Below are 144,179 nucleotides of genomic sequence, written 5' to 3'. Positions count from 1 at the left end.
CTGGTTTTGGAGAAAAACCAGGAGACATTAGCACAGAGCCACAGCCTGCACCCTTGTGTGGCCCAGCGTGAGTCACTTGTCCGGGTGATGGCTCTCGCAATCAGGGCTCCCCTGACAATATTTACACCCTTGTTTGCCAGACCCGCTCCAGGAGCGGGGACAGATGGCGCGCCCGGCCTCCAGTGCAAGACGTGACCCCACAGACGGCTGCAGTTCCTTCCATGGACGCCAGCTAAGCCGTTTAACATCCAGATCTGTTACACGAGCAGGAGGGGGACTGTTAGATGGAAAGGATGCTCTTTTCAGAATGAGGGCTTTTAATTCTCAGCTCTGCTTCTCCCCTGGCTGGGTAATTGGATTCACGCCCTCGGAGCCCCCTTCTGGACTGAAACCATTGTCCTTGTTTGGAGGGGGAGTTTCCAAGGGCCCGTGAAAAGGAGCGCAGGGGAAGACAAATTACCCATTTGTTTGAGAGGGAAAGGGCTACAAATCAATATTGGGGAGCGAGGGGGAAGCGGGGAGCAAAGGTCGGGGATAGGAATGAGGGAAAGATAGGGGACGCCACAGTCATAGGAGTAGGACAGGAAGCACTTAAAACGAAATCCCACTTTTTACACCTAAAAGTATAAAGCTGTCAGTTTTCATTAAGGATGAAGCAAATGAAATCTAGATGGTGCCAAACAATTAACGACTTTTAATAACCCTAATAAATTTGGATTTCATCAAAACTGTGTTGCCTATCACCAGCGATCACCAGCGAGGCTGGGGAGTGTTAAGGGGGGCCTACCACCTGTGTGGAAACGGGCACTGCTGACAACTTTCCCAGGTACATCAATTACAGTTAAAGCGCCATACGAATGCCGAAACGGACGTCCTCAGCGCTCTGATACAGAGGCCCTCGCATTTGAAATTAAAGCCATTAACTGTAACTGTGCTCTGTGATCCTGCAGCTAGCGCACAAACTGATCCACTGCCTTGGCCGTCACGCCCGTCCCCGTTAATTAAGGATCTTGATTTATTCCACGTGGGGTGCCCCAAATCACACTGATAAAGGGTCGTCAGATCACTGCGTTCCAGACAGTTTAGGAGCTGATCGTGAAACACGGCTCCGTGGCCTGGACCGGTGTTGACTGGAAGCAGATGCACAGGTGGTGGGCTCTCAACACCGTCCAGCCGTCTGGAGGCCTGCGAGGGCAGAGGCTGGTCTCCTCGTGCCAGCCTGGCGAAAAGCTGTTGTAGAACAGAAAGAAGTTGCTTCATGGTGCTTGGCGTCTTTTCTGACTGTTCCAGGTGGCAGGCTTTTTGACCCATCAGTTTTGACCTGGGCCCAGGGGAGGCTGTCGGGAGAGGAGGGGAGATGGGCTTCCCACTGGTCAAGGCTCGTCTGTCAGAGGGGGAGCGCGGGGCAGAGGGACGGACCCCGAGGGCTGCCGCTATAGCCCACTGGGCACCGGGGGCCGGTGAGCCTTCGTCCTCTGGTGGGAGCAGAATCAGAGCGGCTGGGAATAGCGTCCATGGCCCCTGGCACTGGCCCTCTCTTGGGGGAACCCACACGGAGGGGAGGGGTGGGTCCAGGAGACGAGGAGTGCGGGGTGCCCCGCCCAGGCGGCCACGGGCTTTGGACCGCGATGGGGAACCGGAGGTACCGCCCGCAAGCTCTGGTGACCCGTGCTCTGCCACATCTGGTTTTAGAAAGCACTGTGATGTGGGCACGCATTGGCGGCTTGCCTGCGAAGGTGAGAAGAGCCTGTGAGAGGCCGCGGGGCTGGGGCAGGGTGCGGCCGAGGGCGGTGAGTGGAGGGGGGCGGCGACGCCGACGGGACGGGTGCGCCACGGCAGCAAGGAGAGCGGAGGGCTGCGCTGCGACGACGATTCACGAGGGAGTCCCGGACAGGGAGCCGGAAGCACATGTGTTGAGTTCCGACGCCTGTGGGGCGGGCGAGTGGGCAGCCGGGCCTGGAGCTCAGAGCAACCGTGGACAGACGGCAGAGGGGTGGGTGGGGCTCCAGGGCCGTGATGAGCAGGGCGCGGGGGGAGAGCCAGTCTCCCCTTGTCCTTGCCCCCCGTCCCCAGTGCCGTCCTTCCCCACCCCACCTCTCAGGCTGGCCATGCTTGATGCTTTGTGCGTCCTTGAGGGAGACATAGCACACAGTAGGTGCTCAAAAAACGCTCTGCTCAGTGAACCGAGTGGCCCTTCCAGTTCTATGGGCACACACGGCTGGGATGCACCCACAGGGAGTTGTGGCCGGGGTCCCTTAGTGGCTCCCCGCTGGGGTGAGAGGCTGCCCTCACCTGTGCTCAGGCGTCACCAGGTAGCTCCTCTGCTCTGATGATACTGAATTCTGCCCCCTGGATCCTCTCAAAAAACTTCTCCTTCTACAATATGACCGTCTTCCAAATATTTTAAATAAGTAATAACACCTGTGGCTGGTGGAGTCATGACCCCCAAAGATGTCCATGTTTTAATCCCCGGAACCTGTGAGCACATCACCTTGCCGGGCAAAGGGAACTTTTGCAGATGTTATCACATTGAGGATATTGACGTGGGGGATTGTCCTGGATTATCTGGGCGGGTCCTTGTAAGAGGGAGGCAGGAGGGTCAGCCAGAGAAGAAGACGTGATGGGTAAGCAAAGGTGGGAGTGATGGGATGGCCAGAAAGAGCAACTGCCTCTAGCAGCCAGAAGAGAGGAGAAGACAGAGGCTTCGCTAAGTCTCGGAAGGAATCAGAACACACTGCTGTTCTAAGCCACTGAATTTGTGGTCTTCTGCTGCCGCTGCCACAGGCAGCTAACACACACCCAGATGGTCACCTCCTACAACTGGAGACGCAAGCCTTCCTTGCTCCATAGGAGTGAAGTTTAATAGAGTCAAGAAGACGTGCCACAGCAAAGGAAGCCATAAACAAGACGAAACGACAACCCTCAGAATGGGAGAGAGTATTTGCCAATGAAGCAACCGACAAAGGGTTCATCTCCAAACATACAAGCAGCTCATGCAGCTCAATATCACAAAAACAAACAACCCAATCCAAAAATCGGCAGAAGACCTGAATAGACATTTCTCCAAAGAGATACACAGATTGCCAACAAACACATGAAAGGATGCTCAACATCACTAATCATTAGAGAAATGCAAATCAAAACTACAATGAGATATCATGTCACACCAGTCAGAATGGCCATCATCAAAAAATCTACAAACAATAAATTCTGGAGAGGGTGTGGAGAAAAGGGAACTCTCTTGCACTATCGGTGGGAATGTAAATTGATACAGCCACTGTGGAGAACAGTATGGAGGGTCCTTAAAAAACTAAAAATAGAACTACCATGCGACCCAGCAATCCCACTACTGGGCATATACCCTGAGAAAACCATAATGCAGAAAGAGTCATGGGGCTTCCCTGGTGGCGCAGTGGTTGAGAGTCCGCCTCCCGAAGCAGGGGACACGGGTTCGTGCCCTGGTCTGGGAAGATCCCGCATGCTGTGGAGCGGCTGGGCCCGTGAGCCATGGCCACTGGGCCTGCGCGTCCGGAGCCTGTGCTCCGCAACGGGAGAGGCCACAACAGTGAGAGGCCCGCGTACCGCCAAAAAAAAAAAGAGCCATGTACCACAATGTTCATTGCAGCACTATTTACAATAGCCAGGACATGGAACCAACCTAAATGTCCATCAACAGATGAATGGATAAAGAAGATGTGGCACATATATACAATGGAATATTACTCAGACAGAAAAAGAAATGAAACTGAGTTATTTGTAGTGAGGTGGACGGACCTAGAGACTGTCATACAGAGTGAAGTAAGTCAGAAAGAGAAAAATAAATACCGTATGCTAACACATATATATGGAATCTAAAAACAAAAAAGGTTCTGAAGAACCTAGGGGCAGGACAGTAATAAAGATGCAGACGTAGAGAATGGACTTGAGGACATGGGGAGGGGAAAGGGTAAGCTGGGACGAAGTGAGAGAGTGGCATGGACATATATACACTACCAAATGTAAAATAGATAGCTAGTGGGAAGCAGCCGCATAGCACAGGGAGATCAGCTCGGTGCTTTGTGACCACCTGGAGGGGTGGGACAGGGAGGGTGGGAGGGAGGGAGACACAAGAGGGAGGGGATATGGGGACATATGTATACGTATAACTGATTCACTTTGTTATAAAGCAGAAACTAACACACCATTGTAAAGCAATTATACTGCAATAAAGATGTTAAAAAAAAAAAAGAACTACCATATGACCCAGCAATACCACTACTGGGCATATACCCTGAGAAAACCATAATTCAAAGAAACACATGCACCACAATGTTCATTGCAGCTCTATTTACAATAGCCAGACATGGAAGCAACCTAAGTGTCCATCAACAGAGGAATGGATAAAGATATCGTACATATATACGATGGAATATTACTCAGCCATAAAAAGGAACAAAATTGTGTCATTTGCAGAGACGTGGATGGACGTGGATGTACTGGCATACAGGGTGAAGTAAGTCAGAAACAGAAAAACAAGTATCACATATTAACGCATATATGTGGAATCTAGAAGAATGGTATAGATGATTTTATTTGCAAAGCAGAAATAGAGACACAGCCATAGAGAACAAATGTATGCATTCGGAGGGGGAAACGGGGGCTGGGAGGAATTGGGAGATTAGGATTGGCACATATACAGTATTGATAGTATGTATAAAATAGATATCTAATGAGAACATACTGTATAGAATAGGGACCTCTACTTAATACCCTGTGGTGACGTAAATGGGAAGGAAATCCAAAAAAGAGGGGATATATGTATATGTACAGATGATTCATTTTGCTCCAATAAATTAATTTTAAAATCTACTAATAGGCAGTCTAAACTTCAGGTCCAAATTTGAACTCATGTTTCCCCAAACCTGATCCTTTCAAAGTGTTTCCCATCACAGTAATTTGTACTTCCTTCCTGTTGCTCAAGCCAAAAACTTGGAATTGTCCTTGAAAGCCTTTCTTTCACATCCATACCATCTAGATACCCTGGACCATAGCACTTCTTACCATCCCTCCTGCTTCCACCCTGCTGCCATTTTCATCCCTTTAGTGAATGACCATAGAAGCCTCCTAAGTGGTCTCCTCCCATCTCTACTTTGTCTCTTTTCAGGCTAGTCTCCACCCAATAGCTAGAGTGGTTCTGTTAAACCATAAGTCAGATCGTGCCACTCCTCTGCTCAGACATGCCCAGTTTCACTCAAGGTCAAAGCCCACGCTTTTATGTGGGCCTACGGGGCTCCATATGGTCTGGACATCCCACCTCCATGACATCAGACTGCACCTCCTCTCACTCTCCCCGCTTGCTCCTTCTGTTACAGCTGCCTGGCCTCTGTGCTTTTCCTAGAAATCGACAGACATACAGATTTTCAACTGTTCCTCTTATACCCATCTATCTGCCTGGCTCCTCACGTCTTTCAGACTCTTACTCAAAAGGCCCCATCCTCTAAGGCTTTCTCTGATAGTCTCTGACCCTCCACCTCCTCTTAATTTTTAGCACTTTTCAGTGTTTAACATGCTGTGCATTTTCATTATATGTCTTGTTTATCCTTTGTATTCTCTTCACCACAGTATAAGCTCATGATCGCAGTGATTTTTTTTTTTTTTTTTTTTTTTTTGCGGTACGCGGGCCTCTCACTGCTGTGGCCTCTCCCGTTGCGGAGCACAGGCTCCGGACACGCAGGCTCAGCGGCCATGGCTCATGGGCCCAGCCGCTCCACGGCGTGTGGGATCTTCCCGGACCGGGGCACAAACCCGTGTGCCCTGCATTGGCAGGTGGACTCTCAACCACTGTGCCACCAGGGAAGCCTTGCAGTGATTTTTAACTGGTTTTCTCTTTGCTGTATTTCCAGTTTTGGAACACTCTCAGCTATATACTGGACACACAAAAACATACATTGAATAAATGAATGATTGTTTTTCTTTTAACAACAAAGAAAGAAGATCTGCCCAGAATCCCTGGGATGTGATGACCTTGATGCTCAGGGAACAGAGACCCCAGCTGGGCCCTGCGGCACGTGGCCCTCTTGCTTGGGTTTGTTCAGCCTCTCGACACAGCACCGACGTTCTCAGCAGGCCCCAACTGGCTCCTGTGGTTTATTCATTTATTAATTACCCTAAGACTGTGTGAAGCAACAGACAAGCCGGTCTGAGACTGCCTAATGCATTAATAACCGATCAAGTATTCAAAATAATTGAGCCATTTTGGCCACATAGCTGGGACATTCTCTGCTTTTGGATTTTGACATTCTATACTTTTTCTTTTCATTTCAAAACACCCTTACAATGTATTCATCCTCACTCGACCACATAATCTGATGTTCATACTTGCTTTTAAGTCAAAGAGAGTTAAAAATGTATTTTCATCTTGAGAATGTTTTCCACCTTGTGTTTTAAGACTCTGATTTCCTTGGGAAGGTTCCAGGGTTTCACAAACTCAGGCTTAGAGCCCTGTCAGGTACAACAGATGTATGGCTATTGTACAGGGCGATGTCACCATGCACCTGATTTATTGGCCGTAACGTGTGGCTCGTTCTGGACGAGAGAGAGGCGCCCATACGAGGCTGTGCTGCTCCTGGTCAAGATAATATGAAAAAATCTCCAATATGTGCTGCTTCAGTGACAAAATACTCTTCAAATTGCTCTAAGGTAGGTCTGAACAAATTCCTAGCAGCGTGTGAAAAAGAAACGAGGCGAAACTTGCTTAGAGCAGGGATGTGTCACAACGTGTCAGGGATGGCAATTTCTAGAGCAAAAAGCTGCAAAAGGTTGTTATTTTGGTTTATGAATTGCTTGTCCAGAAGCAGAGAACCCCGGCGGTAGCCTTGTGTCTCGGCCCGGGCGCAGAACTAGTAACTGTAAACATTAGGTTTGTCTTGGTTTCATTTCATCGCACAGGCTGAGTATATTTTATGGGCTTTTGTGAAAGACGTGATTTATGCTTTGAGACTCCTGGAAAAGCTCACGGCTTTTAAAAATAATTTCTGAAAATGAATTTCTTTTTAGGGTCAGTGACTTTAGCTCAGGAAGACGCAGGCCTTGTCAGCAACAGGGATTTGGATGTTTTCCTCTTCCTTAGAAATCATTGATTCTTTTGAAATCTTTAGAGAGGTATTAGCTATGTAAAACTGCACATCTTCTTATCGTTTACGTACTCGTGCTCCTGTCGTCCAGTGGTTATCTTAGCGCCTTAGCTGTGGCCGGCTAGCAATAGACACGGGCTGATTGAATTTCAGGGAGCCTGCAAGCATTTCCCCAGATGGAAGCAGCAGGCTGAGCTGGAGATCCAGAACGAGGGCCTCACAGATGTTCTGACATATGTATACGACGTGAAAAGATCGACATACCCATCGCCGCACATAGTCACCATTTTGTGTAACTATAGTGTGACAGCATTTAAGATCTATCCTCTTAGAGAATTTCAAGTATACAGTAGCGTATTGTTAACCAGAGGCACATCGCTGTGCATTGGGTCTCCAGAACTTATCCTTCCTGCGTAACTGAAACTGTGGACCCGACAAACATCTCTCTATCTCCCCCTTGCCCCCAGTCCCTGGCGACCACTGTGCTGCTCTCTGCTTCTCTGAGTTGGACTGTTTTAGATTCCACATCTAAGTGAGATCATGCAGTATTTGTCCTTCTGACTAGATTTGTTTTTGAGCATAATGTCCTCCAGCTCTGTCCACGTTGTTGCTAACAACAGGATTTCCTTCCTTTTTGAGGCTAGATGATGTTCTATTGTGTATATGCACCACGTCTTCTCGATCGGTTCATCCACAGAAGGACATTTAGGCTGTTCCCGTGTCTTGGCTATTGTGAATGATGCTGCAGTGAACATGAAGGTACAGATATCTCTTTGAAATTCTGATTTTAAATCCTTTGGATAAATACCCAGAAGTGGGATTGCTGGATCATAAGGCGGTTCCATTTCTAATTTTTCGAGGCACCTCCGTACTGTTTTCCATAGCGGCTGCACCAACTTACATCTCTACCAACAGTGTACAAGGGTTCCCTTTTCTTCACATCCTTGCAAACATTCATAAGCTTTTGCTTTTTTGGTAATAGCCATTCTGAGAGGTGTGAGGTGATAATCTCGTTGTGGTTTTTATTTATTTATTTTTGGCTGCATTGGATCTTCGTTGCTGCGCACAGGCTTTCTCTAGTTGCAGCGAGCGGGGGCTACTCTTCGTTGCGGTGCGCGGGCTTCTCTCTGCGGTGGCTTCTCTTGTTGCAGAGCACGGGCTCTAGGCGCGCGGGCTTCAGTAGTTGTGGCTCGCGGGCTCTAGAGCGCAGGCTCAGTAGTTGTGGCGCACGGGCTTAGCTTCCCCACGGCACGTGAGATCTTCCTGGACCAGGGCTCGAACCCGCATCCCCTGTGTTGGCAGGCGGATTCTTAACCACTGCGCCACCCGAGAAGCCCCTCACTGTGGTTTTGATTTGCATTTCCCTGATGATTAGTGATGTTGACCATCTTTTCATGTACCTGTTGGCTATTTCTATGCCTTCTTTAGAAAAATGTCTACTCAGGTCCTGTGTCTCTTTTTTAATCTGGTTATTTACTTGTTGCTGTTGAGTTGTATGGGCTCCTTGTATATTTTGGAGAGTAACCCCTCATCAGCTGTGCGGTCTGCACATACTTTCTCCCATGCCGTAGGTTGCCACCTTTTCACTGTGTTGACGGTTTCCTTGGCTCTGAAGAGGTTTCCCGGTTGATGCCACCCACTTGGCTACGTTTGCTGGCCAGCTCTTCATCCCTCCACCACACACCCACTAATCAGGATTTCTGAGGATCTCTCTCTCTCTTTTTTTTTAACATCTTTATTGGAGTATAATTGCTTTACAATGGTGTGTTAGTTTCTGCTGTATAATAAGGTGAATCAGCTATACATATACTTATATCCCCATATCCCCTCCCTCTTGCGTCTCCCTCCCACCCTCCCTATCCCACCCCTCTAGGTGGTCACAAAGCACCGAACTGATCTCCCCGTGCTATGCGGCTGCTTCCCACTAGCTATCTATTTTACACTTGGTAGTGTATATATGTCCATGCCACTCTCTCACTTCGTTCTGAGGATCTCTTGAAAGCAGTGGGCTCTGGTTTCACTTCTTTCTTTGAAAGGATCCCTTCCTCCCTAGCAGTAGAGTCTAAAAGGATTCAGGGCCAATAAGCTCTTCAGCTCAGAATGCCATCGACCTTGCCGTTGGCCAACCCCAGGGTAAAAGGGGAGGGAGGGCAAGGAGTTGCCCCAGAGACTCTGGGTCTGTATAAGGACTGGTCAGCCGCCACTTCCCAGCCCCCAGAGTTAGGCAACTACTCCCATTCATCCAGGGGCTCAGAGTTTTATTATTTGGAGAAATTGAACCAGGGAGACTCCAGACTGGCAACCAGGTGCATGGGAGGAAGAAGTAAGGCGCAGTTAGGACCAGCCAGTTAGGACCCGGGCAGTTAGGACCAACCTACCAGCCTTCCCCGCTCCCTGCTGCTCCAGAAAGGAGCATCCGGCGTTGTACCCTTGGGGCGGGAGCCCAGAGCATCCTACTCTGGAGACACTGAACTATACAGAAAAAGAGGTACAGATCTTCACCTCTGGGGGTTTCTGATGAAAGAACACAAATGCCACCAAATATGGAAGCAGTTTTCTAGGGACGAGCCCGCCTTTGATAAACCATCTTCCCTTCACTCACTGAACTGCCAAAAGGTTTTTTAGTGGCTTATTCAGTTGAATGGACAACCAAGAACATTATGGGATGCTTCTAATATGATAGAAAGAGGTAAAAACAAGTGAAATGCTAAAAGGACCTCAAGAAGAAACAGAGACAATGGAAGGAGTGGAAGAAAATTACCAAAGAAATGACAAGCTCTTCATAGTAACGAGATAAAGTACTACAGCTTTAAGGTACAGGAAAGGGATTTCCCTTATGGTCCAGTGGGTAAGAAAGACTCCATGCTCCCAATGCAGGGGGCCCAGGTTCGATCCCTGGCCAGGGAACTAGATCCTGCACGCATGCCGCAACTAAGAAGCCCACCTGCTGCAACTAAACATGCTGCAGTGAAGATGCCACGCGCCGCAACTAAGACCTGGTGCAGACAAGATAAATAAATAAATAAATATATTTTTAAAAATCCATTAAAAGAAAGAAAGAAAAAAAAAAGCATAGGAAAACTATAAATAAAAGTCAGAGAACAGGAAAGAGAATAATGAACACGCAGATAAGAGAAAAGTTGAAAGAATTCGCCCAGAGAGTCTGCAGACACAGAGAGGTGCTCAGAGAGAGACTAGCAAGACCAGAGGGGCACCTGGGAGCCCAGTCGCAGACTCTGTCTCAGAAATACGAAGGCAAGGAGTGAATAATCAAAGAAATAATTAAGGAAGTTTCGCAGAACTGAAAGATTCAGACGAGTTTTGAGACTGAAAGGGGCCCTTTCAATGCCCCCACCTGGTGTGCATTTCAGAATATTAGGGGTGAAGGTCCTAAACGATTCCAGAGAGAAAAAACCCACAAAGTTGGGACTTCCCTGGCAGTCCAGTGGTTAAGACTTCACCTTCCAATGCAGGGGGTGTGGGTTTGATCCTTGGTCGGGGAGCTAAGATCCCACATGCCTTGGGGCCAAAAAAACCAGAACATAAAACAGAAGCAATATTGTAACAAATTCAATAAAGACTTTAAAAATGCTCCACATTAAAAAAAAAAAAATCTTAAAAAAACCCACAAACCACAGAGTTGTGCGCAAGGGATTGAGGTCAGAGGCTCCTCAAATCGTCAAAACCGTCATGGAATCAGTGTCCCACATCCAACCAAACTATTATATTAGTCACGCGAGAGTGTCGAAAAAGACATTCACAGACATTGACGACCTCACAAAAGCTATTTCTCTTGTATTCTTCCTTAGCAAGCCATTGGCAGATGCTTCCCACCCAATGAGGGGTGAGCCAGGCCAGAGGAGATCACAGTCTTTCCGGAGAAATGGCTGTGAAGCCCCTGGAGACTTGTGGCTTATGGGCGTGGCTATATCAATAGCTCCTTGGGAACAATGGGACATATTTTATAGGGCCATTGGAGGTGAGGACACATTTCAAAGAAAAAGGAATGTATAAAACCGTAGACAGTTATTAACTCTAGGAAAAAAAGTGACCTAAGAAAGGAAATATATATAATCGTAGTATAGATTTATTGCGCTGTCCAAATGATAGCTGCGAGACGAGAGTGGCTATTTAAATTTTAATTAATTAGAATGAAACAAAATTCAGTTCCTCATCTGCATCAGTCACAAAAGCTGACCGCCACCTATGTCTAGTATTAGCTCGGATATAGAACATTTCCATCAACGCAGGAAGTTCTCTGGGACAGCGCTAGCATGGAACTTTGGGTCAGCAGAGACAAATATTTATCATAATGATGAAAACACTAAGCATGGCTGTTATATAAAGTTGTGCTGTATCTGTCTGGGGAAGATGGAGGAGGGCAAAGGGTATTGGAGAGCTGAAATCCTCATCTGTAATGTCATGTCGTCACGATGTCAGCGTGTTGAAGACTGAATCGGGAGCTCTCTGCATATGCTCCTTACACAGAACCAGAATTGAAAACTAAATGAACTGAAGTGGCGACCCCTCGGATTGGAGGTTGAGGCGGGGGAGGGTAGAGACCTAATTTAAAAGAAATGCAAAAAACTTTACATATTTAATGCATAATGTCCCCCAGGTTTGTTAGGGGAGACACTGACTGAAACCACCCACCCTGGCTAGGCACCACAGTAACCACTTATGCATGAGTTATCTTTCAACAGGAGGTCCTAGTAAGGAACGCGGAACTAACAAGCCACGACCGACCGGAAGAATTCGGGAAACGTCAAAAGGAGAGAGGAGACTCCAGTCCATATGTCCTACCAACCTCCCAGAATCCTCCTCGCCGGAATCCATCTTGGCTGAGAGATGTGCACGCCACCAGGAAGGACCCTGAGTCAGAGTGATTGGCCAGAGACACCCTAGAAAGTAATCCCATCACCATAAAACCCGAGACTGTGAGCCACGTGGCAGAGCAGTCCTCCTGGGTTCCTTTACCCGCTGCTTTCCCAACAAAGTCTCCTGCTTTGTCAGCACATGTGTCTCCTAGGACAATTCATTTCCAAGTGTTAGACAAGAGCCCACTCTCGGGCCCTGGAAGGGGTTCCCCTTCCTGTAACAGGTTCGTCCATGATGTCACAAATGACAGTATTGCCTTATTTTTAAAGGCTGAAAACATCCCATCACATATACATATGTGTATAAATACATACATATGACATATACAACTATATATATATATCTATTCATTCATTGAAAAATGAATGTGAATAATGCCCTCAATGAACTTGGGAGTGCAGATAGCTCTTGGAGATCCTGAATTCATTTCCCTTGGGTAAATTCCTAGAAGTGGAATTGCTGGATCATTTGGTGTTCTATTTTTAAGTTTTTGAGGCACCTCCATACTGCTTTCCATAGCAGCTGCACCAATTTACATTCCTACCAACAGTGCACAAGGGTTCCCTTTTCTCTACATCCTCAGCAGCACTTATCTTTTTTTTGGTTTGTTTTGATAATAGCGGGACTAACAGGTATGAGATAATATCTCATGGTGGTTTTGATTTGAATTTCCCTGGTGATTAAGTGATGTTGAACACCTTTTCATACATCTGTAGGCCATTTTTTAAAAAAAATTTACTTTGGCTACGTTGGATCTTAGTTGCGGCATGTGGGATCTTACTTGCGGCGCGCGGGCTTCTCTTTAGTTGTGGCGCGCGGGATCCAGAGCACGTTTGAGGCACACAGGCTCTACAGTTGAGGCGCATGGGCTCAGTAGTTGCGGTGCTCGGGCTTAGTTGCCCTGCAGCACGTGGGATCTTAGTTCCCTGACCAGGGATTGAACCCGCATCCCCTGCATTTGGAAGGCAGATTCTTTACCACTGGACCACCAGAGAACTTGCTGTAGGCCATTTGTATGTCTTCTTTGGAGAAATGAGTATTCAGTTCCTTTGCCTTTTTTTTTTTTAATACAGCAGTGTTAATTATATTTATCGTGTTGTGCATTACATCCCTGGTACTTGTTTATTTTGTAACTGGAAGTGTGTACCTTTGGAAGGCCTTCATCCAATGTCCCCTCCCCCACCCCCATCTCTGTAACCACAATCAGATGTCATTTTCTATGACTTTGTTTGTTTCTTTTTGAAGTATCATTGATCTACGACACTATGTTGCTTCCTGGTGTACAACATAGTGATTCGTATTTCCATACATTTCAAAATGATCCCCGTGATAAGTCTAGTTATGACGTGTCGCCGTGCGAAAACGTTAGGTCGTTGTTGACTGTACCCCCTACTCTGTACATTCATCCCTGAGAATTAAGTAATTATTCTTCATTTCTTTGGGTGTGATAACAGGACTGCGGCTATTACGAAAAAAATGAGTCCTTGCCTTTTAGTGATGCATCCTGAAATGTTTACGGAGGAAACGATACAGTGTTTGGGGTTAGCTTCAAAATAAAGGCCTGGGAGGAGGATGTGGGGGAGGGGAAGCAGATGGCCTGCAGTGGAAGCAAGGTCAGCGATGAGGTGATAACTGTTGAAACTGAGTAACTGGCACATAAGGATTTCTGATATTTGTCTTTCTACTTTTGCATATGTTTATTAAAACTTCCTCCAATAAGAAGCATTAAAAATTTCCATGACGTCACCTGGGCAGATAAAACAGTAATTCATTGCCACTTATTTTTCCAGATCAGCGGCTAAGACTAGGGATCTAGGAAATCGGGGTACAGGACAGATGCCCTTGACAGAGAGGACTTCCTGGCATTGTCTGAAGAGAAGCAGACCTCTGGCCAGGGCAGTACGCTCCCGGGGCCCTGGGCAGGCAGCCTGCTCAGCCAGTTCTTGGTGTGCTTTGCTGAATGTCCTCCCAGTCCTGAAATGCAAGGAAAAAGGTTCGCTTTGAAACATGATGGAGATAATTTTAGGATAATAAACAAAGGCATCGTGATATTAATGTAAAGAATGAGAACTGGAATTTGCACCCATTTGGGTAATTTTCTTGACTTCTCTGAGTTCAGATTTTCCAATCTGTGAAATGAGAGGGTTGGACAAGATCCATGGCTATCAATCTTTATTCTATTTAATATTGATCTATTTAATATCTGTATGTCAGTCTTTGCTCCTCAAAAAAAAAACATAAAATATTTTAAAGTAATCACATTTCCTCAGGAAAAATACAATCATAAACCTACTTACCAAATTTAATTTGAAAGATGAGCCACAGGTGGGTTAAGGGAGCTTGCTTTCTAGTGGGATAGTCATGGCTCTGCATTCATTTATTATTATACTTTGGTTTTTGTGTAGAAGTGGCTGTAAAACCCAGATTCCAGGATATGATTAGCTTGTCATTTGAAAATTTCAAGTTTAAATCTCTATTGCACATCAATTCCATATATTTTTCTTATTACAAAGTCCCAGGACTCAGGCTCTTAAATAAACTGTGAATCAGTCACAGCTCCAGTTTGAAGACGAAAACATCTGTGCATCTGAGGCCTTGCGTTGCTTTTCTCCACTGAGCCAGTCATTTTCTCTTTTTCCTTTTCTTTTTCTTTTTTTTTGGCTGCATTGGGTCTTCATTGTTGCACGCAGGCTTTAGTTGCGGCAAGCGGGGGCTCCTCTTCTTTGCAGTGCACGGGCTTCTCGTTGCGGTGGCTTCTCTTGTTGCGGAGCACAAGCTCTAGATGCACGGGCTTCAGTAGTTATGGCACGTGGGCTCAGTAGTTGTGGCTCGCGGGCTCTAGAGCGCGGGCTCAGTAGTTGTGATGCACAGGCTTAGTTGCTCCGCGGCATGTGGGAATCTTCCCGGACCAGGGTTTGAACCTGCGTCCCCTGCATTGTCAGGCGGATTCTTAACCACTGCACCACCAGGGAAGTCCCTGAGCCACAGTCTTGCAATTATCCTCTGAGAAACTGCCTTGGGTGGAAAAGCAGTCACGTCAGCCTTTGTTTTCTCACGCGTACAAGATTTCATGTTTTCTTTGTGTTGCTATGATTTTGCCATAACAGAGAAGTTTGTCTTCACAGTTTAGTTTTAGTCAGCTCCTAGCTGTGTGCCCAAAGGAGCTGAAAATAGGGACTCAAACATGCTTGTACACCAATGATCAGAGCGTTGTTCACAGTATCCAGGAACAAGGAAACAACCCAAGTGTCCCCCAATGGATGAATGGACAAACTAAGTGAGGTCCATCCTTACAAGGGAATATGATTCAGCCCTAAAAAGGGAGGAAATTCTGACACCTGCTATAGCTGGGATGAACCTTGAGGACATTATGCTCAGGGAAATAAGCCAGATACAGAAGGACAAATACTATATGATTCCACTTACACGAGGACCTAGAGTGATCAACTTCATACAGACAGGAAGTAGGTTCCCAGGGCTGGGGGAGGGGAGGGGGAGTTAGTGTTGAATGGGGACAGAGTTTCAGTTTGTTAAGATGAAAAAGTTCTAGAGATGGATGGTAGGGAAGGTTGCCCAACAACGTAAATGTACTTAAAGCTGCTGAGCTGTACACTTTAAAATGGCTAAAATGGTAAATCTTATGGGTCTTTTACCACAATAAAAAATCATGAATAAATAAAAATTAAGCTTAGCTCATTCATTGGACTCTAGCACTTCTTGATTGGAGGGTGTGTGGAAGATTCTGGAAGAGGGACTGGAGATTTTTCTGTGGCCATTTTTAGACAACAGCCTGCCACCTTTGCATTAACTTGTTTGTAACATTGATAGACAGTAGCTCCCTCACAGTAGAAATACACTGAGTATAACATTCAATGGTTTGTTGCTCAGAACAGTCTTGCTTTTAATTTAGAGTCTAACAGCGGGCCGGGGGAACAGCTGACAGAATCCCGTCCTCTGAAGGATACTCATCTACTAGTTGAGAACGTGTTGGCTCCATTGGGTAGGATCCTGGCTGAATTAGCTAACCAGACAGTGGAGAGCATGGCCTGCATTTTTTGGGACGTGCAGAGGTGAGGAAGGGTCCGTGAGCCTGAAAGAGATGGAGGCCTGTCGACTCCGAGGCAGAGGTCAGCATGTGCCCAGGACAGGCCTGGAGGGGGCTGGGGGGGGGGACAGGGACAGCCTGGAAGTGGGCCCCACGGAGAGGCCCGACCTCAGCAGGGAGGGAGTGGGTGGGAGGACGTCCTCGATGGAACCACCAGCAGGTACAAAACCACCTGCAGTCCCGACACCTGCTGTGCGGCGTCCCAAGAACACGGAGTTGCCAGGTTTGAAAGAGGTTCCAGGACATCTTCTCCCTGAAATGCAAAGCCCCAGTGGAGGTCTGTGAGGAAGGTGTTTTCCTTCATGCTTCTCCGCATGTGTTCCTGTGAACCCTCCATGTGATGGGAAGGGAGCAGGGTGCCCTTCTCCAGCAGCCCGAGAGGGAGGGTTATTCACTTGAGCAGAGCTTCTCCTACTCATGCTGCAAACCAGAGGACACCAGCTCTCGAGCCATGGCGGTATAGTTTTGTTATTCTGGGCCTGGACAATATGTTAAGGGAAAAAACTGGGCTCAAAATATGGCACATGTGGCCATGTTTCAATTATGTGAGCAAAGGCAGACAGGGAAGGGATGGAAGGTAAGACAGGCAGCAAAACCAGACAGGACACACGGACACAGACTCCCCTGCGTGCCAGCGTCCTTATTAGTCTTTTAAAAGTAACTTTTTCTGATAAAATGAGATTGAAGATTCACAACAGCTAAGTGTAATGCCTGTTCTTCAACTGGATTCCGAACCAGGGAGAGAAGAACTCTGCAACTTATTCTCAAATGGCTCGGAAGATAATCACAGAGAAGGATAGACAATGAGTGCCTTGGGGTGAATGGCAAAGAGGACTTCTTTGTGCTCCGCTTGCAACTTTCCTGTAAGTTTGAACATTTTCAAATAACTTTAAAAAGTTAAAATTAATCCAACCCACTCTGAGACACATTGTGTCCACGTGCCCACTCCAGCTGGTGTGGAAATCTTGGGTGGCTTTGCACGTGTGACAGATGAGCTTTAACTGACCCATTACTGTTCGTTGATCAGAGTCACTTATGACCAGTGGGATTGGAGGTGAGTTGAGAAGAGCAGGCATTTTAGAAGCTGTTGAATTATGAAATTTTCACTCCTAAAAGAACAGGCTTTGGCCCCTGAGTGTCAACATGGCCCTGCGGTGACGCATGTCACAGTACAGGCTTGGAGGCATGTTTGTGTCTTGTTCAGACCCTCCAGTTAAGGAGGGCTCTGTGGGCACTCAGCCCCCTTCTCAGTCACCGCCTGTTTCAAGCCAGGTGGACATCTTTAGAACAGAGCAGAGCATGGATGTGCAGTGTTCCAACCCCAGCGCATCCATCTGGAAGTCTCTGGAAATGACTAGAAATTGGTGCTGGCACTACCTCTGGAGACTTGTACTTGTATATCAGGCTCTAAGGACTATAAGTGGCACTGCCAACATCCAGCTTGAGTGCTTCTCCTCATGTCAGACCCAGAATCCCGGCCTTCTTCACACCTCACAGACACAAATTTGTGTTAGTAAAGTATTGCCAGCTAACAAGCTGCCCAACACTTAGTGGGTTAAAACAATAAGCATTTAGTGTCTCAGCATCTGTGGGTTAGAAGCTCGGGAGGGGCTTAGCTGGGTGAGTCTCCCTCAGGTTCTCCCGGGAGCTTGCAGTCAAGATATGGGTTGGGGGAGGGAAGGATTGGGAGTTTGGGATTAGCAGATGTAAGCTTTTATATATAGGATGGATAAACAACAAGGTCCTACTATAGCACAGGGAGCTATATTCACTATCCTATGATAAACCGTAATGGAAAAGAATATTAAAAAAAGAATGTGTATATATGTATAACTGAATCACTTTGCTGTACAGCAGTAAATAACATATCATTGTAAATCAACTATACTTCAATTAAAACAATAAGTTGTGGAAACAGAAAGAGATGGGGGCAGCCTCACTGAAGGCTCTACTTCCAAGACAGCACCTGGTCCAGCTTGCCAGTGCGAGGATTCAGTCCTCTGTAACCTGATGCTCTGACATCTGGGGCCCCCATGACCCTGGACGGACTGCCTGCCCCAGGTAGCCAGTTCCTAGAGAGAGTAAACCTTTGTCCACTTGTGAGTGCACTTCACAAGTGCAAACCGGCCAATGTAGGGCCCACAGCCCTGTCATCACCTCCTCTATCAGGTTCTCACACCCCAGGCCACTCTCCACCTGCCCTAATCACTCAGGACCAGGTCCCAACAATGAGGGGCGGCCCCTCTGCCCCAGAAGCAGCTGAAACTATTCACACCAGCCAGTCCTGCACCTGTCGCCGCTGCCCCACCCATTTCTTCCTGCAGAAACCACAGGCCTGGCGCCCCCCTCTCCGCCCCAGACCTCCTGACTTGCCCTGGTGCTTCCCCTGTGGCCCTCCTGTGGTGGGGCACGCCCCCTCCTCTTGGGATCTAGCCTGACTGTCCATCTCCTGAAGACACTCACTGCGTGTTGTCGCAGACCTCGGTGAGGGCATAGCTGGAGGCCTCACCCGCTTAGATCTTGTTCACATTGCGGCCGATCGTGTGGCCGGGCGGCACATGGCGAGCTCTGAACAAGGTGTCAGTGTTTCTGGATTTTCTTTCAGGCTCATCATGCCTTAGAACCTTGGCTCTCAGATGAGTTCTTTGTATCAGAAGAGATTTACTACCCTAAGTATACCTGTATCTCAATTTAATGAAAATGTTAAGGACGCTTTGATGGTCCTGCGCCAGTGTAATTTTAAATAAAATGTCTTCGTTCTTTGGCAGCACACACGGCCCTGCAATTTTACTGTCGGGAGGCACTTAGGCGGAATGCTCTTTACAATATTGTCTTTACAACACTGGCTTGTTTTACTGAGCTTTTTTTTTTCCCCCGAGTAAACAAAAAAAAAAAGTTTTATGGAGATCTTTGAGGCGAAGTCTCATTTATGTTGCTAGAAATTAAACCCGGGCTGACTGTAGATTATGAAGTGATGTGCTTTAGGGGAAACGCCAGGCTTTGGAGTGACACAGGAGCTCTGAATTTGAATGCTAGCTGTGCGCTGACCAGCTGTCAAATTGCTAACCCTCTTCCTGTGTCCACTCTCCGCATCGGTCCAGCGTGGGGACTGACATTTGCATCACGGGGCTGCCGTGAGAAGTAAGGGAGTAAAAGCCTGGGTGGCACAGAGTGTAATACCTGATAGAAAGTGAATGCTCAGTAAAGAGTAGCTCTCATTTTCCACCACGGCGTTGCTATACTCCAGCACTTCATTATTTTAGGTGACTTTGAACAGAAGTGTAATTACATCTTTCCAAAGCATAGTTCGCTTGGAGATTTAACGCTTGAGCCGAGCTTCGGGAAGAGGAGCTCTCCTTGGCCATCCCGGCGGCTCACGTCTCTGCAAGGCCTTCTGGAGCTCTTGCAATTTGGCCTCCTGCTTCCCGCAATGGACTGGCTGCCAAGCACACTCTTAATTGTCTAACCTTTTAAAATGATTAAAATGATGATGAGGATAATGCATAAAAATAGTATCAGTAGAATGTTAACAGCATATTAATACTCGGGGTTGCGATATTGTTTGCTGTTAAAAAAAGTTTTTTTGGCCTATGAACTTAGCAAAATGCTACAGACATTTCGTGGGAATAATCATCATCTGAAACGTCTCAGCTTATTCAACGTGTTTGTGTCACCAAAGCAAAGGCCTCGAGGGCCACGTGGACCAGGCCTGTGCCTTCAGGCTGGGGAGCATTTGGCCCACCTGGCGGATGAATTTGGTGAAGGTCACTGATTGACCCAAAGTCACACAGTTAGATAGGGCGGGGCTGGGACCCAAACCTGTCTCTGAGCAGTGCTTGACCACGAGAACACACTTTTGTTTTTTTAAATTTTATTGAAGTATAGTTGATGTACAATGTTGTGTTCATTTCTGCTGTACAGCAAAGGGATTGTTATACATACATACACATGTACATGTACGTCCTTTTTCATATCCTTTTCCATATGGTTTATCACAGGATATTGAATAGAGTTCCCTGTGCTCTACAGTAGGACCTTGTTGTTTATCCATTCTGTGTATGAGTTTGCATCTGCTCATCCCAAACTCCCAATCCTTCCCTCCACCCTGCCCTTGGCAACCACATGTCTGCTCTCTATGCCTGTGAGCCTGTTTCTGTTTTGTAGGTATGTTCATTTGTGTCGTATTTTATTTTTTATTTTATTTTTTTTGCGGTACGCGGGCCTCTCACTGTTGTGGCCTTTCCTGTTGCGGAGCACAGGCTCCGGGCGCGCAGGCTCAGCGGCCGTGGCTCATGGGCCCAGCCGCTCCGCAGCATGTGGGATCTTCCCGGACCGGGGCATGAACCCGTGTCCCCAGCATCGGCAGGTGGACTCTCAACCACTGCGCCACCAGGGAAGCCCATGTGTCGTATTTTAGATTCCACATATAAGTGATATCATATGGCATTTGCCTTCTATGAGAACACATCTTAAACTTCACTTTCCTTTGAGTGTTGAGAGCAAGCGTGGATACCTGTGACTGTTGCTTAACCTGCCATGGACAGTATGAATATGGTTTTACTGAAGAATAACAGAGCATCTCTATAGTGTACCTGGAAATGATGAGGACGCAGGCCATTTTGTATTGGACATAGTCCAGTTTTTAGTAGAAAAGAAAAAATCAGTCCTTCATTGTAAAGAGCTTTATGACAAAAAGAAGAAAAGGTAACCACTGATGAATGCAAGCCTGCACGTGTGGAATCAGCTTTCTGGAGCTTCCCTCTCCACAGCACCTGCCTCCAACCCCCGTGTGTCCCGTCCGCCTCAGCTGGTCCTGCACCCCTGCGCCTCCAGGTCCACGCTCGGCAAGGACTCCTCTCTCCATGAGGTCCTGGTTTCTACATTAGGTTATAAATGCACCTCCGAGGCCTGGGAGCACAACACAGGCCTTGGGCACAGGGTCCTCCCCAGGGTGGGGCGCTGGCGGGGCCTCGGCACGTGCCCCTGGGCTCCGGAGCAGCACGCTGAGCCTGGGCCCAGTGGGGCTGCGTCGCTCACAGCCTGCAGGGCAGCTGCGTCTCGCAGCTGCGCAGCCGGCTCTTGCTGCTGCAGGGGAAGACAGCGCTTGTCGGGGGCCAGGCGAAGCGTTGGCCTGACCTGGTGACTGCCGCCGACGGTGGGTTTGCCCCCATGTGAAGGCCGCGTGTCCCAGACCGTGCTGGGGCCTGCAGCAGGTGAGACCCTCTGAGGAGGCCTGGCCCGGCAGGGCATCTTAGCCCCCCAGCCAGGGTTCTGGGGAGGAGGGCCGTCCAGCAGCTGCTGCCGTGTGGCCTCGACTCCAGCGCAAGGCGTGGACTATGTTGCGTGGAGGAGGACAGACAGAGGGAAGGGCTCCTGGCAGCTCCCGCAGAAGCTTCAGCTCGGGAGTCTCAGCTGCACCCAATGTAGGGGAGCAAGCGCCTTCCCTAAGCGAGCGGCCCGGCGTGGACTCTGGACGTCCATCTTTGTGAACCCCAAGGCTCCTCTACCCGCCTCTTAAATGCCATCGAACTCCTGCTGTGGGCTCTGGTCTGTTACCTTGATTTGCGCTCACCTCACAGGACTTTCTGGTTTCCCTTTTGATTTCTGCTTTGACCCAGGGGCTATTAAGAAGTTAATTTCCACATTGGTTAAGTTTCCCAATTTTTCGCTTTCATGGGTTTCTGACTTCATTCCATTGTGGTTGGCGAACCACTTGGTATGATTTCTGTCTTTCTGTTGCAGGACCCGGCATGGACTCCATGTGCCCCTGGGAGGAGTGGGTGCTCCGATGCGGGGGATGGGCATGCCCCAGAGTCTGTGAGGTCAGTTGCTGAGAGTGGTCTTTAAATCTTCTTTCCTTGTTGACCTTCTGTCTAGCTGTTCTAGCCAGTATTCAAAATGGGTATTTGAAGTCTACAACTATTATTGTCAAATTGTTAATTTCTCCCTTCATTTCTGTCAGTTTTTGCACATCCTGATTCTTTTGGACGTTAATCTTGCAAAGCGATTTAATGTTTGTCCTCTAACGTCCCCTGGAATATGATAATGGAAGAGGAGTGTATGTTCAGATTAAGGGCGTTTTACTGTTGCCATTTTATTAATGAATGTTATGGACTGTGTCTCCTCCGCCCAGATTCATATGCTGAATCCTAACCCCCAATGTGATGGTGTTGGGAGGTGGGGCTTTTGGGAGGTGATGAGGTCATGAGGTGGAGCCCTCATGAATGGGATGAGGGTCCTTATAAAAGAGACCCCAAGAGCTCCCTCATCCCATCCCCCAAGTGAGGACACAGAGGGAAGGCACTAGCTATGAACCAGGAAGTGAGTTCTCACCTGACACCAAATCTGCCAGGCCTTGATCTGGAACTCCCAGCCTCCTGACTGGGAAATAAATTTCTGTTGTCTATAAGCCACCCAGTCTGTGACATTCTGTCAAAGCAGCCTGAACTAAGACAATAAAGCTTCTTTTTCTGAAAGAAATTGATCATTAAAATTATTATACACATAGAAAGTATATTAAACATATATCAACATTTTAAAGAATAATACAAAGCAAACACCCCTGGGAAGGCCATGCAGGTTGAGAAACAATGCTGCCAGTAACTTTGAATCTTCCCTCCAAGGTCTTCTCCCATCAGTAACTACTATCCCCCCTTTTTGTGTGAAAATTTTCTGTATATTTCTTTATAGTTTTACTCATCGGAATTTTCTTGGTGCTTTATTATTGGAGAATCTAAATGGGATCACTTAACCACATTGCATGAGTTCTAGTGAATTGTACCAGATAGTGTGTCAGGCATGATTTGGGACAGTAAAAGGAAGGAGTGAATTTCCAGCCTTGGGTGTACAGCGGCCTTGGTGTTAATTTAATGAATATTCTCTTGGGACCCACTCCAGCGTCTCCGGAGGCAACAGTTACGTGGCTCACCAGCAGCCCCAGGGTGATCTCAAAGGAGAGGGGGTGTATCCTCTGGGGACGTCAAGGAACAGACCCATCAAATGTAAGCCTGCTGCCCTGCAACTCAGCCACGATGCCTTAGGGTGTCTTTCCTGCAGAAAGAACTCATTCCTGTGTGTGAGAATGTGATTGCAGCAGAATTTGTAACATCAACAAAATGGTGTTAACCTAAGTGCCAAACAACAGGGGAATGGTGAGATAATAAATGACGGCCCAGGAGGGACATAGCCCTGTAGACACCTTGATTTTAGCCCAGTGAGACTTCTGACCTGCAGAGCTGTAAGATAGTAAATTTGTGTTGTTTAAGCCACTAAGATTGTGGTGATGCGTTACAGCAATGATAGGAAACTAAGACAGATAGATAGATATGTTCTTAGCCAATTTAGAAAATTCGAAATATACCCAGCAGATGGAGGCAGCACACCTTAATTACCAACAAAGCTGATATTGGAGAACTAGTTAAATGGGCTTTCCTGCTCCTCACTCCTGGCCTGGACCTTGGAAGAGTTTATTTGGGGCAAAATCTGAGACCTCAGAGTAGAGTCACTTACTGAGGGCACATACTGGATATTACCAATATTTTAAATCTTTGCTCATCTGACAGGTTTAAAAAAATGATGATTTGTAAAATCTGTAAAATTTAAAAATTGATAAAATTTGTGTATTTTTGATGAATCAAGGATTTCTTGATATATCAGAGTAGCTTATGTGTTAACTGGAAAACTGCACTAATCACTGGCTTTCAAAGGTTTTTGATCCTGACAACTGTGATCTAATTCTCATATATATATATATGAGAATATATATATAGTATGTGTGTGTATGTGTGTGTATGTGTGTGTGTGTGTGTGTGTGTGTGTACATGCAGGATTTTTCAAACTGAGATTGAAACCCATTAGTGGGTTGTGAAATGTACGTACTGGTTTGCAGCTGGTATTAAAAAAAAGACAACAGAGTAAAAAAAATAGTGCATCCCACATAGTAATGAAAAACAGTTTTTATGATTTTGATTTCAGTCGTGTGTATATGAAATATGTGTGCATATATCTATTTACGTATATGTGTACGCGATATATATTTCTCTGTGTATATGTGATATAGATGTATGTATATATGTGTGTATATGCTATATATTTGTGTATATATTGATGTGCATGTGACAGTTATGTTAACTGTATGTATGCATACATGGTATACTTTTATACATGTGCATGTATGTGATATACATTTGTATCTATGTGTGTATGATATATACGTGTATATATTGAAATATGTGTGTATGAAGTTCACACATAACTGGGTCACAACGTTAAATGATGCACTCTCTACGGGCATTAAGTAATAAAGCTGATATTTTTCCCCTCAGATCAGTCAAGTTTGGTATCATCGAAAGCGTGGAGCCCGCTTCCCAGAAAAGTGCACAAACAACATCCTAGTCGCACCGGCGCGCAGGCGCCCACCGACCCCTGCAGCCGCCCTCGGCGCACTGTGGAGACGGGATTCATCCACATCACTCGGGACGCGCACGCGCGCCTGCCCCTCCGCGCGCCCCCTCCCCGGGCACCAGCGCCCCCGCGGCACCTGCGGCCCCCCCTCCCCGGGCACCTGCGCCCCACCTACGCGCCCCGGCCCCGCCCCTCACCCCTCCCGCCGCAGAGCCTGGCACCGCCGCTTCTTCCCACGCTCCGACGCGCCGTCGATGCGGGCGCGCGCACGCGGGCGGGGCGCCGGGAGCAGCGCCGCGGCGTCGGTGTCGGGCGCGCGCACGCCGGCGGGGCGGCGCACGGCAGCGGCGGCGGCGGCGGCCATTTTTCCTCCCGGCAGCTGCTCCGGGTGCAAGTGCGGGGTCAGCGGCCCTGCCGGCGCTCGGGCTCGGCCGGAGCGGCGGGGAGGCGTGGATGAGGGGGGAGGTGGCCGAGGGCTGCCCCCAGTGTCGCCGCCCCTCCCCCCACAGGGCAGTCCGGGCGGCAGAGCGCCGGCGGGCGCGGGCTCGGGGTCACTTCCCGGCGCGGCCTCGTCCTCGCCGCTCCCCTCCCGCCGGGACCTCCCCCGGTCGCTGTCCCCGCCGGGGACCCTCCCCCGGGGCCCGCCCGCGCTCTCAGTGTCGGGCCCTCCCAGATGGGATAGGCTGTAAAGATGTTTAGTTTTGAAGGGGATTTCAAAACCAGGCCCAAGGTGTCCCTGGGAGGCGCGAGCCGGAAGGTAAGAGCGGCCTGCGTGCGGCAGTGCCGCGGGACTGGGCGGGGCCAGCCGCGGACTCCGGGCGGGACGGCGGGCTGGGGGCCGGCTTGGGTCCGGGAGGGGTTCATCCCGGCGGAGGGACGCGCGAGGGGGCGGGCTGCGGGGTCACCTGCTCCTACGGCTCAAAGCGGGTCTGGAAGGAAAGCTGATGGGGAAAAAGGGCTTTGTGGACCGGAATCGCCCGGAAGCTGCAAGGATGCTGAGGGTGGACGGCCTTTTATACTTAGGTAGTGAAAAACTCTGGGCAAAGGACACAGTGTTTCTTTCAGAAATGAACTTTAGATACTTTATCACACTTGACTGATGGTGATTGCTTTTAGAGTACTACGTGGGGGTCTTGTCTGTTGTAGAAAGTAAGTAGAATGTATTTGTTCATGACAACAGTCTCTGAAGTTGAGGCGGAACTCGTCATCATAGGCCACGTGTTTGAATCCAAGGCCATGAAAGTCGTCCTTTACCAGCCTTTTGGAAACACTTCTGGAGAGACTCTAGCACTTTTTTTCTGTTACAGCTGGTCGTATGATTATTCTTAGGATAACAGTGTAGAATAAGGGCGTACAAACTAGTTACTGTGCTATCCTCTCTGATGACAGGCATATACTGATTCGGTGGAATTGCTGACAAGTAGTTCAGCGTCAGTGTTGCTTCATTTATTTGCTTGCTTTTTACCACTTCTCCACTGGATCCCTTCCCTGCCTGTTTTAGTTTTATCAGACTAAAAATAAAGTGGGGTCGCCCTTGCTTAGAGTGTTGGAAAAGTTCAAGTGAGTATAATTAGCAGATTGTTTACTAAATAATTTTCTAAAGTGTTCTTTCAGTGGTTCGTCTATTCTTCTGTGTTAGTGTATTCTGTATGTTACACTTAACGACGGGGTTGGCACATGACTGAGCAGATGCTCGAGTCCACGTACGAATATCCGCTTTAAATTGTACTATGGGGGTATGGGCATAATGGTTTCTGAGGGTCGAGGAGGGGAACCCAGCAGGGATTTGGGCAGGAAGTGTGCTGATAACTTACAAGCTTTAGGTTTTGCATGATGGTGATTGGTTGGAGGCTGCAGAACTAGGTGCTAGACTAGGTGCTGTGTAGGTGTCGTGCAGGGCTGGCGTGGGTCACATTCAGTGGCTTGGGTATTCATGAAAATTCCAAATGAGATCAAAGGACTTACGCCATTGGAAGAACCTCTGGGCCAGATCTAGTTTACAGGTGGGATAAAGAGCTGTTGAGTGATAGCACAGCCACATAGCAAGCTGGGGGCAGGTCACCACCTTAGAATCCATGTCACCTCACTTACGTAGGACTTCGTGACTTCTGTTACAGACAGGAGTGCCCTGGCAGGTCCTGCTAGGGTGTTGATCCTGTTTTCTCACCAAGTAACACATCTCTTCTTTAAGGAAAATAGTTATCTGTTGATCAGAATCTCAAGGGGAGATTGCACGTCTTGCTTTTCAGCTGTGCGAAACAATTTTTTTCCCCTTTTTACCCCCCTTTTCATTGAGGTTTAGACTTAACATACAGTCAGGGTCACAGACATTAAGTGTCTGTGTCTTAGGCCATGTCCCTTAGAAGCCTGAGGAGGAAATCCTTGTGCAGGTGAAATTGAGGAGGGAAGAGGAGAGGGCAGGGGACAAGGGGTTTTCTTGTTGGAGTTTATCTTTAGCCGGATCCCACCGACAACTCTGGAGCGTGGCTGGCATCACAGAGTTGTCCCGTCTTGAGGTGAGGGGGCTGGCATTTTGTATCCCCGTGTCATTTAGTCGTTGTCTGCAGGCTGCCCCTGGGGTGGGTGGGAGTGTAATTCTCCAGAGAGGGTGGCAGTAAGGAGCCCACCGCAGTCACTCTGCAGTGGCTGGGGGGTGGGTGCATTGGCCTGGTACCAGAATCTGGGCAGGGAATTAACTGTAGGTTCGGCTGGAAGGATTTTTACAGCCCACCACTCCCATCAAATAACATGCCCAGCATTCCAGAGGCCCCCATCTGCACTCTTCCATTCTAAGCCCTCCTACCCAAAGGTAACTACTATTCCGACCTTTATTACCACAGATCAGTTCTGCCTGTTGAACTTCTTGTGCATAGAGGCCACCCTTTTTGGACTGGCCTCTGTGGCTCAGCATTTGGTCTGAGAGGTGGGATCCATCGTCTTATTCTGGTTGCATCGTCTGAACGTACATAGCCCAGTTGATCCGTGTTTGTTGTATGTGCCTCTGGGTGGACACGTGCTCTCACGTGCTGCTCACACATTGCACGTGGGTTTAGCTCCAGTGCACTCTGCCTCGTTCTCAGCGTTTCAGTGGCTCCACTTCCTTGCCAACACTTAGCGTTGTCAGTCATTTTAATTTGGCAGTTCCGGGGGGTATGTAGTTTCATTGTAGTTTTAATTTTGTTTCCTAACAACTAATGATGTTGCGCACCCACATATGCTTATTTTCCTTAATTCTCTTTGGCTGCAACATAAGTCCTTTGCCTCATTTAAAAAACAAAAACTTAAAATGATCTTTCCCCCATGTCTTAAATTATTGTTTGAAATTTTCCCTTCTTAAGTTTAGTGGAAACTGAATAGTTGCTACTTTTTGGATAAATTCATCTCCCCCCCCCCCAAAATTAAATGAATATTTAAAATGTTTATTTGTAAAGATTCTTTGAAGGATCTGAAACATTGTAAGGAAAAGTTCATGCCCTCATTGTAATCTTGTTGGGGAGATAAGACTTACACAGTTAAGCATTAAATAACAATAGAGAGAGCAATTACCACATTCTGGGTTTTCCTTGGGCTGATTCAGGAAAGAATAGAGTTGGTTGGGGCTTAGTCTTGAAGGATGCGTGGAATTAGTGAGCTGGGAAGCAAGGGTATTCCAGGTGGGTGGAAGGGTATACATTGAGTAGGTATATACTGGATTGGGTAGGTATATACTAAGTCACATAGGTTTCCACTTTTTAATATTTCTGAAGTCAGGATACATGGTGGCATGATAGTTTATTGGCAGTATTTTTTTCTATTCTTGGTAGTGCATAGAAGAATATCTTAATGGTAATTTGATTACAAGTATAGAAATCCACTGTTATTAGCATCTTGCCTTAATGTGGTTCATTTGTTACATTGGTGAACCAATAGCAATACATTAAGATTCATTCTTTGTGTTGTGCTTTAAGTGGGTTTTGACAAATGTATAATGACATGTATCTGCCATTACAGCATCATAGAGAATAGTTTGTTGCCCTAAAAATCCACTGTGCTTTACCTATTCATCTTCTCCCTTATCCCTCACACACCGCCGCCCTCCTGCCCGCAATCTCTGGCCACCACTGATCTTTTTACTGTCTCCATAGTTTTGCCTTTCTAGAATGTCATGTAGTTGGAATCGTACGGTGTGTGGCCTCTTCATATTTGCTTCTTTCACTTAGCAGCATACATTTAAGGTTCCTCCATGCCTTTTCATAGCTTGCTAGCTTGTTTTTTTATCCTATTTTTTATTAACAGACTATTTTTGTAGAGCAGTTTTAGTCTTAACAGAAAAAACTGATGGGAAAGTACAGAGAGTTCTCACTCCATCTTCCTAGCACATTGTTTTCTCTATTATATCCATCTTGCCATAATGTGGTACGTTTGTTACAATTGATAGACCAATATTGATACCTTATTATTAAGTCAGTTTATGTCAGGGTTCAATCCAGGTGTTGTACATTCTGTGAGTTTTGATCTTTTGAGACTGGCTTCTTTAACTTAGGAATATGCTTTTAAGGTTGTTCCAGGTCTTTCCTGGCCTGATGGCTCTTCCCCCCCCCCCGCCCCCCCCCCCCCCGCCACTCTAAATTGCTGAATACTGTTCCATTGTCTGGATGTACCACAGTTTATTTGTCCCTTCACCTGCTGAAGGACATCTTGGTTGCTTCCAAGTTTTAGCAATTATGAATAGAGCTGCCATAAACATCCACGTGCAGGTTTTGTGTGTGGACATAGTTTTCAGCTCCTTTTTGTAAATACCAAGGAGCGCGATCATATGGTAAGGTTATGTTTAGTTTTGTAATTAACTGCCAAACTGTCTTCCAAAGTGGCTGCACTGTTTTGCGTTCCCACCAGCAATGAGAGTTCCTGTTGCTCCACATCCTCGCCAGCATTTGGTGTTGTCATTGTTTAAATTTTGGCCATTCCAATAGGTATGTAGTGGTATCTCATTGTTTTAAGTTGCATTTCCCTGTTGACATGTGATGTGGAGCATCTTTTCACATGTGCTTATTTACCATCTGTGTATCTTTGTTAAGATGTCTGTTCAGGTCTTTATCCCATTTTTTAACTGGGTTATTTGTTTTCTTACTGTTGAGTCTTAGCAGTTCCTTATACACATTTTCAATGTATTTGTATATATTTTGCAGATATAAACTCTTTTCAGAGAGGCCTTTTGCATATATCTTCTCCCAGTTTTGAGCTTGTCTTTTCATTCTCTTAGTCTTTTGCAGAGCAGAAGTTTTTAATTCTAACGAAGTCCAGTTTTACCAGTTTTTTTCTTTCATGAATTGTGCTTCTTATGTCGTATCTAAAGAGTCATTGCCAAACACAGTGTCACCTGGTTTTTCTCCTGTGTTAACTTCTAGTAGTATTACAGTTTTGTATTTTACATTTAGGTCTGTGATCCATTTTGGGTTAATTTTTGTGAAAGGTGTTAAGGTCTGTGTCTAGATTTATTTTTTCTTTCTCTTTTGGCCTGTGGATATCCAGTTGTTCCAACATATTTGTTGAAAAGCTGTCCTTTCTTCATTGAGTTGCCTTTGCTCCTTTGTCAAAAGATCAGTTGGCTGTATTTTTGTATGTCTGTTTCTTGCTATTCTGGTCCGTTCATCTATTTGTCTGTTCTGGATTGTTTTGTTTTGCTTTGTTTTTGCCAGTGCCATACTGTCTTGATTTCCGGAGCTTTATGGTAAGTCTCAAAGTCAGCTAGTGTCAGTCTTCCGACTTTGTTCACATCTTTCTTCAGCATTGTGTTGGCTTTTTTGGATCTTTTGCCTTTCCATATCAACCTTAGAGGCAGTTTGTTGATATTCACAAAATAACTTTTATATATATATATGTGTGTATATATGTATTTTTTTAAGCCACTGTATTTTAGGTGTATTTGTTGCATTTGTTTTCATTGAAATATAGTTGATGGTACAATATTACATAAGTTACAGGTGTACAATAGTAATTCACAGTTTTTAAAGGTCATACTCATAGTTGTTATTAAAATATTGGGTATGTTCTCTGTGTTGTACAAACTTATTGGGATTTTGATTGGGAATGTGTTGAATCTGTAGATCAAACAAGTTAGGAAGAATTGATCTTGACAGTATTGAGTCTTCCTATTCAACATGGAATGTCTCTCCATTTGTGCAGTTCTTTGATTTTATTCATCAGACTATTGTAATTTGCCTTATATAGACCGAAGTATTTCTTTTTCGGGGGGTGCTAATATAAACAATACTGTGTATTTAATTTCCAGTTCCAAGTGTTCATTGTTGGTTTACAGGAAGGCAGTTTTGTTTTGTATTTACCTTTTACCGATACCTCCCTACTTCCCTCACCCCTGTCCGCCCAGCCCCTGGCAGCTACTTTTTTACTCTCTTTTTTGACTTTGACTTGTTTTCGTTTTTTTTAATATTCCATGTATAAGTGACACCTACAGCATTTGTCTTTCTGTGGCTTATGTCACTTCGCTGAAGGCTCTCGAGGTCCATCCATATTTCTACACGTGGTAGAATTTCCTTCTTTCTCTTGGCTGAATAATATTCTGTTGTGTGAATGCACCACATCTTTATCTGTTCGTCTGTTTGATGACCACTTAGGTCTTCGTATCTTTATTATTTTGAATAATGCTGCAGTGAATATAGTGGTGCAGATATCTTTTCAATACCTGTTTTCATTTCTGTTGTATAGCTACCAAGAAGTGGGATTGCTAGACCATAAGGTAGTTCTATTTTTAATTTTTTGAGGAATCTTCATATTGTTTCCATAGTGGAAATGTTATTTATTTATTATTATTATTATTTTTTAAATTTCAAATTCCAGTTGTTCATTGATGGAATATGGAACAGCAATTGACTTTTGTATGTTAATCTTGTATCCTGCAGTGTTGCTATAATCACTTATTAGTTCCAGGAGTTTTTCGTTAATTCTTTGGGATTTTCTACAGAGACGATCATGTCATCTGTGACCAAAGACAGTTTTATTTCTTTCTTCCCAATCTGTATAGCTTTTGTTTCCTTTTCTTGCTTTATTGCATTAGCTAGAGCTAATGATGTCAAAAAGGGGTGGTAAGAGAAGATATCCTTGCTTTGTTCCTGATCTTAGTGGGAAAGTTTCTAGTTTTTCACCCTTAAGTATGATGTTAGCTGTAGGTATTTTGTGGTGGTTCTTTATCAAGTTGAGGAAGTTCCTATCTATTTCTAGTGTGTTGAGAATTTTTGTCGTGAATGGATGTTGGGTTTCTTTAATTTACTTTTAATTTTTAAATTTTTATTTTCTTTTTTGGCCACACGGTGTGGCATGTGGGATCTTAGTTCCCCAACCAGGGATCGAACCTGTGCTCCCTGCGGTGGAAGCACGGAGCCCTAACCACTAGACTGCCAGGGAATTACCTGGGTGTTGGATTTTGTCAAATGCTTTTTACTGTGTGATCATATACTTTTCCTTAGTCTGTTGATGTGATGGATTACATCAAGTGTTTTTTGAATGCTGAACCAGCCCTGCATACCTAGCATAAATCCCACGTGGTTATGATGTATAATTATTTTTATACGTTGTTGCATTCAATTTGGTAGTATTTTGTTTAGGGATTTTTGCATCTGTGTTCCGGAGAGAGTAGCTTTTATTTCTCGTGGTGTCTTTTTCTGGGTTTTGTATTAGGGTACTGCTGGCCTCGCAGAATGAGTTTCACTGTAGAGCGTACCGAAACCAGCTACTGTAATTTTAATTTCCCCTTTCGGTAAGTCTAGAATACTCTTAGGATTGTAAGCACTCTGACTCGTTAGTTTTATGTAACTGCCCTCTATTGTGTAATTGGAGGTCTTACCTAAAATATCTTAACCTGAAGAAAAGTCCATGCTGTTCCGTTTTGAAGAGCTGGCAGTTGGTATACATGTTGTCATACGACTCTGTGTATGTTGCAGTGGAACATAAACTGTTTTTTACACGTCTGACATGAAGTCATATACATGTTGTCATAAGACTGCGTATGTTGCAGTGGAACATAAACTGTTTTTTACGTGTCTGACATGAAGTAAAGTAGAAACATTTTCCAAAATCAGATTTTAAGATTTACTGTCAGAACTGGTATCATTACCTTCCTGTTTTATCTAGCAGCCCCACATCTGTTCTCTTGAATATGATTTTCCATACTCTTCACATACGGGACCAGAACACTGTAGTTCTCTGTAGCATATAAGGTCAGGAATTCTTGATCTGGTTCCTAGGGAAACCAAGCAGAATGGAAGGGCTGAGACTTTGTCTAATTCTCTTTGGACTTCTAATCAGGGTCTAGGGTGAGGCAAGCAAGGCACGTAGGGCACAAAATTTAAGGAGGCTCTGACTGGAGATGCATAGGTGCAGGTTGCTTAAGGTGGCACTTGGGTTCATGGCCCTGAGGTGAGTGCCTCCTTAAATTTTGTGCTCAGGCACCTACCTGGCTTGCCTTCCCTAGTCCTGTCTGGCTTTGCACACTCCAGCGTGTGCTGATTTTCTGGAGTTACAGTTAGTTGTCAACTAGGTCTCTTAGCTAAGGTAATAAACAGGTCACCTCGTAGGACTGTAGAAGAGCCCTCAAAAGAGGTTATTGCAAAAGCAGTAAAGAGTTTTCCTCTGTCTCTTCCCCTTTTTTCTTATAACTTTAAAGAATGCGGGCATCTAGGAGTTTGGAAGTTAAGCATTTTGTTCTTTGACCATGACCCTTACTTCATTCCGCTGTGTCCTTGTTCTCCGGCCGCGGCCTCGTCACGCCTTCTGTTGCCTATGGCGCTTGTGAGCGTGAAGGCAGGGGCAGGAGCTTCCTTCTGGCCGAGTGCCTCCGGGGCCCATCACCTTCAGTGGTGACCAAGTTAAAGTTGGAGACGCCTGCTGGGGGGGGGGGTGGCAGCGTAAATCAGCACAACCTACCTGGGGGATGGTTTAACAGCACGCATCGGGAGTCGTCAACAGGTATGACCCCTCTAAATCCAGTAAGTCTACTTTTAGAAATTTATTCTAAGAAACTAATTTGACAGGTGCATGGGATAGATGCATGAGATAGAAAAGATGATGTTTGTGGCATTACTTGTAGTATTGAAAAATTCAAAACAATCTAAATGTCTAACAATAGGAAATTTGTTAAATGGTATAGCAGTGCGGTGGGGCACTATACAACTGTTTAAAGTGGTCATGATCTATATTTGTTACTATTTATCATTTATTGATGTCTACTCATTCTATGTATTAAACTGTGTCATTGTTAGTGGAAATAAGTAGATTGCAAAACAGCAGTCTGCATTTAAATTATGTTAATCTGAACGGTCATGATCTCTGCTTTACCAGTGTCCTAATTTCCGATGAACAGAGGTCTAGTTCTCTGTGCATCTAGTGGCTTAAGCAGCACAGTTTTGTCCTCTCACTCCGCTCTGTGGGGCAGGCATCCGACAGCAGCGTGCAGGGTGGTTCTGGCCTGGGGTCTCTGGAGGCTCAGGCATCGGAAGCCTTGCCCGGTGCTGGGGGAGCCACTGTGGGACCGGCTCATGCCTGTGCCTGGAGGCCAGTGATGGGTCCTGGCGGGAGTTGTCAGCTCCTGCCACTCGGACATCACCTTAGGGCTGCTTGAGTGTCCTCCTGACCTGGCAGCTGGCTTCCCCGGAGCCAGTGACGGAGAGCAGGGAGAACGAGGCAAAGCCTGTTACGAGGGAGTCCTGAAAGTCATACGTTGTCACTTTTGTCCTATTTTATTTGTCAATCCAGTCCACACTCAAGGTGAGAGGAATCAAACTCCACCAGTTTGGAAATGTAGCAAGGAAAGAAGTTGGTAAACTAGGAACAGCTTAGAAAACTGGTGAAATAGAGAACTGACTTAAAATTCCCTTCTCCCAGGTGAGGCTGCCTGACTGCGAGCTGGCCTTTCCTGTGAGCTGTTAAGCTCTTGCGTTCCTGCACGGTCTTACCTGAAATGTTATCTGTTAGGCAGTTTATTTGAGTTAAGCATCTTCCTCAAAAAAGCCTCAGAATCCTGAGAGGCTGCCATTTATTTGCAGCCATTTGAATTCACTTAGATCATTTACCTTTTTAATCCAACCACCCTTGGAGAAAAGGGGAGAATATACAGAGGAGTAAGTAAATGGGAATGAAAGTGTTTGGCTTGTCGCTTTGACAGCCATAGATAGGGCAGGAGGTAGATGCATCAGGCCATTGGAGAGAGGGAGTGAAGTAGGAGAGCATCGAAGTAAATTTCTGGCCATCTGAGAGCTGCTCGGGGCGCCTTGTGCCGGAACGGAGGGAGGAAGCCTGTTTCCCTCCTTTTCCAGGGCCCCGGGCGGGCAGCATAATGTCAGCGCCCTCGGCTCTTGTGTGCTGGACTGCGCTTCTTAGCACTGCTTACAGGTGGAACGCTGTTGCCACCAGTTAGGAGGATCCGCACGGACAGAGGTGTCCACCCTGGAGAGGTGGCAGTCACCTACAGACTGCAGCTGGCTGGAGTGGGGGTGGGCCAAGAGAAGGCTGGGGAGATGGGCAGTCAGGGGCCAGGTCATAAAGGGGCACCTTGGGAGCCACTGACGGCTTTTGAAGCAGTGAAGTGACCCTGAGCAAACTCAGGTTTTAGAGGGACGATTGTGGGGCAGTGCAGGGGCTGGACACCAGGCGAGAGACAGGCAGCTGTAGTTGTGCAGAGGAGTAGTGAGGGCCTGAAGCAGGCAGCAGGAACTGAGTGGAGGGGTTCAGGGCTGTCGAGGAGCCAGAATTGATGAGCTCTGGGGGCAAGCATCACGTCAGGTGTCAGTCTGGGGTGACAGGAGTGGACAGTGACCCCATAATCCAACACGATGCTGAGTTCCTAGGGATGTGTTCAACGTAAAATGCTTGGGTTTGCTCAGTAGGCAGGTGGGGTGCTAGTCCGGAGCTTCAGGTAGAGACTGGGAGTCCGTGGGTCCATCAGTAGGTAACAGTTGAAGTTGTGAGATGCTCTGGAAAATGTTCTGCTGAGAAGACATGTGGGCTCAGGACAAAACTCCGAGGGACGCCAGCGTTTACAGAAACAGGAAGAGGGGCACGCAAGGGAGAGGTGCTGCTGGGACCAGTGCGTGGCCAGCCAGCAGGCGTGGCAGTGTGCGCAGACAGTAGGCCATGAGCAGAGCAGAGCTCATTAGGAAAGCAGGGCTTGTCGGAGGACCTCAGACCTTTTGTTCTGGTTTTGAGGTTTTATTTGCTATAGCTGTGACTGTATCCTGTGTACTGACCATAAGACATTTATATAAACTTTAGGTTATTCCAAAGCTGAGGATCCAATCGTTCAGTCTATTTTCTAAAATTAAAATTTCGTTTTCTTTTTAAAATTACCATGCATGTTCTTTGTATGAGCTGTGTATGATGAAGTATACATGTTCATCCTTTACTTTTGGACATTTAGGTTGTTTCTATTTTGTTGTGAACAACATCTTTATAGCCAATGATTATAATTATTTTTTAGGAAACATTGCAGAAAGAAGCTGAATTGCTTGGTCAGTGTGCACATAGGCTTCTGATATGGTTTGTTCTCTAGAAAAAATTATATCAATTTCCATTCCCTGGTCTTAGCAGTTAAGTGCTGCCTTAGCATCTGTGCAGTTGCAGGGAGCCTCCGAGGGCACTTTGTCTCCAGGGTGTTTCTGTTTTCTCTCCTTCTTTGTTAGTTACCTACACTGCACCCCTCAAGGTTTGTCCTCCTGCTTGTTGTATGCTCTCACCTCTTCTTGACTCCTTCTCTGTGAGGCGGAGGTGTGGCGTCCCGTAGAGGAAGAAATCAGGGCTCAGAGATTCCAGATCATTTAGTGGAGTGTGTGAACCCTGGTCTGGATGTTGGATGTTGTGTAGCCTGCACGTCTTGTGTTGCTTCTCGCTTTGCTTAAGCTCTCCCTTAACTGCTTGACAAGTTGAGGACCATGTCCTGCAGGCACTGAAAGGATGGCTTTAACAATCCTCTGTCTTCTTGAATTAATTTTTCTTATGATATGCGGCTTTAGCGCTCTCTTTAACTTTTTTAGGAACATTAGTAAACTGCAGTGTGTTGGCAGGCAGCACAGTTCATAGCACATCTTTACTGTGAAAGGTGAAATGTGAAAAGTAAAATGTGGGCTTGAAAAAATGCTTATCTTCCTAACCAATTGTCTGCAACTTATTCACCTCTTCTGGGCTTCTCGTTTCCACATCTTGTAATGGGAAAGTCATAATTCTTGAGAATGAGAAAGTTAGATTATCACTAATCTTCCTTGGTCTAATAACGTTTCCATTTCTAATCTCCAGTCAGTGGCCTTTAAAACAAGTTACCTTTTTTTTAATTGAAAAAGTTATAAAAACAGACTCTTTTAAAGGGCATATAATGAAGTCTTCCTCTCACTGAGACTCCAGACGTCCTCATTCTTACCAGTTCCTCAATCTTTTCAAAACTAGATTAAATATAAATAAACATGTGCCCCTAGCTTTTTAAATAATAGTGAGAGCTACTGTTCTCCTCAGCACTGTGTCTTAGTGACGATTCCACACCAGCACCTTTAGATGTAGTTTCTCTTCATGGATGCATAATATTCCACTGAATGGTTTGTATCATAGAACCACTTTCCTATTGATAGATGTATATGTGCAGGTTGTTTCCAGGGTTTTGCTAGTAAAACAGTGCCATAATTAAGACACAGTTTTGGTGTAGGAAAAGAAGGTCTTTAAAAAAAAAGAAAAGAAGGTTTTTTGGAATTTATTGTAATGAGATATAAACTATTGCATTTTATTTTGGTACTTTATTATTATTTTAATAAATAAATTTATTTATTGGCTGTATTGGGTCTTCATTGCTGCGCATGGGCTTTCTCTAGTTGTGTTGAGCAGGAGCTACTCTTCACGGTGGTGCGCGGGCTTCTCCTTGCGGTGGCTTCTCTTGTTGCAGAGCACGGGCTCTAGGCACGTGGGCTTCAGTAGTTGCAGCACGCGGGCTCAGTAGTTGTGGCTCACGGGCTCTAGAGCACAGGCTCAGTAGTTGTGGCACACGGGCTTAGTTGCTCCGCAGCATGTGGGATCTTCCCAGACCAGGGCTCGAGCCCGTGTCCCCTGCATTGGCAGGCGGATTCTTAACCACTGCGCCAACAGGGAAGTCCTTTGGTTTTTAAATGAGCTCTTTTCACATTTTATGCTCTTTACACATGTTAATATGTGTATAAATTTTGTTCTAGTCTTTTTTCTATATAGTGTTTGAATTGGGAATCATATTGTACATTGTTTTATAAATATGATTTTTAGTAACTTATTACTGTATTTTGATGCACTTTTAAATATTTGCATGTATGTGAAGTTGGTTGCTGTTATATTTTCTTAAAGTTTCTTTTTTTTTTAACATCTTTATTGGAGTATAATTGCTTTACAATGGTGTGTTAGTTTCTGCTTTATAACAAAGTGAATCAGTTTTACATATACATATGTTCCCATATCTCTTCCTTCTTGCGTCTCCCTCCCTCCCACCCTCCCTATCCCGCCCCTCTCCGTGGTCACAAAGCACCGAGCTGATTTCCCTGTGCTATGCGGCTGCTTCCCACTAGCTATCTATTTTACGTTTGGTAGTGTATATATGTCCATTCCACTCTCTCGCTTTGTCACAGCTTACCCTTCCCCCTCCCCATATCCGCAAGTCCATTCTCTAGTAGGTCTGTGTCTCTATTCCTGTCTTACCCCTAGGTTCTTCATGACATTTTTTTCCCCTTAAATTCCATATATATGTGTTAGCATACGGTGTTTGTCTTTCTCTTTCTGACTTACTTCACTCTGTATGACAGACTCTAGGTCCATCCACCTCATTACAAATAGCTCAATTTCGTTTTCTTTATGGCAGAGTAATAGTCCATTGTATATATGTGCCACATCTTCTTTATCCATTCATCCGATGATGGACACTTAGGTTGTTTCCATCTCCTGGCTATTGTAAATAGAGCTGCAGTGAACATTTTGGTACATGACTCTTTTTGAATTATGGTTTTCTCAGGGTATATGCCCAGTAGTGGGATTGCTGGGTCATATGGTAGTTCTATTTGTAGTTTTTTAAGGAACCTCCATACGGTTCTCCATAGTGGCTGTACCAATTCATATTCCCACCAACAGTGCAAGAGTGTTCCCTTTTCTCCACACCCCCTCCAGCATTTATTGTTTCTAGATTTTTTGATGATGGCCATTCTGACTGGTGTGAGATGGTATCATTGTAGTTTTGATTTGCATTTCTCTAATGATTAATGATGTTGAGCATCCTTTCATGTGTTTGTTGGCAGTCTGTATATCTTCTTTGGAGAAATGTCTATTTAGGTGTTCTGCCCATTTTTGGATTGGGTTGTTTGTTTTTTTGTTATTGAGCTGCATGAGCTGCTTATAAATTTTGGAGATTAATCCTTTGTCAGTTGCTTCATTTGCAAATATTTTCTCCCATTCTGAGGGTTGTCTTTTGGTCTTGTTTATGGTTTCCTTTGCTGTGCAAAAGCTTTTAAGTTTCATTAGGTCCCATTTGTTTATTTTTATTTCCATTTCTCTAGGGAGTGGGTCGAAAAGAATCTTGCTGTGATTTATGTCATAGAGTGTTCTGCCTATGTTTTCCTCTAAGAGTTTGATAGTTTCTGGCCTTACATTTAGGTCTTTAATCCATTTTGAGCTTATTTTTGTGTATGGTGTTAGGGAGTGATCTAATCTCATACTTTTACATGTACCTGTCCAGTTTTCCCAGCACCACTTATTGAAGAGGCTGTCCTTTCTCCACTGTACATTCCTGCCTCCTTTATCAAAGATAAGGTGACCATATGTGTGTGGGTTTATCTCTGGGCTTTCTATCCTGTTCCATTGATCTATCTTTCTGTTTTTGTGCCAGTACCATACTGTCTTGATTACTGTAGCTTTGTAGTATAGTCTGAAGTCAGGGAGCCTGATTCCTCCAGCTCCATTTTTTGTTCTCAAGATTGCTTTGGCTATTCGGGATCTTTTGTGTTTCCATACAAATTGTGAAATTTTTTGTTCTAGTTCTGTAAAAAATGCCAGTGGTAGTTTGATAGGGATTGCATTGAATCTGTAGATTGCTTTGGGTAGTAGAGTCATTTTCACAATGTTGATTCTTCCAATTCAAGAACATGGTATATCTCTCCATCTATTTGTATCACCTTTAATTTCTTTCATCAATGTCTTATAATTTTCTGCATACAGGTCTTTTGTCTCCTTAGGTAGGTTTATTCCTAGATATTTTATTCTTTTTGTTGCAGTGGTAAATGGGAGTGTTTTCTTGATTTCACTTTCAGATTTTTCATCATTAGTGTATAGGAATGCCAGAGATTTCTGTGCATTAATTTTGTATCCTGCTACTTTACCAAATTCATTGATTAGCTCTAGTAGTTTTCTGGTAGCATCTTTAGGATTCTCTATGTATCGTATCATGTCATCTGCAAACAGCGACAGCTTTACTTCTTTTCCAATTTGGATTCTTTTTATTTCCTTTTCTTATCTGATTGCTGTGGCTAAAACTTCCAAAACTATGTTGAATAAGAGTGGTGAGAGTGGGCAACCTTGTCTTGTTCCTGATCTTAGTGGAAATGCTTTCAGTTTTTCACCATTGAGGACGATGTTGGCTGTGGGTTTGTCATATATGGCCTTTATTATTTTGAGGAAAGTTCCCTCTATGCCTACTTTCTGGAGGGTTTTTATCATAAATGGGTGTTGAATTTTGTCAAAAGCTTTCTCTGCATCTATTGAGATGATCATATGGTTTTTCTCCTTCAATTTGTTAATATGGTATATCATGTTGATTGATTTGTGTATATTGAAGAATCCTTGCATTCCTGGAATAAACCCCACTTGATCATGGTGTATGATCCTTTTAATGTGCTGTTGGATTCTGTTTGCTAGTATTTTGTTGAGGATTTTTGCATCTATGTTCATCAGTGATATTGGCCTGTAGTTTTCTTTCTTTGTGACATCCTTGTGGGGTTTTGGTATCAGGGTGATGGTGGCCTCATAGAATGAGTTTGGGAGTGTTCCTCCCTCTGCTATATTTTGGAAGAGTTTGAGAAGGATAGGTGTTAGCTCTTCTCTAAATGTTTGATAGAATTCGCCTGTGAAGCCATCTGGTCCTGGGCTTTTGTTTACTGGAAGATTTTTAATCACAGTTTCAATTTCAGTGCTTGCAATTGGTCTCTTCATATTTTCTATTTCTTCCTGGTTCATTCTCGGAAGGTTGTGCATTTCTAAGAATTTGTCCATTTCTTTCAGGTTGTCCATTTTATTGGCATATAGTTGCTTGTAGTAATCTCTCATGATCTTTTGTATTTCTGCAGTGTCAGTTGTTACTTCTCCTTTTTCATTTCTATTGATTTGAGTCGTCTTCCTTTTTTTTCTTGATGAGTCTGGCTAATGGTTTATCAATTTTGTTTATCTTCTCAAAGAACAAAGGTTCTTTCTTATAGGTCTATAAAAGAAGGAAAAATCCACAGATCATAGGTTGTGCATTATTTACAAATAAAACGTTTGGTAACTTTTAACATTTTAATTAACTCAAAGTATTTTACTTGAATATTCTTCAAATTGTGTAAAACTATTAGTATTGTGTTAGTGCATGAGAGTGGGAAAATATACTAACTTGAAACAGATGTGAAACTGATTGTTCTATTTACATTGGTAAATGGAGTAAATTGCTAGTGGAAAATAATCCAAATATTTTGGAAACAAAGGAAATCTCACAGTTTTTAAAAAATCAAGGTATTAATAAACATGCTAAACTTATTTTTATAAGTGGTTAGCAGTCAATTTGAGCATTTGATTTTATGGAAATTGTCATGTTATGTACATTTACTTTGACCTATACTCAAATTTTTGACCATAAATTTTTTTTTGATTCTGATGGTTAATGAAATTAATTTAAACTACATATGGCTTACTTTTTAAAAAACTTCATTTTGTTCGCACTAAATTCATTTGCATGAAGAAAGCATTTTCCTCCCTTTAAAAAACATCTTTGTTAATGGTATTTGTGAAGTTTGGCCATATTTAATTTTCAGAGTAGATAAGATAATGTGCCGAAGGCTCAAAGATCAAATAGAGAAGTTTGCTGTAATTTACTGTTGTTTACATATTGATGAATAGGGTTAGTGTCACAGCTGTGGAGGTGAGAGATTAGCATTGAAAGCAACAGGTTTGCTATAGGAACAATAGGTTTAGTCATTCCAAAAACAGTTGATTCAGTGTACTTTATGAAACCGGTATATAACTGGGCTGGGAAACCCTAACTTGTCTAGGCCTGTAGACTCTAAAAGGTAAAAGCTATTTTCAATTATAATAAATTGAAACCAAAAATTTGTTAAGAATGAAAATCTAATTGTGCGTTTTACTGGTACCCTGTTGTTCTCTTCCTCCCAGCCACTTAATGAATGACTTATTCTTGGCTTTGTTGAGCTGTTTTTAAAAACTTACATTCTGGAGTAGCTTCGTTGGTATCTTATTCTAAAAAAGTGAGAAAGTATTACACGTACTTGGATAATAATTCAAGCAGTAGAAAATAAAGATTCAAATAAAATGAACATCTCCCTGCCTTTCACCCCACTGCTCACTCCCCCAGTCCCTGATCCTTGTAATGAGTCTGTGTTCCCAGGTGCTTCCCTGTCCTCTCAGAGCTGTTTTCCGCGCGTGGAATCACTGAGATGTGCACTCTTCTCTTGTTTGAACACACGCTAGAGAGGGCGTTGAATAGACTGCTGTGCTTCTCCCTCCAGCACTACGTCTGGGCATAGTTCCAGATCAGTACAAATAGATCTACTGCATTTTTCAAAAAGCTGTGTATGGGCTTCCCTGGTGGAGTAGTGGTTAAGAACCTGCCTGCCAACGCAGGGGATATGGGTTCGAGCCCTGGTCCAGGAAGATCCCACATAGTGCAGAGCAACTAAGCCCGTGCACCACAACTACTGAGCCTGCGCTCTAGAGCCCACGTGCCACAACTACTGAAACCCATGTGCCACAACTACTGAGCCCATGTGCCACAACTACTGAAGCCCTTGTGCCTAGAGCCCGTGCTCCACAACAAGAGAAGCCACCGCAGTAAGAAGCCCATGCACTGCAACCAAGAGTAGCTCCCACTCGCTGCAACTAGAGAAAGCCCGCGTGCAGCAACAAAGACCCAGTGCAGCCAAAAATAAATAAATTAAATAAATTTAAAAAAAAAAGCTATGTACAATACTCCATGTAATGAGGGTTCTGTTAAGTTATTTAGCTGTCATGTATTTTAATGGCCATTTAGGTTGTTCTCAGCTTTTTTGCTAATTTAAACAGCACTGTGGTGCATATACTTGTATATGTGCCAATAATATTTGTAGGTTAAATTTCTAGCAGTGCTAGGTCAAAGGCTATTCTTATAGATATTTCCAAATTGCCCTCTAGGGAGATCATATCAGTGTAAGAAAGTGGCTGCTGTCCATCTTCATCTCAGTGTTATCTGAGGTTTAAAGTTTGCCAGTTAGATGGGTTAAAAAGCCTGTCATTGTGTTTTTATTGCATTTTTTCCTAAAAATGAGTAAAGATGAAGTTCTTATGTTTAAAATATATTTTTGTTTATTTCCCTATGTACTGTTTATAGCTTTTGCTAATTTTTCTATTTGTTGATCTTCTATTTTAAAAATAAATTTATTTATTTATTAACTTATTTTTGACTGTGTTGGGTCTTCGTTGCTGTGTGCAGGCTTCCTCTGGTTGCGGCGAGCAGGAGCTACTCTTCGTTGCGGTGCGTGGGGTCCTCATTGCAGTGGCTTCTCTTGTTGCGGAGCGTGGGCTCTAAGGCGTGTGGGCTTCAGTAGTTGTGACTCATGGGCTCTCTAGTTGAGGCATGCAGGAAGTTTATCATTCTTAAATAAGTTAATAGACTTAATGTGTAGTGTGATATTTCTTTCTTAAAAAAGTCTTCCTCCACACCGAGATTTTAAAAACAATCCCCACATTATTTTCACGTATTTTTATTGTGCTGTATCTGTGTATAAATCTCAGGTCCATCAGGAATCTATTCTGATGTGAAGACTTAGGGATACAATGTCATTTATTTAGGCTACTCAGTTGTTGTGACACTGTTTATTGAATAATACATTTTTCTCTGCAAATTTGAAATGCCTACTTTATCAGCGGCTGAATCTCCTTGTTTGTTTATGTCTCCCCAGAGACCCTCTGACAGTGACCTGTCTGCTCCTGCTTTAGCCTTATTAGTGTAGGTCAGTGTTTGTCCCAGAGTATGGAGTGGGATGATTCCGGTGGTACGTGAGAGAACATTTAAAAACATGGTAATTTTTTTTTAACTTTTTTTAACAAATTTTTTTTTTAGTGGTTTGAGAGACGGCAGTTTTATTTATTTGTTTGTTGTTTATTTATGGCTGCGTTGGGTCTTCCTTGCTGCGCACGGGCTTTCTCTAGTTGCCATGAGGGGGGGCTACTCTTTGTTGCGCCGTGTGTGGGCTTCTCATTGTGGAGCTCTAGGTGCGAGGGCTTCAGTAGTTGTGGCATGCAGGCTCAGTAGTTGTGGCCCATGGGCTCTAGGGCGCAGGCTCAGTAGCTGTGGTTCACGGGCTTAGTTGCTCCGCACCATGTGGGATCTTCCCGGACCAGGGCTTGAACCCGTGTCCCCTGCATTGGCAGGCGGATTTTTAACCACTGCGCCACCAGCTAAGTCCCATAGTAGTATTTATTTCAACACCCAATAGAAAAATCGAGCTAGGACATCGAGTCTGTGGCTTCCCTGGAGTGCTTGTTCTTTTTTATTATTTATTTTCTTTTGGCTGCGTTGGGTCTTTGCTGCTGCTTGCGGGCTTTCTCTAGTTACGGCGAGAGGGGTCTCCTCTTCATTGCGGTGTGTGGGCTTCTCATTGCAGTGGCTTCTCTTGTTGCGGAGCACGGACTCTAGGAGCGCGGGCTTCAGTAGTTGTGGCACCTGGGCTCTAGAGCGCAGGCTCAGTAGTTGTGGTGCACGGGCTTACTTGCTCCGCGGCACGTGGGATCTTCCTAGACCAGGGCTCGAACCCGTGTCCCCTGCATTGGCAGGCGGATTCTTAACCGCTGCGCCACCAGGGAAGCCCTGGAGTGCTTGTTCTGATGAGGCAGGCGTGGGCGCCAGGGATGGACTGCTTCTCTAGCCCTGGTCCACACGGCTAGGGTGAGTTCCTGGATGCTGACTCCCATTGTGCACTGTGGTGGGTTTGTTGTTTTGCTCTTTTAGCAGCCTGGTGAAATTTCACTTTGAGAAATTAATAGTTATTTACTGGTTCGAGCCATGTGTAGGCACTCAGAATTGCGAGTTAGGATCAGGCCTATGCCTTTATTTTTCCCACCTGACTGCTGGGCCTGACATACTTTGATCATTCATTACTGCTGTTTTAAGGGATGGGGTTTGTTTTGTTTTCATATTTTCTGCTCTTCTTCAGAGTAACCACAGCCCGACTGGTCCTGTGGGGCGTAACCTGCTGAAGAGTGACCTTCCATGGCATTTGGTGGCCACATCTTTGAGGATGGTGCCCGTGTGGCCTCCAGGATTCTGACTAGTGCAGATACAGTCGTTTTCTGCATGTTGAGCCCCGTGTGCTGGGTTCCCGTCTGTGAACGTGAACTCACCTGTTCATTGTGGGGAGGCATAGGAGTTGAGGTCATCTTCTCTTCATGGAAGAGAAGACATTTAAGCTGAGTCTCACCTAAGGCGAACTGGGGCTTGCCAGGTGTGTGTCAGTGCCAGGAGGGAAGGCCCGGCTGGGGAGGGGTGGGGCGTTTGAGACTTGAGGGTAGTTGGGGGGCATGCCGTGCTGCTGGCGCAAGAGAAAGAGGAGGAGGTGTTTGACCGGAATATTCCTGCGCCAAGGCTGTGTTTGAACTTGACCCCTTAGAACACACTGGTCGTTCTCCAATTACGGTCTCAGATAGGCTACCATGAAGTAGGAAAATGAGACCAGCGTGGTAGGTTTTACATAACTTTGGTTCATGTAAATAATTGAGCATTGAGAAGAGATGGTTCCGTCTAGTGTCCAGTGGTCTTTTAGGAAATGAGTAGAGTAGATATTGCAGTTTTTGTTTGCTTTAAAGGCGTAGCAGCCCCCTGTGCAGGTAGAGGGTGGGAAGCCACCGAAGGAGTTTAAGCTTAAGTCATGGGTGAGTTGCACTCTGAATTTTCAATCCATACTTCTTCCCTGTTCTTTATTACCTGTTGACTGACTTGTCGATCCCAGAGATGTCTCAAGGTCAGTGAACTTTAACTTCGTCGTTCTCTCCCTTCCATCCCATGCTGTCTTGGTATATGGCTCACCTAACCAGAGATGGGGGTCTCCCGTTCCCTCTCAATGCTGGCCTCGAGGTCAGCCCAGCCTCTCCCTCCAGCCCTGCTTCCTGCCCAGCGCCCCCTCTCGTGCCTCTGCTGGGATGCTTTCCATCTTGTCATCCTTCTGAACACAGCCTTCGAAGATTTCTTTCCAATTCACCTTTTCTTCCGAGAGTTCTCTGGGTCGTGGAGGCGGAGTGCCTGTCCTTCTCTGCGCTGCCTCGTCCCCGGTGCCCACCTGTATTGAGGTGTGCACTCCCAGGGGCTGGGCCGCTCCTGCTGACTCTGCTTTATTGCTAGTGTCTAGAATCGTGTCTGGCTCATGGTGGGTGCTCAATTCATTGGCTTCTTCTGCTCCCACCAGACTGTGTGCTCTTTGGGAACAAACGCTTTTATTACTTTTAAAATAGCCAGTGCCTAGCATGACGCAAGAGTTAGCCAATATTTGTTGAGAATAAATTCCTGTCCTGTGCCTCGTTTGAATGTCTTTTGCACAGAGACGGTCTCTGAGTTGGGGAATATAGGAAGAAGCTCCGGTTCTGATGTGGAATTTGGTTGCTAGCTCAGGTGCTGCATATGATAGGGTACATAATTAATAGACAGCGATTAAGTGCTCTGTCACACTTTTCCTTCTGTGCTGAACGGGCTTTTTGTGGCCACCTCTGGGTCCCAGGCCTTTGCGATTGCTCACTGCGCCTTTCCTGGGCACTCGGGGCCCTTTGTCGCTCACCCCCTGCTGCTCCCCGTGCCTCTGAACTCGTGGCACATTTGGGTGACCCCAGTTTTTTTCTGTGGCCTCTGCTCCCCACCAGCGTCCTTTCCGATATATCTTAGGGAGCGTGAGTGCTCTTTGAAAGACGTTCACATCATTTTAAGCTACAGTTGAAGTCATGTATAAGGGTTTCCGTATGTGTGTCCAGGACTTCGGATTTGCCTGCTGTGCTTATTTTATAATTTTTGAAATGAGCTGTTTTAAGTAGGAAACTTTACAGCTCCCGAGCACAGGTAAGAGAAGTGACCTTCCATTTATATGGTGTCCTCTGTCCAAGGATTTTAATCTATAGGTCGTCAAAGGGTAAGGATGTTCATCCTCAACATTCAGCATTGCCTCTGGTGCGTTCATAGCCATCTCATAGCGTATGCTTCAGATTTAAAGTATTCACTGAGAATCCAGTTATGCTTCTTGATAATTGGTACCTATTTTGATTTTTAAAGTACTTCGTCCTCTGTGCTGTGTTGCAGGTATTCAGAAGTGCTTTTCAGCTGTTATGGTTACTCCTTTTAGACTCCTTTGCTGTACTTAAAGGAGATGTTCATTCGTTCATTTTGTAAATATTTCTTAACTCCCTACATGTGGCAGCCATTGAAGCCAATGATAGGGACCTGGTGGTCAGACAGGCCAGGCCCTCAGACCCCAGGGCTTTTACATTGGTGACAGCCAAGCTTATGTGTGAAGTCACTTTGGGGACTGCTTTGCTGGCATGTACCATTGTTTTAAAAGTAAAATGTGGGTTTAATTTCAGACATTAAGTATATTTTCTCATAGTTGTAACAGCATGTATCATTTTAAGAAATCTTAGCTCTTTAACTATAACCAAGTAATGAGCATATATTAAATCTGATTAAATGGAATAGAAGGAAGAGAAACTACAGACATATATTTACCTCCTATTCATAAATAAAGATAATGACCAGAAATATGGCTGTATTTTTATCTAGAAGCTTTCCATAATTCTGAGCACTTTTTTTTTTTTTTTTTGCGTTACGTGGGCCTTTCACTGCTGTGGCCTCTCGCATTGTGGAGCACAGGCTCCGGATGCGCAGGCTCAGCGGCCATGGCTCACGGGCCCAGCCGCTTCGCGGCATCTGGGATCCTCCCGGACCGGGGCACGAAGCCGTGTCCCCTGCATCGGCAGGCGGACTCTCAACCACTGCGCCACCAGGGAAGCCCTCTGAGCACTCTTTACTTTAGATTTTTCCATTGCTCCTCATCCTTTTAATTAATCAGTTAAAAACAAAATACTTTTCTGACCTTTGACATGTGATAGATAAAGACTTTTTATTTGAGTTCAAGAAATGAAATTCTCTGTAATGGAAAATATCTGGAGGATTTATGTCTTTGGCTGAAAATTTTGTCAGAAACTTTTCTCTCTACACGTTATGTATTCCCTTCACATATCAAAGTATTATTTTAAATTGTCTTCATTACTTTCTGACTCTATTCTGATGAGTTGTATGTTTGTGTTAAGAAATTTAGGTTTATTAGTTTTTCTAATTATTTATATGTTGATGTCTTAGGCCTTTAATTTTATTTTGGATTAAATTTACAAAAATAAAATGCCCATACAGTATAGACTGGAATGGTTCTGGGGCGGGAGGAGGGTGGTCTGTAAGTATTTTTATTTTATTTGAAATGTTTAACTTTCCCATTTGTCATTTCACTTCCTTCTACATATCAAGTAATTTTATTCGAAATATAGTTTTACTTATGATGAAAAGAATTTTTAAAATTTTGATAACAATAAAAGATTGATTTTTTTCACTGAAATTTTTGAGATAATTGTCGACTCCCATGCAGCTGTTAGAAATGATCCAGAAAGGTCTGTTGTTTGCATTGCCTAATTTCCCCTGGGGGTTGTATTTTGCAGAGCTGTAGTATGTGCTCGCAAGCAGGATATTGACCTTGATACAGTGCCCTGATCCTTACTCAGGTCTCCCCGGTTTTACCTGAACTAATGTGTGTGTAAGGAAATCAGATTTTATTCTTAGAAAACAACTGAAATACTACAATTAGATCTGTGCCCCCGGGGTGGGGGTGGGGGTGAGGGAACCGTTTAGCCTGTTGTGCCTCAGATTTCTTACGAAGTCAGACGGTTTGATTGGATGATCTCTAGAATCCTTTGGGTCACAACATTCTATAATTTTTGTATGAGAGTATTTTAGAGTTTGAAATTATAACCTTTATCTTTTCTCTCTTTTTTGTGTTTAGGAAGAAAAGGCCTCTCTTTTACATCGTACTCAGGAAGAAAGAAGAAAGAGGGAGGTAAGAACAGCTTTGTAATAGTCCCTGTAGATAAACGTTTTCCATGGCATCTAAATAAGTCTTGGTTTTCCTGTTTTATATATTAGATACATGTATGTTATATGTGACATGACTTAAGTATTTATATGCATGTTAAATTTCAGAAACATTTCTGGATTTGTTGGATTTTATGGTAGGTCATCTATTCTGGAACCAATGTAGGAAAGGTGGACTAAAAGAGCAGTTTCCAGAATAGAGGGAGAAAATAGGCTTTCAGTTCACTTACTTGCTTACGATACGGCTTCCAGAAGGTGTAGAAAGTCTTCGTGTATAGTGTTCATGTTTTGTCAAGCAAAAGGAGAAAACTCTCTGTCAAGGCAAGTTATCTTAACTATTTGTGAAGAAGCTGAATAAATGAAAGGAGCTATAGTGACATTTGGCATTTTAGTCTTTATTTTACATTTTATCTTTCGGAGGTAATTTCTTAAAATGGCTTTACTTTGTTGATTAATCAGCAATTGTGGTGTCCTATGGCCTGCTTTTCTAGGTCATTTTTTGTTTTGTTTTTTAATAATTCATCCATTCCTTTAACAAATATAAATTGAGAGCTTGCTATGTTCCAGGTACTTTTCTGCTGGCTGGGTATATAGACAGGGAATGAAACAGTGTGTCTGCTGCTGGGCGGTGGAGCACAGGTGTTCCCCAGGATCCGGAGGTGGGGACTTGGAAGGTCGGCTTTGGGTGTAGGGTGTGAGGGAAGGTGTCCCTGAGCTGGTGAGAGCCCAGCGGATTTCCGAAGGATGGAAAAGAAAAGCTGTGGAAAGCTGGAAGAAGGGCATTCTTGGTCAAGGGAACAGCAGACGCACAGACGCTCAGGCAGGGCTTCTTAACCTTCGCATTTCTGACATTGTGGCCAGGTCATTCCTTGTCGTGGGGACTGTCCTGCACACTGCAGGGTGCTTAGCAGCGTCCCTGGCCTCTCCTAGATGCCGGAACACTCCCTACCCCTGCTGAGACAGCCACGATGTCTCCAGAAGTTACCGAACGTTCCCTCGGCGGGAGTTGCCCTTACTTGCAAACCACTGCTCAAACAGGAGAACTGTGTATTGGTTGGTGTATTTTATCTTTTCTGGAAAATTCTCAATCAGCCACCTCTCCCAGTTGTGTCCCTGCTCCATCCTCGCTCTCCTCCTCCTCTTGGACTCACATGACAGAGGTGTTCGACCTTTGCATTATGTCCCATGTGTCTCCTGTACTCTTTTCGGTATATTTATTCTTTTGAATACCTATGCTTTGGTTTGGCTATTTTCTTTTGTTCTAACTTCTGATTTACAAATTATCTCTTTTAGTGATGTCTGATTGTTAAGTACATCCATTGAGTTCTGAATTTCAGTTTCTATTTGCGTTCTAGAATTTTCTTTGATTCTTTTATTTCCCAGTTCTCTCATCTTTTCATTTCTTGCACGTAACTGTAGATTTTTAAAGATAATGTTTCCTCTCCAGTGTTTGGAATTCCTGTGGGTTCATTTTTATTGTTTGTCCTCTTGATTTTAAATTCTTGTCTTTGCCTCGTTATTTTGGTTGAATACCGGACATTGTATGTTCCAAACTGAAGCGATATCTTCAGGCTTAGAATATGGCCTCTTCTTTTTGGAGAGTGTTGCATTTGCTTCCGGCAGGCAGTGGGCGAGGGATGAATCCCCTTTAAAACAGGGATGAGCTAATGTGAAGCTGGCCTCCAGGCCTCGTGAGGAGTCACTCACCTGTCCTCAGCGCACCTGCCAGAGAGCGGGAGTGCTCCTGAGACTTCCCCAGCAGACAGCTGAATGAGTAAAAATAAGTGTTTTGAAAATGCATGGGATGTTATATGAGTGTTTAATTAAGTGCTGTTAGAGTCATCATAGTTATGAATAGATTCCCAAACTAGGTTTAAGCTCAAGGATTCCCTTGTAACCATTTGAAGCTCAGAAAGTACACTTTTGTGACCTGATGGTATGTTCTCTAATCCCAAGATTGCGTGAATGTGTATGTGCCTTTCAAGCCTGGTAGGTGGCATTCATAGAAGATGTGAAACATTGTCATGTGATAAGACAGTACAGATTTTCGTGTCACACCTGAGTTTGCTCTCTGACTCATATCTTTTGGCATCACTTAATCTTTATGGAAGTCTCGGTTTCTGTGTCTTTAAAACAGGAGTAATGCTCACCTGTAAGGTTATTGTATGAATGCATGTGAAGTGTCTCTCTTAGGGCTGGCACATAGTAGGCTCTCAAACACTGTTAGCTGCAGTGGTTATAATGATGATGAAGAATATCTATTTTTGCTGGGTCACTGAAAGTTTGTTTTTTTTTTTTTAACATCTTTATTGGAGTATAATTTCTCTACAATGTTGTGTTAGTTTCTGCTTTATAACAAAGTGAATCAGCCAAACATATACATATATCCCCATATCTCCGCCCTCTTGCATTTCCCTCCCACCCTCCCTATCCTGAAAGTTTTAAAGACAGAGTCGAGTTGATAAAAATTGGAGTTTTCTGCTTGGAAACAAAGTGACCTTTAAAATAGGTGCTTCTGTTGTCTGTATTTTTTTTAAATACTTAAAACAAAAACTTTTAAAAAAAGAAGTCTTTCTATGCTGGTAGAATTGTAAAATAATGTAGCTGTTTTGGAAAACAGTCCAGCAGTTCCTCAGATGTTAATTCCATGCCTAGATATACACCCATGAGAAGTGAAAACCTCTGTCCCTGCAAAAGCTGGCACATGGATGCCCACAGCAGCATTATCCATAATGGCCCAAAGTGGAAAGAGCTCAAATGCCCGTCCGTTAATAAGTGGGTAAACAAAATGAGACATCCGTATTGTGGAACAGCCATAAAAAGGAGTGACGCACTGATACATGGTACAGCGTGGATGAAGCTTGAAAACATCATGCCAAGTGAAAAGAGTCAGACACAAAAGGCCACATATTATGATTCCATTGTACATCATGTCCAGAATAGGCAGTTCCATGTAGACAGAAAATTGGTTAGTGATTGCCAGCAGTGGGGGGTCGGGGTGGGAGGACAGAGAATGAGGGATGACTGGGTAAAACCCCTGGGTACGGGGGCTTTATTGGGGATGGGTGATGAAAATGTTCCAAAATTAGACAGTGGTGATGATTGCACAACTTTGAGTATATTAAAAATTGGTGAATGGTACACTTAAAAGAGTGAATTTTGTGGTACGTGAATTATGTAGCTGTTTTTTTTTTTTGCGTCTGAACTAGTATTTGTCATTTTCACTGATCCTGACCCATTGTTCCCTCCTCCCTGCATTATTCAGGAAGAAAGACGAAGATTGAAAAATGCAATAATTATCCAGTCATTTATTCGAGGCTATAGAGACAGAAAACAGCAAGTAAGTTTGTTTTTAAACTGAGAAGGAATTAGAAAGGTATGAGAGAGCTTATTTTATTTTATTTATTTTTATTTTTTAATAGATTGATTGATTGATTGATTGATTGGCTGCGTTGGATCTTCCATTGCTGTGCGTGGGCTTTCTCTAGTTGCCGCGAGCGGGGGGCTACTCTTTGTTGCGGTGCAAGGGCTTCTCGTTGCGGTGGCTTCTCTTGTTGCGGAGCACAGGCTCTAGGCGCACAGGCTTCAGTAGTTGTGGCACGTGGGCTCAGTAATTGTGGCTTGCAGGCTCTAGAGCGCAGGCTCAGTAGTTGTGGCCCATGGGCTTAGTTGCACCGCGGCATGTGGGATCTTCCCGGACCAGGGTTCGAACTCTTGTCCCCTGCGTTGGCAGGCGGATTCTTAACCACTGCGCCACCAGGGAAGCCCTGAGAGCTTATTTTAAATATGGCCTTGGATTCTTAGAAGTGGAATTCATTTTGTATGTGTTTTTGTGTGTACTTGTTTAATGAAAGTTAATGTGGATAATAGTATTTTCCCCAATAGTTAATTGTATTAGTTTATATAAAGATTTATAGACAGATGAGTTTTTTGGTGATTTTTAAATTATTAAATGCAAACATAGGCCAAACCACGGCTAAAGCTCACAGTAGAAGGAGGTGATGGAAGACTCCTGCATAGGGCGTTCATGGCTCTGTCACTACATTCCAGGCTTTTCGGGTTTCATTAACCGTTTACCAATGATAACTTCTCAGTAACGGAATCTTAATTGTCCGTTTCCACTACTCCAGTTTAAACACTGAGTGACCATTTAGACCATGCGATCATGTGATCCTGTCTTTATGTCTTGTTTTGTTTTCAGTATTCCATCCAGAGGAGTGCATTTGATCGCCGGGCCGGCTTGTCCCAGTCCGGTGGCGCTTTCTCCATCGCCAGTGGCCCCACCCTCACCCTTTTGGTGAGGCAGCTTCTGTTTTTTTACAAACAGAATGAAGACTCAAAACGCTTGGTGAGTGTTGGCTACATTTTCACTAACCCTTGTTAACGTGTTTTCCAGCTTTTGGTTTAATGGGATCAGAAACCCCTCCAGCGTGTCTCACCCTTGTGACTTCCTCAGCCAGCGGTGATAGGTCGTCTTGGTGATAATGTTTACCTCTTAAAAATCGATACAGATTTTCAGTAGGCTTTTTCATGTTTTCGTTAGGGCAAGTTTCGCATATAAGAAACAGTAGGCTCCTCTGTTGTGCTGCCCCATTGCCCAGGCCGCACGGGCAGCACCTTGGCTTGCACAGAACCCCCACCCTGTGCCTGCATCCCTGGGACGTGCATCCTCAGCGTCATAGCCTGTTTGTTACCTGTAAATACTGGAATGTAAATCTCGGAACTCCAGGGCCTCTCTCTTGAAACATCTAAAATATAATTGTGTGACTCAAAAAACGTTCTAGGTTTTGATGTTATCAGTGATGAGGACCGGTGTGTGTTAACGGAGGAGATACGTGGGTGAATCATCTTTATAAAGTGGAACTTGTTACTGTGTCCACTTTCCCAGGAAATACTGAGATTCATTAGGTTAAATATGTATTTATTCTTAGACATCCTCATTTACCTGGATTAAAAATTTCTAATTAAAACATGGGTATACAGTGAAAAGTAAGTCTTCCATGCTCCAACCGTACGTACTAGAAGGATCCTTGTGTGGACTGTAAGTACAGAAGACATAGGAATACTTTATCGCTTATCTGGTGTTTGGCTTTAACACCCATCGTTGCTTCCTGTATTGAGCTGGGCTGGACCGTGGGAAGAACTTTCCATAAATCTTTAGAGGCAGTAAAGATGGCTTTCCTTAAATGCAGGCTCTTTTTGAAATTAATTAATTAATTAATTAATTTTATTTATTTTGGCTACATTGGGTCTTCGTTGCTGGGCACAGGCTTTCTCTAGTTGCGGCGAGCAGGGGCTACTCTTCGTTGTGGTGCATGGGCTTCTCATTGCGGTGGCTTCTCTTGTTGCGGAGCACGGGCTCTAGGCGCACGGGCTTCAGTAGTTGTGGCACTTGGGCTCAGGAGTTGTGGCGTGCGGGCTCTAGAGCGCGGGCTCAGTAGTCGTGGCACACGGGCTTAGTTGCTCCGCAGCATGTGGGATCTTCCCGGACCAGGGCTCGAGCCCGTGTCCCCTAAAGGCAGGCTCTTTCTAGGCTTTCTATCTGAAGCCTGTGAGAAGAAGAATGAGAAACGTACAGCAGCAGGTCATCTGGCTCTCTTTCTGGAGCAGTCTGTTCCTTCCTCATGTACTCTGACCTTGCAGATTGAAGGTCAGACGTGGAGCACAGCCACGTGGCGGTCAGAAGGGCCGTCAGTCCTCTGTCTCTCCAGAGCACCCTTCCCTTTGGAGAACTGCTTCTGCCCCACTCTGAGGTCTGGTCAGTGGTTCCTGCATGCTTTCTGGACGTGGCGCAGCCGCCCAGTCCTCCAGGCCCTGTGTAGGATTAGAATTAACCAGGTCCTCAAACCTGGTTTATATGAGAAAAGCAAACTGGATTGTTTATTTAGTTTGCACAGAAAAACGCAAGAACAATAAATCAGTCATATGTGGAGGGAAAGTCTCCTGCCCATCTTCAAGGACCCTAATTCCTACTTTAAGAGCAGGCGTGATGCCACTTTTAATAGTTTTTCTAAGGTGCTCTGTGCAAAAGTGTGCGTATGTGGCTCTCCCTTCCTCACCCACCCCTTATTTTTTATTGTAATGACTGTAAATATGGTCGCTAAAATAGTGTACCGTGATTGTATTTTCTTTTGTGTACAGTTTTCTTGAGTTACTCTAGAGTGAATTGTTGTGTCATTTCTGTTCAATTATCTTTGAGTCTCTTTATGATAAAGTCTTCTTCCACCTCCTGACAGTAAGCTAATTCTCAGTACGGTTTTCCGTGACTAGAGGGTCAGGGCACTGGTGCTCTCTCCCCGCTGAGCTGTTCCTTCTGCGTCCTGGAAACCTGCTGCGCAGTCTGGAGTGGTTGCTCTCCATGCCTGCCGTGTTCCTGGGAAGACCTCCGCTTTGCTTTGCTTCCGTTTCAGTTCCTCTTTCCTGATTCCGTATCTTTTTGCTTTCTTGGTTTACTCCCTTGTTTTATTGATATATAGCCTCAGTTAACTTCCTGAGAAAGGATGGATAAGATGGAAAGTTTTTGAAACTGTACTTATCTGAATTTAGTAAATAACAACAAAAAGTTAGGCAAAGCAGATGTTTAATGTACTTAGAACTTTTGGGATGATATTGGTGCATTTGTCAAGAATGTAAAAAGCAATATCAAAATCCAGTCCACTACAAGGATATATTGTACAGCACAGAGAATATAGCCAATATTTTATAATAACTATAAAGGGAGGGTAACCTTTAAAAATTGTGAATCACTGTGTTGTACACCTGAAGCATGTAATGTTGTACATCAACTATACCTCAATTAAAAAAAAAATACCAGTCCAGAAAGTGTTCAAATAAAGTGCTTTGAGGTTTTTTTTATGTCGTTGAAACGTAATTACTTGATTAATGTATTTACAGCCTTATTCTTGTACTTCCTACAGTTGGCCTTCAGATTTTTATAATGTTCAGTTACTGTACATCCTAGTTTTATTTGTTAATGGGTATTCAGTACAAATTCTAGAATGAACTGCGTGTCACATAGTGCAGAAAACATTTGTATGATACTGGTTCCTGAGAAAATAGGAACAAGTAGCTCCAAATACCTCAAGAAGAAAGATTGTGTGTAGGTAAATTAACATTCGGATTGGGTCTCAGAGTTATTTCCACCCGAGTTAGGACACACTCGAATTTATCATGCAAAACACATGTGTTAGTACTTTAATTGTTTGATAACATTTTATATCAAATAAGTGTTACTCTCAGAGGAGAAACTCTGTAAAAATGACAGGTAAAGAAAAGGTTCTGTGGCACATTTAAGAAGCTGTCTTAATTTTAACGCTTCTAAATGGGTCTCATGAAATGAACAAATAGCAACAAAAATATCGTAGAGGAAGTATAAGAGATGCCTGTTTGGTATTGTGCTTTCAAAATCACTTCCGGTAGCTGTATCCACACTAGAGAGGCCTCCTGGATGGGAGCTCGACAGAAATCTAACTCAGCATTTGCCCACCGCGATGGCCCATCACCGTGTCCGGGACAGCGGGGGTTCTGGTCATCCAGACGCGTCTCTGACCTTTTTTCCCTCCAGCCGTGTGGACGTATAATTGACAAATAAAATTATAAGATACTTCAGGTGCGCACTGCGATGGTTTGTATAAACATTGTGATAGGATTCCTCCTGTCTAGTTAAGTGACACATCTCTCGCCTCACATGCTACACACCTGGCCTTTTATCGGGAATAGTGGGACTGAATGATTGCCTTTTCTACCGAAATTTCATTGAGTTAGGGAAGGAGAGTATCCACAGGAAAGGTGCTGGAAACTCAGAGGAGAAAGGTAAAAAGAAGGAACTGTTATTATGATTGAGATTGTGATTCTCGTATGTTTTTATTGTGGTTTGCTGAGTTTTGCAAATGAACTTTCTGCTTCACACTTACATGAGTTTTAAGTACTTTTAGTGATAAATGTAGTAATTTAACTCCGTGCCAATGTGCTTTCTTAAGGTGGAAGGTTCAGGACGTGTGTGCTACTACCTAAAACCTGACTTAGAAGATTTACTTCTTCTTAGCATGTTTCGATTATTTTGATTAAGTATTTACCAATTAAGGAAATTTTGGTATGTTTGTAATTAGTAAATAATTAGCTTTTTATGGACTGAGAGTTATAATTGTATGTTTTGCTGTTTCTTTCAGATATGGATGTATCAGAACCTAATTAAATATAGCTCTTTGTTTGTCCAGCAGTTGGATGGATCTGAGAGACTTACGTGCTTATTTCAAATAAAGAGGTTGATGAGCCTCTGTTGCAGGTAAACCCATCGTTGTCAGCAACTTGTGCAACGTGGTGGTCACTTTGTCTAGAGGAATATACCCTTTGGTCTTCAATGTCTGTGACAGTGGTTTTCCCCTTTTTTTCCTTTTTGAGACTGGAATGTTCTATGTATTACAGTTTTCACTCCTGTGATTCTTCTCCCTGTAGAAATTAAAATGTAGGTATAAATACCTTCCAGATGATGTTTTCTTTCAGGTAGGCTCTGGAATTATCTTGTGGGGTATCAGGGGTCCTGGTTGCTAGCGAGTGGATGGGCCACCTGGAAGGACTCCTGCTGTGAGGAGGCGGGCTCCCATTCTCCTAGGGTCGCTACCCTGGGGACAGGCTCTTTAGAGCAGGCCTTTCATCAGGCTCTTGTGATTTATGTGTGGACTTGAAATAAGTCACTTCCATGACTTTGCTGGATTCAGTTTACAAAGCACATTTAGGTGATGTGAGCAGTAGTACCTGAATGAGAAAACAAATTAACATCTTCACTGTTTTTCTCAAAATTGCTGGTGTCTGCACAGTAGCAAACTTTCAAATGATTCTGACCCTTTAATATAATTTCAGCTAATTTTCTGGAAGTTGCATGTAGTAAGGTTTATTTAGGATTGCTATCAGAGCTAGGCCTTGTTAACTGACTTCCAGAATCCTGAGCTGGACTAAAGGTAGAGAAGAACCTTTATGAAGAGAGAGAGTCTGGAAGATCACCAATCCCAAGAAATCTTATTATTTTCAAACCCCTTTTATTTCTTGGAAAAACTTTTACTTTGAAAAACACATTGTACGCATTGATTCGCTGGAGCGGGAGTCAGCAAACGTTTTCTGTAAACACCCAGATGGCATGAAGTGTGGCCTCTCTTACGCATACTGTGTTTTTTCTCACAAGCTTTTAAAGGTGTCAGGAGCACCCTTCACCTGAGAGCCACGCAGCCTGTGGCTGGTTCCGCGCACGGGTTGTAGTTTGTGGACACTTAATGTCCTTTCGAAGGTATTCATTTAGCAAGTAATTTTAATAGATGATAAATCCAAATGTAATTTCTCCTTGTTTTCCCCAACTTTTTGTTTTGGAAAATCTCTAACACCAGTAAAGTTGAAAGAATACCATATATCCTCCACCTAGATTCAAAAGTTACCATTTTGCCACATTTGCTTTTTCTCTCTCTCCACACGTACAGTGTGTTGTTTTTCTAAAGCATGTAAAAGTAAGTTGCAGACATCATGACGCTTCACCCGATTCACTGTGCTTCTCCTAAGAAAGCACACTCTCTGATAACCGTAATGCTATGTTCACATCTAAGAAAATGAATAGTAATTCTCTTAATATCATGTGGTATACACACTCCATATTCACATTTCCCCAGTTATCTCAAAAATACCTTCTCTGTTTTGATGATCCTAGGCTCCATTTGCTTCACTTATTCCTTTGTCTCCTCTCTTTCCTTTAAATTGGCTGTCAGTTCTAGAGGAGAGTTTTTCAACCACACCGTCCTCATGCGTGGGGCTGACCATTCTGTGTCGTGCACGTGGTCCCGCGTGTCGCAGGGGTTTAGCAGGACCCTTGCCCGCACCCGCTTGACCACACGCGTCTCCAGGCACTGACGAGTGTTGCCCCCGTGAGAGCCGCTGACATCGGCTGTGCTTGATTCCGTTTAAGCGTGTTCAACAAGAATGCTTCATAGCAGATAATTGTGAGAGCCCTAGTGCCCCACATGAGACACAGCCCATTCTCAGTGAGGCTGAGTGACAGTAAAAACTCCTCTCTCTATTGTGCAGGTACATTTCCTTCCGTGTCATTAGAGTACCACCTTTCACCCAGTGGTTTGTTTTTGCATTTGATGATCTACGCCTGAATCAGCTGTTACATCCATGGTTTATAAAATGCTAATTTTTCTAATTCTGTTGTTTCTTCAGTGTTTGTTAGTTGGCTTTATTTCTGAAGAAGACCCTGCCTCCTTTTCTCTTTAGTCTCAGTCAGGCCTCGTGTATCTTTAAATGCTGGGTAGAGGGAGCCCTTATCAGAGCCCCATTAGTGTTTTGAAGCGTCTTTGCTTTCTGGGACCACACCGTGTTGGGCCCTATTTAACACCTCCCCTGAAAGCCCCGGGTTGGGGCTGTTTTCTCTAAGGAAGCTGGTTCCTTTAGAGGAGGAATGAAGTTTTAACAAAGTAAAATTAGAATAGAAATCTGTTAGAAACTATTTCACGTGTGTGAAGTTAATAAACCAGTGAATGGTCTTCCCTGCTGCGTGCAGGGCATTGAACTTCAGGTGCTTTGGCAGGTTGCCAGAGGAGGGGGCGTGTGCTTTCTTCCACTCTTTTGGTCTCCGTGGGAATTTAAGATAACTTTTTCAGAGCTAGAAAAGTAGTTTCATGTGGAAGAGATGATGTACCTCATTGTGTATAAAATACGTGAATGAACAGATAACACGGAAGTCGATGGCACCTGAGTTGAGGATGAGTGGAACTCGGGTCAGTACAGTAATGAAGTAGAGGTCAGGAGGCTGGATTCTAGTGCTGCCTCTGTGTCCTGCTAGCTTAGGGCATGACGCAAGTTACTGGATCTCGTTTTCAGCTTCATTCTAAAGTGAGGAATATTGGATGAGACTGGTCCTTCCAGGCCCAGTATTTCAGTGCTCTGCTGGGTGGTTGGACTGATGGGTACACCTCTGCTTAAAAGCAAATGGTCTCCTGGTCACCTCCATCCTTCAGAGCCGTCTTTTTGCCTTTCCTTGGGCACTGGAAGCACCATTGAGGGCTCAGGGCTCTAACGGTGCAGAGGTCATTGTTGGCATCTAGTACAGCTCTCAGAGTACACACTTTCTGTCATTTTTATTTAGTGCTAACACTGTTTGTAAACAGCTGCTTATCAACTTCAGTAAATTTATTTTGAAAATAAAGATAATTTTTTTTAAAAGTAATGAATACTGACATTACTTACATTTTTTCTTATGTGAGCATCCATTAGGAACAGAATTGGGATTGGCTAATCAGTTAATAACTTCGTTGATTAAAAAAGTTTATGGGCTTCCTCCTAAGTGCTTGGCCCAGTTCTCAGCACTGCATGTGACTGTGACAGGCAGAGAAGGGACCTGCTCTCCTGGAGACTGTCTTCTGGGAGACTGAGAATAAGCAAGAATAAGTAACATAGGAACATCTTTATGTGACAGAAATAAACGGTAAATAATGAGGAGGATAAAAGGAGGAAAGGGGGGTTGAAATTTGGGGGTGTAGTTTGACTTTGGAGAGTCTGGCGGGAAGGGTGGCCCTGAGCGGGGAGGATGGACAGCTGTGCAGGGACCAGAGTCTCCCCAGGCTCTGGTGGGGAGGCAGAGGGAGGACCCTCTGGGCACATCCCAGGATCTGGAAGGGACTTGCTTTTTTTTATTTATTTATTTTTGGCTGCATTGGATCTTCTTTGCTGTGCACGCGGGCTTTCTCTAGTTTCGGCGAGCGGGGGTGGGGGGGTACTCTTTGTTGTGGTGCGCGGGCTTCTCGTTGCGGTGGCTTCTCTCATTGTGGAGCACGGGCTCTAGGCGCGCGGGCTTCAGTAGTTGTGGCTCGCGGGCTCTAGAGCACAGGCTCAGCAGTTGTGACGCACGGGCTTAGTTGCTCCGTGGCATGTGGAATCTTCCCGGACCAGGGCTCGAACCTGTGTTCCCTGCATTGGCAGGCGGATTCTTCACCCCTGCACCACCAGGGAAGCCCTGGAAGGTACTTTCTTTAGGACTTGGGCTTTCATGCTGAGAGAGGAGAGAAGCCAAAGGAGAGTTCTGAGCCAAGGGTGACATGACTGGAATTTTCTTTCTTCCCTGACTCTTACAATGTTTTTATTATGAAATTTTCAAACATAAAAGAGTAGAAGAGTGGCACAGTAAGCGGTCATCTGCCTGCCATCCAGTCGACTGTTTTTAACATTGTTGACCACTGTTAACATTTTGCCGAGTCATTTCAAAGTAACATAGTGACTTCCCACTCCCAAAATGCTTCAGTGGCCATCTCCCCAAAGGACACTCCTGCAAACAAGCGTTTCACTAGTACACCTTTAAAAATGGTTGAGAGTAATATTAACTGTCACTAGGAAACCAGTCTAGTTTGACAATCCCAGTAATAGCAGCCCTTGTACTTAGAGATGACTCAGGTTGGTCTAATACTACGTCCATTTTCAAATTTCTCTTGTTTTCAAATTACATTGAATAGCTGTTTTTCTTTCTTTCTTCTTTTTAAAAAATAAACTCTAATTGACCACACATAACCTTGGATGTCTCTTGAATCTTTTCATCTGGAATAGCCCCTGCCACCCTGCATCTCCAATTTATGTTTTTCTAGAACGTTCTCACTAGTGTGCTGCAGAGACGGGGATCCGTAAGAGACAGCAGTGGTCCATTCCAGAAATGATGGTGTCTTGGGCCATGGTGATCGCAGTGGGAGTGTCATGAAGTTGGTTGGAAACTAGAGTGCACAGGATTTACAGACTGGATGTGGGGTTTCAGAAAATAAAGCCAAGGATGCATACCAGCTTTTGGTTTGAGCATTTAGAAGGAGGAAGTCGTTTTAGACACTAAGGAACTTAAACACGCGTGAGATTAAATGAATTGTGTAGAAAGAGAACCAGAGACTGGTCCCTGGGGTCCCCTGACATCAGGATGCTGTGGGGAAGAGGGGGAGCTGGTGATGGAGGAGGAGAGTCCAGGGCCCCGGCATCCAAGTAGGGAAAGCACGGGGGAGGGGGGAGGGGCGGTCAGGAAGTGGCCACCAGCATAAACGGAGTCAGAGAGTTGATCATTGAGTTGGTAATGCTCAGTATTGTTTTCCAGGAAAGGTAAAATCAGGATTCCCTCTCTGTGAACATGTGTCAGTAATTTTATTTAACTGGTTAATTAAGGAGGGAACCGAGATGTTACAACTGATTCAAATAAGGATGTGCCTTAGGGAATTTATATTCTCTGGCAGAAGCCTTTTGCATTGCCAGGAACAGGAATAATTTGTGTCGCTCTGTATGGGAAACATTTGCATTCCTGTCAGTTTTCTACAAGTTAGCTTCTGTCTCTGCGGAGTTGTAGATCAGCCTGGTGGAAGGCGAGGATGGAGGGTAACACAGTGAGCGAGCTGGGCTGGCCACCAGTCTTTTCTGCCCAGTTCACAGTCTGGCGGTTTTCCCCGCCGTAGCACCGTTGGTCATCTTGATGAGAGCAGTGGTGGGGAAGGGCCGGTTGGCTCGGGCTTAAGAGGAATTGTGAATGGTGAAGAGCTCTGCACAGGGGCAGGGACGTGGGCCAGGACTGGGTGAGGCAGTGGGGTCTGGAGACTAAGGTGGGAAACCTGAGAGTGCGCTTCTCCAGGATCCAGGTGGGAGGGGAAATGGGCGCCGGGGAAGGGGTTGCTGGAGCTCGGTGGAATGAGGGCCAGGCGGTGCGGCCCGGGTGGGCACAGACAGTGTTCTTGGGTTTTCAAGAAACAAAGGGCCCACTTCAAAGGTGGAGCACTTTTGAAAAGCAGACACACAATGAACAATAAGCACTTGAAAAGGTACTCAACATCGTAAATAATCACAGATGCAAATTCAGGTCACAGTAAAGTTCAGTAATGCAGCCGTTAGCTTGGCTAAACCTTGAAAAAGGGTTAATACCAAGCGTTACCGGTACGGAGCAGCTGGGACTCTCACTAACTGCCCTTCACACTGGACGGTTTCTTGTCAAGTTAAATACTGTCCGGCTACCATGTGACCCAGTGGTTCCTCACCTAGGAATTTACCCAAGAGAAATGAGACAGGTCCACACACGCTATCCTTGAACGTTCATACAGCTTTATTTATAACGAGAAAAGTCTGGAAACGACTCGTGTCCATCAGCATATGAATGCATGACCAAAACATGGTCTTCCCATGCTGTGGAATGCTACTAGCAGTAAAAGGACCGTGTTTTTAACATGTTGGATGAATCTCAGAAAGATGCCGAGTGAGGAATCTGGACATTAATGTGTACATACCGTACGGTTCCTCGTGTATAGAATAGTAGGAAATGCAGACTAGTCTATGTGACAGAAGAACTGGGTTGGGGGTGGGGGAGTTGGAGGGAGGAAGTTACTAGAGAGGGCCGAGAGGAAGCGGTGGATGGATGTGTTGTGTCCTCATTGTGGGGTAGTGTCGGGGCTCATTGCCTTGCATACTTTAAATGAGTGCAGGTTATCATGTGTAAATTGTGTCTCTGTAAAGCTGATTCTAAGAAAAGAGGGAGGGGGGTTATATGTTTACATATAGCTCTTTGTTGTACAGCAGAAACTAACACATCATTGTAAAGCAATTATACTCCAATAAAGATGTAAAAAAAAAAAGACATTCTCTGTTTTTAAGTAAGACTTAGTTTTGTGACAGCTAAGCCTTCCTTTCTGCCTGTAATTCTCATAGTAAGAAGGGAGTCTTTAGTCAAAATGCTAGATGACTTAGGATCAGAAATATACTAAGTGTTCTTCTTGGGGGCCATTGTGGGCATGGAAAGTCTTGCAGACACTTGTGGAAAGATGCTTATCTGAGTTGTAGTAGATGTAGCTTAGGTCAGTGGATCATACCCTTCCCACATGGCATTGGTGATCTTTGATTTTCCTTGTCTGTTTCTCCCTCTCTGATGGTGCATTTTTCCTCTCTAAACCAGGCGCCATCATTCTATTTGGCACATAATAAGGACTCAAAACAAGTGTCAGTGACACGATGCTTGGTTATTTCCTGTCTGTCTTGGAGTCGCGTCTGTTTTCAGGGATATTGTAGTGCTAGAACAGAACGGCTCGAACACTTACCGTAGCGAAGAGAAGAATTTGACGAAACTTGCGGTGACACTTGCCATCTAGTAAGTATGTGAATACTTTTTTTTTCGTTTTTACAGGTTACTGCAGAACTGTAATGATGACAGTTTGAATGTTGCACTTCCAATGAGAATGCTTGAGGTGTTTTCCTCTGAGAACACCTATCTGCCTGTTTTACAAGATGCTGGCTACGTGGTGTCCGTGATTGAACAAATTTTGCACTACATGATTGAGAATGGTAAGTAGCGGTATTAAGAACGGGGGTGGCGTGGTCGTGAGCAGTCGGCACCAGCCAGGGCCCCTCTGGGGTGGGAAGCGTTGTGTGAGTCACAGATTCTAACGTCTGTCCTCGTCTCTACCCACCCTCAGAATTTGGAAATGTGCCTTATATCTTTACCGCACTTTTCCTGTTGCTTGAAAGTGAAGTAAGTTAGTGTCTGCTGTCGGAAGTTGTTCCAGGTGCTCTGGGCCCGCAGTGCAGGCCTGGCTGCCCTGGCTGAGTGCCGCGGCCCGGGTGGTGGGCACAGTCACGCCGCAAACACAGTGCCACACCGACCCGGGAAGAGCCTGTCCCAGGAATCACAGTAGTTCAGTAGAGGAGAGGAAGGTGCTCAGTTTATTTGAATTTTCTTACTAACTCGGTGACACACGTCTTAAAGTGACTGCATTCTGTCAGGTATAATAACTTAGATCTGAAATTCCTCTGAGAACGTGTTAGTGTTGCCAGCAGAAAGACCATGAAGTGCATATGATTTTTAAAACTTCTATGATAATTAAGTAACATAAAGTAAAAAATTTGATTCCCAGGGAATTCCCTGGTGGCCTAGTGGTTAGGACTCTGTGCTTTCACTGCCGTGGGCCCTGATTCAGTCCCTGGTTGGGGAACTGAGGTCCTACAAGCCGCGTGGTGTGGCCAGCAAGGACAACAACAAAAATCTGACTCCCGGTGTTCTCACAGGTGGAGAAATCAGATGCTGCAGGGCTCCTGGACTTCCGGAGCATTAACGTTAGAATGGGTATGTTATGAGTCGTAAAAGGAGCTATAGGGTGTTCTAGAAAGCAACAGTGACTGATAAAAACATAAATAATCTTGCTTTTGTTTTTTTTTGAAATGGACTAATCTGTTGACTGGTTAAATCTAGCTAATTTAATTCTCAGGATTAAAACTAGAAATTAAATTCTTATACATCCAACCTTACTGTTTGGTTTAGGTTTAAAAAATAAAGAAACCCTACTTAGTTCATTGAAAAATTAGGGAAACTACTGAGTTAATTAAAAGTAAATTGAAATTTGTGGAATTTGATCTTCTAAAAAGCGAATTAATGGGCTTCCCTGGTGGCACAGTGGTTGAGAGTCCGCCTGCCGATGCAGGGGACACGGGTTCGAGCCTTGGTCTGGGAAGATCCCACATGCTGTGGAGCAGCTGGGCCCGTGAGCCACAACTACTGAGCCTGTGCTCCGCAACAAGAGAGGCCACGATAGTGAGAGACCCACGCACCACGATGAAGAGGGGCCCCCACTTGCCACAACTTGAGAAAGCCCTTGCACAGAAACGAAGACCCAACACAGAAAAAATAAATAAAATAAATTACTAAAGTCCTACCCCCAACATCTTTAAAAAAAAAAAAAAAGACTAAGCATTCAGTGAGAATTTTTACCCTTCTTGCTTTCAGAAGTGTAAAGATGATAACTAAGAAATACGCGTTATTTTAAAATGTGTCTTGAACTAGGAGATGCTTCAGAATCTTACACAGAAGGTGCTGCTTCCAGTGTCTGTGGTATAGCCATGTTTCATCTTTTTTGATAAATTACTTCCTGACATTACTAGTCTGTAATGTTTTAGCATCGTGTTCATTTACTAGTTCATGTTATTGTGCACTGTATGTTGACTTAACATGGAGCTTTTTAACAATTGCAACTAAACTACTTAGTGCTCTGTTCATGCTGTCAATCTACACATATTTGTGTTAATATATTAATAATACGCTACTTTAAAATTTTTTCTTGATGTATTTACGTCTTTTCAGTTTTATAGCGGAAGAGCTTTCAGGCTTTCTTGTTGCGCCGTCGCTGGTGATCAGTGTGTGTGAGGTTAGAGCTGGGGTGGTGGCGGAGCAGGTCTGGGGACCCGTGCGGAGACTCTCCGTTCAGCGACCGAACGTCGGGTGCAGAACTGGAGGGAGCAAACCAAGCAGGTGGAGAGCGTGTTAGCGTGAGCTTACAGTAACGGGATGCCTGCAGACTACGCCCGAAGATGCTCTTACTGCCGTGCAAGAAGGGGGCACACGCTTCTGTAGGACTGCGTGACCTGAGCTGTTAGTGGCGGCAGAGTTATGTTCACCATACCCCTAGAAAGCCCATCAGCAGCTTTGAAAGGCCATGCCAGGTGTTTCTGCTTCATAGAGGTCGTCTTTAAAACGTGTGAATCCCTCGGTGCCCACATTGTGGTCTCCAGAGGCATCCTTTCCTTTAAAAGGGATTTAAGAGTCCCTGGTCCTGATTGGGAGATGGGAAGGTGAGACTGGGCCATCTTGTCCCATCAGGAAGCAGAGATGCTCACCTGACTGCAGCCCATCAGCAGTACGATGATGATCACGAGTATCAGCAAGGAGAACAGCTGCGACGGGTGCAAGTCTACCCCGGGGTTAAAGTCCTGGGTTCAACGTGATATTGTTTAAAAAACCACAGAACGACTTAATTACTTGAAGGATGCTTAAGAGACATTTAAAAAATCACAATGTATGGGATTTACTTGGATCCTGATGCAGGCAAACTAGTTAAATAAAATTTATAACATGAGTCAATTGGAGACTTGAACACTGATAGGTATTTGTGGTATTGAAGAATTATTACTAATTTATTTTAGCTGTGACGATGGTAGTTTTAAGAAAAATAAAGTCCTTTGATGATATACTGAGATAATTATATCTTGGATTTGCTTCCAAATGAGTGGAGGCATAGATGACTGGCTGTAGTTGATAATTGTTGGTGCTGGGTAGTGGGTACGTGGACTTTATGCATCACTTCAAGCTACATGGGTACCTAAAGGTTTTCTTAATGAAAACTTGAAGAAAAGTTAGCTTGAAGTTGTACCTGTGGAGATTTGTAAAAAGCATTTAAAAATTGACAAGTTTTTTTTCCCCTCCTTATAAGCAAAGGTATGAATTGATACAAATTATAAATATGTTTTTCTTTTCTTTTAGGGTATTATAGATCTCTCTATTTGTTAATTAACAGCAAACTTCCATCAAGTATTGAATATTCTGATTTATCTCGAGTTCCTATAGCAAAAATATTGCTAGAGAATGTTTTAAAACCATTGCACTTTACTTACAACTCCTGTCCAGAAGGTGCAAGGTGAGAATGGAATCAATTTATTGATTTTGTAATTTCACAAGATCGTCTGTATCCAACAATAACTTTGACATAGGATGCCCTGTTAAATATAGACTTGAAAGTCAAATTTTTGCTTTATTAGTGTGACTCAGTTTAAAGAAAAATGTACTTTTTCTGTCTGTCCTGCACCCTAACATAAATTTATAATTCTGATGACCTGGTTATTTTCTTGCTTTCTAGTAGCTATCAAAAGTTAGCAAAAACACGGCCGAGTTTTTTTTATAGGAAAGACACAACATGAAGTTCAGGGTAATCTAGTTGATACTGAAAGCTTAACATTATTAGGAAGGTATTTTGTGACCAGTGATTTGAATCAATGATTTTGTGAACAGTGTGTTTTGGTTTTATTAAAAGCTTCCATTTTTCTTTTTAAGGCAACAAGTTTTCACAGCCTTCACGAAGGAGGTCCTGGCAGCCCCCTTCACGGAGCAGGTCTTCCACTTTGTCATTCCTGCCTTGGCTGACGTGCAGACCGTCTTCCCCTATGAGCCCTTCCTGAATGCACTGTTGTCCATAGAGGGTCCACGCTCCAAGACCAGTGGTGGAGCGCCGTGGCTCTTCTACTTTGTTTTAACTGTTGGTGAAAATTATTTGGGTATGACATGCAAGATGTGTCTTACGCGAACTCACATGGAGGTGGTATTGGCGCGTAAGAGCAGGGGGTGTGGTGGCGGGTGTCCCGTTGTCGAGGTGGCCTCTGGGGTAGGGATTTCTGGAAGGGTGTATTTGCTGAAGGACTGTGGCCTGGGCAGTGTCCCTGGGGAAGGTTTCCAGGCACAATGAAAAAGTCTGCTTTAAATACATATTATAAGGCCACACAGATTAAGAAGAATTTTTGAGTTGAACGGGAGAACTCCTGGGAGTGCGGGGATGTTTTCCCCATTCATGCTAAACTGCTCATGTGCCTATTGTAGAATTTTGGTATCTTCCTCTAGTATATTTTAATGCACACATCTATATAAGTCCTGGTCAGAAATGCCTCCCTGAGTACAGGAAAAATGTGAACCTGAGTTTTCCAGTTTCTTTTTGATCCCTTTTAATTAACGGTTGTAACTGATTGTTTTACAAAGGGACCCTGTCTGAGGAGGGACTGCTAGTGTATTTGAGCGTCCTCCAGACCCTCCTTTCTCGGTTGCCGGTTTCACCTGCCAACACAAGCTGTCAGGATTCAGCCAGTGACTCTGAAGATGAGAGTGGAGAGACAGACACGCAGACAAGTGCTCCAGTAAGCTCCCGGGTCCTGTGCGTCCGAGCCCAGCTTCATGTGACGTCGGAAGTCAAAAGCTTGTGTCCGTCCTTATTTCTAGTTATATAAGTAATACATCAAGACATTCTTATTGTAAAGCCTTCAGCTGTAGAGATAAGGGCCCCTCACCTACACTGCCATCGTGCCCTTCCCCAGAGAGAGCTGTCCTCGTGATTGGACACGAGCTCTTCCATACCTTTTCCTTACGTCTGTACAAGGTTATGTGGAGACACATGGTTTTGTGTTTGGTTTTTTAATGTAAAATAGGTCATCCTGTATATTAGTTCGATCATTACTAGGACATAGTTCCTAGGAGTGAAATGATTGGGTTAAAGGGTTAAGCTGCTGTAGTTCTCAGGAAGCGCACCTACTGTGTGTCAGGCACTGTTCTACTTTTTCTTTTTGTAAAGAATTTTTTAAAAATAACTTTATTGAGATACACTTCACCATAAAATTCACCCTTTTATTTTTATTTTTTAAATATATTTTTATTTTTATCTCTTTATTTTAAAAAATATTGTTTTTTTTTTTTGGCTGCACGGCATGTGGCATCTTAGTTCCCCAACCGGGAATTGAACCTGTGCCCCCTGCAGTGGAAGTGCAGAGTCCTAACCACTGGGATGCCAGGGAAGTTCCAAAATTCACCCTTTTAGAGTAATACACAATCCAGTGACTTTTCGTATAGTAACATAACGGTGCAGCCGTCCCCACTGTCTAATTTTAGAGCATCTTCATCACTCCACAGAGAAACCCCAAATCCATTAACAGTCAGTCCCTTTCCTCCTCCTCCTCAGCCCCTAGAAGAAAAAATAAGGTTCAGTTTCTTCTTACCCTGGCTTGTGAACAGCACACAACATCTTTTGTCAATTTTCGCAAATTTTATAGATGATAAATACTATGATTGGTTTTTAAATTCATTTTACGAACAGTGTCACATATTATCTCCCACTTCTCACCGAGCGTTGTTTACTGTGCATTTTCAAGGAATAAAAAGCTTTATGTCACTTATACGCACAATTTGCCTGCCACTGACGTCTTTTTCTCTTAATTACACAATGGAAATGGCTTGAGGTGTGGCTGTACTAGGTTTTAGATATATATTTTTTTGGTTAGGAAATTTCTCTTTGGTTAATGCCGAGCCGAGTCTAGTCCCAGGAGCCGTACACTTGAGAGTGACTCGTGCTGTGTGGGGTGGGAGCTGGGGGGTTGAGTGAAAGGGCACAGGGCTCCCTTAGCAGAGATGAAAAAGCCATAACAGGAGGTCAGGGGGAAACAGATGAGTGGTTGCCAGGGCTTAGACCAGGACAGGGTTGATTACAAAGAGACAAAACAGAGTTTTGGTGGGTGCTGGAACTCTTGCATCTGTCAAAACTCAGAACTGCACACCAAAAAGTGTGAATTTTATTGTATGGTCAAAAAAAGTGGGATCCTGTAGATGAGATGTAGATAAAACTTCTGTTTTTAGAAGACAGAGAATCTGAAATTTAAATTTTATTTGTACGGGCACACCTCATTTTATTGCACTTCTCAGATGATCCACTTCTTACACATTGAAGGTTTTTGGCGGTTGTTTGTTGGCAGGTGATGGTGAGCATTTCTTAGCAATAAGGCATTTTTAAATTAAGGTGTGTACATTGTTTTTTTAAAAGACGTAATGCTATTGCATTATGTATTTAATAGGCTACGACAGAGTGTAAACATAACTTTCATATGCACTGGGAAACCAGGAAATTCATGTGAATTACTTTATTTCCACGTTTGCTTTATTGCGGTCTGGAACCAAACCTGCAGTATCTCCCAGGTGTGCCCGTACAAAATGCGATTTGTATCTTAAGTGAAGAGATATATATATATATATATTAGATACACCTCTAATACAGTTTTATTTGGTAGATTGTTGTAAGTTACATAAATTATATTCATCCAGGTTTCCAAACAGTACAGTCAGTAACACCCAGTGTTGTATATATAGTCATTTTTATATACTCATATATATGTACATATACGAAAAAAGTATGTATCTTTGGTTAATATCCCAAATAGGTAAACTGCATCGAGTATTAGCTCAGCTTTTAGTCGTTGAGTCAGATATTCTAGGGACGCTAAGCTGTAAAATAACAGGTCTATGTATTTCATTTGATGCTTTTTAAGTTCTTTAATATTCTGACGATTTTGCTTAAACTGTGGTATCTTAGATAATTTAAAATGAAAGTTTTATCAGATGGTAATACATTTTCACACATGTGTGCTTAGTATAATGCAATCTGAAAAATATGAATTAAATTTTTCTTAAATTGTAAGGACTAAACATACTGTCACATTAAAGCACAGACTGAGTGTTCACAGTTCTGTGTTGTCATGCTGGGCAAAATTGGCACCTACCATGGGTAATGACTTAGGGTCTCCAGAGGATTTCAGCTTACTTTCACGGGGGACTTGGTAGAGATATTGATATGTTCGTTGTGATGTGGATAATTTTTAGGTAACGCCTTTCTTATGTTTTCAGTTGAAGGAAAATAAGATTTTACATTATCTTTGTAGTGTTGAGCTGAGTTCTAATAGAACATGGTTAACTCAGACTAACCCATCTGGTGTGTTTTAGGAGGATGGTAGACTGTCAGTACCGTACATAACCGAGGAATGTCTGAAAAAGTTGGATACGAAACAGCAGACCAACACCCTGTTAAACCTGGTCTGGAGGGACTCAGCCAGCGAGGAGGCCTTCACACTGATGGCGGCCATCTGCCATACACTCATGGTGCAGCACCGAGTCATGGTACCCAAGGCCAGGCAAGTCTCCTGGGCGTGGGTGCCTCGGTCCCCGGCGGGCTCTCCTCCCTCTGCTGGCCATGCGCTCCCTCCAGCCAGTGTCATGGAAAATGAACGTTTGTTTGTTTTTCTTTTCTAAACCAGCTAATACTGTTTAAGTCCTTTCCCTGGTCTTTGACATGTTAACCAATCCAGGAAGGTCCTCTTGTGTGCTGTCTGGGGTGAGGGGAGCTTAGTCCTGGCCACCCCTTTAAAGAGTCTGACTCGTGCCTGGATGATAGAACCAACGTATTACTTGTCTCTCTAGGCTTTTTCATAGCACTCTTTTGGTCAGAGTGCCCTTGACAGTTTACTTTGGTACCTGAAAAATTTTTGTTTTTCAAAACTTTGAAATGAACTTTTGAGACGGACAAGAAACATAGGAATTTAAATGTGGCTGATGAATGTGACAGTAACCTTAAACTATTGATATTTTTTCCCTCTATTTTGAGTGATAGTTGAGCAGTTTCCTAGAATTTAACAGAACAATGCTCAGAGGAGCGCAGTGAGCCCGAGTGTAGTGGTTCCACTAGGAACTGAGGGGCCACCCTCTGTGATGCGCGTGGGTGCCTGAGTCCTGTGCGACCAGACAGAGCCCCTCTGTTTGTAAAATGCTATCCCGTAACATGAAAAGAGCTGTTTCTTTTGCTAGGAAAGCGTTCTTTGAAACGGGCTGTATGCAGGGAGCGCATCACCTGCAGCTGCCTTGTAAACACTAAGGCAGCCGACTAATGAGGTGCTGTCCGCGCTCGCTGGTGTTTATTAGCGTCGGACGCAGCAAGATGCCGGGAAACTGCAAGCCCGGGGTTAGGCGATTAGCTCTCTGGGGGCTAATTGCGTCAGAGCAGGATGTGAGATCTGAGGATCTTGCAGCTGAACTAGGCCCCTTGCTTTTATTGGAGCACAAAGTCCATTGCTCTGGGTGGTAATGACTGGGTTTGATGCGTCGCTGCCCTGGCCTGGGGTTTACCGGTGAACCGCTTCCACAAGGTGTTTAATGGTAAAGGAGCTTTATATGTAGCCTTGATTTTATGAGTACAGCACCTATTTCCTCTAAGAAAGTACTCCAGGAATTTTATTTATGGCCTAAATATATTAGGTTTTGAGTATTTAGAATGTTTTTCATAGCTCATCAAAGAGCAAATAGGCTTATTTTAACTTGTAGATTTTAACTACTTGCAACTTTTTTTAAGGTGTTTAAAAGATGATTAGTAAATTCCTAGGCTGATAGCTCACTCTCAACTCTTCCCAGGCTCATATTAGTCCCTCTTATTTTCAGGGTTGGAATTTGAGGTTTTAATTTCTGTTTAACATTGATTGTCAGGATGTATAAAGGAATTTGGAGGCCCTTCCTACATTGATATGGAAAGATTTCTAAGATATATGTTTAAGTAAAAAAAAGGAAGATATAGAGCAGTGAATATCTCCTGTGTCTGAAAGGTGGAAAAAGTAAGAATGTGTATTTGCATAAAGAAACTTGGAAGCGTTCACAAGAAATTCATAGAAGCGATTACTCACACGTCTGGTTCCGCTGGGGAGGTTGAGGGAGGAGGAGAGGATGGACTTTGAACCATGTACTTTTTAATATGGTTTGAGCTTTGGATTATGTGAATTATTTTAATTTTTAAAAATTAAGCAATGGACTGCCGTCTCCTTTTATGAAAGAAAATTTGTAAATCTTACCATTGAACTTGGAAATCTGAATAAATTTTTGGATTAAAAATTCATATTCACTAATTTTAAATATGAATAAATATTAACTGGTTGTATTGTGGGAGGGGAGAAAAAGGCAGGCACTGTCCCAGTATCTAGAGAACTAAGCCTAGAAAGTGGGATATTTAAGTAGACCCTTGAGGACAGCCTGTGGGCAGGCGCTCAGCTTTACCCCTGGCTGACTCGGAATCAGGCTTAGCGGGCAGGGCTCTGGTGTTGTGTTGGGCGGATCCGTGCTGTTAGGAAGTGTTGCCCACGCTGGACGAGGGCCTCACTCGCTGCGCGCTGCCGCCCGGTCCCCTGGGGCCTCCCGCTGCTGCCGGGGCCCCTGCGCCCGTCTGCCCCTCGTCCTCGTCCCTCTGCTTGAAACCCTTTTGCTTAAGCCACGGGATTCTCGAGAATTTCCTTGTCGTCACAGGCTTCTCCTTCTCAGTGCTTTCTGTGGCTTCTTCTTTGTCTCTGTTACAGTGTTTCCTAACCCTTAGACTTCTCTTCCTGTTCAGTTCCTCAGTTCCTTTCTGCTCAGAGGATTCTCTGGGTGATCTCGTCCACACAGGCGGCTTCACCTGCTTCCCGGAGCTCCAGACTCCCATGCAGCCACTGATTAGCAGGGGCCGTCCTCACGCTCCTTTCCTGCTGCCTGAAATTGAATTCCGCGTCTTTCCCCTAACCCTGGGGGCCACGCTGGGCCTGCAGTGTCACTTTAAATTAACTAGAATTACATAAAGGTACAAACCCAGTTCCTCAGTCACACCAGCCACATTTCAAGTGCCCAGTAGGCATGTGTGGCCCGTGGCTGCCACGTTGGGTAGCACAGTGTGGACCAGTTCCACCATCACAGAAAGTTCTGGTGGACAGCGTTGCCTGCGAGTTTAGGCTCTCTCCGTAGTTCCCTGTATGCATTGTCACCGTGGTATGTGAGTGCTGCGTACTTTGTGTTGTGTTGCCAGACTGAATTGTCAGAAATGTAACCCACGTTATTTCACCCTCTTGCTTGAATCCCTTTGGCTCAGGACAGCACTCGCATCTCCTTGCCTGGTGCTGTGCAGCGCCCTCTCCTAATCCAGTGTTTGGTTACCCCTCTGACTCCGTTTCCAGCCATAAAATTAGGGCTTTTTGCCCCAGCCACGCTTCATTACTTCCGTTTTCTTGCTATTTTTTATGCCTCCAAGGTATTTCATGCCTCTCTCCTTTTGCCTGTGCTGGTGTCTGTCCAGAGTGCCTCTGCCCTCCTCCTTGTCTTTTCTTGGCTGAATTGTCGCTTAGAGTCATGCACAGGTGATCATCTTTCAGAAACCCTCCTGAGTTTATATCCTGAGATTTCGCCTGTAATTACAGCTTCTAGTGAAATTTTCATTTTACGGTAGGTACTCCCTTAAAAGTTGATTTTAAGGAGTTTGGGTTTACACTTCAGGTGGGTGGATGAGCTATTCTTTGGGGCTTGGCTCTTCTGTTTCATTAACATCTAGAGACTTTGAAATGGAATTTTAAAGGTAGTGTTTTAAGGATCGGAAAGGTTGGTGTTACAATTTTCCTCTAGTTCTCTTGTTCATACCTCATATGGTAAGCCATCAGAATCAGTTTTATTGTATCAGGTGCTTGATTTTTCTACCAAAAATTAATAGAATGAGCCAGCTTAATTGTGTCTTGTGTTATTAATCATTGTGATTTGGACAGTTGTGTGCCCTGGGAGCGTATAGCCGCTTCCTCATCTGTTTTCTAAGCACTATTAAGTAAATGTGAAAATGAGTACCCCCTTACCTCTTTGTTTGTAAGTTCATATCTTCAATCATTTGAGATAGAATGATTGTGCAAATGACTTCAGCGGAGAAAAATGCAAATTTGTGTTACATGGGTATTCCAGGAGTACTACATACTGTTCATGTTTTTGTAAACAAATTTTTATAGTATTTTAGAAAAAATACTGAGAATGTACCTACAGAGAAACTATTATTATTTTTGCCTAGGGTTTCATGCTTGCTTTTATTATCAGTGATATTTTTGGTATAAACAATAGATTTAAGCAGCTATTGCTATAATTTGCATTCTTAGGAAAGTCAGATAAAATTTGTGAGCTTTTTGACATTTCAACACAATGACTTTATTATTGCCTATCTTGAAATCATATAGATTATAAATGAATTGGCAGTAGTTATTGTTAGAGGCATCAAATTAATAAAGCAGGCCTGCTTTAGTCAAATTTAGGAATATAATTTGTAGTGAGTTTTGAAACTTCTAAGAATTTTCTAAACTTTTGAGGATGACAGTCCACAGGAAATACGAGTGAACTTGGAAAAAACATTATATACACACAGGCTGTTTAAAAGTTTTTTCAAGTTTTCTTGAAAGAAGTAAAAGGGAAGGATATCAAGGAGGCATCTAAGGTGGCGAATGCTGCTTCCTCCCATTTTAGTTTAAACTAATATGAGGGAAGGTACGTTTTTTGAATCGGTTCATCTTAAAATTAAAGAAAATTAATTATCAGGGGAAAGGGAACTGTCTGTTTACCCTGGTCGTGGTTTCAGCACTGGGATGTTAGTTTAACACAGCTGTATGTCTGAAGCTTGTCTTCTGCTCTTAATTCCTAGTTTGTGAAGAAAATATGCTTTAGGTTGCTTCAAGCTGAAATACGCCTTAAAATTTTTATTATCAGTAAGGCAATTCGGAGCTTACTTTTAGTCTTGCGTTATTCACAGGTGAAATTTATATGTGTATTTTAATATTGCTTTTGCCAAAAAAGTGATACTTTCAGCAGGAAAACACAAAGTATCACATTTGCACTGTGTGCGGCAAGAGCAGAATGGTCTTTGGGTGGGTGACTTGTCATATTTCTCTTACGTGTGACACCTTTACATACAGAGGAAGTCTCTGAGAAAGCCTTGCTGTCATGACCTTTACTGCCTGTGTGTGAGCGGGAGTCTTCCACTGTGTTCTCTTTAATAACTTGAATAGTCCTTTACTAATTAACTCATAGGGTTGTCTCAGCTAAATAAAGCTTAATGGGTAATTTTTAATATATTCCAGTATATGTAAAGAATACTTCACTTCCTTACCTTTTAGCAGTAAAGTCCCAAATAACCTTTATTAATTTATAAAAGCTTTAATAATTTGTTTTATTATTGCCTATTGAGTGATTAATTTAGGAACTGTAGTTGTTTCAAAATTAACTAGAAAAAAATTAACTTGAAATATAACTTATGAAACGTGTAGCCATTAGAATAATGTTTCAGAGCTGTGTATGTGTATTCATGTGGAAAGATGTTAGTTACATTGTACGTGAAAAACTGTCTTGTAGGAGAATGTATTGGGAGAACCCATTTTTGTTTACATCTGTCCACCGTGTCTGGATGGTTTATTCCAAGGTATTAACTGATTATTTTTGGGAAGATGGGATGAAATGTTGCTAAAGATCTTTTCCCTGTGTTGTTGTTGTTAAAGAAAAAAGAGCAAAGGAAACACCTACTTACAGTACGTTGTTCCTCAGACCTCTGAGGTGCCAAGTGTTAGTATATTTATATTCAACACAAATTTAAGAAATCGTGTCAGTAAAATTATACTAGATAGTACCCTCTTTTAAAAGACCTTAATTTCTTAATTAAAGAGAAAGAAGGCAAGCAGATACTACCTTCTAGAATTCCTTCATGTTGAATGTTCATGTTTTTTATAGCTTTGTTTTTATTCTGTTTTCCATGGTTTATTTAATTGATCTCCTATGATTTATTGTGTTCTTACCATTTTTTGTTACTCCAATAATTTTTGTTTTAATTTCTCAACCTAATGAATTAGTATAGTGTTGTTACCATCTATGAAGTATGTACTTGTGACAAACATAACTCACTTTTGTAGAATCCTCATATTTTTAAGCTGGAAAAGACCTTAGGATTGATGTAGCACAATCCCCTCGTTTTCTCATAAAAACAGGTTGCTTTTGGTCTACATGACACTTGAAGAGTGGTTGGGCTAAATGATCTAATAGATTCTTTCTAGCCTAAGATTCATGATTCTAGGTAAATTTCACATATTCTTTTATGCTTCCACTATTTTTTAAATGATTATGCTTTTAATGCCATTTGAACATCTCAAAATGCACCACACTGAAATTGGATTGGATTTTTAAAAACCAGTACTCCATAATCACTGTTGTAGACCAGAAATTGCTAATGCTGAAGAACGTATCTGGTGTTTTTGATGGAATGCAGGAAAATAAGCAATTAAATTCGAGACTTTTAAATTGAAGAGTGACTTATTTATCTAAACCCTATTCCTTTCTCTTCCACTATGGGCATTTAAATTAATACACTTTTTGCAAAATTTAGTCTATTAAAATATTTTGTATTATACTCAGTACAGTTTACAGTAACTGTGGTAATTAACTCCATAGAGAATCGGGATACACACTGCATAGTGCTTTTATTTAGTCAGATCGTCCAGCTACTATTAATGGCCATTTCTCAGGAAAGGACCTGGGGGTGGTCTCAGGAGACCCCAGGGCTGGTGGTCGCGCTGTTGAGGAGACAGAGGCGCTCTCTCCTAGCTCCTCAGGAGCCTGGGGGCTGCTACGTGACAACTTTGGGGGTCAGACATCCCATAAAAAGTAGATAGGACTAGATGATACATGGGTATTAAAAACACGGGATCCTGTCCTCAGAACACTTTCATCTTCAGGTTTGCATTCCAGGATCGTTCCTTGTGCATTCTCTAATACCACAGTGAAAGCTTCTGTGCTCTTTAGTCCTGCTCGCTAACCAGCTTTGTCTTTGCCCTTCTACCTTCTTGTTCTTCTGAGATGGTTCTAAAGTAAGATCACATCCCTTTCTTAAAACCGTATTTTCCTACCATCCTAAACCTTTTTTACTGTGATGTAGTCTCATAAGTTTGAAATTTGATTTTTGACTCCTGCCCTTCTAAAATTACACTAGATAGTACCCTCTTTAAAAAAGAGTGTAAAAATGTTTTACACAGGTTTTTTCTCCTGATTATAACTTTGTGACTAAAAATTATATCCTATTACAAAAATGCAGTATACTAAGTAAAGCTAGTTTAAAGTTAAACTTGGTTACCCACAAAGTTCCTTAGCCTTTTTAATCAATTTGATATTATACAGGAGGGGTCTTTAAAGCCTTTAAAATATATTTTTAGATTTAAATTAGTTTTGAGATATTAGTTAACATTAAAAAACACATTTTTATGTGTTTGTTTTAAAGGGGGGATGTTAAAATCAGTTAAATATTAAAATATTTTTAAATTATTTAATATAAAGATTATTAAAATATTTCTAAAATTTTAATGTGTCTTGGTAGTAATAATACATAATATTGTGATGTAGTAATGTGTTGTGATACGTACTCAGAGGGGCAGCAAACTCAGCTTGTGCTTGAAAACGGCCCATCCGGTTCTCTTTGGGGTTGGTCTCATAGGCACAGCTCAGGGCCAGCTTAGCTCCGTAACAGTAGACAGTGGCTCTCACAGTTGGGGTGCACGGACTAGTTCTCATTTGTACTCCTTAAGCAGCCTGCTGTAGGAAGGAAGTGATTTGTGGTGTTAATACAGATATTTTCTAAATTGTACATTATCTTCAGTTTATAGCTTTCTTCTTTTTGAAGAAATATATTGAATGAATATTTGCTAACTCTTTCTTATTTCCCCTGTTCCTTTTTAGGCTTCTCTACAGTTTAGCCTTCAATGCCAGGTTTCTGAGACACCTTTGGTTTCTCATATCTTCTATGACAACACGGATGATCACAGGGTATGTGTTATACAGACTTAGAAATTGAGCTTAAGGACATGGAAAGTGGCGATCTAATAAAAAGCACTGTAAGAAGGTATTTTTAAGTACTGCTTATACTTAGCTTATTTCATATTAGAAGAAAAATTCTAGATGGTCTCAGTTTCACAAAGTGAAAAAATTAATGCCTAAATTTACAGTTGTTTATCTGTGTATATTATTAAGAGTATGGCTTTATCTGAGGGTAAATCTGTTTTAAAAATCCTAGTCGGGACTTCCCTGATGGCCAGTGGTTAAGACTCCTCTGCGGGTGGCGTGGGTTCAATCCCTGATTGGGAGCTACGATACCGTGTGTTGCGTGGCACAGCCAAAAAAAAACGAAAACAAAACTAGTCATGTTTTGAAAATCAGAAACTTGAAATTTCTTTGCTTCATATGTCTTTTCCCTGCTTTTGATAGTGAAAATATAGATTTGAAGCAAATTTACCACCAATACAAACATTAAAACATATAAAGTATTGTAGAAATTGGTTTCTAAACCTTTTTGTTGAAATAATTCGATTTTTTATGTGAATCGTGTAACTTGAAAGCTAAAATCTTTAATATACATATTTATTGAATGCATAATATGTAGAGAATTTAATATTCAAAAATCCTTCACGGTAAATGGACGGAGGCCATTACCATGATGAATTTCTCCTGTCTGGGGTCTGAGCCAGTCCTTCTGTACTGTAGTGTGAAAAGAAGTGTGTGACTCAGTTCACTGGAGACTCAGCTTCTAAAGTGCCCTTGCACGCGGTGGAGATCACAGCCAGCACCGTATTGCCTGCAGCCGTGAACCAGCCTGTCCTGGGAAGGAAAGCACTTCTTTGTTTTAGGGCCAGCCTTTGGAAAGAAGAGGGTTTCCGTTTTTTTAATATATGTATGTGTGTGTATATATATATATATATACACACACACACACACACACATAAAAATATTATTTACTTATTTATTTATTTTTGGCTGCGTTGGGTCTTCGTTGCTGTGTGTGGGCTTTCTCTAGTTGTGGCGAGCGGGAGCTACCCTTCGTTGCAGTGCGCAGGCTTCTCATCGCTGTGGCTTCTCTTGTTGCAGAGCATGGACTCTAGGCACACGGGCTCAGTAGTTGTGGCGCATGGGGGCTCCGCAGCATGTGGGATCTTCCCAGACCAGGGCTCGAACCCGTGTCCCCTGCATCGGCAGGCAGATTCTTAACCACTGCGCCAGCAGGGAAGTTCTCCTTTCCTCTTTCAAACAAATTTTATATTCTTTTGAGACAAGAAACAGAAAGCCTTACTGGTGGGTGAGTTTGGGGTGTCCAGCATTTCACTGTGCATCCACCTGCAATCTCCCTTGGTCTGTGACACAGTACACATGTGGTGCTCTTTGGGTCTCAAGCTTGTCACTGTGGTGTGTGGAGGACGATATGGTCCCGTTGCAGCACCTTCGGGTGGGTCCCAGCCAGCTCTGTGCCAAAGGAGCCCAGGTCCAGTCCTCTTCCCACTGCTAGAGGAAGGGCAGGGTGCTCACAGCGTAACTTTGAGTTACTTTCATGTTTTTTTCATGTAATTTTAATGCATCTTACATGACTGAAAGGAGTCTTGAATGACAGCACGGGAGCTGATGCAACGCAGAAGGGTGGAGCCATGTCTCTCGTCTCAACAGTGAGCGGCAGCAGTAGAGAGGAGAGAGAGATAACTGAAGGTCTAGAAAGTATCTTTATATCCTGTGATTTTCAAATTAAGATGTAAGGTTTCTAGGGGTGTGTGTGTGTGTGTGTGTGTGTGTGTGTGTGTGTGTGTGTGTATTTCAAACACTTATGACTATGCCCGCCTTGACATTCATGAATGACAGCTTTGTTTAGGGCAAAAAAAGATTGGGGATCACTGGAACGGGAAATTATCCTTGATCTCCAAGTGTCTCAGCTTAGCAGCAGCGGTCCCGCCCGGGCTCTGCCTGATGATTGCCTGTTTGTCTATGGCATTTGCCTCCTGGTGAGGAGATGGAGTCATGGCGTGTGAAAAAAAAATGAGATAGTATTGATTATATTAAATTACTAATATTATAAGTTAGTGAAGGTATACAAATTTTTAAAAACTCATTATTTCTTAAAAGCTCATTTGAGAATGAATTTCTTTGTGATTTAATTTATTAAAATAAGGTCCCCCTCAAGAAGCTTACAGTGTATTAACACATTCCTAATGTGTATCTGATCATATTTATTATTGGAATAAAATTAAGATGAAATGCGTGATTTTCCTGAAAATGGCGTGAAGCGTAACTTGAAGATATCAGTGGTTTCCTAGCGGGACTTACGCAGCTGGGGCTCCTGAGCTTCAGGGAGCGTAAGGCTCTTGAGAGGAGCGTGTCGAAGTGTAGACTTCTCGGCCCCAGCCCTGGGGCTTGGCTTCGGGGCCTGGGTTAGAAGCCCGGAGCTGTGGCCCCTCGGTGATGGGGATGCAGGTAAAGCTGAAGGAGAGTCTGGGCAGCTGGTTTCTGTTTTCTGATAGGCCTCCTTTACCAAAACCTAACCTGAGGGTGTTTTGCCCTGCCACGGGCCTGCGTGGTGAGGCTGGTGTGGTTCGGTTATTGTCTTTAACTCACTAGGGCCTGTTTTGAGAATATCCTGCCCATTCCTTTTCACATTGGCTCCAGTGGTTAGTAGTACTTACAGTGGCCCTCTTAAAGCCTTTCAAGGCAAGAATGCATTCACTAGAAGCTTCTAGAGATGACGAGAAGCTCTTTCACTTCAGGGGGAGGGGGGCAGTTGCCCGGCCCCCTGTGGAAACCCCTGTTCTGAGGGTGTGTACAGAGGTGAGCGTTTGTCCGAGGTCTCGTCGGTGCCCCTAAGCCAGCCAACTCTCTGCGTCACGAATCGGTGTCTTTCCTTTCATTACAGTAAATTGCGGACTTTTTATTTGCACAGAAGTCTTTGACCTGTGTTGAGAGGAGTATCTGAGTCAGTGTTGATGGCAGGAGCAGTCAGCAGAATCAGGAGGCATGTTTCATTCCAGTCCCAGCTGGGTGAGGCCCCAGGCCCCAGCTGACCCTTCTTGCCGGTCGCGCTTCCTGCCATTGGCGTGAACGTGGTTGCTTCCTTCTGCTTACCTCACAGGGGGTTAAAGAGAACAAATAAACTAATGTTGCATAAGTGCCCTAATCTTTTTTTTTTTTTTTTGCGGTACGCGGGCCCCTCTCTGTTGTGGCCTCTCCCGTTGCGGAGCACAGGCTCCGGACGCGCAGGCTCAGCGGCCATGGCTCACGGGCCCAGCCGCTCCGCGGCATGTGGGATCTTCCCGGACCGGGGCACGAACCCGTGTCCCTTGCATCGGCAGGCGGACTCTCAACCACTGCGCCACTAGGGAAGCCCAGCCCTAATCTTTTCTTAGGGAAGCAGTGTAAGAGTTTTATGCGTCCTGACATATACGTGCATAACTGACGCCGATGCTGAATTTAGACCCGAGGACTATTGACGGGTCGCAGCTGAGAGCGGCTTTGTTGTCCCCTTAGATTCAGGAAGTACTTTCTCCACATTGCAGCTGCTTAACTCCACCTGTGCCATGTCCCCCTAAATAGTGTTTGTTTGTCAGTATTATCCACTGTTTTTGTACTTCTGCTGTTAGTGACAAGGGAACTAAAAGATACAAACTATTAGTTTTACCAGTATCAGCAAAACAAATGACCTTACCCTTTTGTTCTGCTGTGTGGATGGCACAGGGCTAGGCTTGGTGGGGGCGACCTGGGGAAGATGGGGGCTTCTGTCCTCTTGGGACTTGGCCACTGCTGTGCGATGCCCCAGGCACACAGCCTTTTTCTGTGGTCCCCAAGTTGGCGAGGGGGGAAGACGGCGTGCTTGTCCCTCTGTGTCTGCCCTCACTGCACTTTTACTTTGCATGGATGGCTTTCTCTCAGCGTGGGACACAGGCCCGAGTGTGCTGCTCCTTGGCGGGAGCTGCACCCAGGCTGCACAGCCGGGCCCTGCGCTCCAGCCCCGGTGGTGGCATGCTGTCCCCTGAACTGTGCCCCGTGGACACCCTAGAGCTCCACGTGGCTCATCCGAGCTGACCAAAACCCCCAGTGAGGACAGCGCCTCAGGCAGGCCTCACCTCCTGCTCTGCTCGCCCATGTGACTTGGGGCAGTGGTGGGCCGGCCCCTGGGGAATTTGCGGCCGTGACTCCTCATCACATGTCGCCTCCTAGATAACTGGTTTGGGGAAAATTGATGTTCGAGGTGCAGGTGCGGATGGAGGAAGATGAGAGATCGATCTTGCCCACAAGGTCTGTGAACCCAGGACCGCCCGGACATACTGGAGAGGCCGCGGGGCTTTATCGCTGGGGAGGAGCTCACGGGGAGCCTCTGGGAGCTGAGTGTTCAGCGAGAGAAGGAAACGCATTTAACCAGGAGGGAGAAGTAAACGTGATAGCTGGCAGCTCTTGGGAGGGGAAAGAGACCAGCTCGCTTTAGAGCTGCGCCAGGCGGTCTCGGGACTCCTCGTAACAGTTACGGGGCTGGTAGGTGGAAACAAGGCCCAGTATCTAAAGGGGAGACAACCTGAAGGTTCTAATTTGGGCTCAACATTTAACTGTTTTGAATGTTCCTAAATGTAAGTGGCTGGATAAATTTTTCATGAGACCAGACCCATCTGCCTTTGTAGAGGGGAAAGGGCGTGGTTTTCAGCATAAAAGTAAAGTGTGTGTCTTTAAGAGTGGCGTTACTTACTCTCTGTTCTTCCGGTGAACCTTGGGACCACTGGTTCGCTCTCAAATTACTAAGCTTATCCAGTTGAAGATAGTAGCAGGAACATTAATAAAGAGTGGTGGCTTGGTGTCCTGTTCTTTAATTTATGTTATTTGTTAACCTGTATTGTTAGAATGACTTTGCCTCCCCTGGAAGTAGTTTAGTTGCTAATGTAAACGTTATTTTCCCTGATTATATTTGTCTGATGTCATGTCTTAATTTGTTCCCAAACTAAATCATTGTGTTTTTTTCCTCCTTTTTCCCAATTCTAGGTCTATGGTACCATTGCTTCAGGTGATATCAAGGGGTTCTCCTATGTCTTTTGAAGATTCTAGTAGAATCATCCCACTCTTTTACCTTTTCAGCTCCTTGTTTAGTCATTCACTGATTTCCATACATGATAATGAATTCTTCGGTGATCCCATAGAAGGTAAGAATTTTGAGGAATTGGTTTGTTGCTGGCCTCATGGCCTGTCCATTTTCATAGGTGATAGAAAAGTTTTAAGCCTTTTAAGTCTTTCAGTGTGTTAAGAAATGAAAAAGAAACCCAAATGTGATAGAAACTTGGTTTATGTTTTCCAGTTGTAGGTCAGAGACAATCATCAATGATGCCTTTCACTTTAGAAGAGCTGATAATGCTGTCTCGGTGCCTTCGAGATGCATGCTTAGGGATCATCAAGTTGGCTTATCCAGAAACAAAACCAGAAGTTCGAGAAGAATATATTATAGCCTTTCAGAGTATTGGCGTTACCACTAATTCTGAAATGCAGCAGTGTATACAGATGGAGCAGAAACGGTGGATCCAGCTGTTTAAGGTAACGAGTGTATGAAGAGCTTTGCTTACTGAGGTGAAATGATGTGCAGGTCTTTAGAAGAACAGAAATAAGGTTTGTTTCAGGCACAACTGTTAGTTTGAAAAACTTTGAAGAAAAGTCATTTTCATTTTCCATTTGCCTCCTTCTAAAGCCTTGTTTCTACATTGTTACATGTATCTTTTATAAATCGCCCCAGGTACTTCCAATGACAAGGTGATGTATAGTTAAAATTTTTTTAATGTTTTCAGTTTTATTTTTCACTAAAAAATCTCTTACAGATTTTATGTATTTAATCTTCTAAGAAATTGAGTAACAAAGGTAGAATAAGATCATTAACTTGATGCAAGTTGAATATAAATTATTTTAAAATATCTTCATTTTTAACCATGCAGAAAGAGAAGTTATGAGTTACTGTGGCTGGAATGTTGGCAGGAAACCACCACCACTGAGAATAGAACTACTGGGGCAGAAAAAAAGAAAAGAAAAAGGGTGCTTGACTTCCCATGAAATTTCTGCAGCAAACACATCTAGTCAGCTAAAATCGCTCATTAAAGGAGTGAGAGCAGAAGAAATGCATTTTCCAAATTGAATGCTAGATTTACAGTCCGTTTAATACTAGCGACCTCTCGCACGCTAATGTTCAGTTCGAGTCATCAGCTGTCCCTTTAGGTCTTTTATCACTGCTTTTGTCAAGCTATCTATTTAATTGAAAGAAGTTAATTGAATGAAAATGATCAACTAAGCTTGTATTAATATTGCTAATGGAACTTTCTTCTTGGCCATGTTTGGAGAAAGATGTCAAGCTAGACTTTAGGAAGGGCCCATTAATGCTTGCACTTAACCTGATGGGCTAATTACGGACTGCTTATTCATCCTAGGAGCACACGATAGGCTCTGTCCAGCCCATTCTGCCCGATTTTACAACACATTTCACTTATGAGCACGAGCATTAGTAGCAGTGAGAGTAACTGATAATGTTTTGATTGCACTGAATACAGTGCTAATGCATCCCTGAATTTATAATTTGTACAGATTGATGTAATATATGTTTGCACAATTTATTTTAATTACCTATCTCTGTATTTCTAAGTAAACTTTTAGGGTCACTTGTTGAGCCCTTTAATATATCCTTGCTTAAAGACTGACACTTCTGCATCTTTTCTAAGTTAAAAATAAGCTATATTGCCCATTTAAAACTTGTAATTCTTATGTAAGCTTTTCCTGGATAGGGGTATTAATGGTAGCATGTATGTTTTTCTTTTAAGTATTTAATTAAACTCTGGGATCTTTGTTAGTAAAACTTTCCATTATGTATGTTATCAGGTTTTGTGTACAGTATCAGATAATTTCATTATTTTATAGCACCTATACAGAATTTCATAATTTTCATGACAGGCTTATCTTTAGGACCCAGAAATGTCTGAATTTAATAATGCTGTATAGGGCTTCCCTGGTGGCGCAGTGGTTGAGAGTCCGCCTGCCGATGCAGGGGACACGGGTTCGTGCCCCGGTCCGGGAAGATCCCACATGCCGTGGAGTGGCTAGGCCCCTGCACCATGGCCGCTGAGCCTGTGCGTCCAGAGCCTGTGCTCCGCAACGGGAGAAGCCACAGCGGTGAGAGGCCCGCGTACTGGAAAAATAATAATAATAATGCTGTATAAGGTGTTTTTTCCCTGGTCCTATTTTATTTTGCTTAACCATTAAATGAAAATTTTGTAGTGAATTTTTTCTTATGACTCATTACTACTTTATTAAGGATTGAGGGGTTTTTGTGGTTGGTTTTTTTTTTTTTTTTTTTTTTTTAAAGAATTAGGGTAAAAATTCACCTTTTTTGGAACAGGATTGTTTTAGGTTTGAAATTGAGTTGTTATAAAGATCTTCTGAGTTTAGAACAGACTTATTTGAAGACAAGTTTCTGAATGAGATTCCTGTTCTTTGAAAAAGATTTTTTTCTTTGTACTGCCTGCTATTGAGCTGAGCCCAGAAAACGAAACAAAACAAAATCAAGGCAAGTCTTTGAAAGGATTCAGCTGCTATTAGTTTTTCTTTTAAGAAAAAATTATCCTTAATATGAAATAATAAGAATTTAACCCTCAGTGGTTGCTATGTTTCAGACAATATTCTAAGGGCTTTACATATATTAGTTCATGTAAAGCAGTAATTCTGTGAGGAGGATACTATGATTATCCCCATTTTGCAGATGAGGTCACATAGCTGGTAGATGATGGAGGCAGCATGTGAACTCAGCTGTTCCTCTCCACTGTCCCTCTGAAAAGTACGAAAATAAACGTTTAGCATTTTATGTATATTTCAGTGTCAGATTTTAGCTGAAGGATTCAAGGTAGAATCAACCAAAGAAAGTAGTAGCATTTGGCCAGTGACTTCCTGCCTTCTGGTGATTCTGCCAGAGCTGCACATGATGAGAGCCGACTCCTTCAACCACCAAAACCACTTTCGTTTTTCAGCCTCCTGATGGCCCCTCTCAGACTGATTTCTGAGAGAGGCCCTGGGGGCTGGTCACAGAACACAGACTTTTAAGTGGATGGAGTCGTCTTTCTTGTCACTGTAAGAATTGAGGTCAGTCTCCAAGCCCTGCATTGACTCGGCGAGAACAGTTTATGCGTTTATCAAATTTATAAACTCCTCTTGAGGTGTAATTTACAGCTATAATCGCTTTAGCCCTGTGAGGCGATGGGAGCCCCTGTTGGATTTGCCTTCTGTGTGCAGCTGCCAAGCTGAACTGGAGCCGCCTGAGAGAAGGGACTGGGAGGGAGGCCTCACACCTGCCTTGCCTGCGTGCGCCGGACAGACGGACACACAGGGCTGCAGTACGACGGAGTTTCGCTTTCCTGGTGGTTGGTTTGCATTTTTCAGTTTTGAAAAGACTCTTTAAAAGAGTAAACCGTAAAAAAAAAAAAAAAAAAGAGTAAACCGTGAAAGCCACAGCAATGCCTCGTTGGAACGGAAACGTGCTGCTGTTAACCGTCGGTGTTGGCCAGTGAGGCGAACCCAGGCTCCCTCGGAGGTGGCAGAGCTGCCCCGTGTCCTTCTCTGTGTTTGACTTCAAGAAATAATTTTGTAGTGTTTTAAACATGCTGCAGAATACTTTGACTTTTAAAATACACCAACTTTAACAAATAGTCATGTTGACAGCAGGAATCCTTACACTTAATGACTTTTATAGGCCAGGGTGTCGTTACTGTCAGTATTTAAACACCCACTGTGTTTATCTGAGAACATTGGCTGCACCCTGTGCTGGGGAGTCATAAATGAAGTCGGACAGAGTCCCTGTTCTTTGAGTATCACTATATAATGAAAAAGAGAAACTTTCAACTGATGATGTTGAGCGAGAACAAAGCTAAGAGTACGCAGGATGGAAAAAAGAACGGCTAAAGTCATTCTAAACTTTGGATTACACTAGGAAAATCGTCATTCTGGCCTTTTATGAGATGATAATCTTAAGAGCTGGTACTTTACTGGTTTTTCTTGTATTTCTTTTTTTTTTTTTTTTTTTTTCCGGTATGCGGGCCTCTCACTGCTGCGGCCTCTCCCGTTGCGGAGCACAGGCTCCGGACGCGCAGGCTCAGCGGCCATGGCTCACGGGCCCAGCCGCTCCATGGCACGTGGAATCTTCCCGGACCGGGGCATGAACCCGTGTCCCCTGCATTGGCAGGCGGACTCTCAACCACTGTGCCACCAGGGAAGCCCGTATTTCATTTTTTAAAAACATTTATTTATTTATTTTTGGCTGCGTTGGGTCTTTGTTGCTGTGCGTGGGCTTTCTCTAGTTGCAGTGAGTGGGGGCCACTCTTCGTTGTGGTGTGCAGGCTTCTCATTTGCGGTGGCTTCTCTTGTTGCGGAGCACGGGCTCTAGGCCTGCGGGCTTCAGTAGTTGTGGTGCGTGGGCTTAGTCGCTCCGTGGCATATGGGATCTTCCCGGACCAGGGCTCGAACCCGTGTCCTTTGCATTGGCAGGAGGATTCTTAACCAGGGAAGCCCTGTATTTCATTTTTACATATTCTTCATTATGAAATCAAAATCGAAAAAATTCTTTATTGTATATTTATCACATCACACATTTACCACACTTAGGTACCCATAAATTATGTGCTGTGTCCTATGCTTTGTTTTGAAGTTTTAAAATAATTACCTAAGATGTTCGAACTTACATAACCAAATTTAAGACAAAAAGATTATTACAGTTGCCTTTCAAAATTTGGACTCTGTATTTTTTTGTTGCAGTAATAAAGCTAAGTATCAGTGGTCTCCATTCAGAAATATCACAGTTGAACATTTAAAGTCTTTAACTTGGACCGTTGTCAGGTGGGATTTTTATGAGTCATCTGTGTGCTTCTAATCAGTCATCTGCTTGGTCCTTTTAACATTGGGGTTAAGGGAAACCTGCTTGTAGGTGTCACCTGTTCTGTTTTTTGTTGTTTTTCTTTTGTCTGCGCGGCTTGTGGGATCTTAGTTCCCCGACCAGGGATTGAACCCTGGCCCTCAGCAGTGAAAGTGCAGAGTCCCAGTCCCTGGACTACCAGGGAATTCCCTGATATCACCTGTTTTTTATTTCAATGGCAGATAAACACGCATAACAGTTTTGTGCATTTCTGAGTATTTGCTTCAGTAATTTTGTTAGTTTTTGAGTATTAAAGTTTACATCCAGCGCGGAAGAAGATGACCTGGGAGACAAGAGTTAAACGTATCATGTAAAATATAACACTAATATGGTTTATAACTGTTAAAGTCTGCCAAAACTGTGTACTGAGTGAGGGACATGTAGTTATCCCAGTGTCTGCTTGTTTGCTGTTTTATTTCATGTTTCTTAACACTCTGGTTCTCAAGTCTCACTGTGTTTCACGACCTCCTAGGGATCAGTTAACAATTATTGACGGGCTCACCTCAGGTGAACTAAGTTCAGTTGCTGTTGGTGGTGCCCGTTGGGGTGTTTGTCAGCAGGAGGTTCTGAAATGCAGCTGTGTTGACCCACAGGCCTGACCGTGTGGTGAATTCCCTTTGGGCAGATCTTAGTAACCTCTGATCTCAGTTTGCAGACTTGCACCCCAGGACTGAAGTTAATCCTGCCGGTCTCTCGGTGCTGGTCCTGTCTTCTGTAGTAGGCATGTCTGTGCGAGGAGATTTGATAAAATTAACTGAAAGAGAAACTGTCTTTTGATCTCGACACTGGGCGTCTGTATTGATCCAGTATAAAATCGTTACTTCAATTTTCTTTACCTGTGACACTCTTCAGTTTACGTGGTTTTTTAACAGTTACCTATGTAAACTTTGCTTTTTCAGTACTAAATATTCCTAACAGTTTGTGATACTGAAAATGAATGCAGAGGAAGGGAATGTGTTTAAAGGTGTTCTGAAATCACAGAATGGATCCAGTTAAAATTTTCATGGTTACTAAAAATTTGTGTTTTTCTCTAAAACTTAGAAGAAAACTAGTTTAAAGGAGAAGAATGCTCTTAGGGGATCTGACATTTCTAAACTATTTGGGGAATTGGTCCAGGGCTCATATTGCCAGAATTAACACGTAGAAGTATGTGTCACCCAGTTAGACTTGGATTTCAGATAAACAGCAAATGCATTTTAGATACAAGTATGTCCTGTGAAATATTTTGGATACATTTATGCTTTTTAAAAACAATATTTGAGACATATACTTTGAATAAAGCAATATTTGGGTCATATTTATACTAAAAAATTCATTTGACGTTTATCTGGAATTCAGCTTTGTCTAGGTGTCCTGTATTTTCTCTGGGAGTCCTAGAGACTGCATATATTGAAACTTTATAATGTTTCATTTCACAGTAATTTAAAAGAGGAATGTAAATTATGGCATTAATTACCTCTTAGATAGTTTGATAATGTTTGTGACCTATAGAAAAGAAATGTCCTCATCAGCATAGATCGGATCGTGGTGAATACCGGGAGGTGGATGACAGCCTGCTCCTGGGGGTTAGGCACCTGTGAACTTGAGCGTGTGCAGTGGGGATGGTGTCAAGAGTCTGGGGGATGTGTGAGAGCCATAAGTTAATGGGTGCAATTAAACAAACACACATAAGTGTTTGTCAGAAAGCACGTCTTTTGTCAACAGTTGTGGTGTGTTGTGGGTAAATTTCAGCACAATGTCTGTTAAATCCAAATTTACTCAAAATACCGAGGTAATTGGTTAGGTAAAAGGAGAGATAAGACATAATGTGCGTCCTGCCACAAGACTGTGCTTCACTCTCCACTGTTGAAAGAGCATCTGTTGGTGCGAGCTGCGTGGACCCGACTGAGTTTGTCTCAGACCCAGAGAGCACATGGAATGAACTTACTGGGATCTCGTCTTTTCTTCTGAAGAGCAGTACCGAGAGACTTCCCAGAGTTGGTGCCGTAGGTCAATGGCCTTACTCTGTTTATGACCAGCGGTTAACCAGATAGAACCAAAGACTAGGCCTTTCTCAGTCTACCACAGCTGCACTTAAAATCAGTCATCGTAAAACATTGCATGTGTGTAAGCTGACCCCTGAGCAACTGATTGCTTACCTATGCTAGTTTCTGCTGATTCGAAAAGGACAGTACCATAGTATTACAGTAGGCTTTAAAATACCACGAGGTAGACGTCACAGCTAAATTGGCAAGATATATCCGCCAGTGTACAAGCTGTGTTCTAGATCTTGAGAGGTTTTTGCTAATGTGGTTTTGTCTGGATGGCCAAACCGCTCAAGCATTACTTTTTCTCTGTCACTGGGCAGATCATCCAACCAGTGTTGGTGTCATAGTGGCCTGAGATATCAACCAAGGACCCTTTCTTACCCACTTTCGTTGGACACACAATGACATTTCCTAGTTCTTTATTCAAATTATATTTTACTGAATTAGAGGCAATGTGTACAGAAAGCCTGGCTGACTTTTTCAGAAAATACCATCATAGTCATTAACTTCATAGTAGTTGTCTGATCAACTCCTGGTTGTAAAGGTTTAAAACTTTGGTTTTACAACTTTGTGTTGGTTTATCTTTGTTTATTACAAAACACATTTCTATTTAATGTACAACTTCATGTCTTTTTTAAATAGACAGTACCATTAAGATCTCTTTAATCGTACATCACAGAATTTATTATACAGTCGTCCACCATCAGGTACCTAGTAGGTTTCTAGGTAGGTACTTGGGTTCTGTTCATGGGGGGCTTACCGCACAGCCAGAGAGGGAAAGCAGCAGTGAAGGACTAGGCTGTGATAATGCGGTGTGGGGGGTGGTAGCCAGAGCGTGCGGGGAGGCTTTCTGAAGGACGGTACGCTGAGTTTGCGTGGAATTGCACTGGGACGCAGACCTAATTCCAGAGGCTTGTGTAAGGGAAATACTGAAGTGATCTTTCTTTTTGGAAGGTTGACAGGTGTGTCTAGGACACTGCTTCTCACCCCCCACCCCTCTCCCGCTGCCAGCAGCCTTGAATAGAGTGTTTTTCAGAAAAATAAGAAATGTGTTTTACCTTAGGGAAATTGTTGCACTTGGAGATGTCTTTTATTATAGCTCAAATGGGCTAATAGGTTTCCCCATTTGTGTTTTAAACCTTAATTACTGCCTCTCTTGCCGTTTTTAAGACGTCAGCCCTTGCACACATTTGTGTTAATAATTTTTCTCTTTGCCGGTAGATACTAACCGCTTTGTACCTAAAGCTAACTCCCGTAATCACAGAACGAGGCGCTTTTCTGCAGACAGACCTGGTGGCGGTCTAGCCAGCTCTTCACCACGGAAGCCCGCGTCCTCGGGCACGGAGGTGAAGTGGTGCCGTGGCCTCTCACTCCTGACCGGAAGTGTTGCCGTAGTTCCCGAGCCTGCGTGTGACGTGTTCCTGTTCTCCCTCTCAGGTTATCACCAACCTAGTGAAAATGTTGAAGTCCAGAGACGCAAGGAGAAAGTTTTGTCCTCCCAATCACTGGCTGTCAGAGCAAGAAGATATTAAAGCAGATAAGGTGTCATTTTTAAATCTTCTGAATATTTTTCATTAAACATATTTTTTCAGCTTTTATCTTTTGGGGGAGAAGAATAAATCCTTTAAAGTTGTTTAACTGATTATGTAACTAAACATTAACAGTAAACTTTCGTGTCACTAACTCTTAGGTCACCTAGTAGAACGTAGAGCAACATCGTTGGCTCCCACGTGCATCCTGCATTTTTGTTGTTAATCCTAATTTGCTCTTAACCACAAAGTATATTGAAGCATAATGGGGTTTTGGGGGGTTGAAAAAAATTTTTGCTTTTATTGTTATTTTCAGTATATATTTAGTACTTAAGAGGTGGAACTTATTTCTGGTTTTCTAAAGGGACAGAGAGAAATGTGAATATTACTAAGATCTAGATCTAAAGTAGATTAAATAGTATAATCTATTTCAAAATAAATTAAGATCACATTAACAAAGGACACGAGGTGTTTTCATTGTTGTTTGTCAGAGAAACGCATGACTGGATTCATCTCAGAAACTTGAGGCTGGGGGCACAGGGTGGTGGGTACGGAGCAAACAAGATCACAGAGATGTTAAAGAAAACAGGGCTGTTTTAGAAGCATCGCTTTGTCCGCATGGAGTATTGTCTCTTTGAGTTAAGCATGTGGCTTGAGCTCTGCCCACTGGCCAGGCTGAGATGCTGTGGCAGGTCCTGTAGCAGTGCAAGCCTCTGGGGCCGATGTTGGGGTTTCTGAACATTTCCCACCGAAAAGAAAGGGTCCTCGGCACAGTGGTTCGTGGTAGGTCCAGGGAGGAAGTGCGCGAGACAGTGGCGTGTTCTTTCACCTGAGAGCGGGGGCCACGGGAGATTGTGTGAGGGCCGGGGGCCGCCTCAAAGGGCTTTAGCAGCCAGAGGTGGAGGCGAGCGCCAGCAGCATAGGTGCAGAGGACTAACCGTCAAGTGTGTTTGAATCTGTGAGTTCATACGGATGCTAAAAAGAAGAACTTCATTCGTCATCTTTGTGGGATGCAGAGGAACCACCCTCGTTTTAAACACTGGTAGGAAGAAGGAAGTCATCACACCTTTAGCCCGCCTTTCCTTTGTGAACTGTTCGTGGGCTAACCGTGGAGTCGATGCTGTGAGAGCCTTCTCGACGTGGAAGTGTTCCAGCTGACAGCACGTGAAGACGGTGTCTAGCCTGCCTGCTCTGATGAAGTTCGGTGTTGGCCCCCCGCTGAAGTACAGTGGAGACGTGGGCCGGAGGCCTGGGAGACGAGGGTCTGTGCTGCTGCTGTGCTCCAGGGAGACTGCCAGCTGAGCCAAGCAGTGTGTCTGGTGCCTGTTGACAGTTGGCTGCTATTTTCCCACCAGTTCCTGCTCTCATCGCTGACCTGCGACCAGCGGTGCTGAGCACGCGTGCCTCTCGAGGAGAGAACACCGTCCACCTCCGAAGTGTTCCTCCCGGAGACCAAGCCTGGTGAAACTTCCAGATGTAACGACAAATTTATAGAAAATGGAGGGGCTAGAAGTACATGTTGACACCATGATGCTGCAATTAGCAAAATCCACACAATGGGGAAGATTACGGGACAAATGCTTCTGCTTCCTCATCAAAGTCACAAGGGCAGAAATGAGGGCTGAAGGGACCTGACAGATGAAAAGGATTCAGAGACAGTACACACTATACCAGCCTTATTTGGATGCTCATTCAGACAATTTTTTAAAAAATTATGAGAGTGAATATTTGGTAATAGTGAGAAATTAATTTTTTAAGGGTGATGTGGTTTTCTTCATAAAGCAGTCATATTATGATGATTTACTATGTCCAGATATTATACATCGTTAACTAGAGCACCAGCATAGGAGAGAGGTTATGAAGAGGTCTCCTGAAAAGGACAGGAGGTGGGAGAGAGGGACGCAACTAAATAAATGTGAAACGCCGGTGCAGCTCGAATGAGGCAGGGTAGGCGTGTGTGCTGGGACACAGGGAAGGGCTGACTAAGCAGGGTGTCTGGTCCCCACAGGTCACCCAGCTCTACGTCCCGGCGTCCAGAAGTGCTTGGAGGTTCAGGCGAATGGGGAGGATCGGCCCCCTGCGGTCCACCCTGGACGGTGAGCTCCCTGGGGCCTCGTCGCTCTTCTAACTCGAGTTTACTGAGGTGTAGTTCACATACTATGAAGTTCGCTCTTTAGTCTGCTGGTCTGTGATTTTTGACCATGATCGGCCAGATAGAGGAGTTTCATCGTTCCAGAAAACACCTCATGCCTTGTAGCCAGCTCCTTACCCTGGCCCCTGGCAACCACAGGTTGGGTTTTTTGTCCCTGTATATAGTTCAGCTTTTTCCAGAATGTCTTTAAATTGAACCATACAGAGTGTAGCCTTGTGAGTCTGGAAAGGAAGGTACACACAGTAACGAAGGTTTTAAACTGTGTTGCAGTAGGTCTGGAGTCCCCGCCACTGTCTGTGTCTGAGGAAAGACAGCTCGCCATCCTAACAGAGTTGCCCTTTGTGGTTCCGTTTGAGGAGCGAGTAAAGGTATGGAATTTGGTTTCTTTCCATGTGTTTTGTGGTTATTTATATCATCTCAGAGTTAAAAAGTAACACCAGGCTTCCCTGGTGGCGCAGTGGTTGAGAGTCCACCTGCCGATGCAGGCAGGGGATGCGGGTTCATGCCGCGGAGCGCCTGGGCCCGTGAGCCATGGCTGCTGAGCCTGCGCATCCGGAGCCTGTGCTCCGCAACAGGAGAGGCCACAACAGTGAGAGGCCCGCGTACCGCAAAAAAAAAAAAAAAAAAAAAGTAACGCCAATGGAAAAAATCTCTATAAAGTTGCCTAGTGCCTATCTCATTAAATAATTTATGTTTTTCTTATTAGATTGTTAATAGTTGACCATGATTTATAAAAGCATAATCCAATCAAATACGTCCTGAAAAAATGTTTTGTTTGTATTCACCAACTTATTTAGCAATTTCTAAAAACTACTACACTTCTGGCTTCAAGAGGGTGTTTTTTAGGTCTACCCACTCTTTTCACAGGATGAACATTTAAAGCTATTGACATTTCTTCATTAAAACACATACACACTCACGTATACACATGGTGTTGCATAATTCCTGAGTGCCCTCTACTGGATTTTTAGCATAAAAAAAATTACTTGAATTTTATCACCATAGAGATATTCCTACTAATATTAATGTACAGCTTTCCAAAGCTACTCTTCTTCCTGCCACCATCTGGAGTTTTATAAAAGGTTTCCAAAAGGAAATATTGAAAATATGACATAGCATGGGATTTTTAAAATTTGTTGTAAAGTGGGGAAAAAGAACAATATTACAAATATATAAATAGTGCACGTTCACTGATAAGGCATAAAATCAGTATCTGATACCTTGGCCTTTAAAATTTGTTTCAGAGTTTATGGAGATAACAGAAGGTAAAGTGAAGGTTTATTTTGCGGTTTTTCCTTTTGGTTGCTTATGTTCATAACGAAAAATCTGTTGTTTTCAAGTAACCTTATGATTTCCCCTCTGTTAGATCTTTCAAAGGTTGATTTATGCAGATAAGCAAGAAGTTCAAGGAGACGGTCCATTTCTGGATGGAATTAATGTCACAATAAGAAGAAATTATATTTATGAAGATGCTTATGACAAACTTTCCCCAGAAAATGGTATATATAATTCTCTCTGTATGTGCACCTGTGGCAGTGGGAGGCTGGGGGATTATAGGAAAAGGTGATCATTAAACAATTAGTGTTGATTATCTTGTTCTGTAATGACTGTTCAAAACAAATGTAGTAGGTCAAATTTGGGGGATGTATATTATCAAATAATAATTCTAAGATTAACAAATAATTATTGCTCCAGAAGCCTTTCAAATATTGATTTGTTTTTTAAGGAAAGAGCTTTTCTTTCCCCCAAATGTCTGTCTCTAAAATTTAGTTGACAAAAAAGCTATGATTCTAAAAATGTCGTATATAACAGTCTATTTATATAAACATCATAAATTGTAAGCCAAGTTAAATACACTAATATAAACGCCATTGCAATCCAAATTTCTTTATCAAAGGTTAAGTGTGCGTCAATGACACTGCTATTAGATAAAGGAGAATTATATTGTAACAATAATTGGGACAGCATTTAGAGGTCAGTGACACATTTTGTCTTATGTTAATCTTTGACACCCAGTGTTAAAAGTTCTAGTGTTATTAATATGTATATTAATAATTTTAACTTTACAATATGGTATCCGTGATATTACATTAAATCGGTGTTATATCAATGCAGGTATTAAAAACGAAAGCCTGGCAGGCTCCAGCTCACGTCTTTGGGAGGTGCTGGCAGGTTGTCAGATACAGAATAACGGTTGCCTTTTCTTCCAGGGGAGTAATTTCATTTTCTTCTAGGAAAGCAAAACCTCTCATTTTGAATACTTTTCTTTCATATTGTGGAACAGTGGAGGAACGCTAACGTCACTTGTTCCCTTACTCTGTTCCAGGTTTTGTGTGCAGAATTTTTGTCTTTAACCCAGCTTAGTTTGGTCGTTTAATCTGTGCCATTGCCCTCTGAGGTCAAGTATCACAGACTGAGACAGAGTTTTAACTCAAGTCTGACACAGGCTGTGAGCTCTCCTCTATCCCAGGTTACTGTTGCCTAGGATGTCGTGCTTTCAAAACTTTTTGAATGAGTGGGGCAGATATCGGGTATTCTGACACCTAGTCTAACATATTTTTGGGGAAAAAAAAGTTCTCCCTCCTTTGGGATCTACAGTCCTTCATAATCAATTATAGTAGCTGTTGTATTGTGTTATGTGTTACTGTGTTAGCAGTTTCTGTGTCTGTGTCTCCCACTTGACTGAGGCCCTCATGGTCTAAGATGGGATCCTGCATCCTTGTTCCTCCCACCCAGCTAGCTAGTGCTCAGTAGATGTTTGTTGAATTTGTGATTGAAAACAAGAAAGACAAGAGCTCTGACGGAGTCATAAGTTGGCAGACGGCTGGCATCTTCAGAGAAGAGCTGAGACGTGCTTGATGCTGGAGGGCTTCCTCAGATGCAGGGCGTGAGCCAGGTCTTGGGAGCCGTGTCTCCCAGGCTGGGTCACTGCGAAGGGCGTGGACGTTCACAGCCGACCCGGTTCTGCACCTGGTGGGCTTGGGCTTCCTGCAGGTCCTGCTTCCTGCAGGCTAGTGTATGTCCGCGAGCTCTTCAGCCAAAATGAGAACATGTGCTTAGCAGCGATTTTCAGTTAACTTTATTTCATGGAGATTAAGACATTACTGCTCAGTGATAACAAGCCCCAAATTTCCTAATGAACTCTTAAGCTTAAAAATGATTTAAAAGTTCATCACACTCCAGCTCTCTTGTTGTGCAGGCTGATAATCTCATTGAGTTTAAAGATTTTGGAAAAATCTTACAATATTTATGTTATAATGCCTTAAATCTTTACAAGTGTTCTCTCAGTCAGGCCTTCTTAATAAGAATTTTTAAACCATATGTCAAAATCGTTTGGTATTTTGCTATGCAAATTATAAAATTAAATATCATCTCAGAATATTTAATTTACTTATGGAAAATTGGTTTGAAGTGCTTCGTTGACTGATCATTTACATATAATCAATTAATAGGATTATTCCATACATCATCTAGTCATTAAAGCAGGTCCATTCTTTATGGGCTCTTATATCTCGTATCATCTCAGAACAGTTTTCTAAAGTGTGGGTTTCGCCCCATCTGGCAAGTGAACTGACCTGGTGGAGCTCAGAGAAGTTGAGTGACTTCTTTTTGCAGTAGGGAGCTAAGCAAGCAGAGTGGCACGGGTCCTGGTGCGGTGATGCCACGCACGCGCTCTCCACCGTGCCTCCACCCGGCAGCACTTTACCTGGGGGAGAGCGTGGCTTGTTCATCTCTCCTTGTGGTGACTATGGAGAAGGGACCGTATTTGCTCTCAGGAGTGTTGTGAGGGTTAACGTCTCGGTGAGCTCTTGGTGCCATCCATTGTCTGGGATGAGATTTGCTAGAGCTGTCGGCTCTGAGCTGTTCTGGACTCCGTTCCTGAGAGCCTCACTTGTGCTCTTGTGTGTTGGTTCGTTGGATTCTGTCTTGCTTAATGGGCAGGGTTTATTATGTTGTTTTTCTGAAGAAGAAGTGATAATAGGGTAAAATCAAAGTACAGTTGACCCTTGAACAATGCAGGTTTGAACTGTGTGGGTCCACTTATGCAGATTTTTTTCAAGAAATACATTGCCAAACTTTTTGGAGATTTATAACAATTAGAAAAAACTTGCAGATAAACTGCGTAACCTAGAAATACTGAAAAAATTAAGAAAAAGGTATGTCATGAGTGCATAAAATACACGTATTGATAGATACTAGTCTGTTTTATCATTTACTGTCAGAAGCATACACAGATCTATTATAAGAAGTTAAAGTTTATCAAAACTTACAGAAACACTTGCAGACGGTGTGTGGCGCCCTTCACAGTTAGGAGAAATGTGAGCAAACATGCAGGTGCCTGTAGCGCACGCTGTCCTGCTTCATCGATCTCTTAGCCGCCTCCCGTTGCTGCTGCGCTGAGTTCAGTGTGGTGTGGACCCCCTTGAGACAAGCGTGACCCTCATCACCTCCGCCTGAGCACACGTCCCCTCCAGGAAACCGCGAACCCAGTAAAAAGTGGTGGCTCGTGGTTCTTGTGTATTTTCCCTTGTGTCTAGTGCAACCCTGTGAACCTTAGCGAACACGGGGGACCAACACAAAGTGCTGCAAGTGATGCTGGACGTGCTCCCAAGAAGCAGAGAAAAGGCGTGACGTTACGAGAAAATGTTGGGCTGTTTGATGTGTACCTGCAGCTCTGGTTACTGCCACTTCAAGACAAATGAATCCACCGTGAGGACTGGTGTAAAAAATAAAAAATAAGAAAAGGAAATTTGTGAAGCTGTGGCAGCGGCTACACCAGCAGCACAAAAACCTTGTACTTTTTGTGACGTACCTTTTTATTTCATATTGAAAATGCATGCAGGATTGCTGTAAGAAAGGCATATCTATAGACTTCAATATGATTTGAGGAAAAGTAGTCTTTCTATATGACTTTTTTTTCTTCTATACATGTTTTATTCTCTAAATGTTTAATTTCCAATGACATTGATGTCATTGAAAATTAGTAAGAAACTGTGATGTATTATTTTCATAACATAATATTTTAAGTTTACATATTTTATTTATACAAAAGCCAGATATGTTTTCAGTTAATTTACTTTTTCTAAAAAATTTTCAAAGTCAGAAAATGTATCCATATGTTTTGTTAAAGGTTTGCATTTCCCTTACATACTTTCAAATTTACTTTCTCTTACTGGTCGTAAAAAAAAAGAATAAACCATCTAATAACCATGTTACTTTAAAAATTGTCAAGGGGCTTCCCTGGTGGCGCAGTGGTTGAGAGTCCGCCTGCCGATGCAGGGCATGCAGGTTCGTGCCCCGGTCCGGGAGGATCCCACATGCCGTGGGGCGGCTGGGCCCGTGAGCCATGGCCGCTGCGCCGGTGTGTCCGGAGCCTGTGCTCCGTAGCGGGAGAGGCCACAACAGTGAGAGGCCCGCGTACCGCAAAAAAAAAAAAAAAAAAAAAAATTGTCAAGAGTTTTCAGGAGAGCCTAAAAATTGTCAAGAGAGCCCTAAAATTTATTTCCAGTTTGTTCAAAATAGTGTGTTATACTGCTATTTCGTATCTTTTATGACAACTTAAAGCAAAAGGAAGGTGAAGGATCAAAAGCTGAAGAATTTAATGCCAGCAAAGGATGTTTTGATAATTTTAGGAAGAAGTGTGGCTTTAAAATTGTCAAGATAACAGCAGAAACACCAACAGGCAGCAGATGAGCTCCCAGACGCTGTTAAGAAAATCGTTGAGGAGAAGGGACATCTGCCTGAACAGGTTTTTAATGCAGGTGAAAGTGCCCCATTCTGGGGAAAATCTGCCACAGAGGACATTTTTTAGTGAGGAGGAGAAGTGAGCACCAGTATTTAAGCAGGAGGGGCAGGAGTGCAGCTGGGTGTATGGGCAGGACTGCCCTCATCTAGAGAGCTGCTCACCCCAGCCTCTAGGGGAAAGGTAAGCACCAGCTGTCTGTCTTTGGTTGGACAACAAGAAGGCCTGGGCAGTGAGAGCCCTTTTTCTGGATTGGTTCCATCGGTGCCTTGTCCTTGACCTCAGGAAGCACCTTGTTGGCAAGGGATGGCCTTTACAGCTCTTTTGATATTGGCAAAATGCACATAGCCACCCAGAAACCCATGAGTTCAACACCAAAGGCATAGAAGTGGTCTGCTGGCTCACAAAACACATCTCTAATTCAGCCTCTAGATCAGGGGGCCATAGGGACCTTTCAGGCTCATTACACGTGGTGCTCCGTGGAAAGGCTTGTCAACTTGGTGTCAGAGAACCCAGCAGAGAGAACATCGTGAGAGTCTCCTACCATTGATGATGCCATAGCTGTTATAGAAAGAGCCGTGAAAGCCACCACGCCAGAAACAGTACAGTCCTGCTGGGGAAAAGTGTCCAGATGCTGTGCATCACTTCACAGGATCTACGTCGGAGCCAATCAAGGAAATTGTGAAAGAGATTGTAAATATGGTAAAAAAAAAAAAAAAAAAAGGTGGGGTGAAGGCTTTCAAAATACGGATCTTGGAGAAAAAAGGCAAGAGCTAGTAGGCACCAGGTGAGAGGAGCTGACAGAAGACGAATGGGTGGAGATGAGAGCCTCTGAACCACAGCCAGTGATGAGGACAGGATGCAGAAGAAGAGCACCTGGCGGCAAGCAGGCCACCTGGCGGGAGGGTTCTGATTGCTCGACGTCGCTCCTGACTTTTACGCCTTGGACCCTTCTGTGATGTGGGCACTGGAACTAAAGCAAACAGTGGAAGAAGGAGTGGTTCCGTAGAGAAACAGTTCTAGAGAAATAAAAGAGCAAAAAAGTCAGGCAGAAATTATGATCTGTTCCCGTAAAGTCACAGCAAACGTGCCTGCCCCTCCTGCCTCCCCTTCCACCTCCCCCCCGCCAACGCCTCCTCCTCGGCCTAATCAGCGTGAGGACGAGGACGAAGGCCTTTGTGCTGATCCACTCCCACTTCGCAGTGAGCAGCTTAGCTCTTGTGTGTGTGAGTGTCTTCCTGGGAAAGTCTAAGAACCGTGTGAGACATTTCTGTGTCATCATCATCGTGGCCCAGGTGTTCATTGTGTAGACAGATGACAGTTCATCGTGTGCAGGACTTGTACTGAAGTGGACAGCCCATGCTTACATAAGTGCACAGCGAGCGATGCTAACTGTAAAATTAACGATGTGACAGCTTTCTTACTCTCAAAACATTGCTTTCAAAGTAACGTTACCGTACAGTATGCCTCCCTCTCTCTTGTAATTGGAGAAACTGCTTATCGGCCTATCATCACAGGTAAGTGATTTTTAGAAACATGTAACAATGCTACCAATACTGTATTATGGGTATGACTAATGGTGTATGCCATAAACATGCTGTAAGCATTCATTCCTTAGTGTATAGGCGAGGCGACCGTCAACAGTCATGTTCTTGACGCTTTGTTACCAGGGCACGAATCGTTATACCTGTAAACAAATAGGAATTTCGTTTTCACGTTATCTTTTCATTTTCGATGTCTAGTGTTAGTAATGTGTATAACATCTGCAGTGTTCTGTATCGTGTAAACAGTGTTGGTGTAGGTTCTGACAGCCAGGCGATTCATCTTGAAAGCAGATGATGTAAACTTGACATGTCAATTAATACAGTACAGTACTGTGAATGTATTTTCTCTTCCTTATGGTTTTCTTAATAACATTTTCCTTTTCCTAGCTCACTTTATTGTAAGAGTAGAGCATATAATATGTATACCATACAAAATATGTGTTAATCGACGGTTTATGTTGTCGGTAAGGCTTCTGGTCAACGGTGGGCTATTAGTAGTTAAGTTTTGGGGGAGTCACAAGTTACAGCTGTGTGATTTTCAACTGTGTGTGGGCCCCTAAGCTCTGAATTCTTCAAGGGTCAACTGTAATATACGACTTAGGTCCCCCCACCCCAACCTTACTGTGTAAGTAGATACTTTTAATCTGTCTTTTGAATCAAGTAGTGGCAAGATACCTAGAAGACTAGATTTGCTTCTAAAAATATGGTGCTATTGTATATTGCTGTTTACAGAAATGAGCTTCAGGGAACCACAGAATCTCAGTTCTGGCCACAATTGAGGAAGTGACGTCTGTGAGTGGCTGTGGAGCCTCTGAGATACAAAGACCCGCCCCCCGCTTCCCCCCACACACACACAGAAGATTAGTGCTGCGGTTTGAATGAGAGGGTTAGCGGTTTGGGTGAGAGGGTCAGCGGTTTGGATGAGGGTTAGCGGTTTGGATGAGAGGATTAGTGGTTTGCGTGAGAGGGTTAGTGGTTTGGATGAGAGGGTTAGTGGTTTGGATGAGAGGGTTAGTGGTTTGGATGAGGGTTAGCGGTTTGGATGAGGGTTAGCGGTTTGGATGAGAGGGTTAGCGGTTTGGGTGAGAGGGTTAGTGGTTTGGGTGAGGGTTAGCGGTTTGGATGAGAGGGTTAGCGGTTTGGATGAGAGGGTTAGCGGTTTGGATGAGGGTTAGCGGTTTGGGTGAGAGGGTTAGCGGTTTGGGTGAGAGGGTTAGCGGTTTGGATGAGGGGGTTAGCGGTTTGGATGAGGGGGTTAGCGGTTTGGATGAGGGGGTTAGTGGTTTGGATGAGGGTTAGCGGTTTGGATGAGAGGGTTAGCGGTTTGGATGAGAGGGTTAGCGGTTTGGATGAGAGGGTTAGCGGTTTGGATGAGACGGTTAGCGGTTTGGATGAGAGGGTTAGCGATTTGGATGAGAGGGTTAGCGGTTTGGATGAGGGTTAGCGGTTTGGATGAGACGGTTAGTGGTTTGGATGAGGGCTAGCGGGCGGGCCTTGGCGGAGCACCACCGCTTACAGAATGTTTACACTTTGAATTTTTCAGAAACCTGCCGCTGCTCACTGTTGACATTCAGTCTGAGAAATACTGTACATGACAAATAAATGCTTGTAGTTTATCCTGAAAACTGAGTGTTGAGAAGATATATGTAAAGGCCACAGAGAACCAACTGTGCTTTTGTGTTGCATCCGCGGTTGTCTGCTTAGAATTCTTCCTGCATTTAACCTAGGCCTTGAGGGTGACCATGCTTGGTAATTGTATTGATCAAAATAGATGCTGATAACACTGTTTGTGGAATTTAATCATCAGTGAAAAGCATGTTCTTCATTTAAGTGTAGTTAAATTTTAAAAATAAAAGAATGTGTTTTAGTAGGAAAGAACCTATGCTTTGTAGGTGATAGACATGTTTTAAAATTACAGTACTACCCTTTACAATATTAGCTGTATGTCCTTGGGTAAATCATTCAGCCTTCCCTGTCCTTGGATTTCTCACACGAGAATGGGGATTATTCTTAACCCAGAGGTTGTTAAAGGGTTGGAAGTGATTAATGTATGTGAAATTCCTGGCGTGAGTTCTGCCAGCTCGGGGTAGACGTCAGCGGTGGTTATTCCCTCACAAGCACGAGCGCAAGAGGGCGCTGCTGCCGCCTCTGGTCGGGTTTGTTTACTCCTGAGAGAGGTGTGGGCACTGCACTGCCCTAGAGGAGAGCTCGCCAGGCACAGCTTTTGTCCCTGTGGCAGGATGGGTGGGCGGCCCTCTCCTGTGCAGGCGCCGTGGGCCTCAGTCCACACGTTAAACTGTCGGCCCTGTTTGAAGGGTAGCATAGAATATTCACACCCCAGGTCCTGTGACCTCAGTACTGACACTCGCACATCACAGTGCTGGGGTTCAGCTGAACCGACATTCTGCTAAACCCCTTTCTGGGGTGTTTTCTAGAGCTCACCTGTCCCCTGAGATGCTTTGGGTCAGATACGTGTGGGCGACTGCACACTGCTGGAAAGACAGCTACAGCGCGGACCCGGGTGCGGCCCTGCGACCTGGGTTCAGTCGCCCTCCACCTGCGGCTTTTGATGTGCAAAGCACCGAAGGACATTGGTGGGAGACGGTGAAGGACGTGTCAGTTACATTGTCAGACCTGTTCCCTGATTAAGCCAGGGAGCCCCTGGTTTTGACTTGTGGTAGAAGCACGTCTACTGGCCCGTATTTGGGGCCTGTGCCCTGAAGCCTGTGTCGGAGGCTATTGCATTCATTGCAAGTGAGTCCGGGGCCTGGCATCCCTACTATTCAGTGCTGTCCTTATGAGGACCTGTGTGGAAATGCCCCTCACATGCCAGGCAGACTTCAGCAACTTAAAAATTGCATATTGTGGCACATTATGTAACCAAAAATGTCCCCCATTTTTCAGCCGAACATCGTTTTAACTGATGCAGATTCTGGTGTTCTGACTCGTGTCCTGCGCCTCTTTCCAAGGGTCTTTGTGATGTTAACTTCGTTGACATCTGCTTTGTTCGTTTATCTTTTTGCCTTTCTTGGTAATAGTTTTCTGTTCCAGTATTATCCTTAGGTCCTCAATTCCGTTCCCCTCTTCCTGGTATTTGAGTTTGTTACATCCTTTAGCATATGTGGGATAACTGTACTTTCTGCCAAACACACCTCCCCCGCCTCACTCCATTCTTGGTCTGTCAGTATCAGTGCAAAGGAACGTCTCTCTTCTTCCCATTGTGGGCTCTGAGGGAAATACTGGTCAGTCTGTCTCATTGTCTCTTTTTAATGTTGATTTTTTTTTAAGTCTTGCATTAAAATATTTTTAATATTCTTGCTCCCCTTACCTAACTTCCTGTAATACCAGCTTATTTTATTGCTTTTTAAAAAAATATTTTCTCCTTGCCCCATCCCCCCTCTTTTAACAGAGCCTGATTTGAAAAAGCGGATCCGTGTGCACTTACTCAATGCACATGGCCTGGACGAAGCTGGCATTGACGGTGGTGGTATTTTCAGAGAGTTTCTAAATGAACTACTGAAGTCGGGGTTTAACCCCAACCAGGGCTTCTTTAAGACCACTAACGAAGGGCTGCTGTACCCCAACCCAGCTGCCCAGATGCTTGTGGGGGAGTCCTTTGCCAGACATTACTACTTCCTGGGCAGGATGCTTGGAAAGGTAAAGTAAACTTTATGTCAAAACGGGTCTCAGACCGCGGGGCGAGGAAACGCGGTGCCTCTGCGTGGCTACGCCTGTCTCGTCGAAGGTCCTTGTTCAGAATTGCTTGAGCCATTTTGATGAGCCCCTGAACCGTGTTTTCTTACGTAATAACTGCTTTGTAGCATCATGCACTTCATACACAGTTACGCACATTTAAAAGCTATTGATACAGCGTAGAAAACATGGGAAGCATGATATAAAATTCTGTTTATCTGCTGGCACAGGTATGAGTACTGTAAATATTTTGTCTTTCCACAGTTGCTCTTGTTGATAATCAGTGTTAAAAGTGATTCTTTTAAGGTTCTATAAAATTTTCAAAGTGCTGTGAGGTGGAAGGCCATAGTTATTCAGTGTAGTTTGTGTTATATACGTCGTATGCAGATTCTTGAAAATTGGCCACTTAAGGATATTACGGTAATGCTGTAGTAACCAGAATGTTACATCTGATGGTATACACCATCTATACAAACACACCTTACCCTTCATTGTAAATGAAAGGAAAACTTAGTTATATAACGTAGTGGAAACTTCCTAGTTAATGGTGAAACTTTCAAAGCACACCTTCCCATGAGAGTCAGAGCAGGACGAAGGTACCCACTGAGGCCAGTCCCACTTACTGTTGAACTAGAGCAGTGCTGGCCTTAGTCTGTTCAGGCTGCTGAAACAAGATCCCACAGACTGGGTGGCTTACAGACAACAGAAATTGACCTCTCGCAGTTCTGGAGCCTGGCGTCTGAGATCAGGGCACCGCGTGGTTTTATCTGGTGGAGGCCCCTTTCCTGGTTCAGAGCTGGTGCCTGCTCCCTGGGTCTTCACATGGCAGAAGGGGGCGAGGGAGCTCCGTGGGGCTTCTTTGCAAGGGCTCTAATTCCATTCACGAGGGCTCCACCCTCGTGCCCTAAGCACCAGGGGCCCCACCTCCTGACGCCATCACAGTGTGCGGGGTTTGGGGGAAACGCAGACGTTCAGACCGTGGCATAGCTTGTGGGCTGCCATAGGCGGGGCGTAGGAGGGGGGGCTCCAGTTACGTTGGGAGGGGCTCTTCCCCACAGCTCGGGCCCAGTCCCCCAAGAAAGGGATTCTTCTTTTTTTTCTTTTTAATTGATTACTAGCATTTTAAGTTATGGAAACATTTACATATAAGGTTATTTTGTTTGCTTCTTTGCACTTAAATAGTGTTGATAATTACTAATCCTAACAGGATGTGGCTGGCAAGTATCCCACTAAAATCAGTAATTGAAACTTATGCTGTTGCAAGTGAGGTGGAAAATCATCTGGTTATTCCCATAGGAAATTGAAAATGAATGATTCTTGGTTTTTGAATGAATGAATGAATGAATTCGTTCCACCAGTCGTAACTTACAGAGCATGGTGTGTTTGGGGACGTGTGCAGGGATTCCCCGGTACTCAAACTAACTACCAAGTACTCACGGTCATGACAGGCAAAAAGTTTTACCCCAAGTCCACCGTCAAGAGTCAGCAGCCCATTGCAGTGTCTAGTGGGTGGAGGTGGGAGGATCGTGTGGGTGCTGCGGTCCAGCCTCGGGCCTCCTGGCCAGCCCGCCTCGTCAGAGTGAGGAGATGTCTTCTGCCCCCTTCCTGGCTCCCAGCACCCACTTCTGCCAGGCACCGGGCCCAGTTCAGAAGATCCCTTCCTCAAGTTAGTTCCCGTTTCTCTTCATACTGGGATGTTTCTTGCAGTATAGAAGGAAGATGTAACTTCTCCCTGGTTCTGGAAAGTATCGCGCACAGTGCACACACCGTGGCCACTAACTACTGAGATTGATGATAAATGAAGTTCATGCTTTATGTTGCCCAAGAACCTGGGTGTGTTGTTATACAGATAGGTAAACATTTTTCATGGTATTTTGGGGAAATTTGTTAGGGTTTTTGGATCGTCTAGGAATGCATTTTTATTTCCACTGTTTGAAATAGTAGAATAGGAACGCCTGATATTTAATATTTACTATCCAACACATTTTTAGAGACGGGCTGGATTATAACACAAGGACTGTAATCAGTACGGCTTCTGAAAGTCAAAGGAGTGACCAGAGGTGACAGTCTGAACCTAAGGGCAGCAAACTACAGCCCCTGAGCAAGTCTACCCGCCTATTTTATTGTTTGTTTGTTTTCTCTTTTTTAAAAAAAAGGCTTCACTGGAATATCATTTCCATATTGTCTGTGGCTGCTTTCCCCGGGGGCAGAGCTGAGCAGTGCTGAAGTATGTGCTGCTGGGCCCTTTCCAGGACAGGTTTGCCAGCCCTGCCGGGGGGCCAGCCGCCAACCAGACCATAAAGGGCCGGTGTGTCCCATGATGACAAGTTGGCTCTTCATCCCGTGGGTCGTGCAGAATCACTGTGTTCAGCAAATGGCTGAGGTGACAGACTTTGTACATTTTTAGGGAGACCCTGTGGAACCCATGCGGAGAATGGCTTTTAGAGACGAGGACAGCAATCCGGTCCTGAGTGACGGTGCCCTGATTACCTAGCGTCATGCTGTGAGGTCAGGTCAGCTGAGGACTGAAACGTGACCACTGGATTTATCAGCAAGTGTTTGTTTTCTGGGTGTTTTTTTCTTGTAACGTTTTATTGAGATAGAATTCTGAAACCGTGCAATTCACCCGTTTAAAAGGTACAATTCAGCGGTTTCGGTGCATTCACAGATTTGTACGACTGTCACTGCAAATTTAGAACCTTTTCATCACCTGTGTCCATTAACGGTTACTCCTCCCTTCCCACCCCCAAGACCTAGGCGAACACTAATCTACTTCTTGTTGCTTACTCTACTATTAATTAATCTGTTAAGGTACCGTTTGTCTCTTATTTGTGCCTTATTCTGCACATTTCCCGTAAATTGAATCATGACATGTGGCCTTTTATGGTTGGCTTCTGTCACTCAGCATGTTTCCAGGGACCACTCACGTTGTGCCATGTGTCAGTACTTCACTCCTTCTATTGCCAGTTAATATTCTGTTGTAGGATGTAACCACATTTATGTAACCATCCCTCAGCTGGTGGACATGAGGGGGGTAGTCGGTGGTGGTGTTTTTAGTGGGGTGGCATGATAGACATGAGTTTGCTTTGGGGTGAGGTAAAGGAAATGGAAGGGTTACAGGTGGAAAGAGTGTCGGTGGCCTTTTCAGCCGGCTTGGCTCCCGAGGGAAGGAGAGAGAGGATCTCTAGAGAAAGCACAAGTTCCAGAGAAGAATGGGTGGATGGTTTGGTCGGTGTTCAAAGATAGGGTAGCAGTCTGCGGTGAAGTGTCCACGGGTAAAGAACCAGACGGGGGGTGGTCTGGAATCCTGGGAGAGGCACAGCGAAGAACTGATGAGCAGGTGTGACCCAGAGCTGCACCCCCTGCAGGAACTTGCTGCGATGGCGCAGATGTTGTCTGGCTGCCCTGGGGCTGGTGCAGGGAATCTCCTTGTGATGTCGTCGTTCTCATCAGCTTGGGTGTCAGCAGCCGCTGTGGCTCGGGGCTGCGGCGTTGAGCAGCCCTGGGGCTGGTGGAGGGCCGGGGGCCATCTCTGCTAGACGAGGTGAGAGGGGGCAGCCACTGGTGAGCGCCCGGCTGGCGCAGGGCTGCACTGTGGTGTCTGGAGAGACTGTGCAGAGTGAGCACATGGGGAGGAGGGCCCAAGGAGGTGGAGTCTCAGTAGGGAAGAAGGTGTACCAAGGAGGAGGAGTGAGCAATGTGCTGAAGGCAGCTGGGAGGTCAGGAAGGTGGGGCTACGAGGGGCGCAGCTCTGCTCGGGGCGGTGACACTGAGCCAGCAGCAGGCGGAGTGCAAGCCACGCTCAGAGCTCAGTGTCCAGGGGTGATTACTCAGCAGCTTTACCGTCTTTGAATAAGTAAGAGACTAATGTTGCTACGTAATCATTTTCTATAAAAACTAATCAGAACTATAATCATTTTCAACTTTACAATTAAATTCCTTTATTTGTAGTTCTGTTCTCTGTGGTACGTATTATGTTAAACAGACCTTCCCTTGAAGCTTAGTGTATGGAGTTGCCCATTTGAGAAGCACCTTAATTAAAAATTGATGCCTGCAGAGTAGGTGACGCTCTTGTGACTTATTTTGAAGTAACAGTTTTTTTGAAGTACAATTCACATTCCGTAAAATCCAGCCTTTGAAAGAGTACAGTTCAGTGGGCTTTAGTACATTCACTGAGTTGTGCAGCCATCTCCACTGTAATTTCAGAACAGATCCTAAAAAAGGAAACCCCATGTTCATTAGCAGTTGTTCCCCATTCTGCTCCAGTCCTATCAGCCCTGGGCCACCACTAACCTACTTCCTGTCTCTGTGATCTGCGTGTTCTGGACATTTCATATAAATGGACTCACACAATATGTGGCCTTCTGTGACTGATTTCTTTGCCTCGGCGTAATGTTTTCAGGGCTCCTCCATACTGTAGCGTATATCAGCACTTCGTTCCTTCTTTGTCTCCTGTGAATACGTGCTGTAGTTTATCAGTTCGCCATTTGATGGATCGTTGGGTTGTTTCTGCTATTGGCTCTTATGAGTAATGCTGCTGTGGACACTCATGGACAGTATATTTTCATTTCTCTTGCCAAGAGAAATACATACCTAGGAGTGGAAGTGTTGGGTCATATGGTGACTATATCAAAATGTCCGCACCCTTTTACAATCCCACCAGCAATGTAGGCGAGTCCCATTTTCTCCACATCCTTGCCAACACTTACTATTGTCTGTCTTTTTTTTGTAACACCCGTCCCGGTGGGTGTGAAGTGGTGTGTCATTATGGTTTTGATTTGCATTTCCCTGATGATTAATGATGTTGAACATCTTTTCGTGTGCTTCTTGTCTTCTGTGGAGAAATGTCTATTCAGGCCCATTTCCTAAACTGAGTTGTTTGCCTGTCATTAAGTCCTTTATATATTCTAGTTTCAAGTCCCTTATTAGGTACGTGGTCTGCAAATATTATCTCCTTTTCTTTGGGTTGTCTTTCATTTTCTTGATGTTCTCCTTAGAAGCACAAAAGTTTTTAATTTTGTTTTTCTTTTGTTGCCTTATCTAAGAAACCATTGCCTAATCCAGGGTCACAAAAATATATACCGGAGGGCTTCCCTGGTGGCGCAGTGGTTGAGAGTCCACCTGCCGATGCAGGGGATACGGGTTCATGCCCTGGTCCTGGAGGATCCCACATGCCGCGGAGCGGCTGGGCCCGTGAGCCATGGCTGCTGAGCCTGCGCGTCCGGAGCCTGTGCTCCGCAGCGGGAGAGGCCACAACAGTGAGAGGCCTGCGTACCCCACCCCCCAAAAAAAAAAAAAAAAATATATATATATATATATATATATATATATATACCTGAATGTTCTTCTAAGAGTTTTGTAGTTTTAGCTCTTATATTTGTCTTTGATTCTTTTTTTTTTTAACATCTTTATTGGAGTATAATTGCTTTACAATGGTGTGTTAGTTTCTGCTTTATAACAAAGTGAATCTGTTATACATATGTCCCCATATCTCTTCCCTCTTGCATCTCCCTCCCTCCCACCCTCCCTGTCCCACCCCTCTAGGTGGTCACAGAGCACTGAGCTGATCTCCCTGTGCTATGCGGCTGCTTCGAGTTTATTTCTGTAGATGGTGTGAGTTAAGAGTTTCCTCTATATTCTTTTTCGTATGGATGTCCAGCTGTCCCAGCACCATTTGTTGAAAAGACTGTCTTGGCACTCTTGTTGAGAGTCAGCTGACCACAAATGTAAGGGTTTATTTCTGAACTCTTGATTCTATTTCATTGATCTCTATGTCTAGCCTTATGCTAGTGTGACACTGTTTTGATTACTGTAGCTCTGTAGTAAGTTTTGTGTGTGTGTTACACTGTTTTGATTACTGTAGCTCTGTAGTAAGTTTTGTGTTGTGTGTGTGTGTGTGTGTTAATGACAAATGGTAATGGAACCCCAGGCCTAACAAAGCAGCGGGGTAGTGAGAATCGGTATGTCCTGGATATAAAAATCATGCTCCTTAAAAAAAAAAAAAATCATGCTCCTTTATTTGTATCTCTTTGAGATGCATCATTATAGGCCCAGTTATTATTTATTTGTTCAGATTCCAAATGTCGCTATTTTAATAATACAGACTTTAAGCGTTCTTCAACTTTAGTAATGGGCTTCAGCCTGACCTCACCATTTTAACAGTATGTTTTCTTCAGGCTCCCCTTATTTCAGTGACAAATTTCAGACATTGACCTGATGTTAGATTCCTTAGCATAAATTTCAAACAGATCATTTTCTCGCCTTAATTCATTTTAAGGCATAATGTGTCTCTCCCACCTGGAGCTGTGTGCTGTCCTTGGTGTCAGTTCTCAGGGAGATAGTATCCCTCCCTGTCAGTGGTCCCTTTCGACTCAGTCTCAGCTTCCTCCCAAGGATGTCAGTTTCATAACCCATTGCACGAAAATCTTTGAAAGGATGAGCTGTCGTTCTTTCTGTGAAGATGAGCCTTTATTTTGATAGCCTAACCTGAAATACTCCCTAAATTCAGTGGTTCTTATACAGTGCAGTGACAGACAGCAGAGTAATTTTATTTGCATAAATTAAATCTTATTACCGTTCTATATTATTTTTCCTTCCTGAGTGTATGAATTGTCCAATCTTGATCATGTAGAGGCAGGATAAGTACGAGATGATCCTGGCTCGCGGAAGCTCTCTGGCTCACTGGTAGCTCTGTGCGTCGCTGGTCGGTGACGTGCTGCTCGCATTGAGAATTGTCCTGACGACACAGTCTCGGAAAGTGCTGTAGATTCAGAGGGGATAACAGATCGCTCTCACTGCTGTACTCTGGAATATTTTCTTTTTTTATTTTATTTATTTATTTTTGGCTGTGTTGGGTCTCTGTCGCTGCGCACGGGCTTTCTCTAGTTGCGGCTAGCAGGGGCTACTCTTCGTTGCGGTGCTCGGGCTTCTCATCGTGGTGGCTTCTCTTGTTGCAGAGCACGGGCTCTAGGCACGCGGGCTTCAGTAGTTGTGGCTCGTGGGCTCTAGAGCGCAGGCTCAGTAGTTGTGGTGCACGGGCTTAGTTGCTTCGCGACATGTGGGATCTTCCCAGACCAGAGCTCGAACCCGTGTCCCCTGCGTTGGCAGGTGGATGAATAACCACTGCACCACCAGGGAAGCCCTGGAATATGTTACCTCTTTAAACCAGATTCCAGGGAGAAAAATTTGGCATCTAAACCTTTCTCCTAAAAATGAAGTTTGTATAAATTCTATCTCAGAGCTCTTTAAAATAATGAAGTTTAGACAAAACCAGTAACAAAACTATAGTTATTTGAGGATCGTACTTAATTTAGTTCCTCACTTTAAGGATTTTACTCATATAATTTTCTGCATGGAAACTCCTAAGGGAGCAGTAGTTTCTAAAACATATCTGATCACAAATGGTTAAACTTTGTACCAACATGTTAAAAATTGTCCAGATCTAAGTGAGTGTAATAGTATAGCACTAATAGTGTGGTATCTGAACATTAAATCTTTAAGAGAAGAAAATTGTATATTGATTGATTATGATATTTATTGGGTCATAATGTATTTAAATTTTCTTTAATGCATATGTTAGTGATTGTTTACTGTGATGAAGTGCAGAGAGGTCTTCAGGAGCACTCCTACATAGGAAGAATTACCTCATGTCACTGGTCACTTCTCCATTAAAAGTTCCATTAGCAGATGATTCCTGCTTTGGTGTGGGTTGTGATTGCATTTTATCGCCTGTAAATCAGGCTCTAGACAGGGAATAAATAAACAGCTCAAGGATGTGGTAATGTCATCTTGAACTTTTTTTTTTTTAACAGTTAGAAGCACCTACGTCCATTTAAGCCGATTAAGTTCAGAATATTTATTGAAGGAAATCTTTCATCGTATTTGAATTCTATTTGGAACTAGCTCTTTTTTTCTTGCTTCAGAATATTGATTTAATTGAAACAGAATGCCTGTAAATCCAATTATTTGATAATATCTTGATCATATATTTCAAATTTTTAATTAGCAGATGGTGAAACTTCAGCATAGTTTATAATTTTGTATTGAGTAGAATTCAGCACTTACTGTATCATAGAGTATAATATTGGCAGTTATCAGTTTATCCTGAGATTTTTGAGAGCTGGGAGAATTTATTTTTCTATTCGTTAGAGTCCTTTTATAAAATGCTCACAGATTTGCAGAGGCTTTAAAACTGTTGATTGAGGTGAGTAGTAGTCATTTAAGTTACTTTGGTCCTCAAATGGCAAAGCTTCTCTTTTGTAATATCTTGTTTTGAACTCTCAGACTCATTAAGGGTCAGCATCCGATTGTCATCAGACTGAGTGCTCTGAGCCTAAAGTTAATATATCTTCCCCTTAGGTCTTCTTAAACATAACGTTCAGTAAATAGTTGGGCATTCTGTGCTTAGCACAGGCCTTCCAAACAATGTTAAGACTTTTTTTCCTTTGATGTCAGCAAATTTCAGAAGCAAGCTTTCTCTGAATCTCCCTGTTAACCACAGGGGACGATTCATCACGAGTTTGCTCTTGTTGACCTTCAGCTTTTTTTGGAAACAGAAAAATCAAAGATCATAATTTATAAATATGAACAACTTATAATTTACAAATGATTATTTTGTTTGAACCTTATCCCTTCTGAGAATTGTACCTGCTTTTACAGCATTCTAATCACAATTTATATTCTTTTCCATTAAAAACAAAGCACTGCCAAATCTGGAGATGATTCTTCTTTTTGCTAGTTAAGGTCATCGTTTTCTATGTAAGTTTATTTCTTCAAAATTAAACATGAGGGCTTCCCCGGTGGCGCAGTGGTTGAGGGTCTGCCTGCCGATGCAGGGGACGCGGGTTCGTGCCCCGGTCCGGGAGGATCCCACAGGCCGCGGAGCGGCTGGACCCATGAGCCATGGCCGCTGAGCATGCGTGTCCGGAGCCTGTGCTCCGCAGCGGGAGAGGCCACAGCAGTGAGAGGCCCGCGTACCGCAAAAAAAAAAAAAAAAAAAAAAAAATTAAACATGAAATTAAAATACTTTACAGTAAAAATGGCAGGTGTATTCCAGAATTCAGTTGATTCCAGTACCAAAAATATTATTGTAGTTTTAGCCATTCTGAGATACTCACCAAAATTCTTTCTGCTCCCACATAAAGTAGATCTTGCTTACTATTGAGATATCCCTTCTCATATTTTTTTAAGCACTCCCAAACACTAGTTTAACATGGGTCACTATTAACACTGGGGCCATTTTCCTTTTTCCATTTTCTCACCAGGAAAATTAGGAACACAGACTCTTGCTGGTGCTGCGTAAAGTGTATTGCATGTCTTTCCCTGCCTTTATTTGTGCAATAAGGGCAATAATTATCTAAAAGTAAATTCGGCCCATTTAAACCCTCTAAACACTTAAAATGAGTAAACTTCCTTTATGCAAAGGTAGCCAAGTGAAGATGTATGTTGCTGCTTGTTTCTAAAATTGGGGTAACTTTGTTTGGGAGACAGCAGTAGGTTGGTGTTCTCCTCCGCGGGTGAGACAGACCAGGCTGGGAGTCCTGCTTCCAGCAGCGGGGATCTGAGCAGAGGAGCGATAGCATAAGAGTTATGCTTAACAGGCCTCCTGGCCTCTGCTGTTAGTAGCCCAGGGCGTCCCTGGTGGCGCGGTGGATAAGAATCCACCTGCCAATGCAGGGGACACGGGTTCGAGCCTTGGTTCAGGAAGATCCCACCTGCCGCGGAGCAGCTAAGCCCGTGTGCCACAACTACTGAGCCCACACGCCACAACTACTGAAGCCCGTGTGCCTAGAGCCCGTGCTCCGCAACAAGAGAAGTCACCGCAATGAGAAGCCCGTGCACCGCAACTAGAGAAAGCCCGCGCGAAGCAACAGACCCAACACAGCCAAAAATAAATAAGTAAATAAATAAAAAGAAGTAGCCCAAGTGGCAGCAGGAACCCAAGGACTGGGTGATGTCACCCAGGAGTGGGTGTGGCTACAGAAAAGGCCTTTCCGAGACTTAGAGTTCAGGGAGTGAAGGAGAATTTAGCAACACAAGTTCAGAAGAAGCAGCCAGAAAGGTCGGGAGAAAACCAGGAAAGTGTTCTTTTGGAAGGGTTTATCTGGAAGCCAAATGAAGACTGTCTCAAGGGAGAGAGAATGACACGTCGGGTCAGGTGCTACCCGTAGGTCAGGTAGATAAGGACCGAGAGGTGACCATTTCTGCCAGCAGTGTGGACAAGCAGCTTTCCTGGAGTGGTGGAGGCCAGAGCCTCTGCACACGGGTCGAGAAAATGGAAGCCGTGTCTTCCAGAAGTACCTACCTTATGGTGTCCTGGAGCCTGTAGCCCTACAGAAATAGTGCGTATACTCGGCAAAACACACGAGCTGGAGTGTTTATAGCAGCCCGATACTGCACAGCCCGAACTGCAACCCGCAGGGGCCCCGGGGCCTGCCGGCCGCGCCCGGAAAGTCGCGGGGGTTGAAGGGCGTCTCGCGGGGGTGGGTGGCAGCCGGGCCACCAGGGTCGCCGGCCAGGCAGGTGCCTGCGTGCTTTTGCCCTGGGTGGGGGGCTGGGCTGCAGCCTGTCCCACAGCTGGGGAGGGGCTGGGAAGGGGGGCCGGCAGGCAGCAACCCCCAGTCTTCTAAGGGGTGGCTGCCGGAGGGAGACGTGAGCCAGACGTGAGCCGTGGCTTCAAGGGCAAGGAGGCAGAGCTGCTGCCCTGGCGGTGGGGAGGGAGGGAGGGAGGGAGGGGAGGGGAGGGTCGGGTCGGTACTTTGGAGCAAGGCTGAGCTGGCAGGGCTCCTGGGCGGCAGTGCACAGCCTGGTGCCCAGACGGGCGCGTCCCCGCTCGGGACGCCTAGGGACTCTGAGAGATGGAAAGCAGACCCTTGACTGCCCGGGGCTGGGGGTGTGAAATGTTCAAAAACCAATCGTGGTGATGGTTGCTCAACTCTGAATATCTGAACCACTGGATTGTTCGCTTTAAATGGGTGAGTTGTCCGGTACGTGAATTATATCTCAGCAAAGCTGTTACTAAAAAGTAGTGCTGTAATATGGTAGTTTGGTAGAGCCTTAATGTCAGAGGGATTAGGGGAGGGGGAGGTCAGTGTGAGGTGGGTTCGTGGGTGGGGCATGTCACAGATATCATCACCCTCGTTAGTTAGCAAGGGTCCTCAGTACCTGGCAGTGACGCCTCCTACCTTTGAGGGACACCAGGATCCTCACAGTTCAAAAGTCTAATATTTTATTATCCTGCTGGTGAAAGTAGAATTTTTAAACCTGCAAAATGTGTTCTTTTAATTACGGAGAAAAGTTCTTGGTTGTATGGGGTACCTTAACGAGTGTCTTTCCAGGAGCAGGAATATAACAGCTGCTCTAGAACTCCCAGATATTTACTTCTTTTTTTCTTTTGGCCGCGCCGTGCGGCATACTGGACTCTAGTTCCCTGATCAGGGGTCGAACCCGTGCCTCCTGCAGTGGAAGCGCAGAGTCTTAACCACTGGACCGCCAGGGAAGTCCCAATATTTACTTCTTGTGGGTAGAAATGGGAGTGTGGGTTTTGTCACTTTGGCTGTGGAGACGTGAGTGCTTTATCGTCTGGAGACCTTCTGGTGGGCCCAGTGGGAGGAGCAGAGCAGCCTCTGTGGAGCCTGAGCTGGGGGGAGGGGCCTGGGGGGCGGCAGTCGCTGGACAGAGTCGCTGTCACACCGTGGGTGGGTTTCTGGATACCCAGTGAGGAAAACAGGATTGAGGCGTGAACTCTCATCCCCTACCCGTCTAGCATCCTCACAGGGTTTCAGGAGTGAAAGAGCTGTTTTTGAAAATAAAGCTGTCAAACCCTCCGTGAGGGTTATCAGTTGCCATGAACAAGTAAAAACCTCTCCTTCGCTTCCAGGGCTGGTGGGACACCTCGTCCCCCTGGGTGGCAATGGCGCAGGTGAGACCCGACACACAGCGTGTGCCGTGTCGCTGAGGGTCAGGCAGCGGTGTGGACAGAGGGGTACAGGAGTAAGCGGTGCGGAAGGGTTTGAAATGAAGCCCCATACACATAGTTTTGCATAACCTGAAATGTCTCAAAAGAGAATAAATGGTTTTTTGCAAACAAGTGCATGGATGCAGAATTCCATCCTGCAGATCAGCGGTCCCTAGCACACAGTTGGCATTTGATAAATCTGCCAGATGACTAGGCGCTGTGTGTTGTATGTGGACTTGCACTGAAGATCAGATGTGTCTCCTGCCCTGCAGGAGCTTATCATAAAAACCAGTAGTAGCCCCAGAGACCATGTTTTTCAACTCTCAGTTATTAATTCTGAAGCCTAGCTACTAAATTAAATAGCATACTGCTGTCAGCTTGCATTCTTATTTTACATACCTTTTATTTTTCAAACTCCAAGGCTAGCATGATCTGAAATAATTAAAATTATCTCCTTGCTCAATTAGAGTGGCTTTAAAACAAGACATCTCTGATATAGTTTTTAGATTAAGTTATAAATGTTCACTTTAGAACTACCTGAAGATTGATAGAGATGCATTTGAAAAGCATTATTTTTTTTATTGATCCTTAATGTAGTAAATTACTGGAGTTATTTGGCCACAAACTAACGGCCTGAGATGCGGCTCACATTGGCTCTCCCGGTAGGCCATGGTTTGCATTAATTGCATTGCGACTGCACTTACTTATATTAAAAGGCTTCTACCGTAATTAATCCTTTTTATTTCAAATCATTTTGGCACAATTTCTAGCTATAAACACTCATAAAGGACAGTTGAAAAATGCGTTATAGGGTTTTTTTCAATATACCTATTGCTATTTTGTCATGACAAGTAGTTATTGATACGCTTCTAGGAACAAGTGTGGTGCAGCTGACTGAGAATTAAGGCCAGTATGAAAAACGCTAAGTGGATTATTTTGCATAAGAAATTGGCAGTTTTGAAGTTGTATAATTAACCTGTGTTTAGAAAACACCTTGATTTATGCTTACATTTGTATCTCAGTTGCATACATTATGGAAATTTAATTTATAACCCATTTAGCTGATGCAATCATAGTTTTTAGTGCTTGTATATTAAATGCTCTAAAGGTTTAAACCTGCCTCGTGTAAAAAATTACCCCTATGCGTTTACATTTTATGAGTCACAGTGCAGTCTCTGTTTAAAATTCAGGTAGCTCTGATAGATTTAACAAACTCCACAGGTTTATTGTTACTAATGCAGAAATGGCAAACAATGACCTTATATATTGAACATCGGATGATTTACACCTTGAGTTTACTTTACAGTCCACTGTACAAATGAGGCTTTTCTTCAACACCTGGGATCAATCACGTCGTCTTCTGCAGAATGCTCTCCTTGGCTTTGAAGGCATCATTCATTTAGAAGTAATGGGGTTTATAAGTGCTTCAGGTTAATAGTATTAGCCATTCTTAACTTGAAGCAAACCGTGGCTTCTCCAAACAGCTCAGTCTTTACATTATCAGTAGATGACTTAAGTGCCAGTTGCCATTTTATTACTCATTCTCTAATTAAGAAGTCCCTTTATGCCATCTTTTCAAAATTAATTGGGTCATCATTAGTCTTCAAATCAAATAAGAGCACAGGGACATAACAGTCCAGTTTCCCTGGCACAGAGCATCTGTGGTCTCCACTGGGGGAAGATGGGGAGCCTGGCCTCCTGAGACGTGGTGACGCGGTGACGTCCCTCGGGAGTGTGGCTCATGGTGCCGGCCAGTAGCTTCTGAACCGAAGCCAGTGCACTCTGGGTGTTTACTTCTGGGAGGATGTTTCATAGCTGTTTCCTAGTTTCCTGCAGTCATATTAGGGGGTGAGAGTTTGAAATGTGGGTCTCGGGGGGGTATCTGAGCTTTCTCTGGACGTTTAGGGGGAAAGGGGGAAGCATGCATGTGAGTGCGCAAGGGTCAGTGATTATAGACTGCCACCCGAGTATGAGACAGAACAGCGGTCCCCAGCCTTTTTGGCGCTAGGGACCAGTTTCGTGGAAGACAGTTTTTCCACGGGGCGGCGGGGAGGAGGGTATGGTTCAGGCAATAATGTGAGCGATGTGGGGAGCGGCAGGTGCAGCTTCGCTCGCTCGCCCATGCGCCACTCACCTCCTGCTGCGCGGCCCGGTTCCTAACAGGCCCCGGACCGGTACCAGTCTGCAGCCCGGGGGTTGGGGACCCCTGAGATAGAGGGTTCAGCAGTGCAGTAGTGCTGGAAGCTGTGACCATGGAAGGGTCCCTCCCACGGTGCACAATGGCACAAGGCTGCCATCTTTAATGTGGGGAAGGTGGGAGGGGCAGTGCCAGCTCACTCTGGCATTAGTTACGTCACACAGGTCTGTCTCACTAAACCCTGTGCTTAGCCTTTAGCGTGTGTGGGTGTGGCCAGGTGGGTGGCCTCTTGGAAGAGTGACTTCTGAAGTTAATTTCATGGCTGAGAGATCACCCCTTAGATTAAATTTTGCTTTATTTTAGTTGCATGCGTAGCATCATAGCACTGAATCCTCACACGTGGTTTAAAGAAGATCTGAGTGTGTCACACGGCATAGCTGATGGTAGGGGTCGCTAAGGCAGAGTTAGTCCAACCCTCACACCCTGTCTGTCCTTCTGGGGTCACAGATGGCCCTGCAAACAGAGAAAGGTCCCTGATCCCCCGTGCTCAAGGCGACGCTTCCAGCTCTGCATTTACCAAGCGAGGGACTGACACCCCTTCTCCCCTGAGAGCGGGGGTGACTACAGTCATGGGAGCTTCTCAGAGGATCCGTGTCTCTGCAGATCAGATGTATGGTAACAAAAATGGCCTTTGCGGGGGAAATCCAGATTTCCCCTTGACTTGCACGTAAGAATCACTTACCTTACAGTCAGTCGGATCTTCCAGGGGCCAAATGGAAATGCGGTCACTGATGCTGCCTGCTTAGCAGAACGCCTGTTACGTAGCAAGCGTTCGATAAGTGGTAACTATTTTCATTAGAACATTTTTGACAAGAAAGGTTTGTTGGGGCTTCTAAGTCATCTGCTACAATAGAATAAGAACGCTTCTGAGAACCACAGCGCGCTTCTGATGCCTTGTCGCATTTTACAGCCTCGGGCCACAGGGGTACTTATCGTGCCAGGGGAACCCGGACATTATGTTGGAAAACTTTATATGATTGTATTTCCTACCCTCCTTTGCTGGAGAATCTCTGGAGATTAATATAGTGATACTAACACTTAGTGTAATCCACACTGGTCATCAGGGAAATGTACTTTAAAACCACAATGAGATTAGATTACCCCGTTGCACCAACCGGAATAACTAAACCTTAAGAGTGACAGTACTGATAGTTGGTGAGAATGTAGACCAGTTAGAACCTTCCTGCATTGCTGGTCATGACGAAAAGAAATTGTGTTTTGGAAGACAGCATGTCAGTGTCTAATATAGTTAAACCTTCCTTGTGCTCCAGTACTTCCACTGTCACCCAGCCTGCTCAGGTATATAATAAAGAGAAGTCAGAGCACAGACCCACAGAAAGGCAGGCCAGTGACTGATATAGCAGCGCTATGATCGTAGCCGAGACTGGAGACCACTCACCTGTCCATCGTCATGTGACTAGGTAGAGCTGTTAACAGCAGTAACATAGGTGAATCTCAAAAACAGTATGTTGTGAGAAGACAGATATGAAAGGACACATACTGTATAGCCCCAATTATGAAGCTCCAGAACTGGCAACACTTATCTGTGGTGACAGTAGAGTGAGGGTTAGCTTGAGGGAGGGAGGGTGTTGACTGAGGACTGAGGGGGCGCTAGGTTTGGGGAGGGGGTGTAAGCGTTCTGTGTTGTGATCTGAACGGTCGTGACACAGCTGTGAGCAAGTACTGGCGTGTTGTGCATTTCACTTTATGTAAATTATACCTTAATATAAATAGTTGCAAAAATCATGACACATTGCCATCCTTAGACGTAAAGGTAGACAGTAACTTACAGGGAAAACACTGATCTGGGCATCAGGGAATCTGGGTTTTGACACCAGTTTTGCTGCCTACTAACTCAATACTGGACAGTCTCCTGAGTTCTAAGGCCCGATCTCTTCATTTTACAGTATGTGTTGGCAAACTACAGCCTGTGGGCCCGTAGCCTGCCACCTAGGTTTGTATGGTCACCGAGCTAAGAATGCTTTTTTTTTTCCCCCATTTGATGGTGAAAAAAAAATCTAAAGAAGAAGAATATTTCTTGACATTGGAAATGACCTGAAACCCAGCCTTGGCACACACTGTGCTCCTTTTGTGCTAAAGGGCAGAGTGGAGGGGTGGCCACCGACGTGGTCTGGCCTGCCGTTGTGGGTGGAATTGTGACCCCCCCCAAAGATGTGCTCAACTCCTAATACCCTTACCTGTGATGCGACATTCGGAAAGATGGGTCTTTGCATATGTAGGCAAGCTCAGGTGAGGTCATATTGGGTAGAGTGGGTCCCAGAATCCAGTGACTGGCATCTTCATAAGAGAAAGGAGAGGGACACACACAAGGGGAGACCAGCACGTCCAGAGGCAGAGGCTGGAGGGGCACAGCAACAGGCCAGGGCCCAGCAAGGTGCCGGCAACGCTGGAGCTGGAAGAGGCAGGAAGGACCCTCCCCTAGCGCCCGCCCCGAGAGCGTGGCCCTGCTGCCACCTTGATTTCAGGCCTTCAGACGGGGAGACGGTAAGTTTCTGTTGTTTGAAGCCACCCGGTCTGTGGTGCTTTGTTACAGCAGCCCTAGGAGACTGATGCACCTGCAGAACACTTCACAGAAAGCACCTGGCAGGCTCCTGCGGCATGAAGGCTGTGGCTCTCAAAAACTCCCATTGGCGTTTCAGCCCCAAAATCCTTTGGTAGTCTGTTCTAGAAGTTTCTACGTAGTGAATGTATGCATCGAATGCTTAAACTGTGGCCTGGCACGTGGTAAACGCTCACCAAATACTAGCTTCCACCGTCCTCCTCATGGAGGAGAATCGTCTGCTCTCTTAGGATTCTGTTAAATATCAAATTGGACATACGTTTTCTCATTTTTAGGAAGTATGAAGAAAGAGTTCTTATGAAATGCTAATCAGTGGTCTTTGCTCTCATTTGAAGGCTCTCTATGAAAATATGCTGGTGGAATTGCCCTTCGCTGGCTTTTTCCTGTCCAAGCTGCTTGGAACCAGCGCGGACGTGGACATCCACCACCTGGCGTCCTTAGACCCCGAAGTGTATAAGAATTTGCTGTTTCTCAAGAGCTACGAAGGTGACGTGGAGGAGCTGGGGTTGAACTTCACTGTGGTGAACAACGACCTCGGAGAGGCACAGGTGGGTCGGGGCTCTGGTGTGCAGAGACGTTTGCGTTCCGCGGTATGAGCTTGTGCGCATCTTCCTTGCAAGAGTCCCGGGGCTGAAAGCAGAGCTGGGGGAGTTCTGGTGGTGAGCGCGGCCCTCGCCACCCCTCGTGGTGCCAGGCTGCCAGGCACAGCAGCCGTCCTCCTGTGACGGTCACTCGCGTGGCTGTGGGCTAACCTTGCCTCTCGCCTCACTTCTGGAGCCTCGGGGGCGGGCAGTGCTCCTTTGTCCTCATCCAGCCGGGTGGCCCTCGGCAGCTCTTAACGCGGGTCGCAGGCCTTCACTGTCCACCTGCGTGCTTCTGTTGTTTTTATCCTTGAGAAAAGTAAATAACATACCAGAGAGTCAAGCTAAGGTTTTGAATAGCTGCTTTATTGAGATACGATCCGTGTACCATGAATTCCGCCCTGTAGCCTGTACAAGGTGGGTTAGTACGACCAGCTCCAGCATCCACGTTTAGGACACTGTTATCACCACGGAGACACCGTGTGCCCAGTAGCACGTCCCGCCCGTCCTCAGTCTAGGCGAGCACTGGCCCACTTCCTGTCGCTGTGCACTTGTCTCTTCTGGGTGTTTTTCACACCTGGAACCTTAGGGTGTGTGGCCTCTGGTGCCTAGCTTCGTTCACTGGGTGCTGCAGGTGTACTTCACTCTCTTTTCTAGCCAATTGATGTATGTGATGATGTATATGTGGATGTAGCACGTATCCTTCATCAGCTGATAAGTGTTCGGGGTATTTCCACTTTTTGGCTCTTAGGAGTAATACTGCTATGAACACTCATGTACACCGTACGTACTGAACGATTTAACACCCAGGATTTGCTTCGGATGTTGTGAGAACCGGGCCGGCAGGTGAAGGCACAGGTGGCCTAGATTGGCCGCGAGGTGGAGCTTGCTGAAGCTGGTGGTGGAGGTGGGCGTGGGGGGTCATCGTACAATTCTGTCTACTTGAACACGCGCGCACGTGATCCCACAGTCTGCAGACCTTTAAAAGATGCACACAGGCGAATCGAATTGTTTGAGCACTTTGGAAGTCATATTTGTTAATATCTCGTTGGATTTTTGAAGTAACCAACTGTTACTATAATGCTGATTGGGTCTTCGTGTTTCCGGTTACTTTTAAGTGCCTCTTGCTGCCTTGTGCAATAATAATAATATCCAGTTAATTCTGGATAAAATAAGGAAGATAATGAGTGACCCTAAAGGTTAAGATTTAAGATTGTAGAGCAATTTTGACTAACTGAAGGATAAAACGTAATTTTTTCTCCCTGATTAAAATAGTTCCATGTAGCATTTTCGCTTTATATTTCTCCGTATCAATTAATTTCTCTTTTCCTATTAGTTATACTCCATCACCAGTATTCCCATTTTCGGAAGTCTTTTCTCCGTTCTGCCATTTAATGTGAACGCTTTATTTGGTAAGAGTTTAAGTGAACTGTGTACATCAAATATAACTATATTATGTTACAGTTTCATTTAACATTCTAATGAGGATGGATTGTGATGGTCATGTAATATGTTAATGAGATACACTAACATACTAGGAGAAACGATAGAATAAAAATCAGTTTAAGAGTAGTCGTGACCTGATGTCTATTTGAAACTTTAATATTGTCTTACTACATGTATATTTATATTTTCAGTCAGATTAAAAACATTCCAACTCTTAAAAAAAAGAGTAACCAACCGTGCTTTTCTGATTATATTTGGTTTTCATAGAAGTTGTCTCTTTCGCAGGAGAGATGCATCTTCTGCTGTTCTTACGTAGATTGATCATCTTTTCTGCATCTAGTAGTTGGACTTTAACTATGAAAGTACTGTTATCTTCAACCTTTGTACTTGCTTCTCTAAGCTTCTGTTACTCCTTGGTTTCTAGTCCAGGCTTTCCAAGGTTGTCGGCTTTGCCAGCTTAGAAGTATCTGTGTGTCCAGCAGGTCCGTAGTGTCCAGTCCAGGCCGCGTGGACCACGCACTGACCCCACGGGTGACTGAGCCCTGTGGCGCAGCGCTGACCCCGTCTGGATCGACGCGGCTTCGAGTGTTTCCTGTGGTGTCGCCTGCTTGCCTCCATGCCTGTTCTTCCCTCCTTCATCGTTCAGGAGGGGTTGGTGGCGCTCTGTGCGCCGGCCAGTGGGCTGTGCGGAGGAGGTTGCCTTTAACTGTAAGCGCACACTCATTCTAACCGGAGGCAGATATGATCTGCCTTGTGAGATCTGTAGTTAGTAGTAGCTCAAAAGGAGTGCTCCCATCCAAGTAGATCAGGGAGGGCTGCCCGGAAGAGGCTCTGGGTGGGTGATGAGGGGTCACCAGGTAGGTAAACAGATGGATTTGGAAGTGGCTGAAGTTTCACAGGCTTGGAGGAGGGTAGGTAGACAGAGCCAAGAAGTCTGGGCTTTATCCTGTCGTCCATGGAGAACCGTTCAGGGCCTTGGGCTTTAGGAAGGCTAAACGTACGCTCAGGAAGCGAGCCGGTGTTTCATTTAGCTGATTTGGGGGTGTTTCGGGGTAAGAGAGCCTAACAGGTGCGTTTCAGAGCTAGTAGGAAAACTAATAATAAGACACTTGCGCCTCCTGTCAGCGGAAGCTGAGGTTCTGGTTCTGTGAGTCAGGGCGGGTCCTGGGTGTTCTCTGGGTCAGGTGGTTCCAGGATTCAGAGGAACCACAGTTTGGTTAGGCAGTGAAAAAGCTTTTAACGAGAGCAGTTTGACCGTAATTTTCATTTGTAAAATTACGTTCTGTGGGTCAGTGTCTTGGACTAAGTAGATTTTATTTGAGTCGGACAAGGGGTGGGGCAGGCAGGACATTCCAGAGTTTCTTCTTTTCCAGACTGATGAACATGCTATTGTTAGGTGTGTCACGTTTGTTTATCCATCTGTTGATGGACATTACAGTTGTTTCAGCTATCGTGAATAATGATGCCATGGCTGTTGCTGTATAAATATCTTTTGGGGTCCCTGTTTTCAGTTATTTTGGGTGTATACCTAAAAGTGGAATTGTTGGGTCACATGGCAGTTCTGGGTTTAACTTTTTGAGGACCCTCTGTACTGTTTTCACATGATGTTACATTCCTGCCAGCAGTGCACAAGGGTTCCGATTTTTCCACATACTTGTCTGCACTTGTTGTTTTCCGCTTCCTTTTCTCTCTGTTTTTTAATAATAGCCCTCCTAGCGGGTGTGAAGTGCCGCTTCACTGTGGTGCTACACATAGTGCACAGTGCTGTGCTGTAGTACCGGGAGTCCCTCAGGAAAACTAAGACTTAGTGTCTTTTCATTGGCTTCCCCCCTTGACTACAGAACTGTTCTGTGGTTTATTCTCCATCGTGATGTCTTCCAAAACTGAAGCAAAAAGCGTACACAGGGGCTTCCCTGGTGGCGCGGTGGTTGAGAGTCCGCCTGCCGATGCAGGGGACGCGGGTTCGTGCCCCGGTCCGGGAAGATCCCACAGGCCGCGGAGCGGCTGGGCCCGTGCGCCATGGCCGCTGAGCCTGCGCGTCCGGAGCCTGTGCTCCGCAACGGGAGAGGCCACAGCAGTGAGAGGCCCATGTACGACAAAAAAAAAAAGCTCCCTGTTTCAGAAATAGGTGACTAAATCCTGAACAGGAATAAAGGAAATAGTGCTTCCTGAGACCTCCTCCTTCCTCCTGCTTGGTCGCCTAGGCATCTTTGAGAACTGGCATCGATGCTGTGAGATAAAAGGATGAGGGGCTGAGAACCAGATTTCATTTGCTTGTTTTGTTTTGACCTCTTCTTCCATCTCATAGAGCTGAAATTTCAGCACTGCAAAACTGAGATGTTTTTTTAGAGATGGGATTTATTATTGTCCGAAGGAAATGTCAACATGCAGACAGCGATGCTGCTGTTGCCTCGCTCCACCTAGTGGCACAACTTAGAAGAAACGAAATAAAAGCTTTGGGGCCGTCGCCGAGGCCTTTGCTAATGGGGGTATTTCCCATTTTCCTTCTGAAATAGACGGTAATGGTGAGATGTCGCATACGTAAGCGTTCCATTAAAGCGCCACTGATAATACTGGAATCTGTTAAAAGCAGAAGTGTGAAGTCAGGATGTTCCAGTTATTCATAGAAATTCCCACTGAGTAGAGAGACTATAGATGATAATGCGTAAGAATAATTATACTAAAGAGTCTAATTGGAAAAATTAAAGTCACTGGTAAAGTACCTAATTTGGGGAGAGATCGTATGGATTTCTGTAGAAATATATGTAAAAACCTAGTTCTCATATACAGGTTTAGGTTTATAAAACATCAGGATTTAAAGATATGTAATATGCAAATACTCATTATGCTGGCAGGTTATGTTAATGAATCCTCCCTCTTAAAATAACGTGTTGCTCTCCAGTTTCTTCTTTAGTGTAATCAGTGTGGCTGCTTGTTAGCCTACTCAGAAGTGAACCTGAGACTTTAGATTACTAACTTATGCACGTGTCTCCCTTGAAGAAATGCTCAGGGTTTAAGATGGAGCCATAAATAATCGTCTGTTCTGTAGACGAGCACTGAACTTGCATCATGCGAGCCTGGCTAAAGCCCTGGTTATGCTGCTTTGCTGTGTGACCTTGGGCGAGTCACAGACCCCGTGCTCGTCTTCAGAAGGGGATAAGCTGCCGTGAGGATGAAATGAGCCCCTGTGCTGAGTGACGGCTGCGGGGGGCGGGGGCAGAGCGTGCGGTGCCTGTGCACTCCCGAGGGCCGTAAGGTGTAGACGTCCAGGGCGGCAGAGAGGAGAGCTCTTGCTTTAAAGATTCCGTGTTTAAAGATTTAAATATGCCCCTCAAAACGGAACTCTGAGGACAGATTTGACGTGATTTAAACATACATAGCTTTTTAGGTGTAGCCTGAGAGAGGAGCTTAAATTACCAGCGTAACCACTTTACCGTTACTAGAAATGTCAGTGCTGTCTGATTACTCAGGTAACGGGGGCTTTGGAAGCTCTTTAAACGATACCTTCACGGGTCCTTTTTCTTCCAGATCACACAGTACATCATCATTTATTATCTGCTTTTAATCCACTTAAAGGAAGCGGGGTGGTGTCTTAGCTGTGGAAACAGAACCGCAGCTTCTGTGGCTCGGGTGACGGGAGGCCTGTCGGGAGAGCGGCACAAGAGACAGCGCGGCCTCGCCCCAGAGCCCCTCCTCGGACCTGGCGGTTCCAGCCCTGAGAACGCGAATTAGTGAGCAGTGAAGCGTCATCTGACACAGCTGCACAGCTTTGATAGCACTAGATGGTTGTATAACCATCAGACAGAGGATAATTTAAGTAAAGCCATCACCAGCTCTTAAAACAGCCCTTTCTGTAAAGTGATAAAACAATTGGGGTAAAATGGCATCACCCCGAGGGAGGGGGGTGTCCTTGTTGCACTTGGAATATAATAACTACCAAGAGCCTAAAGGCTGTGAAGGAAATCACGGCGGGGGGAGGGTATCGGTCATTTTCCCATGGTCCATAATCTAAGCATTCCTCTGCCTTTACCCCCCAAGTTTGCGCTCTACTTACTGGGCGTATTGAGCCTGTTTTGAATGTTACCCAGTTTCCACTGGCAGCAGTCCCTTACTGAATAGCTCCTCCACTCTGGAACGTCTTTGTTCGCTATTTCGGATGTATTTATATTTCTTTATACTTGGCATACATTACCTCATCCACACGCATTGAGAATGCATTTCTTCTGTCTAAGCACTAGTAAACGAGGATTCCGAAGTCTACTCTGGTAAATTAGGCTTACGTATTTGTAGCTGTCTGTGGAGTTTTGTCTAGTCAGCTTTGCTTTTGTGAGTTTACATAGTCACAATTCCAGGATGGACAAAGCAAGTGTCACCGTGCCACAGAGTTCAGGGCCGGGTGACTTCTCTGTGGCACACAGTGAAGTGAGGTGCGGGGCACCCGAGTGCAGGCTCCCCATCTCCGCTGCGGCTCATTCCCCCCAACGCTCCAGGGATGCTTCCCAGGGGTTCCTGACCCTGCGATTTTCTGAGTGTCGTTACACAGTGATAAAGAAGTTCTTTCTAATGCTTGCAGATACATGAGAAATGGAGTTATTTCTAGTGATTACCACTACCCTTTATATCATATTCAAAGTACTTTATGGTAGTAATATGGAAACAGAGAAATATATGCTACCTATATGTGCAAGTAAGAATACTCATATTTTACTACAACCTTAATTCCTTAAGCTGCGTTTTCTCCAAAATGAATCCCTTCTGACTTGTGCTGATCATTCGGTTCATATATTTGCACTTTGTGATTTCTTTTTTGTTTAATTAATTTTTTTTATTGCCCTGTGTGATTTCTCATTATTATTTTTCTAATGGAATTGCCATGATTACATTGTAGCATCATTCCTTGGTACTTTGGAGAAAGCCGGGGTGGTTAATGATCTTAAAGACGGAATAAGATGCCAAGCTTTGGAGGGTCCCATCAGAGGACTCTTCCATCTGTGAGGCCACATGTACTGGTTTTCACTAAGATTGTCGTGTATAGAGCAACACAGTCAAGTTCCCTTGAAACAGTTGTTCTTACTCTTGTTTTACCCTATACTTTGAGAAGTTTTTGACTCTTATTTTCATATTCACAGGTGGTTGAACTAAAATTCGGTGGAAAAGATATCCCGGTGAGCAGTGCCAACCGGATTGCGTACATCCACCTGGTGGCCGACTATCGGCTGAACAGGCAGATCCGCCAGCACTGCCTGGCGTTCCGGCAGGGCCTGGCCAACGTGGTGAGCCTGGAGTGGCTGCGGATGTTCGACCAGCAGGAGATCCAGGTCCACTTCTTGCACCTGGGGACATGGGTGTTTCCTGATGTGAAAGGCCTTCTTAAAATCTGCCTCCAGTTTTATAACCTGAACTTTTGTTTTTTCAGGTATTAATTTCTGGTGCACAAGTTCCCATAAGTCTGGAGGACTTAAAATCCTTTACAAACTATTCAGGTATGTTATCACTACTAGTTATCCATCCCTGAAATGTTACAGATGGTCATGTTTCCAAAGTAATTTCTAACTTGCTTTTTTACATGGGTAATTCATTCATGATTTAAAACCCAGGCTGTGTGGGGTTACAGTGAACTCCTCTTCCTGTCTCATTTCTCACCATCCCATTCCTCCCCTGCCCGTCCCCACCAGGAGTAACCACTGTTCTTGGTGTCTTTACATGTTTACATATAAATACAAATTTCATTCTTATTTTCCTTGTTTGTATACACTATTCTGCAGCCTGCTTTTTTCTCTTCACAACTTCCCTTATTAAGCCTCTTCTTATGGCCACTGGGTTGCCTCCAGTCTTCTGCTTTGACAAATAGTGCTAGACCAAAAAATAGAAGAACCTAAAAACTGAACCTCATCAAAATATTTACTTTTGATTAAATTAAACTTAAAAGTTTTTACTCTTCAAGAAAACGAAAAACCAGAAAGAAGACATATAAATGGCCAGTAAGCACGCAGAAAGATGCTCAGCAACATTAGTCATTAGCGAAACAGCAAAAGCGTAACTAGGTTCTTCCGAGTTGGACTGGTGTACTCTTCGGGCGTTTGTGAGGTTTTTTTGTTCTGTTTTTTTTCTTTTGGCTGTGCCGCGTGTCATGCGGGATCTTAGTTCCCCAACCAGGGATCAAACCCGTGCCCCGTGCAGTGGGAATGTGGAGTCTTAAGCACTGGACCACCAGGGAAGTCCCATAAACTTTATTTTTATATACTTGGGAGCAGTGGAAAGGAAAAAAAAAATCATCCTTAAAACAACCACTATTATTTCGGTTTGTTTTCCTTAACCATAGTCTGTTATTCTGGTATTTTCAGGGTTTTTGGTAAACATCAGCAGACTGGTTTTAAAATTTATATGGAAATGTGAAGGACCTAAAGCAGCCGAAACATAGAAACAAAGTTGAAGGATCATCACCCTGATTCAAAGCTTACTGTAAACCACGGTAACTAAGACGTTGTGGGACTGGCACAGGGATAGACACATCGATCAGCGGAACATGATTGGGAGCTCAGAAACAAATCCTTAGATTTACAGCTAATGATCTTTGACAGTTCAGTGGTACGAGGAAAAGAATGAATTTAGACCTTGACCTCACACCATACGCAGAAATGAATTCAACAGGATCAGAGACCTGTAGGTAAAAGCCAAAACTGTAAAACTTCTAAAAGAACATATAGGAGAAAACCTTCGTGACTTCTGGACTAGGCAGAGTGTTTAGCTGTACGGCAAAAGCATGATCCAGAAAAAAGAAATTGATAGAAATTTGGACTTTCTCAAAATTAAAGGTGTTGCGCTTCAAAAGATACCATTAAAAAAGTGAAAAAACAAGCCAGAGATTAAGAGAAAATATTTCCAAGTAATATATCTAATACTGGCTTATGTCCACAGTATATAAAGAAGTTTTGCAACTCAATAATATAAACAACTGAATTTTAGAACATGGGCAGAAAATAAAGTGTTTCGCTTAAGAAGATATATAAGAATGTCTGGTAAGCAAATAAGCACATGAACAGTTGTTTTAACACCATTAATTATTAGGGAAATGCAAATTAAATTCTGATGAGATACCACTACATACCCACTAGAATGACTGTTCTCAAAGAAGACAATGCTAAGTGTTAGTATGTGAAGAAATTTGAACCCTCTTGCCTGGTGGCAGTGTTAAAATGGTAGAACCTCTTTGGATTTTTGCAAAAGAACGAGGCTGTACCCCCCCCCCACACCATATGCAAAAATTAACTAAAATGGATCAAGAACTTTAATGTAATACCTAAAACCATAAACTCTTAGGAGAACCGGGATAAATCTTCACGGCCTTGGATTCGGCAGCGGGTTCTTAGATACGACACCAAAAGCAGGAGCACAGAAAAAAGTAAATAAATTGGACCTGATCAAAATTACAGGCTTTGTGCATCCAAGAACATTATTAAGAAAGTGAAAAGACAGCCTTCAGAATGGGAGAAGGTATTTGCAAAGCATATGTCTGATGAGGGTCTGGTATCCAGAATGTGTAAAGAACCCTTAGAACTCAACAAGAAGACAAGCCGGTTCAACGACGGGCAGAGTGCTTGAATAGACATTTCGCCAAAGAAGATATTACGCATGGCCAGTACGCTCAGAAAGAGGCTCAGCGTCACTAACCACTACGGAGATGGAAACCAGCCCAGAGGGAGATGTATTCACATCTCTTAGGATGGCTCCACACACACACACACACACACACACACACACACACACACACACACACACACACAAAATAACAAGTGTTGGCAGGGATGTGGAGAAATTGGAACCTCATTCACTGCTTGTGGGAATGTAAAGTAGCCAACATGGAAAGTGGTTTGGTGGTTCCCCAAAAAGCTCAACATAGAATTACTATGTAATCCAGCAATTCAGGACTTCCCTGGTGATCCCGTGGTTAAGACTCCGCCTTCCGGGCTTCCCTGGCGGCACAGTGGTTGAGAGTCCGCCTGCCGATGCAGGGGACACGGGTTCATGCCCCGGTGGGGGAAGATCCCACATGCCGTGGAGCGGCTGGGCCCGTGGGCCATGGCTGCTGAGCCTGCGCGTCCGGAGCCTGTGCTCCGCAACGGGAGAGGCCACAACAGTGAGAGGCCCGCGTACTGGAAAAAAAAAAAAGAATCCGCCTTCCGATGCAGGAGACGTGGGTTCAATCCGTGGTCGGGGAACTAAGATCCCACATGCCTCACACCACAGCTAGGGAGTCTGCGTGGCGCAGCTACTAAGCCCGCACACTCTAGAGCCCGTGCACCACACTAAAAGATCCCACGTGTCGCAGTGACGATCCCACGTGCCGCAACTAAAACCCGACGCAGCCAAACAAATAAATATTAAAAAAAATAATAATCCAGCAATTCTGCGCCTCGGTCTATATCCAGAGGGATTGGAGGCAAGGACTGAAACACCTGTGTTCATGCAACATTGTTCACAGGAGCCAAAAGGTGGAAACAACCCCAGTGCCCACCTACAGGTGATGGATAAACGAATGTGTTGTAGACATACAATGGGAACATTATGAAGTCTTCAAAAGGAATGACGTTCAAATGCACGCTACAACGTGGATGAATCTTGGAAACATTATGCTAAGTGCAATAAGCCAGACACGAAAGGACAGATACTGTATGATTCAACTTCTGTGAAATACCCGGAAGTGGCAAATTCCTAGTCACTGAAAGTAGATGAGAGGTTACCCGGGGCTGGGGAGGGGGCACAGGACGTTACTGCTTAGTGGTTATAGGAGTGCCTGCTTGGGGTGATGAAAACGTTTGGGTTGGAAACAGCAGCATGGTTGCACAACAATGTGAATGTAATTAACACCCTTGGGTTAAACACCTGAAAATGGTTTAAATGGTGAATTTTATGTTACGTGTTTTACGACAATTTTAGAAAGAAACCTATCCAGACTCCTCTGTTCTGTGGAGTGCTGTTTCCCAACCTTTCCTCCAAGGTAAATTTTGAAAAGGTTTTGGAAGTGGATCGTAGTGAAAGTTGCACGGTATCGTGAGTGTAATTTCGTTCAGTGAAACATCTTTAAGCGCACACTGAGAGACCAGATCGTGGTTGTCTATGGGGTGGACATGGGGGTCTTTTGAGGAATGGATATGTTTTAAAACTGGATTGTGGTGATGGTTTCAGAACTATAAATTTACTAAAGTAAATTACGTATATCCATGTGTGTATATCTATATGTATATAACTGTGTGCCTGTGTCTCCCCTTTCTGTAATTAATTTGTATTGCTCTAAATTTGAACTCTAATGCTTCTGTAAAGGCAGGTAATACCTAAGGTCACACTGTCCTCACTGTCAAGTCGTCTGTTGAAAAGAATGAAATCAGTCCAAGCTTTCCTTGCCAAGGAAGTGGTCTTGGCTTCTTTGCATTATCCTGTCTGCACTGAAAGCGTATGCCTTTAATGATCCTAGCTATTCCTATTCTAGTAAATAGCTTTAAAATATTACCATGTTCATTTCGGTGCCAATTAATGCACTTAAGATATTTTATTGATGGTATTTCTGTAGTATATTAACAATGAGGGAACAACATATAGCAATTATTTCCGTTTTAGGAAGCACTTAACTAGATTAAAAGCTGTAGGTAGCAGATATCCCACTTCAGAACAGTGGTCTAATTGAGTGCTGGGGTGGGTTGGTAACCATGGTCTCTACCTTGTTGTCGGAAGGATGGGTGATAAATTTAGATACTAAGATGTGTTGGCAAAGTAACTAGCTCTATTAAAAATAAAAATCCCAGTGTTTCTGCTATTTCTAGATGTGTGACCATCATGTAAATCCTTTGTTATTTAGGGTTTGCTACTCAACAGAGGCTGATTTTTGACCCCTAGCAGAGTTCTTAAAACTCAGACCCCTTTGCAGCATCTTTTGCTGCTAGGGTTCGTCTTGTAGCTGCAGGGTGTTTGTTCCTCATTCTGGCCTTTGGTACTCTACCTTCTGAAGCTTCTCTCCCTGCTGTGTACTTGCCCATCATCTACCAGGACAGAATAAAGGTGTTTCTCTAGAGTTGGCTTTCAGCCGTGAGCTGAAAGAAGAAAAGACTGTTCATCACTGGACAGGCACGGCGAAAAGGAATCACTCTTAAAAGTTTGTTCCTCTGGTGCCTTTAGGAGAATCTTGCTTCTGCAGTTACCTCGTTTTTAATACAGACGTCTGTTCCTTTTGTCATAGGCGGCTATTCTGCTGATCACCCTGTGATCAGAGTCTTCTGGAGAGTCGTGGAAGGCTTCACGGATGAGGAAAAGCGCAAACTGCTCAAGTTCGTGACCAGCTGTTCCCGCCCCCCTCTCCTGGGGTTTAAGGTGCGCAAGCTCGCCGGGCCTTTAAACACCAGCTTGTAACTAGGAAAGCCAGCGGGGTAGCAGGTGGGGCTGAACGAAGTAGTGCGCACACATTGTTTTCAGAGAATAGCGTTGACTGTGTCACAACACCCGGTTTATTATTTCGGTACTGTTTTTAGCCTCATTAACTGAGTATTTCAGCTCCATCACTGAAGGATTGGTTATTATCTGTGTATCCTGGTGCTGGTTTTATTTGAGGTTTTTCCCCTGCGTTCACAGCGTCGACCTATTGCTGTGAGGGTTGTCAGTGTGTTGGGGGTTAAAAGCGAAGAGCTGCTGCAGCCGGGCGGGCGCACGGTGACGTGACTGATTAGTACCACGCGTCTGTGCAGCTCAGGCTGGTTTCACTTCCGAACTGAAGAACACAGGCTACGAATGTTGACGGCGGGTGTTTGGGAAGAATGATGCATGAGCAGTAGTATATTTTTTCCTAGTTGCTCACTGTTACTTATTTCATGTTACCTGGCCTTACTGTGTCGTTTCTGGTAATTCATGTTGATCTCCTATAAACTGGCTTAATATTTTTAGCAATTAAAATTGGTCATGGGGGGCTTCCCTGGTGGCGTAGTGGTTAAGAATCCACCTGCCAGTGCAGGGGATATGGGTTTGAGCCCTGGTCCGGGAAGATCCCACATGCCGCGGAGCAACTAAGCCCGTGCGCCACAACTACTGAGCCTGCGCTCTAGAGCCCGCGAGCCACAGCTACTGAGCCTGTGTGCCTAGAGCCCGTGCTCAGCAACAAGAGAAGCCACCACAATGAGAAGCCCACGCACCGCAGTGAAGAGTAGCCCCTGCTCGCCACAACTAAAGAAAGGCCACGCGCAGCAACAAAGACCCAACGCAGCCAAAAATAATAAATTTATAAAAAAGATAAAATAGGGCTTCCCTGGTGGTGCAGTGGTTTTAGAATCCGTCTGCCAATGCAGGGGACACAGGTTCGAGCCCTGGTCCAGGAAGATCCCACATGCCGCATAGCAGCCAAGCCCGTGAGCCTAGAGCCCGTGCGCTGCAACGTGAGAAGCCACCGCAGTGAGAAGCCCGCGCACCGCCACGAAGAGTAGCCCCTGCTTGCCGCAACTAGAGAAAGCCCGTGCGCAGCAATGAAGACCCAACGCCGCCAAAAAAAAAAAAAAAGCTTGATCCCTGGTTGGGGAGCTAAGATCCCACATGCCTCGCGGCCAAAAAACCAAAGCGTAAAACAAGCAATGTTGTAACAAATTCAATAAAGACTTTAAAAAATGGTCCGCATCAAAAAAACCTTTAAAAAAAAAAGATAAAATAAAATTGGTCATGGGACAATTTATGTTTTTCTTATTAATAGTAAAAGAAATAAAGCTATATTTAATAGTTTAAAGAGGCACACAGTGGTGTATATATAACATAAAATAATAGCAAGGTAGGTAGCATTGTATATTGCGTCTGCTTGTGGAACCTAATGGATTGGCATTCCCTTTCCAGTAACCTTGCATTGGACACTGAGTTATGTATTGCTTGTTCTTTTCTTCAACTTTTACTTTGAAATTATTTAAAATGTATAGAAAAGTTGCAAGAATTGAACAAAGAACTTATTAACCCACTTTGACCCATCGTTAACATTTTGCCACATTTGTTTTATCATTCTCTCTATGATATACATATATTTCTTTCTGAATCATTTTGGAGTAAAAGTTGAAGACATCATGTTTCTTACACATTTTTCCTACCACCTCAATGCTCTCTTACACAGACACAGTTAAGTGATCAAAAGTAAGGAATGCACAGTGATGTACTGAGCTTCTCTGAGCCTCTGCTTCAGAGTGTGGTCCTGAGACCAGCAGCTTCAGCACCACCTGAGACCTTGTTGGAGTTAAAACATTCTCCGGCCTCGCCCAGACCCCCTGAGTCCACTCAAGGAGGGGGCTCAGCCCTCCTGTTTCTACCTGCCCCTCGGTGTCCAGAGCACCTGCAGCGGCCCAGCCGTCCCGCAGTCCTCCGTGGACTTCGACTTCCCTGGTCTGCAGTCCAGTCCAAGGCTGCACACTGTTTACTAGCCGGTTTCCTCCAGTTGTGGCTCGCGGGCTTCAGTAGTTGTGGCTCACGGGCTGTGGAGCGCAGGCTCAGTAGTTGTGGCTCATGGGCTTAGTTGCTCTGCGGCATGTGGGATCTTCCCAGACCAGGGCTCGAACCCATGTCCCCTGCATTGGCAGATGGATTCTTAACCACTGCGCCACCAGGGAAGCCCCCACAGGGATTGTGTAAATGAAGTTTTTGTTTGCCAGTAGAGAACCACGTGAAGACTGATGATAAGAAGCATGTAAGTCTCTGGAGTCAGCAATTCGTGGCTGTGCTCTCGCTGCTCGGTTTTGCCCACGTCATAAACTATGTGCTAAATTCAACATGTAGATGAAACAAGATCCAGTTGAAATGCAGTTTCGGCCGTTTGGGCACCTGTTGTGGGCTGATGTGCCACGTGCTCGGGGTCCCAGTCAGGGCAGGAGCTGCACTCCTGTTTTGTTCTTTCTTTTCCTCTACAGTGGTTAGTAGGTAATTATTTTTTATGCTATTCTTTTTTTTCCTTGTAACAAAATTAATGTTTTCATTATAGAAAATTGGAAGTTGTGGTTTATAAAGAAGAAAAAAAATACCTATAATTACTCCCATTCTAACCATTATCGTGTTTGTATGTGAATGTGTGTTTGTATCTATCTATCTATATATATATACACATATACATATGGGCATGTGTTTATGCAGATAGATATGATTTTAAAATATAACTTAAGCTGTATCGTGTTCAGTTTTACAGGCTGCTTTTTTCACTCAACATTACATCAGGATCATCCACATTTTAAATAGTCTTTGAAATATTTTTAATAAACTTCATAATGTCCCATCATGTGAGTCTACAATTTACGTACTTTTTTTTTTATTAGTTGTTTACAACTGTTCCTTCCTAATAGTGCCGTCAGCATCCTTGTACCTAAATCGTCTGCATCTCTGATTACTAGGATCCGCTCCTAGAAGTAGAGGCCGTGGTGAAGGATGTGAATGTGTGTGAGTTCCTGCTGCTTCCTGCCAGGCTGTCCCCACAGAGTTACCAGGTTACACCCACAAGAGGAGGATTTGGAGCCAGTGTCCGCAGAGACCACTGAATAGACTCGCCTCTGCAGTGGCATTTGAAGCGTTTGCGCTCCTGTCACAGCTCTAAGGAGGGAGCGTGCTAGTGTAACGGGCGCCGACCAGGCCCACCGTCCTGGTTCTCACTCCTCCCCAGGCACCAGCTGGGCTGCCGTTTTGCTCTTCTGTCACCGTTTTCTGCGTACATTTGGCAGAGAAGTTTAACTAGCCAGGCTTCTGAAACCCTGCAGCAGTGGAAAGGCGAGAGCACACAGGCCCAAGAGCTAGCAGACTGAGGCTGTCTGGGTAAAGACAGTCCCCACTGCATTGTGCTTCTGCTGGAAGGGAATGTATACATCACATCTTGTATCTAATGATGTTCATGTATCACAGAGAGAGTCACTGGTTATCTGTAGCCATCAAAGGACCTGGCGTGTTCAGTCTGGAACAGTGTCTAGGAGTTCAGCCTGCAGATACTTTTGCCCAATGTAAAATGACTTGAGGACATGGTTACTTATTGCATCATTGTTTGGAAAAAGTGGAAACTTTTCCACTGGGCCCCGTGCAGCTACAGAGAAGCTGGGGAGACCAGCTTGCTGTGGGAAGGCCACAGAGACGCATTATTAGATGGAAAACCGTCGAGGTGCAGACGGCGTCTATAATGTGCTAGCGCCTTATGCTTGTTAGGTGGAGGAGGGAGAAAACACTCTTGTCTCTGTGGAAGGTCCTCAAGACACCCACAGCATTGCTGCTCATGGGGTGGGAACTGGGCAGCTGGGGGCATTTTTACACTATAGCTGGAAAAAATAGCCAGAACGTCATTATTATGTCTAAAAAATGACAGCGGATGCCCGACGCCATCCGTGCTGGTGCTGCGGACAAGCCGCAGTCCAGACGCTGCGTCTGCCTGGGCGTCTCTCTAGCCTTTTCTGGCCTGCAGGCCCCGCCCTCCTCAACTCTGCCTGTGGTCCAGTCAGTGGGGGAGCTGGGTTGCTTCTTTGCGTGTCTTGTAAACTGGTCGCTAGAGGCTTCACCGGATTCTAGATGTGAATGTTCCCTTTGGCAGTAAGGCTGCACAGACGCTGTCGTGATGCTCACGTCCTCTGGCTCCAGCATCAGACCCCGTGGTCGTGAGTCGTCTCTGCAGCGCGGCTCTGTCTGTTTCCAGCGTCCTGGCTTTCTGCATCTGGGCGTCTGAGGGGCTGAGCGGTCACAGAGCTGCGGTCGCCGCCTAGATCCATTCTTTGCTGTGCTTGAAAGCAGCCATCTTCCAGTTGTATCGTTTCTTCCTTTCTTAGCTGATTTCTCTATTACGAAAAACTTTATATTTTCTCATCAGCTCTTTGGTTACCCTGAGGACTGTTTGTACAGCCAGGATACAACAATCAAGGAACTCTTGATTATTCCTCATTTACAAGTTATCAGAACATTGAGGGGGATAACTGGCATCTTCTGAAGTACATTTTGGTTCCTTTCTTATCATTATGAACTTTTCACATTTGATGTGTTTCAGTCCATTGCAGTCGCTCTTTGATAGTGCCCCATCCGTGGGCGGGCGAGGGCCTCCAGGTGGGCTCCAGGATCCCAGGTAGCTTTGCGTCGCTTTCTTGCTTTCTGGTATGAGAAGATAGTAACACTTGTCACGTACATTTCCTGGCCCACGTCTGGAATCGGATGTTTTCCCAAGAAGCCCTGTTTCCTTTCTTCAAGAATAGGTTGGTAGAGACCAAAACCCAGGCACTTGATCTGTTCATTGTCACAGGTGGTCATTGTGTCCAGGCCTTTTCAGTGGACAGAGCTAGGAAATGGGCGTTCTTTTGTCCCCAAGAGAAAAATTCATCACAAGTTCAAACTGCTATTTCAAATTGAAATTTAGGCGTATAAGGTTTCTACCCCTTTGATTTTTATATTGGGGTCTCTCTGCCTATGAAAACCGTGGCTCCTGTTAGTTCATTTGCTTCCTCTGATAAGTTCTAGGGCCCTGCTCTAAGTTACAGTTGTCTCTAATACTTACATAACAGTGGGGCTTCCCAGTGGCACAGTAGTTAAGAATCTGCCTGCCAGTGCAGGGGACACGGATTTGAGCCCTGGTCCAGGAAGATCCCACATGCCACGGAGCAGCTAAGCCCGTGCGCCACAACTACTGAGCCTGCGCTCTAGAGCCCGCAAGCCACAGCTACTGGAGCCGCATGCCACAACTGCTGAAGCCCACATGCCACAACTACTGAAGCCCACGTGCCGCAACTACTGAAGCCCACGCACCTAGAGCCCGTGCTCCACAAGAGAAGCCACCGCAATGAGAAGCCCGCGCACCGCAACGAAGAGTAGCCCCCGCTCACCGCAACTAGAGAAAGCCCACGCACAGCAACAAAGACCCAACACAGCCCCAAAAATTAATTAATTAATTAAAAATTAATAGCCATAAAAATACTTATATAACAGTTATACATCATACTACAGTGGTTTTAGAACAATACCAATAATTTGCTGTGACAAAACCGTTGTGAGATTTCTTTGCAATTCTAAAACACTGGAAATATTCCTCTCTGTGTGATTAAGCCACCAATAAATAGGTTTATTTGTTTCATTTTGCTTTCGATATTTAGAGATTGCCTTTTTCTCTCCTGGATTGAAATTGTTTTACGTTCACTGTTGCTGCATCCACGTGGCCCCTGAGCCTGATCCACACGGTGTGGTTCATTTGGAGAAGACGGGCTTCTGCCCTTCCTGTGGTTTGGTATAAGCAGAGGTTTATATCTTCAGCTCTTCACCCTTGTACCTTTCTGAATTTTAAACACATTTTTAAAAGACTAAAAAAATAAAAGCTTTAGAGACCCTGCTCACTGACAAGGCTATGTCTCCCACGAATTAATGCTATTCTTTATCACTTTTTATGCGTGGAGCCCAGGGTACAGGATTTGGTAGAAATTTAGAGCTGAGTCTTGAGCGCAGTGCAAGAGCGAGTGTCCTTTGGGGAAAGGTGACTAGGGGCGGCAGCTTTTGCGTACGAGTCTGGAAAGCTCATTTCAGGCCGTGCTTGTTAACCTTCTCCTGCACACCCGCTGTCTTCCAGGAGCTGTACCCCGCGTTCTGCATTCACAACGGGGGCTCCGACCTGGAGCGGCTGCCCACGGCCAGCACCTGCATGAACCTGCTGAAGCTCCCCGAGTTCCAGGACGAGGCACTGCTGCGGAGCAAGCTGCTCTACGCCATCGAGTGCGCCGCGGGCTTCGAGCTGAGCTGAGCTGAACCGGCGCGGCCGCGGCCCACCCTTGACGGCGAAGGCCAGGGCCTCTGCGCGGCACCTCCGGCCAGCAGGGCGCCCAGGCTCTCCTGGGTCCCTCCCCCGCCACCCCTCTTCCTGCATTTTTAAATGATTTACTAAGTTGTGCTCTCGTATTTAGATGGGCGTTGCTTTTCAAATAACTTAAAATAACAAATGTTATGTGCCACGTGGCTAACTTAGTAATTTTGCCAAGAAGAGCACAGTTTTAAGACTGGTGGCAACTCAGTGAAATTAACCAAAGATGAAGCTTCGGCTTTGCTGGTGGAACCGAGCGCGGCCTGGGCTCCTGGCAGAGGCGCTGCTTGTGGCTCGGCCCAGCTCCGGGTCTGCAGAGAGACAGGCCTGAGGGCGGAGAGGCTCGCTCTGGGGGCCACTGCTTCTTGTGTGGTTGAATTGTTTACAGGCCTAATTGGTAAAACTAAAGGCTTCCCCCCCCCCCCCCGCTGCCTTTTCCCAGAGTGGTTAGGTTTGGAAAGTAGATAACAATGGTAATATTTTATTTGTGTTTTTTAAGCCATTTCCCCAAAACGGGACTAGCATGCTTGTTTCCGGCCTGCCGCTGACCTGCATCTTGATGGTTCGGACGTTACTGTGTGGGGGTGTGTGTGAGGCGGGAACTTCCTTCTGTTTCCATTTCTGTCTCCACCTTGTGCCTGGAGAGCTTTCAGGGGAGGGGGTCCCGGTCCAGTCCCTGCGGCGTGTGTGACCCACGAGGGCTCGGGGAGAGGAGACCCTGCAGCGCCGTCTCAAGTCACTTGAACCAAAGTGGTCCTGCGCCTTTGCACTGCGGCCCGGGCTCCGCGGGCCGGTCCTCCTGGATGTGCGGGGATGCCGCGCTCCCGCACCCTCTGCCCCCCCATCGGTGCTGCTGTGTAGGAGGGGCGGGCGGCCCAGGCGCCTGGGGCCTGGGTGATTCTCTCGGGATTCGGCACTTTATCAGGACCTGGGTGGTTTCAGTCTCCACAAGTCTCCAAAAGCAGAGAGCGTTTCAGAGCATCACCTGTGGACACAGATGCTGGGGCCGCGGAGGACTCTGGACCGTGCGCGACTTCTCTCCCACGGCTGGTGTTTCGCTGCCACTGGAGCTCTGAGCTGTCGTGTTGAACTGGCCAGAATTAGCAATATACTTCTAAATGTGGGAGAACTGAATGACACTTTCAAGACCGTGACCGTTATCGAAACAAAATGTATAATTTCTTAATTTGAAGAATAAATTAAGTGTTTAAATGCTGTTTGTAGTCTTGATATACAGAAATAAAATAAGTAGGGTTTGTCCTTGGTTTTATTTTTATTTTAGGTCGTTTTGTGTTGAATGTTCTGTAGCTTCTTGCTAGTTGATGTGTATATTTTATCATCAGTATTTTGGAGACGGAATACCTGGGACTGAAGAGACCTGGGCAGTTACTCTTATTCGGGTTGCTTTCCTCAGCTATTCTGAGCATGTTTATTTGTATGTTCCAGTGGCTAAATATTTGCATTAAATTTTTTCCCAAGTCCATGTTGGAGTCGTACCCCAGATCATTGTAATTAGTTCTATTCTGCCCTAGTGAAACCACAGCTTCTGAACATTAGTTTTATCAGGCTTGTTTAAATGTCATCGGTTCATACAGGGTACAGCCACCTGTGCTTCGGAGGAGGTGTACTAGGCAGTAACGCCTGCCATCTGAAATGCGCTGAGCGAGGCTTCGAGAAGGTTGGCCTGTAACAGCCCTTCCCGCACGTGCTCTGGTGAGAGCCAGGCCCTCCAGGAGTGACCCTCACCTTGCCAGTTCTCATTACTGAGGAAATTATACTTCAGGAAGGTTCTCCTTTCTCCATCGTCTCGTTTGCCGTTCCTGGTTCTGTTCTGCTCTGCTTGGCGCTGGTAGTTTTGTGCTCACACCATGGGAGAGGCTGCAGACATTTCTCACAGGCTGTGTCTGCGAAGAGACTTCTTCTGCCTGGTGTCCCAGGAAAGCTGATTAGGGCAGTGGTATCACACCGCGGTGCTCACGCCGCCCTGGTGCCACTCTGATACTGGCGATGTGTTGGTTCCGTGGCTCTTGGGGGCGGGGGCAGATGTGCATCTGCGTGGCTCGGCCCTGGGTACCGCGGGGGCCCAGTGAGGTGGCCCCGGGCGGACCAGGCCTGCGGTCTTGTTAGTCAGAGGCAGACAGTCGTGCTGATCACAGTGTGACCCGCACAGACCTGTGATGCTCGTGGGCTTGGAGCCCAGGCCGGGCTCTGCCAGGGGCAAGCTTCCTGAAGAGCGGAGTGCAGAGGTGGAAGTAATTTAATATTTAAGAAAGAAAGTAATTTGATATTTAAGAAAGGTAAACAGCTAGAGGTGCATATTAATGCAAATAAAATAGAAATTTTATTTGAGCTAGCCTAAATGAGCTATAGCCACACTAATATTTAGCTGAATTCCTACAGTCGCCTCTTGCAAACTCGTCTGCTCCCGGTCTGAAAGTGTTACGTATAATAGCTTAGTAATCTGTGCCCCAAGTAACAGCCACGTCTGCGCCACACAGGTCAGCAGATCTCTCCTGGGATTTGTTTTAGGGGCATCACCCCCACTCCCCAAACAAAGGGTGTCACTGAGCCCGACCTTGGCTTCCAAAGGCTTCTTCATGACACCACAGTGGTGGCCGGAGTGGACGACCGGAGGCCGGTGACCAGCAGGTCCAGGTGGGAAGTTGGGCGAGAGCTGAGAGGATGGAGGCAAGGTCCAGCGGGGGCTCCTGTGGCCTCAGAGCATCCCGGACCACCCAGAGGTCTCTGCTTCCTGGAAACTGTGAGTTCTTAGCCTGAGTACTTCGTGCCTCAGCTTACACATCTGTGAAATGGGGATAATCTAGATGCAGGTCTCCCCCATTAAGAAGGACTCACTTCAGTACCTGGTTTTGCTAGCCAAAAGAAATTTGGAGAGGATTGGCACTTTTACCAAAAAAAAAAAAGGTGAAAAGGGAAAATCTCATTCAGCTCAGCGTGTTTTGCAGCGAGCGCTACAGAGGCAGCGCCCACCCCAGCAGTGAGAGCGGCCCGCCAAGCTCCTTCCCGGAAGCACACTCAGCATCTCAGCGTCAAGCTGCTACAACTGTGAACCGTATCGGTGAGCACCTGTGCTTC

The 144,179-nt window shown here is 44.5% G+C and overlaps 1 protein-coding gene across 2 annotated transcripts; it reads left to right on the top strand.

The window, feature by feature from the left end:
• Window positions 1-24,842: 24,842 nt before the first annotated feature.
• Window positions 24,843-142,564, top strand: UBE3C (ubiquitin protein ligase E3C). Of its 2 annotated transcripts, none has more exons than XM_030854353.2 (23): window positions 24,843-25,255; window positions 48,801-48,854; window positions 52,155-52,229; window positions 53,091-53,237; window positions 57,058-57,173; window positions 64,056-64,213; window positions 67,179-67,332; window positions 67,746-67,966; window positions 68,442-68,596; window positions 71,220-71,407; window positions 78,798-78,884; window positions 83,895-84,052; window positions 84,205-84,437; window positions 92,301-92,405; window positions 94,401-94,488; window positions 94,818-94,912; window positions 95,911-96,043; window positions 105,241-105,488; window positions 122,594-122,806; window positions 129,415-129,603; window positions 129,702-129,768; window positions 134,517-134,647; window positions 140,856-142,564. In XM_030854353.2, the coding sequence occupies exons 1-23, from the start codon at window positions 25,190-25,192 to the stop codon at window positions 141,024-141,026; spliced, it is 3,252 nt and encodes a 1,083-aa protein (XP_030710213.2). In that variant the 5' UTR covers window positions 24,843-25,189; the 3' UTR covers window positions 141,027-142,564. The 2 variants fall into 2 exon arrangements, with proteins under 2 accessions (XP_030710213.2, XP_030710212.2); XM_030854352.2 differs by having other exon boundaries at window positions 94,815-94,912.
• Window positions 142,565-144,179: the final 1,615 nt, after the last annotated feature.

The sequence above is a fragment of the Globicephala melas genome, chromosome 9 (assembly GCF_963455315.2).
Source record: "Globicephala melas chromosome 9, mGloMel1.2, whole genome shotgun sequence".
NCBI lineage: Eukaryota > Metazoa > Chordata > Mammalia > Artiodactyla > Delphinidae > Globicephala > Globicephala melas.
The sequence above is the reverse complement of the archived record's forward strand: the minus strand, read 5'-3'. Positions and strand labels throughout refer to the sequence as shown.

Excerpts from the sequence above, each read along its gene's own strand:
- UBE3C (XM_030854352.2), top strand. The coding sequence starts at position 25,190 with ATGTTTAGTTTTGAAGGGGATTTCAAAACCAGGCCCAAGGTGTCCCTG. Across the intron at positions 52,230-53,090 it reads ATAGAGACAGAAAACAGCAA|TATTCCATCCAGAGGAGTGC; the intron begins GTAAGTTTGTTT and ends TTTTGTTTTCAG. Across the intron at positions 57,174-64,055 it reads TTGATGAGCCTCTGTTGCAG|GTTACTGCAGAACTGTAATG; the intron begins GTAAACCCATCG and ends TCGTTTTTACAG.